Source organism: Jaculus jaculus, chromosome 17, assembly GCF_020740685.1.
Source record: "Jaculus jaculus isolate mJacJac1 chromosome 17, mJacJac1.mat.Y.cur, whole genome shotgun sequence".
In the NCBI taxonomy this organism is placed as follows: domain Eukaryota; kingdom Metazoa; phylum Chordata; class Mammalia; order Rodentia; family Dipodidae; genus Jaculus; species Jaculus jaculus.
Window position 1 is genome coordinate 52,223,148 of NC_059118.1, and position 112,569 is coordinate 52,335,716.

A 112,569-nucleotide genomic window follows, 5' to 3' on the forward strand; every position below is an offset into this window, starting at 1 on the left:
TCTGGCCTTTCAATAAATATTTTAAAATGAGTTAATTTCAGTTAGCAATTTACTGTCTTAGATGTGAGGAGGAGATTCATCTTGTTTAATTTGGCCATTATTTCATCCAGTGAAACTTAATTCCCAGGGTTGGGGTGATAGGACCCAAGTTCGACCCCCTGCAACCATGTAAATACGGGGCTTGATGGTGCACATCCATGATCCTAGCACTGAACCGGCAGATTCCTGGAGCTCGTTGGCTAGCTGGTCTATCCTTAGTGAGCTCTGGGCCCATGAGAGACCTGCCTCAAAAAGAGGTGATGGTGTACTTGAAGATAATTCCCAAGGCTCTCCTCTGGAATTCATGTTCACACACATGCATGAACACACATGTACATACATATTCACACATCTGTATCCACACACACGAGCATGCATATTCACACTCCACACACATGCATGAACACATATGTGTACACCTCACACACAATGCAGCCACACACATACATATAGTATGCACATGCCAATACAAAACAAAAACTGAATTCCATTCAAAAATAATTGAAAATCTTCCTTACATTCTATGTGTTTGTGCACATTCATTATATACCACAGCCCAGTACACTGATATATGGAGCCAGGAAGAGGAGAACTTTTATAACATCTTGGTATTACATGATAGATATAATTAAAACATGACTATTTTAGTTAATTCATTCAGTCTTAAGTATTACTTTATTCCCACAAGACAGAGAACATAGTAAGTTAACAGGAATATAATGATGTACAAGTTTTTATTTTTGATTATTTATTTCCAAGGAGATAGAGAGAGGGAGGAGAGGATGAGAAAGAGAATAGGCACACTAGGGCCTCCACCCACTGCTTCATATTATCTTTTTTTGTTGTTTTTTTCCAAGGTAGGGTCTTGCTCTAGCCCAGGCTGACCTGGAATTCACTATGTAGTCTCAGGGTGGCCTCAAACTCACAGTGATCCTCCTACCTCTGCCTCCTGAGTGCTGGGATTAAAGGCGTGCACCACCACGCACCCCCCAATCCCCAGCCATATTATCTTTTTATTTAATGACATTTGTGACAATCATTATCACATGAAAATGTGAAAAATCATGGTGATCTCTCTAAAACTACTATCATTGAAATAATTTTCATTAATGGACATCTTGGCAGACACCAATTTTTTGCCTAAAGGCTAAAAGCTATGCATAACATTTCATAATTTCCTGTTTCTTTGTTTGGAATTGTTTTACCTTTTGAAGAATAAGTGAGGGCCAATTTTAAATCCAGCTTGGTCTTAGAAAAAATTGTATTTCATTTGTAATGAATGCATATTTTTCATCACCAGTCCTGGGTTTACGTAGGTTCTGGCCTGAAAGGGTCAGCAGCCTTTCTGTTTGCTGATTTATGTTTGGCGGGTGGTTAAATAGTTAAATGAGAGTAAAGAATCCAGATTGAGCAGGTTTTCGTGGCACAGGGAGACCCTAGTAGTAACAGGCTTTTCATGAATTGAGATGTCTCCTAGTATGTTATTTGTTATGGCTGAAAAAGGCTAGTCCGGGCTTAATGCACATCTCCTCTGGTCTCAGTGTTTTTCCGGCACAGCTTTCAATGGACCGGTCACACAAATATAGGATTATTGTGTTACTGTTTCCTTCAATATCATTTTTCTCCAAAGCAATACTTGTGAAATAGGGTGCCCAAGAGGGATGTGCATATTTTTCTTGTTTCTTCACATTCTACTGACCTTCTATTTCTGAAGCTTTGTCCCAAGTTTAGGCAATTTCATTTACATGTTTGTCCTTCCTTTCATTTCTTCTTTCTGATTTTTTTTTTTTTTTTTTTGCGGGGGTGGTGGGTGCGTGGGTAGGGTCTTGCTATGTAGCCCAGGCTGGTCTAGAACTCCTGAGCTCCCTGCTTCAGCTTCCTGAATGTTGAGATTCACTTGATGTCTCTTCTGTTTGAAGCCTGGTTGTGAAGTTTGTCTGTTCCAGTGCTGGAAACCTTGATTCTGAAAGTGTGGAAAGGGAAGTGGGGTGCTGTGGTGATAACAATTTCACCTGAGGAGAGACTCAGATTCACTTATTCCCTGAGAAAAGAATATGCTTGGAGACTGTAGGGGTGCAGAGGAGAAAAGGAAGTAGATTGGTTTTATCTTCTTTGTCAACTTGTCTTGGTGGTTAAGTCAGAGACAACCTATGTTAGGTATAGCACAATTTCTTTAGTTGCTGAACGGTATTACCAGCTCAAAGGCATAGTTAGTTTGGGTTTACAATTTCATTAATACATATTTAAGCAATGGCTAATTGTGTGATTTGGAGCCATAAGGTAAAAAACTTGATTTCCAGCTGATTTTTGGTTGGTACTACTTGCTTTCTATCCAAACAGCTATTATGGGCTAGGTATCTTTCAGCAGAGCAATAGCCTTGGTGAGGTAAATATTCATACTATTTGCAGATCGGTAACTTCCCCAATGTCCCACTGCCGGAAGGTGATAGATTTAAACCAAGTCTACTGGACTTCCAGGTTGTTATAAACTTTAAAACAACTACCTTAAGTGGAATAGATTGATTCGTTGTCATAATCATTTAGCTACTTGCTTCAACACTTATAGCAAAGTTTGGTTATAGTCCTGGCTTTAGTTGCCAAGTTCAGGGCCCTTAATAGTGCCACTTAAGTTCTTTAATTCTCTTGTTCATTGAATGAGGCTACACCACCTGGGCACCCAGATGTTTTTGTCAATTCCTGATATCTTCTTTACATTTTGGGTTCAGTCTTTGAGTCTACCTTAGTTAATCACTTTCTAGTATACTATTTTAAGAAAATATGTGTCTTTTATTACTAGGAATAGTTAGTTAACCCTAATGTGAGCTGATTACAAGCTATTAATGCAACCATTTACTGCATTTCTTGCATAGCAGGAAATACACCTAGATGGTCACACTTGCTCCCCACAATAAAGTGGATTCCAAAGTACTTATTTAATAGTGGAGTCATCCAAGGTCAAATAGGTGAGTGGTGAAGCCAGAGTTTCTGCCTTGTGCGTTTGACAACAAAGCCTTTGTATGTTTAATGAGACACTGACAAAGCTGTGGATGTACTTTTTGTTGTTCAGAGTCACTCTGTAGCCCAGGCTGGCTTCTTTAACTTGCCATTCTCCTGCCTCCGCTTCCCAAGTGCTGGGATTACGGATGTGTGCCGCAATATCTGGCAGAAACTGTACATGTTTTCTAATTCTGCGTTAGGCCTACAGATTATGTGTATAATTTAATTATACATATATTTTTTTCTCCCATTTTAACAAATTATCTTTAGATCCTGTTTTTGATTTTGCCGTTTACTTTCTGCTGCTTAACCAACCGATGGTAGGAGGAGGTTACAGTTTTCACGATAAGTGCCTTTTCTAAATCTAAACATACACCAACTGCCGCCAAACGACCAGGGGCTTTGTGCCTCTGCGGAGCTCCACGGGTGTCCTTCCGCTTCTGTCGGCCTCTCCAAGAGTCCGCGTCTTGCATGAAAAACTACGTTTCCCAGAGGGCCACGCGGACGGGAGCGCGGGCTCGACCAACCCTTCCTCCTTTCACTCAATAACCTCGTCACTGAATGATGACGCAAACGCGTCGGGCGCACGCGGGTGACGACATTCTGGCTCGCGACCGCGGCGGCGGCCTTAACCGCGGCAATAGGCGTAAGAGCGGCTGCGACTGCAGGACTACGACGACGGCGGCGGCGGCGTTGGGGCGGGCGCTGTGCGCACAGGGGAGGGGTAGGCGGGCGGCGCCGGCGGCTTCAACTGCGGCAGCGACGGAAGAAGGTCCTGCAGCGGCGGGCGGTCGGAGTTAGGCCTTAGCGGCCCCCAGAGCGCCCGACCCCGTCCTGCACGGGCGATCTCCATAGAGACCGTGACAAACAGAGACGCGGGGTCCGCACGCGGCCGCGGGGCCGGGCCGGGCTAGGTCGTGGGCCTCCGCCGCCGCTGCCCGGCGTTCGGCCGGCCGGCCGCCCGCCCGCCCGCGTGCGCGCGCTCTCTCGGCTCCTGCCCGCAGCCTCGCGGTTCTTGGTGTGCCCGTGTCTCACTCGGGGCCGGGCCGGGCCGGGCCGGGCGGGGGAGGCCCCAAGGCCGTCGCCTCTCCCTCTCCCGCCCGGGAGCGGGAAGCCGCCCAGGCTCCGCCATGGCCTCGGGAGCCGGAGGAACGGGAGGGGGCGGCGGTGGCGGCAAGATCCGGACGCGTCGTTGCCACCAGGGGCCGGTGAAGCCTTACCAGCAGGGGCGACCGCAGCACCAGGTACGGCTCGGGCGGCGCGGTGACCTGGCGGGTGGAGAGGTGGGCAGGCGGTCCCCGGCGTCCCACGTGGAGCGGAGCGGACCGAGGGCCCGAGGGGAGGCCGGACGAGGGCGGCGGGAAGTGGGCAGAGCCGGGCCGGGCCGGGCCGGGCCTGGCGGGCGGCGCACACGTGCTGCGGGGCCGCCTCCGCCCGGCCCTCCGGCCCAGGGGCTTTCCCAAGCTGGGCGCTGGGCGGGAAAAGAGATTCTGGGCGTCAGATACTTGGGGGTCTTTTTATGGAGGGGCGGGTATTGGGGGCTTGGTGGTTATTAGTGAAGACCTCTCGATGGAAAAAGGTGAAGATGCCACTGAGGGCCCCTTCGTTAGCAGGCTCCCCCCACCCCGGATTTCCCGGTTTAGGGTGGGGAGAATGGCCGCCTAGGGTTATCTGCCACCAGGCATCCCTGTTATTTGGAGAGGGGGGCGCTGTTACGTGGGCCGAGGAATAACTCAATCTGAGTCTGTAGTCCTTTAATCAATCACCCCTGGACACCCGCCGCCCCCAATGCAACCCGTCCAAGCTTAGCCTTCCCCATCTGAAGACAGTGGCTTGGGGTCCCCCCACCCTTTAACTGGATTGTAGTCACAGTGCCACTGGGGCATTTTAAAAGTCCCTCTCCACTCATACGTCTCTCTCTGCTGCGCGATTTTCCCCTCCTCTCCTCCCCGCTCTTTATTTTGGAGGCTGGAATAGGCCATTCTCCATAGTTGACCTGATCTCCAGCTCTGACCTCATACACTAATTATTTTAATAATATGGGCGTAATCTAGATGTTTTAGGTACTTTGAACACTCCAGGAGTGTTGGTGGTCTTATAATTTAGCTACCATATGCCTTTGTGGATGTCTACAATGAAAAGTTTCCCTGGCTGAAAATGAAACATTTGATTCTGAGAAAATTCCAGTTTTAAAAAAAATTATTTATTTGCAACCTGCGTGGGGGAGGGACAGGATGGGGGCGCTAGGGCCTCTTGCCACTGCAAACAACTCCAGATGCTTGTGTGCCACTTTGTACACTTAATGGGCACTGTAGAATAGAACCTGGCTGTAGGGCTTTGCAAGCAAGTGCCTTTAACCGCTGGGCCGTCTCTCCAGTCCCCAAAATTCCAGTTTTTAAAACTCACTTGCCTAGGATTAAGAAAACGAGAAAAACCCATTTTAAAAAAGTCTCGTCTAAACCTTTTCAATAATATTAACATAGGAAAGTTGTGTGAAATTTGTTCAAAAACAAGAAAGGGGATGATAACTTGTTGCAAGCTATTAAAGGTATAGACTATGTTTTAAAAAAACATTTATTTACTTATCAGAGAAAGAGGCAGATGGAGAATGGGTGTGCCAGAGCCCCACACCAGTGCAAATGAATACCATATGCATCTGCCACCTAGTGCATCTGCCTTTATGTGGGTACTGGGCAATCAAACCTGGGTCCTTTGGCTTTGCAGGCAAGTCTAAGCCATCTCTCCAGCCCAAAGGTAGACTCATTATATTCTGGATAACAGTAAGAGTTGAATATTTAGCATTTTGTTTGGTGGTGGTTCCAAATTGTAGCATTATCAACAGATTCATAAAAATAAAGGTTGGAGGGAAAGTTCTGAATAGTTAGAGCTATGGCTTATGCACTAAATAGTTCTTACCATTGGTCAGAAGGCTTGTTCTGAATTCCTGTTTTTTTCTGGGAGCTGGGTTGTTTGCAGACAGATTTGAGATTAGAATTTAGGTCTCAATACTGGCCATTTTACCTTACCTAATTGTGTACAATAATTGTTAGGCATTTGTGAGTTTCTTAGAATAATTGTCTTTGAAAGGTTCTGTTGCATACAGAAATGTGACAGTTTTTGAACACGGACCAGCAGATTGTCTGGATAAAGTGTAAAAAGGAGCTAATATATCCTAGGTGACAAAGTTATAATCACACAGCTTATTTTAAAATGTGTTCAGATAAAATCTAATTGGGGCAGACGGGATACCTTAACAGCCTAAGATTGTTTTAGACTATAGATTTCAGGCTGTGTCATTTTGTCTTAAATTTTGTTAATTTAGATAAATTGTCTTAATATGGCTTCTTGCCCCATTGGAATTGGAATTAAAGATGTTTAAGTGTTTCTTGATCAGTGCTGTAGGTGTTAATTCTGACAGAAACTACTGAAGAAAAGTATTCAGGGATATGTCAAGAGTACTTGTATTTATTGATTTTTAAAATCTTAAAGTAAGGACTGTTTTTAGTTCTTACCAGCACTTTGGTGGGCTTGCTTGCTGTCTCAACCAGCCATCGACTGCATGTTTACAGCTGCTGAGTCATCATGATTCTCTAAGGTGCTTCATGACATAGCATGTTTCATGAGAGTGCCATTTGATAAGTGTCCAGGGTTTCTGGGCAAAAATGAAGCTTCTAGTTGTGTGGTAGAAGGTTAGAATAAAAATGAGCTGTCTGGCACTGTACATAAGTGGACGGCTGCCAGTGCTTGTCAGGCCAATTAACTCGTGCAGTCACCCAGTACCTGTGATTTCTGCTCGTGTTCTTTGGCTTGTAATTTCCTGTTTTGACTTCTGGTTTACCTCTTCTGGGAAATGTCTTAACATTTAGCACTTTTTCCTCACAATTTCTGATCTTTAAAATATGTTGTTTGAAGTTGTGGAGCTGTAAATCTGTCTTGCTCAACTAAGTGAAAAAAAGCAACTCTTAAATGTACAAGTATCTGGATGTGGTGGCACACACCTGTATTCCTGCACTTGGGAGGCTGAGGTAGAAAGATAGTGAGCTCCAGGCTAGACTAGGCTTTAGAGTGACTTCTAGGCCAGCCTGGACCACATACTAAGACCTTGTCCTCGAAAGAAGTGTTAAAGCAAAAATGGAGAGTAGGCCTGAGCAAAGCAGGTAGATCTTTTCCACTTGCCTTTGCACCTGTACTGTCAACTCAGGCACTTCTCTGTTTATTTTGAGACAGGCTCTTGTTACTTAGCTCAGGTTGGTCTGCTGCCCATCCTCCTGAGGGCTAACCTAGACACTTAAACCCTCCACAAACTCAAGATTGCCTTCCTTGCCTGAGCTAACCCAGTCACCTTTAAGGAATGGTAGGGAGTTGTAGGTCAGTAACGATCATGTGCTTAGTTCTTACCACCTGTCCAGTCTCCTTTCCCATATGATCTGGATGCATGTCTGTGGAGAGGTCCAGCTGCCTTTTAATAGCCACCACAAGAAACTTGAGCTCATGAGAAGAACCTGTTACCTCCTTTTGGTAAGAGTGGCCCATTTTTCTTGCTCAGTTTTTGGTGGTAAGAGGTTTGTTTTCTGGCTTGGCACTAAGGAAATGCACCTTCAGTTGTCCATGCATGATAGGAAGCCTAGGAATGTCTTAGAAGTCATTTAAGGGCTGGAGAGGGATTAGCAGTTAAGGTGCTTGCCCATAAAGCCAAAGGACCCAGGTTTGATTCCCCAGAACCCACATAAGCCAGATGCACAAGGTGGTGGTACATGTGGCTGGAAGCCCTGGTGCACACCTGTTCTCTCTCTCTCTTTTTCTTTCAAATGAATAAATAAAAATAAAACTAAAAAAAAAGAAGTCATTTAACATTCTAACCATTAAAAAGGTAGGAATCCCTCTTCCACCAACAGATTAGATCAAGGATACACATTTTTTTTCTGTAAAGAAACATAATTAATTTTTAGGTCTTGTGATTGCCAATTGATTTCTTTTTATGGTCCTTTGGCATATGTGAAGCCACATTTAGCTCTGAAATCAGGCCAGGGGCTGTGTCCATGGTCTGCCTTGTGTAACCTTGAAAATGTTAGTATGGAATACACATTTATTTATTTTGGTTTCTAATTGAGGTCTTGCTATAGCCCAGACTATCTGGAATTAGGTATGTAGTCTCAGGGTGACCTCAAACTCACTGTGATCCTCTTACCTCTGCCTCCCAAGTGCCAGGATTAAAGAATGGTGCCACTATACCCGGCTGGGTTTTGTATATTTTGATACCACCTCTATGATTTTTTAATTTTTTAAATTTTTATTTATTTATTTAAGAGAGAGAGAGAGAATGGGAATGTCAGGGCCTCCAGCCACTAAAATGAACTCCAGATGTAAGTGCCACCTTGTGTGTCTGGTTTACGTGGGTCCTGGGGATTGAATCTGGGTCCTTTGGCTTTGTAGGCAAGTGTCTTAACTGCTAAGCCATCTCCAGCTCCTTCTCTATGCTTTTTCTTTTCTTTTCTCTTTTTTTTTTTTTTTTTTTTTGCCCCATGTAAGTATGTACCTGTGTGTTCTTGGCTTTGAAAAGGAGTGGATAGTTGAGGCTCACTAGCTAATTCTAGCAGTCATTAAATCACCCTCACCCTCCATATTTAATTCCCTTGGTGGGTATAGAAGTAGACATGGCTGAAAGAACATAGTCTAATGGATTCCCTCTTATGCTCTGACTTGAACAATTTAAGTTCTGCTTAATTTTGCCATAAAAATTGTTGTGAAGGCTAAAGGATTATAAAAAAAGAAAGCTTTTAGAACAGTTTATACAGTTAGGACTCATTTGAAATTGGGAATAAGTAGAGCCATTGACTTTAACTTTTTTCTTTTTTTGTGGTGTGTGTGTGTATGGACCCAGAGGTTGATGTCTGTTCTAAAATCATTTTTCACCTTATTTTGAGACATGATCTCTCATTGAACCTGGTGATATGGCTCGGCCAGCAAGCTATAGTATCCTCCTCACTATTTTTCTCCTGCACAGGACCTTCTTTATTTTTGTTTTTTTGAGGTAGGATCTCATTCTAGCCCAGACTGGCCTGGAATTCACTATGTAGTTTCAGTGTGTCTTCTTAACTTACTGTTATCCTCCTACCCTGCCCCTGCCTCTTGAGTGGTGTGATTAAAGGCGTGTGGCACCAGGCCTAGCCCATCTCTCCCTCTCTGTCTCTCTTCTCTTCCTCTTCCTCTTCCTCTTCCTCTTCCTCTCCCTCTCCCTCTCCCTCTCCCTCTCCCTCTCCCTCTCCCTCTCCCGCTCCCGCTCCCGCTCCCGCTCCCGCTCCCGCTCCCGCTCCCTCTCCCTCTCCCTCTCTCTTTTTTTTTCTCGAGGTAAGGTTTTCCCTCTAGCCCAGGCTGACCTGGAATTCATTATGTAGTCCCAGGGTGGCCTTGAACTCACAGCTATCCTCCTACTTCTGCCTTCCAAATGCTGGGATTAAAGGCATGTGCCCCCATGCCTGGCTCTGTCTTCTATTTTAATGAGTATTTTCTTACTGCCTTCCATCATCCATGTTGAAATATTGATGAGCTTATTTTTGTGGAGGTAGTAATAACCACTGTGAGGTCATAATGCACCAGTCACTTGTCAAGGCTATGGTTTCCCAAGTTCCTCCTTCCCATCTTCTGGGTTTTATGTTCTTGTTGCCCACTCCTACACAGTGTTCCCTGAGCCTTGGAGGGAGTCTTATAGATGGCTCAGTTGGTGCTGAGCACTCAAACGTCACTTGCCATTGTATTAGCACCTTGGTGAGTTTTGAATCTTCCTAGTAGTGACCACCATTGCAGAGAGGTGTAATCGATAATAATTTATGGGAATGAACATGCGTCTTTAAAAGATTGTGTGTTGGGTACAGCATGTCCATTTAGTCCGCAGTAGTGGCTTCCTCATGTAGGATCTGTTACCTTTGCAACCATAGGCTTTTGGGTAGGGATTCAGTATCAGACATGGAACGGTCTCAGATCCATTCAGAGCAGTTGGTTATCCCTATACTAGTCATGCCACTGTTGCACCACTGGGCACTTTTTGGCTAGCTAGTTAGTTATGTATCATGCACAGTTGTTCAGCAGCTGGGTAATAAACCTCTTGATAAAATTTCTCACACAGCAGCCTGCATGGCATTTCTAGCACTATGCCAGTTAGTTGGGAGGGAAGGCGGCTTCCAGTTCAGTGACTTAAGTTTTTTGCATGTAGTGAGAGGCCTTCATATGTATGGTATAATGTTACTAATTACTTTTTTTCCCCCAAGATACAGTCTTGCTCTAGCCCAGGCTGACCTGGATTTCACCATGTAGTCTCAGGCTGGCCTCGAACTCACAGCAGTCCTCCTACCTTGGTCTCCTAAGTGCTAGGATTAAAGGGGTGCACCACCATTCCTGGCTAAAAATGTTTGGCTTTTCGTGGTAGTGTCTCACTGTAGCTCAGGCTGACCTGGAATTCACTTTGTAGTCTCAGGGTGGCTTCGAACTCTCAGTGATCCTCCTACCTCTGCCTCCCAAATGCTGGGATTGAAGACATGCGCCACCACGCTGGCCCAGGCTACAATTTTTTAGTTAGGTGATGTCTATGTACTGGAAAGTCAAGTGTCCATAAGTTTGAAGTAAAATGAAAATTTTGGTCAGATGTCCTTAAGACCATTTTCTTTCTTTCTTTTTTTTTTAAATTTTGTTTATTTTTATTTGAGAACGGCAGACAGAGAAAGGCACAGAGAGAGAGACAGACAGATAGACAGACAGAATGGGCGCACCAGGGCCTCCAGTCAGCCACTGCACACGAACTTCAGATGCATGCGCCCCCTTGTGCATCTGGCTAACGTGGGTCCTGGGGAATTGAGCCTCGAACTGGGGTCCTTAGGCTTCACAGGCAAGCGCTTAACCGCTAAGCCATCTCTCCAGCCCAAGACCATTTTCATTAGATACAGAATGTTGAGAAAAGTACTGATTCTGGTTTTTCCATTCTCATTTATTTGTGAGAGAGGGAGAATGGGCGCACCAGGGCTAAGCCACTGCAAATGAACTCTAGACACTTATGCCACCTTACACATATGGCATATGTGGGTACTGGGGAATTGAACCTGGATCCTTACACTTTGCAGGCATGTGCCTAACTGCCAAACCATCTCTTCAGCCCTCAGTTTTATTTTGTATTCTGAGATACAGGGTATGTAGCTCTGGCTGGGCTGGAACTTGCCTAATAGCTCAGACTGTCTATTTTTAACTTCTTAGTTCTCCTTTCTCCTGCCTCTGCTCCTGAATGTTTGAATTGTGTTTGCGCCCTGTCATACTCAGTTTTCAAAAGTTTTCTTTGTAGCAACTTAGTTTATGATCATAGTTGAAATATAATTTTATTTGTTTGGTGTGTGTTGTGTATGTGAACATGCATACGTGTGTGAGTCCTGGTGCTTGTGTAGAGATAGAGCACAACCTGGGTCAGTCTTCACCATCTACTCCAGGTTTTGAGGCAGGGTTTCCTTCTTGCTCAGTGCTCCATTTGAGAACTTCTGGGGACATTCTGTCTCCACCTGTGATTATAGAATCCCGCCATAGCTTCTGCCTTTTACATGGAGCCTGAGGATCCGAATTCAGGTACTCAGAGTTGCATGGCAAATGTTTTATCCATTGGCCCGTTTCCCAGCCTGTGAAGTACTTATTTTTAAATATTTATTTTATTCATTTATTTATTTGAGAGCAACAGACAAAGAGGCAGAGAGGGAGGGAGGGAGGGAGAATAGGCGCGCCAGGGCCTCCAATCATTGCAAACGAACTCCAGATGCATGCGCCACTTTGCACATCTGGCTAATGTGGATCCAGGGAAATCGAGCCTTGAACCGGGGTCCTTAGGCTTCACAGGGTTACTAAGCCATCTCTCCAGGCCAGTACTTACTTTTTAAATGATAGTCTGCACACTGTAAACCTAGTGCTCAAGAAGCTCAAGCTGGAAGACCAGGTCAAGGCCAGCATGAGCTACGTGATCAGAAATAGGACAGTAGCTTGCCTTTCCTTTCTATACATATTCCAGTTTGTTTAATTTTGCTTATCTTTTTCATAGCGCGATTTAAGAAATAAACTGAACTCCTAGTATTATAAAATGTGCTATGTGTGAAAAGCATGGCAGTATCAGATACATAATTTTTAGTGTTTAGCTGCTATGGGCTGTTAATGAGTGGTGCTTCTCCTTTTTGCATCTTCAGCTTGGAAGGAGGTAAAAGTTTGTAGCCAATCTCTAATTCTTTAACCAGAACAGTGAATAGAGTGAATAGAGAACTTGAACTGAATGACCAGGGCTATTAAGTGACTTAAAGCTTATAAGTAGAACAATCTTAAATTTGTAAGTTAACTTGGGATTATTGAAATTATATTTAGTATCATGGCATTAAAATTTGAATACTTGGGCTGGAGAGATGGTTCAGCAGTTAAAGGCACTTGCCTGTAAACCCTAAGAACTCAACATTCAGTTCCCCAGCACTCACTTAAAGCCAGACGCATAAGGTGGCGCATGTGTTTGGAGTGTATTTGCAGTGGTTAGAGCCCATTCTCTTTGCCTCTATCTGCCTCTCACTCTATTACTTTCAGTATTTTGCTGGGTGTGGTAGTGTACACCTTTAATCTCAGCATTTGGGAGATGAGAAGATTGCTGTGAGTTCCCGGCCAGCCTTAGACTGCATCGTGAATTCCAGGTCAGCCTGGGCTAGAGCAAGAACTTACCTCAAAAACAAAACAAAACAACAACAAAAAAAAAGGAATAACAGTTTTGATGTTATTATGAAATGCTTTATTGAAATAAGTAATGTTAGAATGGTTGTATTTAAAAAAAATTCAATACTGCTGGATGTGGTGCTGCATACCTTTAATCCTAGCACTCAGGAGGCAGAGGTAGGAGGATTGCTGTGAGTTCTAGGCTATCCTGGTCAGCCTGGGCTAGAGTGAGACCCTACCTTAGAACAGCAAAACAAATAAATAAATAAAAATAAAATGAAAACCAATGCTGAAGTGTTAGTATGGGAAAACAAACTTAGTGCTTGGCATAAAAATCTTTATAAGTAGGTAACTTTCAAGACTCAGAACCTCGTCACTTAGAAACTTAAAAGGAGGGAGCAAAAAAGAGAACTTGATAGGGAAACTGTATGAAATAAGACCTTGAAACAAGTTTGGAAAGAAGAGGACAGTTACATGGGTGTTAATTGGGTTGAGATGGTGAGGGTGAGCACAGAATTATGGAAGAGGATGCTCAAGAGTTGGGGACGGACCCCACTGCAATACAGGTATCCAGAAAGCAAGCAGAAGTCAAAGGAGTTGAGAATTCTGGAAGAAGGAGGCCTGAGAAACTTACAGCTGATACTGGACTGTAGTTGGTATTTGTCGTTGGTAATCCAGTGAAATTATTCAAGGTTTTTGGAATTTGAGTATTACTACTTAATAAATAATGTGAGGGGAAAGCCTGGTGTCTGACGCATGCTTTTAATTCCAGCACTTGGGAGGCAGAGTTAGGAGGATTGCCATGGGTTTGAGGCCACCTTGAGACTACATAGTGAATTCCAGGTCAGCCTGGGCTAGAGCTTCTATCTTGAAAAACAAACAAGTGAATGAACAAAACCAAAACAACAACAACAAAAGGTGAAGGGAGTTGAAAAGAAAGAATAAAGTAGAACAGAATTGAAAAGAAAGAAAAACTAATAGAATAGAGCTTTTTATGTGATAAAAGAAGGAAGGCAAGTAAGGAATTGTCAAGTTGGACAGCTGTATGGTGAAAGTTTTATAGGAAGGTTTGAGATAAAAATTCTGAGTTAGCGATGTAGAATAATTTTTTGCTTTCCTCATCCTCCAGCCATCTTTTAGTAATCTTAAAATTCAATATAATTTGAAGCAAATGTATTCACAAGTGCTTTACATGTGGAATGTGCAAGTGTTTTACACAACTAATGTTCTTGATATATATATGTATGATTATATTGAATTTACTTTTGTCCCCAACTTGGTCATTTAATTATTTAAAATAAAACCTAGTGAAGGACTGGAAAGATGGTTTAGCAGTAAAAGCATCTGCCTGCAAAGCCTGGGTTTGATTCCCCAGTATCCAAGTAAAGCCAGATCTGCAAAATAGCACTGTCTTATCTGCCTGTCTCTCACCCTGCTTGCAAATAGAAATATTTTTATTTAACTTTTTTTTTTTTTTTTGGTTTTTCGAGGTAGGGTCTTGCTCTAGCCCAGGCCAACTTGGAATTCACAGCTATTCTCCTACCTCTGCCTCCTGAGTGCTGGGATTAAGGGTGTATGTCACCACATCCAGTTTATTTATTTTTAAGTATTATGTTGCAAACAGAGAAGAGAGTGAAAATATGGGCACACTAGGGCCTTTTGCACTACAACCAGACTCCAGATGCATGGGCTACTTTGTGCATCTGGATGGATATATGTGGGTACTGGGGAATCAAACCTGGCCTGGTTTGCTCCCAAAGTAGAATTAGATGTTCTGCCTTGACTTGTTTGATTTTTCTATCTGCCAAGGCATTTGCCTTCTCTTATTCAACTGTCTGAAACTGAATGCTGCTGCTCTGTGAAGGAAATTGTGGCCTGACCCTAGTTAACGTGTGTGTGTGTGTGTGTGTGTGTGTGTGTGTGTGTGTGTGTGTGTTCTAAGGTAGGGTTTTGCTGTAGCCCAGGCTGACCTGGAACTCACTGTGTAGTCTCAGGGTGGCCTTGAAGTTACAGCGATCCCCCTATCTCTGCCTCCTGGGTGCTGGGATTAAAGGTGTGAGCTACCATGCATGGCTCATTCTTTTTTTTTTTTTAATTTATTTATAATCATTTATTTATTTGACAGAGAAAGGGAGAGGGGGTGAGAGAATGGGCATGCCAGGGCCTCCAACCATTGCATGCAAACTCCCCCTTGTGCATCTATCTGGCTTACGTGTGTCCTGGGGAATTGAACCTGGGTCGTTTGGCTTTGCAGGCAAATGCCTTAACCACTATGCCATCCCTCTCCCCCGTTTTAAAATTTTGCTTATTAGAGAAAGAGACTAAGTGGGTGAGCCAAGGCCTCTAGCCACTGCAAAAAACAAACAAACAAACAAACAAAAAACCCAAAAGCAAAACAATGTGCCAATGGGGAATTGAACCTGGGTCCCTAGGCTTTGTAAGTGCCTTAACTACTAAGTCATCTCTTCAGCCCAACTTTTTTCTTGTTAATATTACTAGTAAACCTTGTAAATTTAGAGGTACTTCACATTATTTTATTTACTATTTCATTATAATTCTTATATGCAGTAGTAGGAGGAAATGTTATTTAACCTAGAGTAAATCAAAGAAGAGCAAAGTAGATGTTCAAGGCTGTTCTAGAGAAACTAATAATGGTGTTTATGGGCAAGTACTCTACCACTGAGCTGTATCACTAAGCTCCTCATCCATCAAGTGGGAGTATTAGATTTAAAGTGCTAAAGTTATTGTGAGGATTAAATTGAATAATGCCTATAAGTTGCTAAGAGTGCCTGATTCATGCTAAAGATATAGTAACATTAGTGGTGGTAGTTAATGTACCACATTGTTTCTCCCTTTAAAAGTTGCCATAATAGGGCTGGAGAGATGGCTTAGCGGTTAAGCGCTTGCCTGTGAAGCCTAAGGACCCTGGTTCGAGGCTCGGTTCCCCAGGTCCCATGTTAGCCAGATGCACAAGGGGGCGCACGTGTCTGGAGTTCATTTGCAGAGGCTGGAAGCCCTGGCGCGCCCATTCTCTCTCTCTCCCTCTATCTGTCTTTCTGTCTGTCACTCTCAAATAAATAAATAAATAAATAAATAAATAAATAAAAAATTAAAAAAAAAAAGTTGCCATAATAGGGCCGGAGAGAAGGCTTAGTGGTTAAGGCGTTTGCCTGCAAAGCCAAAGGATCCTGGTTTGATTGTCAGACCCACGTAAGCCAGTTGCACAAGGGGGTTCATGTATCTGGAGTTTGTTTGCTGTGGATGGTGGCGCTGACGTGCCCATTCTCTTTCTCTCTTTGCTGCTGTCTCTCTCAAATAAATAAATAAAAAAAGTTGCTGTAATAAAATTAATTCCTCGGATTTTTAAATACTAAAAGTTTACCATTAAAAGGGGTAGGAGGGGACAACTCGAGTTGTGTCTCAGTAGTTAAGATACTTGCCTGCAGAGTGTAAGGATTCAGGCTTGATTCCCCAGCGTACCCATGTAAAGCCAGATGCCAAGGGTGGTGCATGTATCTAGAGTTCATAGAGGTCTAGAGTGGCTAAAGGCCCATACATGCCCATTCTCTCTCACACTCTAATTAATACATAATATAAAGAAAGGAGATTATAGGTTATATCTTGAATATGCTTTGTGTTAGACTGGTTGCTTGATTTATTTATTTTAAAAATTCCTCATATTTCTATTAATTTTGTTTTTTTTTTTTTCCTTTTGTGATGTTGGGATAACAAACCCAGGGCCTCTTGCATGAGAGACAAACACTAGTAGCTGAACTGTATCCCCAGCTCTTAAGTTCTGTCTTTGTTAAACACTATCCACAGATAGTTGTTGAAGGTATGGCTTATATGTATTTATTTACTTACTTATTTATTTTTTGTTTTTTCGAGGTAGGGTCTCACTCCAGCCCAGGCTGACCTGGATTTTACTCTGTAGTCTCAGGGTGGCCACCAAATCATGGCAACCCTCCTACCTCTGCCTCCCAAGTGCTGGGATTAAAGGCGTGCACCACCATGCCTGGCACTTATATGTACTCATATGTGTAATATGCTCTTAGGCTGGAGAGATGGCTCAGTGGTTAAGGTTCTTGCCTGTAAAGTCTAACAATTCAAATTCACTTCCCCAGTACCCACGTAAAACCATATGCACAAAGTGGCGCATGCATCTGGAATTCATTTGCAGGGGCTGGAGGCTCTGGTGTGCCCCTCTGCCTCTCTGTCTCTCGCTTGCAAGTAAATAAATAAAAGTAATTTTTTTTTTCCTTGAGGTAGGGTCTCATTCTAGCTCAGGCTGATCTGGAGTTCACTGTGTATTCTCAGGATGGCCTTGAATTTATGATGATCCTCCTACCTCTGCCTCTTGAGTGCTGAGATTAAAGGCATGTGCCACTGTGCCCGGCAAAAGTATTTTAAGAAAAGTGTCTCTTTGCTGGGTGTGGTGGTGCATGCCTTTAATCCCAGCACTTGCGAGGCAGAGATAAGGAGGATTGCTGTGAGTTCGAGGCCACCCTGAGACTACATAGAATTCTACGTTAGCCTGGGCTAGAGTAAGACCCTACTTCGAAAAACAAAACAAACAAACAAACAAAAAAAAACACCCAAAATGAAAAGTGTTTCTTTTTAGATTAAATTTATTGCCTATGGTTAAATGTAGATTTTTGGTTATTTGGTTATCTATAAAAATGCCATTACATTATTAATAGAATCTTAGTAATTTTTTAAAATAATTCTTTATTTACTTATTTGCAAGCAGAGAGTGAGAGAGAAGAGAGACACAGAGAGCATGCACGCGAGGGACTGTAGCCACTGCAAACGAACTCCACACGCATGTGCCCCTTGTGTATCTGGCTTACGTGTGTCCTGGGAAATCAAACGTGGGTCCTTTGGCTTCGCAGGCAAGGACCTTAACCACTAAGCCATCTCTGCAGCACAGAATTTTAGTAAATTTTGTTGGAAATAGTTGTGTTTTACTTGGTATGACTTCCGTAAATACGTACTTGAAAAAACATAGTTTCTAAAATAGTCTTAATGTGTGTGTGTTTTCTCCAACAGGGCATACTTAGCAGAGTTACTGAATCTGTTAAGAATATTGTACCAGGGTGGCTACAAAGATACTTCAACAAGAAGGAAAATGCATGTGGTTGTTCAACAGACGCAAGTGAGGTACCACACTGGCCAGAAAACAGAGAAGATGACCACGTGATGTATGCCGGTGAGGAGAACTCCAATATTGATGGGAGAATCACCCCTGAGCCAGCAGTCAGTAATACTGAAGGTAAATAGTATATAGATATTTTGTTAATGAATGATAGTGTTTCATGCTTGTTTTTGAACAAATCTGTATATTACTTGGCTATAATAAAACCCAATTTTGTGGCATATAAATATGTCAGAGTATGGTGATCAGGTTCAAATTAGATGTCTTATTTACCAGCCTTTTATTTATAAGGGAAGGCTGATAAGTTAGTTAAAAGTACCATCTGGTCAATGTGGTGGTGTGCACCTTTAATCTCAGTACTTGGGAGGCTGAGGTAGAATATTACTGTGAATTTAAGGCCACCCTGAGACTACAGGGTGAATTTCAGATCAGCCTAGGCTAGAGCATGACCCTACCTCAAAGTTCTAGGAAAAAACAAACAAACAAACAAACACAAAAAAAACAAGCTGGGTGTGGTGACACACACTTTTAATCCTAGCACTAAGGAGGAATCACCCTGAATTCGAGGTCACCCTGAAACTACATAGTGAATTCCAGGTCAGCTTGGGCTAGAGTGAAACCCAACCCCCCCCCCCCCAAAAAAAAAGTACAATCTGGTGTCAAGCCTTGGGGCTTGAATTTTCATACCATAGTACGATGTGGCTTTTAACAAAATAGTTAATACATTTTCCTTTCTCTGCCTTCATGAGTTTTAGGGGAGAAATCCTATGAGTCAGGTGTAGTTGTTCATGCCAGCTACTGGGTAGGTTGAGGTGGAGGGATCTTGGGGCCACAGGTTCAACATGTGATTTCCTCCAAAAGGTTCAGTGATGCTTTTAGAATAGTCCTGGAGCACTATGTAATGATAATGACAGTGAGGCTGATATTGTAATTTAATTGCAGTAGGTTCCTAATGTTCTTAGGCAGATGCATCTGGGTCATTTCATTACTCTGATAGGTAAGTGACTGCATTTTGAAGGCTTTTTGTTTTTACTTTACTTTCAAATAATTTGAAATGGTTTACAAGCATAACCTGTACTTTAGAAACCATATATGGTGATGTATGTCTATAATCCCAGAACTTGAGGCTAAGATAGGATTATGAATTAGGCTAGTTTAGGCTTCTCCAAAAGGGAGAGAACAGAACAAAACAAAATAGTCAATAGTTTAATGGGTTTTAATCACTACCACTGATTTTAGAACATCTTCATTACTCCACAAAGAAACCCCATACCTGTGGTCAGTTACTTCCCATTCCCCTTTTCCCCTGCTTGGCAACCACTAATGTGTTTTCTCTGTAGACTTGGCAACCACTAATGTGCTCTAGACATTTCATGTAAGTGGATTCATAAAATATGTAGTCTGTATTCTGCTTTGAATGTTTGTATACTCGTTTTTATGTGGAGTAAAATTTGATAGATCATACAATGATTGTCTTTATACTGAAGAACTGCCAAACTTTTCCAAAGTGGCTGTTCCATCTTATTTTTTCTACCTGCAGTGTTTGAAGGGCCCACTTTTTGTGTCAATGTATGAGTATTACTCTCCTGGTGGATGTGGTAGCATCTCTGGTTGTGATTGGTATTCCCTAGTGCCTCATGATGCTGAGCCTCTTGTAAAGTGCTTAGTGGTCATTGCAGGGACATGACTACTCAACTCTTTTTTTTCTTTTATTCCGTTGGAATTTTATTTATTTATTTATTTTTATTTCTTTGAGGTAGGGTTTCACTCTAGTCCAGGCTGACCTGGAATTCACTATGTAGTCTCAGGGTGGCCTCAAATTCCATAAGTACAATAAATACAAAACAAAATACATGTAATAAAGACTGGAGTTGTAGGATCAGTGGTAGGATGTACAGGTCCTGTGTTATTTTGTTTGTTGGTTTTGTTTTTCAAGGTAGGAGCATCTTGTTCTAGCCCAAGCTGACTTGCAATTTACTGTGCAGTCTCAGAGTAGCCTCGAACTCAGGGATCCTCCAACCCCAGTGTCACGAGTGCTGGGATTAAAGATGTGTACCACCATGTCCTGCATCTGGTGGATTTTTAAAAATATATTTTAATTTTATTTACTTATTTATTTGACAGAGAGAGAGAGAGAGAGAGAATGGGCATGCCAGGGCCTTCAGCCAGTGCAAAGGAACTTCAGACGTGTGTGCCCTCTTACGCATCTGGCTAATGTGGGTCCTGGGGAATCAAACCTGGGTCCTTTGGCTTTGCAGGCAAATGCCTTCTTAACAGCTAGGCCCTCCCTCCAGCCCGGATTAAAAAAAATTTTTTTTTTATTGTCCATTTTTATTTATTTAGTTGAGAGTGACAGAGAAAGAGGCAGAGAGGGTGGGGGGAGAAAGAATGGGCGCGCCAGGGCCTTCAGCCACTGCAAACAAACTCCAGATGTGTGTGCCCCCTTGTGCATCTGGCTTAAGTGGATCCTGGGAAATCGAGCCTCGAACCGGGGTCCTTAGGTTTCACAGGCAAGTGCTTAACTGCCAAGCCATCTCTCCAGCCCAGCTGGGATTTTTTTGTTAAGTTATAAGAGCTTTACATGTTCAGATGTCCCTTATGAGGGTACAATTGATAGATGTTTTCTTCATTCTGTGGGTGTTCTTTCACGCTATCCTTTGAAGCATAGGTGTTTAATTTTTTTTTTTTTTTTTGGTTTTTTGAGGTAGGGTCTCACTCTGGTCCAGGCTGACCTAGAATTAACTCTGTAGTCTCAGGGTAGCCTTGAACTCATGGCGATCCTCCTACCTCTGCCTCCCAAGTGCTGGGATTAAAGGCGTGCGCCACCACGCCTGGCTCAGGTGTTTAATTTTGATGAAATCATTTATCTGTGTGCGTGTGTATGTGTGTGTGAGAGAGGGAGAGAGTGAGTTTGTGTGTGTGTGTGTGTGTGTGTGTATGATTTTTTTTTTGTGTATGGGGGGGAATGGGTAGGAGTATGTAATGGGATCAAACCTAGGATCTAGCTGGGCATGATGGAGCACACCTTTAAATCCCAGCATTTGAGAGGCTGAGGTAGGAGGATTGCTGTGAATTCTCAATTGTGCTGCAATTGAGACTGCACAGTAAATTCCAGGTCAGCCTGGGCTAGAGCAAGACTCTCCCTACCTTGAAAAACAAAACCAACAAGCAAAAAAAACCCAAAAAAACACAGGACCTGTACATCCTACCACTCTCCTATGACTCCAGGCTTTATTATGTGTATTTTGTTTTGTATTTATTGCAGGTTAAAAATAATTTTTTTTTTCCAGGTAGAGTTTCACCTTAGCCCATGCTGACCAGGAATTCACTGTGTAATCTCAGGGTGCCTTGAATTCAGGTGATCCTCCTACCTTTGCCTCCCTGAGTGCCACCATGCCTGTCTTAAAGTTTAAAGTTTTTTTTTCAAGCACAAGCCAGAAAACCTGCTAGACAAATTACAAAAGAGCTGCAACACTTACTGCATGTTTTGATAAATGTAGCTAAATTTTTTTTTGTGAGTATTTACAAATGTATGGTTTGTTAATCTAATTATTTAATATTTTATATTATCTAATTTTAATTTAATTTTATAATATCTAATATTTAGTAATATAAATTACTGCCTAATTTTCTTGTAATGAAAAATAGTGAATGGGGCTTGAAAAAATGGTTACTTGGGAGAAAATGGCAAATTTAAGGTTTTTCTTTCTTTTGGGTAGTATTCAGTTTGCTGAAGTTTTGAATGTTAGCTAATTTTTTTTATTAGAATAACTTCAAGTTTTTTTTTTTTAATTTTTATTTATTTTTTTTAATTTTTTTTTTTTAATTTTTATTAACATTTTCCATGATTATAAAATATATCCCATGGTAATTCCCTCCCTCCCCACCCCCACACTTTCCCGTTTGAAATTCCATTCTCAATCATATTACCTCCCCATTACAATCATTGTAATTTCATATATACAATATCAACCTATTAAGTATCCTCCTCCCTTCCTTTCTCCACCCTTTATGTCTCCTTTTCAACTTACTGGCCTCTGCTACTAAGTATTTTCATTCTCACACAGAAGCCCAGTCATCTGTAGCTAGGATCCCCATATGAGGGAGAACATGTGGCGCTTGGCTTTCTGGGCCTGGGTTACCTGACTTAGTATAATACTTTCCAGGTCCATCCATTTTTCTGCAAATTTCATAATTTCATTTTTCTTTACCGCTGAGTAGAACTCCATTGTATAAATGTACCACATCTTCATTATCCACTCATCTGTTGAGGGACATCTAGGCTGGTTCCATTTCCCAGCTATTATAAATTGAGCAGCAATAAACATGGTTGAGCATGTACTTCTAAGGAAATGAGATGAGTCCTTTGGATATATGCCTAGGAGTGCTATAGCTGGGTCATATGGTAGATCAATCTCTAGCTGCTTTAGGAACCTCCACACTGTTTTCCACAATGGCTGGACCAGATTGCATTCCCACCAGCAGTGCAGAAGGGTTCCTTTTTTTCCACATCCTTGCCAACATTTATGATCATTTGTTTTCATGATGGTGGCCAATCTGACAGGAGTGAGATGGAATCTCAATGTAGTTTTAATCTGCATTTCCCTGATGACTAGTGACGTAGAACATTTTTTTAGGTGCTTATATGCCATTCGTATTTCTTCCTTTGAGAACTCTCTATTTAGCTCCTTAGCCCATTTTTTGATTGGCTTGTTTGATTCCTTATTAGTTAACTTTTTGAGTTCTTTGTATATCCTAGATATTAATCCTCTATCAGATATATAGCTGGCGAAGATTTTTTCCCATTCTGTAGGTTGCCTCTTTGCTTTTTTCACTGTGTCCTTTGCGGTGCAAAATCTTTGTAATTTCATTAGGTCCCAGTGGTTAATCTGTGGTTTTATTGCCTGAGCAATTGGGGTTGTATTCAGAAAGTCTTTGCCAAGACCAATATGTTGAAGGGTTTCCCCTACTTTTTCCTCTAGCAGTTTCAAAGTTTCCGGTCTGATGTTAAGGTCTTTAATCCATTTGGACTTAATTCTTGTGCATGGCGAGAGAGAAGAATCTATTTTCATCCTTCTGCAGATATTTATCCAGTTTTCAAAACACCATTTGCTGAAGAGGCTGTCTCTTCTCCAATGAGTATTTTTGGCATTTTTATCGAATATCAGGTGGCTATAGCTACTTGGGCTTACATCTGGGTCCTCTATTCTGTTCCACTGATCTACATGTCTGTTTTTGTGCCAGTACCATGCTGTTTTTGTTACTATGGCTCTGTAGTATAGGTTAAAATCAGGTATGGTGATACCACCAGCCTCTTTTTTGTTGCTCAGTATTATTTTAGATATTCGAGGTTTTTTATGATTCCAAATGAATTTTTGGATTGTTTTTTCTATTTCCATGAAGAAAGCCTTTGGAATTTTGATAGGGATTGCATTAAATGTGTAGATTGCTTTAGGTAAGATTGCCATTTTCACGATATTGATTCTTCCAAGCCAGGAACAAGGGATGTTTCTCCACTTTCTAGTGTCTTCTGCAATTTCTCGCTTGAGTGTTTTAAAGTTCTCATTGTATAGATTCTTTACTTCCTTAGTTAGGTTTATTCCAAGGTATTTTATTTTTTTTGATGCAATTGTGAATGGGAGTGATTCTCTGATTTCATCCTCTGTGTGTTTGTTGTTAGCATATACGAAGGCTACTGATTTCTGTGTATTTATTTTGTATCCTGCTACATTGCTGTAGGTTTTGATCAGCTCTAACAGCTTGCTAGTAGAGTCTTTAGGGTCCTTTATGTATAGAATCATGTCATCTGCAAATAATGATAACTTGATTTCTTCCTTTCCAATTTGTATCCCTTTTATGTGTGTCTCTTGCCTTATTGCTATGGCTAAGACTTCCAAAACTATATTAAATAGAAGTGGAGACAGTGGACACCCTTGTCTTGTTCCTGATTTTAGTGGAAAAGCTTCCAGTTTTTCCCCATTTAGTAATATGTTGGCTGTAGGCTTGTCATAAATAGCCTTTATTATATTGAGATATGTTCCTTCTATTCCCAGTCTCTGTAGGACTTTTATCATGAAGGGATGTTGGATTTTGTCAAATGCTTTCTCTGCATCTAATGAGATGATCATGTGATTTTTGTCCTTCAACCCATTTATGTAATGTATTACATTTATAGATTTGCGTATGTTGAACCATCCCTGCATCTCTGGGATAAAGCCTACTTGGTCAGGGTGAATGATCTTTTTGATATACTCTTGTATTCTGTTTGCCAATATTTTGTTGAGAATTTTTGCATCTATGTTCATGAGGGAGATTGGTCTGTAATTTTCTTTTTTTGTTCTATCTTTGCCTGGTTTTGGTATCAGGGTGATGCTGGCCTCATAGAAGGAGTTTGGTAGGATTCCTTCTTTTTCTATTTCCTGGAAAAGCTTAAGAAGCAATGGTGTTAGCTCTTCCTTAAAAGTCTGGTAAAATTCAGCAGTGAATCCATCCGGGCCTGGACTTTTTTTAGTTGGGAGATTATTGATAACTGCTCGGATCTCCATGTTTGTTATAGGTCTATTTAAGTGATTAATCTCATTTTGATTTAATTTAGGTAGGTCATATAGATCAAGGAAATCATCCATTTCTTTCAGATTTTCATACTTTGTGGAGTATATGCTTTTATAGTATGTCCCTATAATTTTTTGAATTTCTCTGGAATCTGTTGTGATGTTACCTTGTTCATCTCTGATTTTATTAATTTGTGTCTCTTCTCTCTTTCTTTTGGTCAGATTTGCTAAGGGTTTATCAATCTTGTTTATCCTTTCAAAGAACCAACTCTTTGTTTCATTAATTCTTTGGATTGTTCTTTTTGTTTCTATTTCATTAATTTCTGCCCTAATCTTTATTATTTCTTCCCGTCTACTACTTTTTGGTTTGCCTTGTTCTTCTTTTTCCAAGGCTTTAAGGCGAAGCATTAGGTCGTTTACTTGCGACCTTTCAAATTTCTTAATATAGGCACTTAAGGCTATAAATTTACCTCTTAGAACTGCCTTCATTGTGTCCCAGAGATTTTGGTATGTTGTGTTCTCATTATCATTTGACTCTATAAATTTTTTGATTTCCTTTTTGATTTCTTCATTGACCCACTCATCATTTAGTAGTGTATTGTTTAGTTTCCATGATTTTGTGTATGCTCTATAGCCTTTCTTGCTACTGATTTGTAGTTTAATTCCATTGTGGTCAGATAGAATGCAAGGAATTATTTCAATTTTCCTGAATTTGTTAAGATTTGCTTTGTGTCCTAATATATGGTCTATTTTAGAGAATGTTCCATGTGCTGCTGAAAAGAATGTATATTCTGCAGCCTTTGGATGAAATGTCCTGTATATATCTGTTAGGTCCATTCCTTCTATGACCTCATTTAGTCCAGATTCCTCTCTGTTTATTCTTTCCCTGGATGACCTGTCAATTGATGAGAGTGGGGTGTTAAAGTCACCCACCACCACCGTGTTTGGTGTTATCTGTGACCTTAGTTCTAATAGTGTTTGTTTGACTAATTTGGGAGCCCCCATGTTAGGTGCATATATGTTTAGGATTGTAATGTCCTCCTGTTGTAGTGTGCCCTTAATCAATATAAAGTGACCTTCCTTATCTTTTTTGACTAACTTCGGACTAAAGTCCACCCTGTCTGATATTAGGATAGCAACCCCTGCTTGTTTTCTAGGCCCATTTGCTTGAAACACCGTCTTCCAACCTTTCACCCTAAGATAATGTCTATCCTTTGTAGAAAGGTGAGTTTCTTGAAGACAACAAATTGTAGGATCCTGCTTTTTAACCCAGTCTGCAAATCTATGTCTTTTCGTTGGGGCATTGAGACCGTTGATATTAAGAGACATTATTGAAAGGTGTGTATTTATGTTTGCCATTTGTGTGTGTGTGTGTGTGTGTGTTACTTGTTCTACCTGTGCTCTCTTCTGTTAACTTGTATTTGAGTATGGCTGGTTTTTTCTAGGTTCCTTATATGTGTGCTTTTCCTTTTGTTCAGCATGGAGGATTCTATCAAGTATTTTCTGTAGAGCTGGTTTTGTCTTCAGATATTCCTTTAACCTGCTTTTGTCATGGAATGTCTTTATTTCTCCATCTATTTGGATGGATAACTTTGCAGGATAAAGTAACCTTGGTTGACAGTTGTTATCTTTCAGGACTTGGAATATATCACTCCAGGCCCTTCTGGCTTTAAAAGTTTGTGTTGAATAATCTGCTGTAATCCTGATGGGCTTGCTTTTGTAGGTAACTTGATTTTTCTCTCTAACTGCTTTCAATATTTTTTCTTTGGTTTGTGTGTTTGGAAGTTTGAGTATAATGTGGCGAGGAGAGTTTCTTTCTGGGTTTTGTCTGGCTGGGGTTCTAAAGGCTTCCTGTATCTGTATTGGCACCTCTTTCCCAATTTGGGGAAAATTTTCCTCTATGATTTTGTTGAAGATGCCTACTATGCCTCTGGAGTGGAGTTCTTCTCCTTCTACTATGCCCTGAATTCTTATATTGGATCTTTTCATAGTGTCCCTAATATCTTGAAATTCCCACTCATACTTTTCTATAAGTTTGTCTTTCTCTTTGTTGGACTGCATTAGGTCTGCCACCTGATCTTCTAGCTTAGTTATTCTGTCCTCTCCCTCATCCATCCTACTGGTGAGATTTTCTACAGAGTTTTTTATTTCATTAACTGTGTTCTTCATTGCTAGTAATTCTGACTGGTTTTTCTTTATTATTTCTATTTCCCTATTTATGTCTTGTATTGCCTTCTTTATTTCATTAAATTGGTGTCCTGCCTCTTCTTTGATTCCTTTGATTTCCTCTTTGATTTCTTCTTTGATTGTTTTCATGTGTTCTTTGACCTCTTTGAACATATTTATAATTATTCTTTTGAACTCTTTCTCAGGCATTTCCTCACTGGAGGACATTTCTGATGCATTAATACTTTAGGTGGATTTATATCGTCTTGCTTTTTAGTGTTTCTTGTGTTATAATGTATATATATTTGCATCTTGGATTAAGTTAATGCTTGGATTTTCTAGCTAGCTGTATATTCTTAGCTGTATCAATTGATTTGATGTAATATATTTTCAGGGTAGGACCTTAAGGTATTAGGTGTGGCTCTTAAGACTCTCAGAGTATCTACAAAGATGTTCTTAGGGGTTGAGTTTCCCTGCTATAGGAGTATTCAAGCAGGCTGAGTGGAATAATATACTGGTAGATTCTAAAATTTAACTAAACACTGTACCCATTCCATCAAAAACAGCCCCGAGTATGTATGCAAGAGTAGTTATTATAATGACCAGATCCTCTATCAACAAAGAGGTTTAGATTTCTGGTCTGTTGAGGTATCCAAGTCAGCTTGTGACCAAGTGAGACCCTTCCCTGGTGCAATCCCAGTTACCTTGGGTGATTGTGGTCTCAGTCAAGTTGCTGCCTGGGTCGTCGGGCTGCTGTTCTGATTTCTGGAGCTGGGCACTTGCTTTTCCTACGGGGCAAACTGAGCCGCTGCCGCCGCCTCTGCAGCTGTTGTAGCTGCCACCCCCGGAGCCACCACCGCTGCTGAAGCTGCCGTTGCCGTGTCCACCGCTGCTGCTCACCCCGAAGCCGCTGCTGCGGGATCTGCCACCGCTGTCGCTCCTGGGTCCGCTGCTGCTGGGGCCACTGGTACCGGTGCTGGAGCCGCTGAAGTTGCTGCCGAATTCTGCTCCTGCTTGGGTCCCGCCGTCAGCCCAAGTGGGCGTGGCCGGGTCCCGGGCCGCTGCTGTGTTCGCTGGAGCTGGGTTCAGGCGGCGGGGGAGGGGAGGGAGCCGCGGCTGCTCTGGTTGTATCGCTTCTCCACGTGTGCTTTTACCTCGCGGTCTGCTCCTCCCTCCGTTGCTCGCTGCCGCTCTCCCCTCACGTTTCCCGAGTTGCGGAGAGCGCGGTGTGAGGGGAAAATCCCGCACCTGGCTTGTCCTGCGGCTCGAGCCGAGAGTCCGGCGGTTTTCTGCCGCTGCGCAGTTGCGGCGGGTAGCCGAGCCGCCCCGGAGCCGCTGTTCCCGCCTGTGCAGGCTCTGGATGCTCTATAACTCTTCCACTTCTCCGCTGCCGCCTCAACTTCCTATACACCTCACTTTTTAGTAAAAGTGTGTATTTTGCTGAGTTTTTTTTGGTCTTTCCCCCCCCAGGCTGCTTTGGCGTGGTACCTACGCCGCCATCTTAACCGGAAGTAACTTCAAGTTTTTAAAAAATATATTTTATTTGGGCTGGAAGCCATTTGCCTGTGAAGCCTAAGGACCCCGGTTTGAGGCTCGGTTCCCCAGGTCCCACGTTAGCCAGATGCACAAGGGGGCGCATGTGTCTGGAGTTCGTTTGCAGAGGCTGGAAGCCCTGGCGCGCCCATTCTTTCTCTCTCCCTCTTATCTGTCTTTCTCTCTGTGTCTGTCGCTCTCAAATAAATAAATAAAAAATTTAAAAAACAAAACAAACAATATTTATTTATTTATTTATTTATTTTGAGAGAGAGAGAGAGAGGGAGAGGGAGAGGGAGAAGGAGAGGAGGAGAGATAGAAAGGAGAGAATTGGTGAGCCAGGGCCTCTAGCCACTGCAAACAAACTCCAGACACATGTGCCACCCAGTGCATCTGGCTTATGTGGGTACTGGGGAATTGAACCTTGAGTCCTTAGGCTTCACAGGCAGGTGCCTTAACTGACTGCTAAGCCATCTCTTGGGTTCCAACTTCAGTTTCATTATCTAATTTTTATGATTGAAGTATGCTGTTAGCAACAACTAACTCTGTTAAGGCAGGATTTGATGGGTCTCTAAGATGACTGCTTTAATTTCATGTTTTCTGACCATCAGATGGGGCCCCAGTTTTTTTTTTTTTTATTGTGTGGTTATATTTTTAGTATGCAGTAGCATATGCATAGCAACAGAAGCTATCCTTCTAATGAGCATGGATTAACTAAATTAACTAAAAATTAAATTAACTAAATTGAGGAATTAAGTTGTGAGACACATGGAGAGTTTCTAATTCAACATCTGTAAAATTCCTTTGTATATTTTTAGGAGCTTAGATTTTATTCATTAATAATTACCAAATTTATGTGGTGGAATTTTTTTGCTGCATTTATTTTAGATACACCTTTTTTTGGTGGGGGGCTGTTTGAGGTAGGATATCATTCTAGCCCAGGCTGACTAGAAAAATCATCCCAGGCTGGCCTCAAACTCTTAGTGATCTTACTACCTCTGCTTCCCAAGTGCTGAGATTAAAGGTACCACGCCCAAGTATATATACCTTTGTAACTTCTAAAATCGTTAGGGAAAATTACCGTAGAACTAAATAGAGGTTATAACACCAGATCCCTAGGTACCCATTATCCAGCTTCAACAATAGTCACCTATGGCTGGTTTTGTTCTCATTTTCCATATCTTTTTTTTAAAAATACTTTTCTTGATTTATTTGCAAGCAGAGGAGAGAGAGAATATGAATGAGAGTGGGTGGACCAGGACCTCTAGCCACAGCAAACAAACTCCAGAAGCATGCACCATCTTGCTTGTGCATCTGTCTTTATGCTGGGCTCAGGTTGTTAGGTTTTGCAGGCAAGTGTCTTAACCACTGAGCCATCTCTCCAGCCCTCTTTTGCCATGTCTTTATTCAACCTTTTCCCACTAACTTTTTTGATTATTTATTTGTTTTGCATTGCTGGGTATCTAACTTGGGGCATTTTAAAACTTAATTTTAATTTAATTTATTTTTTTTGGTTTTGAGAGGTGGGGTCTCTATCTCAGGCCTGGAATTCACTGTGTAGTCTCAGGGTGGCCTTGAACTCACAGTGATCCACCTACCTCTGCCTGTCGAGTGCTGGGATTAAAGGTGTGCACCACCATGCCGAGCTAAAACTTTATTATTTTTATTTGCAAGGGGAGGGTTTAGAAAGAGAATGCCCCTGCAGATTAGCTCCAGAAGCCTGTAACACTTTGTACATCTGGCGTTCCACGGGTACTGAGGAGTTGAACTTGGGCCAGCAGGGTTTGCATATGCTGGGCAAGCAAATTATAGGCAGCACTATTTTGCATGTGTGTGGGGGGCTTGGGTTGTTACGTGTGCATATGCACATGTGTGTATATATTTGCATGCTGAGGCCAGAGGAGAACTTTGGGTGCCTTTTTCTATATCTCGTTCTTGTAGATTCTTGGGTTGAGGGGTCTTTCAACCTGGAGTTGCTTATTTATTTATTCTTTGTCAGTTAGTCCTAGAGATTCTCAGGGGTGGTGGTGTCCCTGTCCTCACCTACCCAGAGCTGGAGTTACAAACATGTGACCAAACCTACCGTTTTACTTGTTTCAAAATCCATAGATCTCAGACCCTCTACCTAACCTCTGAACCATCTCTCTGGCCCGTGAGCAGACTTTCATATATATATATTTCATTTATTTATTTGCAAGCAGAGAGAGAGAAGGAATGAGAACGGGCTCACCAGGGCCTCCTGCTGCTCTAAACAAACTGCAGATGCATGCACATCTGGCTTTATTTGGCACTGGGGAATCAAACCTGGGTCCTTAGGCTTTGCAGGCAAGTACCTTAACCCCTGGACCATCTCTCCAGCCCCTTAAGTAGATTTTGATACCAATTTAAAAATCTTGATAGCATTGTTTACCCTCTTTCACCTTTTAGATTTCAATCTTGCTCCTGTCTTTAAGCTTGTGAGTTTCAGGCAGCTCTTAAAATGTGCTTTGACTTTTCTCAAGATACTTATTTGATGTTTGCACCTCTGTAATGTTTTTAAACCACCAAGGATAACTCTTTTTTTAAAATTATTTATTTATTTGAGAGAGAAATAGAGAATAGGCATGCCAGGGCCATCAGCTGCTGCACACAAACTCCAGATGCATGTGCCATCTTGCGCATCTGGCTTACATGGGTCCTGGGGAACCAAATCTGGGTCCTTTGGCTTTATAGGCAAATGCCTTAACCACTAAGCCATCTCTCCAGCACCCCACCGCTGATAACTCTTGATGAATATAGACCTTTCTAGATATGACACCAAAATCAGCTTTATTTACTCTGTGAATCACGACATTTAAGTGTAAAATGTGTTCTCAAAAACCTTAGATATATTTACTGTTGTAGTGTCAAATTGCAGGAAGCTAAAAATAACTAAGAAATAACAGTCATGAATGTTTGCTAAATATGTGTTTTTACAAATAGAACTTTCATATTAATAGCAACAGCAGGGCAGGAAAGTTGTATATTCGCCAGTATCGCAGTGCAGTAACAGCAGAATTGTGGCTCACTTGAATGTTGCCTGCAGTGCCATGCCCATGTACCTCTGTTGACTCTCAGTGGTGAGGAAACACTAGCCTAGTGGAATAGAACAGTGAGGAAAACATACAGTGTTCCTGGTTAAGGTTTCCTTGGATGCAAGCATTGAGGCTCCTGAGAGGTTGGCAGTGGCATGTCTGGTATTGGCAGTGAAGGCCAGTTGTGGGATACTTCATCTGACTGACACTGTGATAATGTCCATTGTATACTTACAGACGTGGCATTGATAACCAGTGTGAGTCTGTACGTGACATAGCCTTGTTCAGTTTTAATGTTCCATATTGTGTCCTATTCAGCCTAATGTGGAGGGCAAGGAAATTCTGTAAGCAAGCGAATCGGCATACGCCATACTTGTAGATATCTTCCATGCTAGTTGTCTTGTCACATTTATTTATTTATATATTTATTTGAGACAGAGAGGGAGAGAGAGAGAATGGGTGTGCCAGGGCCTCTAGCGACCACAAATAATGTCCAGTGCAGGTGCATCTGTCTTACGTGGGACCTGGAGACTCTACTTAGGCTTTGCAGGCATGCACCCTAACCGCCATCTCTCTATCCCTGTCCTGTCACTTTTATCCTGTGGGATAAATTGATTCTGAGATAAGACAGTGGAATAGGTAAAAGGCACCATCTGCTATAATGAGTTACAATAATTAGAATACTTCATGCCCTAAGAACCATTTCAACCTCTTTGTGAAGGGGTAGAAAATGAGTCCTGCCTGTAGGGTTCAAATATTTGTTTGCTTATTTGTGCTAGGGCTTTGCATGTACATGCTAGGCAAGCAGTCACTGAGGTACATCCCCATCCTCTGTTTAATTTTAAAATTTTCTGTGGTGCTGGAGAAGGAGCCCAGTGCTTCATGCGTGCTAGGCAAATACTTTGCCACTGAGCTACAGTCCCAGCCAGCCTTCTATTGGAATTTTAAAAAATAATATGTTTGGAATTGGGAAGATAGGTCAGCAGTTATAGGTGCTTGTTTGCAAAGCCTGCTGACCCAAGTTCAATTCTTCAGCAATACATGTAAAGCCAGAGAGGCATTCATTTGCATTGGGTGCCTCACCCAACATATACGTTGTGTAGACTAGGCTGACCTCAAATAGTTCTTCTGTGTGGGCCTTCCTAGTACTGATGTGCCAGTTGTTTGCTACCACGTCTGACTGCATAAGTAGGCAATGACTGAAGAAATACAAAAAGCCAGTTAATATTAAAAAGGTTGTTCAGAAGCACTCTGGTTTAAAGCAATACAAATCAAAAGTATGGCGCCATTTCGACATTACTTTGACCGAATTCAGAAAATGTTAATAATAATCAGTTTTGGTGGTTATAAGGAGATGTGTTTAATGCCATTTGCTGTTTGTAGGAATACAACTTAACATGAAATCCTTTTAATCACAGTTGATTACTCTGTCATGAGAAACAATGACCATGTGGTTGATTTAATAGGACAGGGCCATTCCATACATAAAGTGCTTATGCCATTGTTTCTCAGGATACCTATGGAGATTGTTGGACGGCCGTCTTACTGCATCTTCTTGTGTGTGGTCAGAAATGTTTGATAGATTCTCCTCAGGCTTATTATATGTACTTAATGAAGAGAACTTTGTGTATGTGTGTGCATGTGTGTTATTAGGAAATCAAGTAAATGGTTATAGCCACTATGATTGTTTTAGAAGGGACTATCCTGTAGAAACACAGTTGGTAATGTGACATGAAGGACATAGAACAGCATACACAGTAGTAAATGTTTAGGGAGAAATGTATATTTAAGTGCATATAAAGTATCTGGGATGACATTCAAATTGGGTTAGTGGCTATGTTTTGAGGAACAGGTTATGCATAATTGTCTTATTACCTTGGCATCTTTGTTTTTATTTGTAGGCCTTATAATAATACTTATTTAAGGAAAATCAAGAACCATGGGTTGTGTGTAATCTTAATATATTTTGATGCTAGGTTAGATAACTTAATTTTAGTTAATTGAAAACTTGTTAGGCTAAAGAATATTTTAAATAGGACTAATCATGAGAAGTGTCATCAATTTCATTGGAAGCTATTTATGTACTATGTAGCCTTGACCTTTTTCAGCCTCCCTAATGCTAATATTATAGGTGTGTGCCACCATGTTCAATAGTAAAAGATGATTTTGTTATGCTAGTTCCTGCTTTTTTTTAAAAAAAATTACAAACAGAAAGAGCTTTTTAAGTTGTACATTTATAATATCATTGCTGTTTTAAGAACCATCAACCACTAGTACAGCTTCGAATTATCCGGATGTATTAACGAGGCCCTCTCTTCATCGGAGCCATCTGAACCTGTCCATGTTAGAATCCCCTGCGTTGCACTGTCAGCCATCCACGTCCTCTGCATTCCCAGTCGGCAGTTCTGGATTTTCCCTTGTGAAGGAGATTAAAGATTCTACCTCTCAGCATGATGACGATAACATCTCAACTACCAGTGGCTTTTCTTCTAGAGCCTCTGATAAAGGTATTCTTGTCATTTGTTTCATGTTCTTTTTTTTCAGGCCTAGTTTTAATTTTTATTTTCCTTTCTAAATCTATGGTCTTATAATTGGTGCTGTTACTATTAATTATGAATTTTTTTCAGATATAGCTGTTTCAAAGAGTACATCCTTGCCTCCTCTTTGGTCCCCAGAGGCTGACCGTTCTCATTCACAGCACGCTGCCACCAGCTCAAAAAAGCCAGCATTCAACTTGTCAGCCTTTGGAACGCTTTCCTCTGTGAGTACTGACTGGTCTGGATTTGGTCACTAGTTTTTAAGTATTTGTGTTTATAACCTGTCATTTTTCTTTTGTACAGTCACTTGGGAATTCAATTCTCAAAACAAGTCAGCTTGGAGATTCTCCCTTTTACCCAGGAAAGACAACATATGGTGGGGCAGCGGCTGCTGTAAGACAGACGAAAGTACGAACTACACCTTACCAGGTTGGTTAAAGGAGAATTGTTGATAAGCTTACTTCCCTACACTTAGACACTGACTACTGACACCCAAGAAATAGATTAATTTTATTTATGGGCTATTTATGAGGATTGTATTTTAAAATTTAGAAGGCAGGCCTGGAAGGATGTTTTAGTAGTTAATATGCTTGCTTTAAAAATTAGAGTATATGATCATTATTTTAAAACAGTTACATGAACATTTCTGAATGCAAATGTTGCGCAAACATTTCCATCAGTAGAACTCCCTTCAATTCTACCTTATATTACCACTCTCTCACCTAGTTACTTGTGCTTTGGGCATTTTCAGAATGTTATATATCAATTTAGTCATTCAGTAGCCTTTTGAATCTGGCTGAATCAATGTAGCATAAAACATTTGAGAGATCAGTCTGGTTTTGCTTATATTGTTCCTTTTTTAAAAATGTATTTATTTATTTATTTGAGAGAGAGAGAGAGCATGAGCATGACAGGGCCTCCAGTCACTGCAAATGAACTCCAGATGCATGTGCCCCCTTGTGCATCTGGCTTACATGGTTTTCACTCAAAACATTTATTTGAGAGAATAAAAGAATCAGGAAGGAATAGAGAACAAGTGTGGGTATGGGTGCTCCATGGCTTCCTGCCATTGCATATGGTCTCTGAATGCATGCACTACTTTGTGCATCTGGCTTTTGGGGGGCTTCTGGCTGGGGAAGCAAACCCAGGTCATCAGGCTTTGCAAGCAAGCACTGTATAGATCAGCATTTATTTGAAGTACTATTTGTTAAAATGACTCCGATCTTCCTTGACCTAATTTTATACCTTTGTTGACAACCAGTTGACTTGGCTCTTTGTGACTTTCTGTGTTTTACATTGCTTTCTGGCTGTCCTTAGATCCTCACTGCACTGTCTTGATAGCTTTAGCTATAAGGTAATTGTGAGTCATTAATATTGTTATTTTACATTCTTGTTTTGGCTTTCCTGTGTTCTTTTGTTGCTTAGGGTTGAACCAAGGGCCTTGTACATGCTAGGCAAGTGTCCTACCATCAACCTACAACTTGGCCCTTTGTTTTCCTGCCTCCTTTGCTTTTCCATAGAAGGAGAAAAATTGTGGCTTTTGCAGCGGCTGCTAGAAATTGAGTCTAAAGTTCAGTTGATGAGAACAGACATCTTAATGAAATGGTTTTCAAATCCTTAATAAAAGAAATCTTTAAATAACATGTAGGCCTTTAACATAACTTTGTTAGATTTATACCCAAGCATTTCATGTGTATTGACCAAAACTAGATAGCTTCTATTCAGTATATTTACTTATTTATTTATTTATTTTTGAGGTAGGGTTTCACTGTAGGTCCGGCTGACCTGCAATTTGCTGTGTTGTCTCAAGGTGGCCTTGAACTCATGGCCATTCACCTACTTCTACCTCACCCCCAAAGTGCTGGGATTAAAGGCATGCACACCACCATGCCCGTCTTCCAGTACTTTTTAGTTTTTTGCTTAAATATCTTCCAGCAGTAAACCTTAAGGCTGAAACAAATTTGTTGAATTTTAGCAAAGTATCAAATGTGTCCATATTCTCAGGTTGTATCCTGGCTTGGGGCAGAACCCTGAGTTTCCCTCTGGTCTTAGGAAAAAATAGGGAAGTCTTTTACCATATTTCCTGTTTAATCTCATACTTCAGGTTCTAGTCAGTATAAGAAGCATTAAAAAAGATATGGAATGCATACAGATTGGAAAGGAAGACAGAAAGATTATGTATTTATTCACATTTCTCCATCCCCACCAGAAGCTACCATAACTGAGTTTAACGAGGACATATGATAGAAGGTGTATATACATATACATATGTGTGTGTGTGTGTGTGTGTATATATATATATATACACACACATGTATGTATGTATATGGCCTCTATATATGAAGTCATTTGTATTTATGTATATAATAACAAAGAATTGGAAATTGAGCAACTTAGTAAATACAATTTAAGATAAATTACACTATTCTGTGCTTTGCCCTGCTATTTCTTGCGGAAGCTATATAAGCCTATAGGTTTCTTAGCTGGAATTAACTTTATAACACAGGGCTGTCAAGTAACGTGAAGCACTGAGGTATGAATCTGGCAGTCTGCTCCATCCAAGAAATTCTTTTTTTTAAATAACATTTTTATTTTATTTATTTATTTGAGGGTAACACATACAGAGAGAGAAAGAGGGAGAGAGAAAGAGAGAATAGGTGCACCAGGGTCTCAAGCCACTGCTCATGAACTTGTGTGCACCACCTGTGCATCTGGCTTATGTGGGTACTGGGGAATTGGACCTTGAACCAGGGTCCTTTGGCTGCACAGGCAAGCGCTTAACCACTAAGCCATCTCTCCAGCCACCCCCCCCCCAAGAAATTCTTAAATAAGTTGTTACTTTCTTGTAGATTGCTGTGGTACTTTTATGGTATAGATTATGACATTTTCAAGATGGGAAAGATCACAAGTGTACATGTAGATGACAATCCGTGACCAACATAGAAATTGGAAATTAGTGTACTTGAATATTCAGTTTTGTTTTAGGGTAGTAACCTATACTCTTGACTATAGGAGTCTTCTAAATTTGATTAATAACTCTTATGAGACTGACTTAAGGGGGTGTTTCTGAGAGTCAGTATTTGTTATATGAGAAAAGGCAAACTTGTTGGATTACACAGGCGACTTTTTTTCTTTTATTTTTTGTGAGGTAGGGTCTTTCTCTAGCCCAGCCTCACCTGCAATTCACTGTGTAGTTGCAGGGTGTCCTTGAACTCACAGCTATCTACCCCTACCTCCCAACAGACAGCATTTTAAAAATCTTAAGTTGAAAATATTGTTCTTAGTAAAGTTTTTAATAGTTAAAATAGTTTTGGCATGTTAGAAATTTGTGATTTTTTTCCTGGCTCTGGGATTTAAAATTCTCAACTACCTTGTCCACCAAACTGTATTTTTAATGTTGAATACTAAAATATTCTTAAAATCTTAACACAGGCTTATTTATACACAGACACATTTATTTGAAATTCAGTGTTGATTTCTTTTTCTCTTTTGTTTTTCTTCATGGTGGTGGATCAAACCCAGGGTGCTAAGGGTATCAAACTTGCCAGACAAATACTCTACCACTGAGTTACACCTTTTTGTTTAATTTTTAATTTTTTTGAGAAGCCTTGACCACTAAGCCATCTCTCCAGCCAACTAGGCATCATATTTAAGATAGAAGATATTTATTAAAATTGGGTTACATTTTGATATCTTATTGGCATTTTTAATGTGGTATCCACATGATTATTGGAATCTTGTAATGCATTCTTTAAAAAAAGTATTTTTATTGGAATTTGTAAAACCAACCCTTTTGTATTAAAAGGTACTTACTTGCTTAGTTTTTTCTTTGTGGGTTCTTTTTTTTCTTTTCCCTGTTTTGGTTTATTGAGGTAGGGTCTCATTCTAGCTCAGGCTGACCTGGAATTCACTATGTAGTCTCAGGGTAGCCTTGAACTCAAGGCAATCCTACCTCTGCCTTCCAAGTGCTGGGATTTAGGCCATCACTCTCTGCTTGTAGGATTTTTCTTTAACCTCAATTTTAAGAAAGATTACATCCCCCCCCCCCCCCCGGTCTCTCTAGCTCATGCTGACCTGGAATTTACTGTGTAGTCTCAGGGTGTCCTTGAATTCACGGTGATTCTCCTACCTGTGACTGGAGACACATGCAGGTATCTAGCTTTATGTGGGTACTAGAAAATCAAACCTGGACCATCAGGCTTAGAGCCATCTTTCCAGCCTTCTAGTCAAATTTTTAACTCTCAGAGTAACATGTCTTAATTTGTCATTAATTTTTTGGTTTAAGTATCAAGGGCAAGTGAACCAAGACATTGGTAGCTACAAACTCCCATTTCTGTTACTTAATAGACTGACCAAGTTTTCTTTAGAGTGCTGCTATCACTTCTCATTTCCCAGGCTGAAGAATAGATTATCAGTAACCTGATACCTCCCTCAGATAAGTTGCTGTTAAAATAATAATGTTGTTTCACTTTGCAGTCTCTTCTATCTTGTATGTATTTACATTGTCTGACATCTGTACCTTAGATTATACAAAACAAGAAGTGATACAAAGTTTACTTTACAGGCACCAGTTAGAAGACAGATGAAAGCTAAACAACTGAATGCTCAGTCCTATGGTGTGACCAGTTCTACTGCTCGACGAATATTGCAGTCTTTAGAGAAGATGTCAAGCCCCCTCGCGGTAAAAAATTAGTCATACTGGCTTGGGGTGGGGATAAAGTTTGAGTTGACTGAAAAAAATCTTAATTTTATCATTTCACAATAATTAATTTTGTTATAATAACAGGATGCGAAAAGAATTCCATCTGCTGCTGCTTCTCCTCGGAATTCTGTGAGTTGACTTTTAAAACTGTTGCATGATATGAAAGTCATATTTTTCAGCTTTCCATCTATTCTAATATGATCTTATTTTTTCAGCCTCTTGATAGAAGTGGGATAGATATCTCAGCTTTTCAGGCCAAAAAAGAAAAGGTAAATTATTTAAGTATCAGCCGTTTTGTTGTACTTGCAATTAGCAAGTACATTGGATTTAATTATCATAAGGGGATAAAATTGAAAAGTGAGATATTTTTACTCTGGACACTTGTAGCTTTGTCTGAAACCCGTAGGACAAGCCTCATGTGAAGTTCATTCAGTGTTTTCTGGTTATTTCGCTTTCATTTTGGTGTTTGTGACCATCTTTGTGGCTTATTCCCTCTATCTTTTCATAATTAAAACCAAGAGTGAACAAAGCTAAAGTGGTTAGGAATTAGAAGTTCAGTGAACTAAGTCCCTATGGGAATAGTATTTTTCATTATTCAATATGTGAAATCTGTTGTGTATTGTAGAGTTTCAGTGCAATATGCCAAGAGACACTTTGTCATTTTGGTTTTGTTTTTTTTTTGAGGTATTGTCTTACTGTAAGGCCAGGTTACCTGGAATTCACTATGTAGTCTCAGGGTGGTTTTGAATTCAAATCCATCCTCCTACCTCTGCCTCCAGAGTGCTGGGATTAATGGCATGAGCCACCATATCTGGTTTAAAAGATACTTTATGTGGCTCAAATAAACTTCTCAGGTTGTCATGGGGAAAAAAATAAATAGTGATAATATAACTGTAGCTAGTTTGTCTTTATGACTGGTGGGTTCCCCTTCTGGGAAAGTACATTACTAGATCCTTACTTATGAAAGCATTTATTTATTTCAACACTCAACTCCCCAAAAGTCATTATTAAAATTACATAACTGAATTTAACTGTACACAAGATATTATAATGATACAGTATAAACTGAATTGGTAAAGAGAAGAAAGCTAAAATTGAATTGTTTTTCTTAGTGTTTTTCAATTTCTAGGATTATCTACAATGATGTTTTTAATCAACTGAGGAGAATCTACTGTGATCTGCCAAAGAATGTGTCATAGCTTATTGTCAATAAAATCTTTATAGTTTAATACAGTTTAAAAGCTTATGAGTGTTATGAAAAAAGCCAAAATACAATATTGTAGTTCATGTATCACAGATGTAATGAACAGTCTACAAAATAGACTTTTTCATTTTGAATTGTATAATTATACCCATGAAAAGGATTTAGGGAAGAGCTAGTACTGTACAGAGGTTTTGCCCTGAAAACAAGTGTTGTGCACAGCTGTTGCTGAGGAAAAGGACTGTATTCATAGTAGTAGAATCTCTGGACACTGGATGTTTTTTGGTTTATAGTGATCTTAACCCCAGTTGGATTTTTTTTTACTATATTACAGTGTAGCAAAAGATGATTAACCAAGCACTTTTGTATATAGACAATAAAACCAGTTCATTTCTGCAAGTCTTAATAACATTTTATTACTTAGACTAAAAGGACTGGTTTTGTTTGCTTTTTAAATGAAAAATGAAAACAAAAATTTACTTCAAGGATTTGCTCATTGACTTTAGGATCTAAATAATTTTATAGCATATTAAAAAGTTCTTGATTTTTTTTTTTTTTTTAATTTTTTTGAGGTAGAGGTCCAGGCTGACCTGGAATTCACTATGTACTCTGCCTCCCAAGTGCTGGGATTAAAGGTGTTCACCATCATGCCTGGCTTAAAAATTCTTAGTTTTAAATAAAGGAAAATAGATAGTAATTTGGGGATGATGAGATAAAAAAGAAATCACATGTTCAGACTTTTTAATGTAAAAGCTTAGATTAATTGAACTCTAATATTGTATAGATTGAGTCTGGGATAAGTCAATGTAAACTATTTGAGTTATATATATATTTGGATATATGCATATAAATAAGCATGTCCTTGTTTGTATCCATTTTTTTATTGGCAATTTTCATAATTATAGACAATAAATCATGATATTTGTTTTTACTTAGTTTCTAGGTCACATTTGTTTTTGAGAAATAATTTTCAGATCTGCCATTGATGTATGAAAATGATTGTCTTTGTTTTCTTATAAGGTGGACTCTCAGTATCCCCCTGTTCAGAGACTAATGACCCCAAAGCCAGTCTCCATTGCAACAAATAGAACTCTGTATGTTAAACCATCTCTGACCCCATCTGGTGAATTAAGGAAGACTAATCAAAGAACAGATAAACAGCCAAGTGTGAGTCTATTATTATTGTTGTTGTTGTTGTTATTATTTTGGTTTTTAGAGATAGGGTCTCACTGTAGCTCAGGCAGACCTGAAATTCACTATGTAGTCTCAGGTGGCCTTCAACTCAAGGTGATCCTCCTACATCTGCCTCCCAAGTGCTGAGATTAAAGGTGTGTGCCACCACACCCGGCTAACTTTATTTTTTTAAATACCACTCTTGAATATTGATTAGAGTAAGAAAAAACAATGTAGTGCTGGGGATATAGTTTAGTTGGTGGAGTGCTTGCTGGCCTAGTATGCATGAAGCTCTGGGTTTAAATCCAGCATAAAATTAAAAACACTGCAGGGGCTGGAGAGATGACTTAGCAGTATGGTGCTTGCCTGTGAAGCCAAACAACCCAGGTATGGTTACCAGTACCCATGTGTGCCAGATACATAAGGTGGCGCATGCGTTTGGAATGTGTTTGCAATGGTCGGAGGCCCTGGCAGGCAAGACTATTCTCCCTTTCTGTCTGCCTCTCTCTCACTCTCTCAAATAAATAAGTTTATATATATATATATATATATGTATGTGTGTGTGTGTGTGTGTGTGTGTGTGTGTGTGTGTGTATGTATGTATGTATTTTTTTTTTTTTTTTTTTTTTGGTTTTTCGAGGTAGGGTCTCACTCTAGCCCCAGCTGACCTGGAATTTCACTATGGAGTCTCAGGGTGGCCTCGAACTCACAGCGATCCTCCTACCTCTGCCTCCCAAGTGCTGGGATTAAAGGCGTGCGACACCACGCCCGGCCAAAATATTTTTTTAAAATGACAAAAACCAGCATAGAAGTAATGCTTGTAATCCTAGCACTTGGGAGGTAGAGGTGGGAGGATGAAGAGTTCAGGATCCCCCTGGACTGTAGCAAGTTCAAGGCCAGCCTGGAATACATGAGACTATCTTGAAATGTAAAAAGAAAAAATACAACACTGGGCTGGAGAAATGGTTTAGTGGTTAAGCGCTTGCCTGTGAATACTAAGGACCCCTGTTCGAGGCTCGATTCCCCAGGACCCATGTTAGTCAGATGCACAAGGGGCCACATGCATCTGGAGTTCGTTTTCAGTGGCTGGAGGCCCTGGCACGCCCATTCTCTCTCCCCCCACATTCTCTCTCAAATAAATAAATAAACAAAACCCAAAAGAAAAACCACAATACAAATTTACTGGATTTTATACAACATTTTCATACAGGTTTGTAGTCTACATTGTGCATATTCCTTCCTGTGCTCCATACACTCCCCTGGCCCTCCTGTTTGTCCTCTTTGTCCTTGGGTAGTTCTTGAATTTTCATGCCATGTAGACTGATGTGTTTTATATACTTAAAGAAAATCTACAAACAAGAGAAACCATACATTTATCTTTCTGACATTTGCCTAATGTGATTGTCTCTATTTGCATCCATTATCCTGCTGAACAAAATTACATTATATGTTTATACCACATTTTCTTTTAAAATATTTTTTATTTTTATTTATTTATTTGAGAGTGACAGAGAGAAAGAGGGAGAGAGAGGAGAAAATAGGCACGCCAGGGCCTCCAGCCACTGCAAATGAACTCCAGATGTGTGCACCCCCTTGTGCATCAGGCTAACGTGGGTCCTGGGGAATCGAGCCTTGAACTGGAGTTCCAAGGCTTCACAGGCAAGCACTTAACGGCTAAGCCATCTCTCCAGCCCGATACCACATTTTCTTTTTTCATTCCTCTGTTGTAAACTTAAAAATTTCTATAAACTATTGTGATTAATACTATTGTAAAATTTGGGGGTTCAGGATGGGTCTCCCAGAATTTATGAACCCCAAGTTTTGTGTTCTATCCTACCTTTACAAAGAGTTGATAAAGACAGACTTAAGAAGGATGAATTATGAATTATTCAATATATTTAGGGAGAAATCAATAATTGTTGGGTTTAGGAAATGTGCTCTCATGTGGAAACACAGCATAGATTATAAAGTTCGTTTAAGAGAAATTGAGAACTGACAACTGGAATAGAGCTGAAAACATGCTGACTTAAGAGAAACTGTAGCTTTTAAAGAGAAACTCTAGGGTAAAGCTGCTGGCACATCGAAAAAGAATCTAGGAACTTGTGTAGGGAAACTTAGAAAGAACCCATATGACATCTGCCATGTTTATTTAGAGCGCAAATGGTGAGGCTGAAGGAATAAATGAGAGGCCAGATATCAAAGCAGAGACAAGAGATTCAGGGGAGAAATGAGTAATGAAGAGAATTAACTCATGGTTAGCCCATGTTGAAAGAAATTATACAGTTAGGAGGCCTAGAAGTTGGTGAGAGTACCCATGTGGTAGATCTGGAGTGTAAGAAAAATACGAACACAGTGGATTCAGTAACCAGAGGAAAATCATGCATGTAATCTAAATGAGAAGTTACCCCAGCCAGGTGTGATGGTGCATGCCTTTAATCCCAGCACTTGGGAGGCAGAGGTAGGAGGAGTGCCATGAGTTCAAGGCTACCCTGAGACTACAGAGTTAATTCCAGGTCAGCCTGGACCAGAGTGAGACCCTACCTCGACCCCCCTCCCCCCCAAAAAAGGTAGTTACTTCAAACTATAAAGCAGAGGCAAGCAGAAAAGTATCATACCAAGAAATAGTTTTATGCTCTTTCCCCCCACCACCCAGCCTGGCTAGGTGAGAGGGAAGCTGGACTCATGCATCCTTGTGGCCAAAACGAAGATAGGTAGGCAGGCCTAGCAGAGAAACAGAGCTGAGCCTGCAGAGTTCCCCACACTAAGAAGATGATCAGCCTTTATAGGCAAGGGGGAAGACCTGATTGGTTTATAGAGAAGACATGTGGATCCTAGAGATCCAGTCCATTTGGTCCATCTAAGTAGTGCTTTAGACTGTGTATAGCAGGGGCTGATTAGTCTCTCTCTTTTTTTTATTTGGTTTTTCGAGGTAGGGTCTCACTCTAGCCCAGGCTGACCTGGAATTCACTATGTGGTCTCAGGGTGGCCTTGAACTCACGGTGATCCTCCTACCTCTGCCTCCCGAGTGCTGGGATTAAAGGCGTATGCCACCACACCCGGCTCCATGGTTAGTCTCTTTTTTTTTTGTGGTGGCATCTCATGTTCTCTTGAGTTTCAATCCCTAACTGAAACTGCCTAAAAAAGCTAGCTTTCTCCTATCCTACTTAAGTAAACAATGAACATTGATGTTCAAATGTATGTGATGTGTTGACTTGGACGTCCTGTACCCAGGTGTGGAGGAGTGATATAGTTGAGCTGTGTGTACGTTTATTTATTTATTTATTTAGTGGCAGATGTAAAGAGGCAGAGTGACAGGGCTTCCTGCCTCTACAGACAGATATTATTACAGATGTTACTCTACTTCATGTATCTGGCTTTTAGGTAGATATTCGGGAATGGAGCCCAGGCCATTTGGCTTTGCAACCAAGCACCATTAACTGCTGAGTCATCTTTCTATTCCCTCTGTTGTCATTAGTTTTTAATATTTTTTTTAATTTATTTGACAAATAGGCAGAGAGACAGTGAAAGAGAGAGGGAGTGGGCACACCAGGGCCTTTAGCCACTGCAAACAAGCTCCAGATGCATGTGCCACTTTGTGCATTTGGCTTATGTGGGTCCTGAGGAATAGAATATGGGTCCCTTTGACTTTGCAGGCAAGCGCCTTAACCACTAAGCCATCCCTCCAGCCCCTCTATTGTTTTTTTTTTTTTTTTTTTGTAGTCAGTGAATACAGTCAAGTTGGTACCAGGGTTAGCCTCTTCCCTGTCCTCTCCCCTACACAGCGGCCCTCCTTGTTGGGGTATATAGGTCTTGAATTGTTGGGTTAGCCTTTAGTTTTGGGTAGGAGGAAATGTCTCTGCATGTCATGACCCAACATATACCTCTGACATTCTTTCTGCCTCCCAAATTTCCCTAAGCCATGTGGGTTCATATTAGGTCGTCCTTTGTGTTGAGATCTAGGGTGCCTCTGTGTCTCTGGATATCTGGTTTGGAAGGGGTTGAATGTTTTCTGTGTCTATCTCCTTCACTGTTGTGCTGGTTCCCAGATTGCCAAGAAAACAACATTATTGCATGTTTCCCCAATTATTCTTAGTTTCAGCTGGGGCCCTTTTGCGGTATGATGGTGTGCTTCAGTCCTTAGGATTTTCTTCTATCTGAAAAAGAGAAGCAGATTCTCCAGTGGAGAGTAAAGTTAGCACCAAGTAAATGGGATAACCATTGTTTTTTAGAGAGAGTTTAGTGGAGAGTAGGTTCATTTTTGATATGGTTCTGACTTGTTTCCTAGCTCCAGCTATAGGTTCTGTTCCACTGTGCACCTTTTGGTACTAGACATGCTGTCTGGGGACTGACTCCCTTCCAGCTTACAGCCATGTTGCTCCATGGTATGTATCAAGAGTGTATGGTATCTTTAGCAGTAGGATCTTACTGCTAACCTATGGTGAGTCCTCAAGCGCTCTGACATAAATCTGTCTTCTTTTGGGAGACCTTGTAGTTCTGTGATCAAAAGCTTATTGTGGATGATAACCACCCGCTGGTACCAGGAGTTACAGGTCAGCACCCAAGAAGAGAAGGAAGAAAGGATAAGTGATATAAAAGATATAGGGAGAAGTGGGGGGGAGCACAAATAGGAGATAATGGACAGTTTTCGTAGTACCCTCTTCAGGGCCTTGTGAATCCGGTGTTCCCTCTAAGGGCCTGGTGGAGGTTCAACCATTTGGTCTTTCTTTTACAATGTAGAGTTATATGGCACCATTGCCTTTTGGGTCCAGTTTTGTGCACCCCACTGCACCCTATTGTCTGGTCCTCAAGATGCTTGGTAGGTATGTCAGCAACTTGGGTAGATTCAGGTTAGGAGCTGTAGATGAGTGAGACTATGCAGCTATTATCTTTCTGTTATTGGGAGAGTTCACTGAGAATAAGCTCTTCCAGGTTTGACCATTTTTCTTCAAATTTCATTGTGTCATTTTTCCTTACTGTTGTCTAGAATTCCATTGTGTAGATATACATCTTAGTTATCTATTCTTCTAGTGATGGACATCTGGGTTGATTCAAGCTTTTGGTTATTATGAATTGAGCAGCTATAAACATGGTTGAGCAGATCTCTCTGAGCAGAGGCGTGGAGCTTTTAGGGTACTTGTCCAGTAAGGGAATAACTGGGTCTGTTGGTAACTCTATATTCAGGTTTTTTTTTTTTTTTTTTTTTTTTTAAAGAACTTCCATAATTGTAAACAATATCCCATGGTAATGTCTTCTCTCCCACCACTTTCCCTTTGAAACTCCATTGTCCATCATATCCCCTCCCCCTTTCAATCAATCTTTTATTTTGATGCCATGATCTTTTCCTCCTGTTATGATGGCCTTGTGTAGGTAGTGTCAGACACTGCGATGTCATGGACATCCAGGCCATTTTGTGTCTGGAAGAGCATGTTATAAGGAGTCCTACACTTCCTTTGGCTCTTAGTTCTTTCTGCCACCTCTCCTGCAATAGACACTGAGCTTTGGGAGAGATATTGCAGTGCTGAGAACTCCTGTCACTTCTGTCCAGCACCATGATGCCTTCTGAATCATCCCACAGTTTCTGCCATCTGAAAAGAGAAGGTTTTTATCCAAAAGTGAGAGTAGCATTAATATATGGGTATGAACATTAGGAGAAGTGCTTACTGGGCAGTTAATCATATACATTTAGCCAGACGGCAGCAGATGTTACACCCCTAGGGCTCATGACTACCCCTGTTTTAAGTTTTCAGTATCAGGGATGTATGTATTCCTTTCATACCAATTAGAGGGCAGTTGGTTTCCTCCATGACAGGCATGCCACTATTGCACCTGTTGTCTCGTTTGTCCTAGCTGACAAAATTTAAGACTTCCAGTGTCCACTGTTGAGTATCTTCACTGGTGATTTCTTTCCCATTGAATTGCATGCAGAATGGCTTCTTCCAGCTTTCTGTCGGCTGCTCTACAAGGAGGTTATCAGCTCAGTTCCAGCAGGATTTCTCAGTGGCCTTGCAGCCCAAGTATGTGGAGGCTTCAGCAATAGGGTCTTACCATCTATTCCTGGTGGGAAACCAAGGGCCTCAGCAATGGCCTCTATTGTTTTGGGGGCATTAGGGACCTCCCTGACCAACAACTCACTGGCAGGTATCCCATCCCTGACACTGAAAATTTTGTAGCAACAATCTTTGGCTCCTGAGTGTTCCATTGTCCAAAAACGTAGGTTTCCATATGATTTATTTATATCCCCTTAGATTTTGATTAGCCTTCCCTCCACCTTTTCTTTACTCAATCTCTTCTGCTGACCTGACTTGGACCTTTTCATTCCCATTAATCTGTTCATCTACTTGTATATATACAATACCATCCGGAAGATTATACTAAGTGAGGTAACCCAGGCCCAGTTTTTTTTAGGATTCTCCATATTACTTTCCATAGTGGTTGTACCATCTTGCATTCCCACCAGCAGTGGATGAGGGTTCATATTTCTCCACTTCCTTGCCAGCATTTTGTTTGCATTTGAATTTTTGATGTTTGCTATCCTTGCTGGGGTAATTTGGAATCTCATAGTAGTATTAATTTGCATTTCCCCAATGACTAGGGGTGATGATCATTTCCTTAGGTGTGTGTGCCGTCTGTATTTCTTCCTCTATGAACTCCCTGTCCAGCTCCTTGACCCATTTTGTAAGTGGATTGTTGACTTTTTATTGTTTAGGGTTTTGAGTTGTTCTGTAGGCCTCTTGTCAGTTGGATATTCAGCAATTACCCCCCATTCTGTGGATAATCTTTTGGCTCTGCTTATTTTATGTTTTTCTGTGAACAAACTTTTCAGCTTCATAAGATCCCATTGGTTGAGTGATTATTTAAGATTCTGTGCTGCTGGGGTTTTGTTCAGGAAATCTTTTCCCATTCTTAAGTCTTGGAATGTTCCTACTAACTTGTCTTCTAGTAGTAAAGTTTCTGTTGTTATATTGAGGTCTTTGATCCATTTGGATTTGATTGTTCATGGTGAGATGTGAGGATCAAGTTCAGTTTCTTGCATATGTTTATCCAGTTTGTCCATCACCATTTGTTGAAGATGCTGTCTTTTTTCCAGCCTATATTGTTAGGGCCTTTGTCAAATATCAAGTAGCTGTAGTTGCTTGCTGAAGGAGTTTATCACCTTTAAGAGTTTTGGAATGGAGGTTCTCAGGTCTCTTACATATAGAATCATGTTGTTTGCAAATAGCACTAATTTTACTTCTTCCTTTCCAAATTTTATCCTCTTTATTACTTTCTCCTATCTTAAATTGCTTGAGCTAGGACATCCAGTACTATATTAAAGAGCAGGGGTGAGAGTGGACATCCCTGTCTTGTTCCTGATCTCAATGGGAATTCCTTCAGTCTCTCTCCATTAAGTATTATTTAGAGTTTAGTAGCTCTGTATATAGCCTTTATTGTGTTAAGTTATACACTGACCATGCAGAGTCTCTCCAATGTTTTGATCATGAAGTGATGTTGTATTTTGTCAAAGGCCTTTTCTGAATCTGTTGAAATGAGCCTGTGGTATTTGTGTTTAACATTGTTTACATGGTGTATTACATTGACAGATTTCCTTATGTTGAACCACCTCTGCGTTCCTGGAATGAATCCCACTTGATCAAGGTGGATAAAGCTTTTGATGTGTTGTTGGATTCGATTTACGTGGATTATGTACAGGATCAGTGCATCTAAGTTCATCAGGGAAACAGGCCAATAGTTTTTGTGGCATCTCTTCCTGGATTTGGAATTAGAGTTATACTAGCTTCATAGGAGGAGTTGGGGAACTTTCCCTGTTCTCTAATTGTGTGGCACGGTTTGAGAAAGGTTGGTTTGAGTACGTACATGAACGTTTGATGGAATTCTTTTGGGGGAGGGTTTTTATCACCTTTTCAATCTCGATGAGTGTGATAGGTTTGTTTGGGAGATTAATCTGCTCTGAGTTTAGCTTTGGTAGATGGTATGTGTCTAGGAATTTATCCATTTTCTCCATGTTATCCAGTTTTGTTGAGTAGAGGGTTTTTAAATAAGTCCTGATGATTCTCCCAATTTCACTTATGTCTGTTGTGATCTCTACTTTTTTGTTTCTAATTTTGTTCATTTGAAGCATCTCTTTTTTTTGTTTGATCAAATTGGCCATGGGTTTGTCAATTTTACTTATTTTTTCAAAGAACCAACTTTTTGTTTCATCAATTTTCTTAATAGTTTTCTTAGTTTCCAATTCATTAATTTTTGCTTGGATCTTAATTATTTCTTTCCATCTGGAGCTTTTGGGTTGGATTTTTTTTTTTTTTTTTGCTTTTCCATTGCCTTTAGGTGGATGGTTAGGTTATAGATTTGGGATTTCTGTCTTTTTTTTTTTTAATGTTTTTATTTATTTATTTATTTGAGAGCGACAGACACAGAAAGACAGATAGAGGGAGAGAGAGAATGGGTGCGCCAGGGCTTCCAGCCTCTGCAAACGAACTCCAGACGCGTGCGCCCCCTTGTGCATCTGGCTAACGTGGGACCTGGGGAACCGAGCCTTGAACCAGGGTCCTTAGGCTTCACAGGCAAGCGCTTAACCGCTAAGCCATCTCTCCAGCCTTCTGTCTTTCTTATGAAGGCATTTAGTTCTATGAATTTTCCCCTGAGGACTGCCTTCATTGTGTCCCTTAAATTTTGGTATGATGTATTCTCATTGTCATTTGTTTCTGGAAATTTTTCTATTTCATTTTTTATTTTATCCACTACCCATTTATTATTTAAAAGTGTGCTGTTCAGTTTCCAGGAGCCGATGGGATTTTTGGTGGGTGTTTGGTTGTTAATTTCTAGCATTATAGCATTATGATCTGACATCATGCAGGGGATTATGTCAGTCTTCCTAAATATATGGAGGCAGGCTTTGTGACCCATATATGACTTATTTTAGAGAAGGTTTCGTGTGCTGCTGAGAAGAATGTGTAGTCTGTGTATTTGGGGTGTTACGTTCTATAGATGTCTTAATGCTGTATGTTTAGCTCTTTCACTTCCCTGTTGAGTTTCTGTTTGGATGATCTATCTGTTGCTGATAATGGTGTATTGAAGTTCCCACCTATGATGGTGTTGGTGGATATTTCTGTTTTGTTATGAATTGTGGTTCACCTGTGTTTGGTGCATAAAGATTAATGATTGTAGCCGTGTGTGGTGGCACATGCCTTTAATCCCAGCACTCAGGAGGCAGACAGAGGAGGATTACTGAGAGGAGTTCAAGGCCACTCTTAGTCTCCATAGTGAATTTAAGAGCAGTCTGGGCTAGCGCGAGACCCTACCTGGGGGGAGGGAGATTGATGATTGTAATATCCTCTTGCTGGATTGTTCCCTTGATGAATAGGAAGTGGCCTTCTTTGTCTTTTTTTGATTATTTTTGTTTTGAAGTCTATTTTATACAATATTAGTGTGGCTACACCTGCTTGTTTCTTCTTCCTTTTTGCTTGGAATATTGTTTTCCACCCTTTCACTCTGAGGAGGTGTCTGTCTTCAGTGGTGAGGTGGGTTTTTTGAAGACAACAGATTGAGGGGTCTAATTTTTTGAACCATCCTGTTAGCTTGTGTCTCTTGATGGGTGAATTAAGGCCATTAATATTTAGGGTAATGACTGTGAGATTTGATTTGATCCCTGCCCATATTGTGATGGTATATGTGGTTTGGTGTTTCCATGGACTTTGAAGTTTTTTTGTGCCTTCTCTGAGTTAGGTTATTGTGAGCTGCTTCTTATAGGTACTTGAGGTTGATTATGTGATTCTTCTATGTAGAGAATTTCCTGAAGTTCTCGCTGTAGGTTTGGTTTTGTGTTCATATAGTTGTAAAGTTGAGAGTTTTTCTGGGAAGGTTTTTCTTTCACCATCTATTATGAGGGATACTTTTGCTGGGTAGGGTAGTTTGGGTTGGAAGCCATAGGTTCTTAGAGTTGGCAGTGTTCCATTCCAGGCCCTTCTGGCTTTCAGGGTTTCCATTGAGAAGTCCTTTAAATGTGATGTGCTGTTTTTCCTTGCTGCTTTTAAGACTTTCTCTTTGATGTCAATGTTTAGAGTCTTGACAGTATGTCAAGTATGTTTCTCCTTTGGTCCACTCTGTTTAGAGTTCTGTTAGCTTCTTGTATCTTGATGGGCCTTTATTTTGAGAGTGGGAAAGTTTTCTTCGATTATTTTGTTGAATAAGTTCTCCATGTCTTTGGTCTGAATTTCTTCCCCTTCTGGTATTGCCATGATCCTAATGTTAGCACATTTGAAGGTATCCCACATTTCCCTCATGTTCTGTTCACAGTAACTTTTGAATTTATTGAAACTTTTGCACTCTTGAACTGTTTCTTCTGTTTTGTCTTCCAGATTTGAGTTTCTATCCTCCACATGGCTGACTCTATTCTTGAGAGCCTCTAAGGAGTTTTGAGCTTGTTCAATTAGGTTTGCATTTTCTACTACTTTTCTATGTATGGTTTCCATCCCTCTGTCAAGTTCTGTTTTTACATCATTTTCTGATTTTCTTGATGCTTCTTGGAATTCCTTCTTGCATTTCTTTGTCTTCATTTAGTACATCCAGCTGGTTTTTTAGATCCTCCCCCCCCCCGTTTTCCTTTATATCTATTAACTGTGTTTGGACCCCTTCTATTTTCTTATCTATTAGGTCTAGTGAAGGCAGTGTCCACACGAGTATCAGTCCTTTGTTGCTTTTGCCCAAGTTCTATCAACAGCTTGGTCAGGGTTGCATTTCTCATAACTTCCTTTTGGGTTTCTGATCCTATTGTCTCTTCTGTTTTCATTAGAGCATTCAGTGGTAGGACTGGAAGATCTTACTGGATTTACTTGCATTTGATTTTTTTTGTTATTTCTTTTGCATTTTGGTAGGCCCGTCACAGTGTGGGAGCAGGGAGAATGGGACTGTGGTCACCAGTGAGGGGGTTGGAGAAGGGCAGGGGTAGAGGGGGTGTCATACATGGTCTGGACATCAGGAGGGCTGGGGTGGGGCGGATGGAGCAGCAGGTCTGAATTAGTAGGGGCCAGGAGCAGAGCTGAGCAGAGCTGAGCAGAGCAGGTCTGAAGTTCCTGCGGTGGCTGGGCCAAGGGGTTGGGATCTGAAGTGGGGTGGGGGCGGGGCCAAGCAGAGATGGCTGAAGGATGTTGAAAGGGGCCGGCGCCTCACAGGGCAGGTGGAAGTAGAGGGCCTGGGCAGAGTATGTCAGTTCTAAAGTTGAGGTTGACATGGGGGGCGGGGGTGTCCTGTCTCCTGGGTGGGGGTGGAAGGAGTCAGAATTCCCACGGGGGCGGGGCCAAGCATGTTGGATCTGAAGTTCTGGGTTAGGGGCGGGGCTAAGTCTAGAGGGTGGAAGGAAGTTGCGCACCAGGCTGGTTTAGGGGTGGGGTGGGGCAGAGTGGAGACTCCAATTCCCAGAATGAGGTGGGTGGGGCAGAGAGGGACCAAAGTGGGGGGGGGGGTTGAAGTGGGGGTCTCAAGACCGGGCGGGGCTCATCCCCCCCCCCCCCCAGGGCTGGTGTCTGGGAGAGCTAGTTTCTCCTTGCCTGCAGTTACTGCAAGAGTAGCCTGAGGCTGGCCTCTTGGGGTGATTGGGGGACCGGTGAGCTCAAGAGCACGGGAATCAGACGATTTCCCTTTTTTGCCTCTCCGCAGCCTCCCACTGGTGATCTGTTAGAGATTGCTCTCCCCTAAAAGTCCCAGTGACCCCTTGATTCTTTGCCTTTTCTTCCGGGGAGTTGCGGTGTGGTTAGGCGGACGCCATCTTGACGGGAAGCATTCTCTACTGTTACTTTTATGAGAGACATCCATATTGATTTCCCCAGTGGCTGTGCCTAATTCTTACCGCAGTGCATAAGTGCTCCCTTTTGTCCTTATCCTAGCCAGTATTTGTGTTTTTTTCTTTTTGAATATTTTATTTATTTACTTGAGAGAGTGGGAGGAAGAGGCTGATAGAGAGAAAGAGAGAATGGGCATGCCAGGGTCTCTAGCCATTGCAAACTGCAGATGCATGTGCCCCTTGTGCATCTGGCTTATGTGGGTCCTGGGGAATTCATCCATGGTCCTTAGGCTTTGCCTATAAAGCTAAAGGAACCAGTACTTACATAAAGCCAATGCACAATGTGGCACATGCATCTGGAGTAAGTTTGTAGTGGCTAGAGGCCCATGTCCTCTCGTCCTCCATCTCTCTCAAATAAATACAATCACCAAATCGTCATGATGCTATAACTTCTGGGGTTGGGATGTAGCTCAGTGGTAGAAATACTTGTCTTGGATTGCTAAGGCCGTGTCGGCAATCAATCCCAGTACAGAAATAACGTACAGCATGTTCATTCCCCGTCACACACGCATGCACGTACACACACACATACTAAGTCTGGTGGCACTTGCCTTGTAATCAAATCCTAGCACTTGGGAATTGGTTCAAGGGCAGCTTCAGCTTTGTGATGAGATTCAAGTGAGCCTGGACTTCGTGAGACCCTTCTCAACACCACTCTCCCTTTAGTAATTTAATAATAATCATACTTTTTTTTTCCCTTCTAGACTGTCAATGAAAAAAATATGACCTCAAGACAAAATAGAGAGCAAGACAGGTAATATCTTTTTACACACAGCTAGATTTCTTTATAATTTATAAGATCCATTTTTATGAACAGCTTTGAATATTAAGAAAATTAAGTATAATCAGAAAAACATTCTTTTCTTAACAGTTTTGGTGTTTTGAATATTTAGTTATGGGCCAAAATAATATATCAGTTGTTTTAACTTTCTTTTTATTTGCTAGTGGCTTTTCATATCCAAATTTCAGTATTCCTGCAGCCAATGGTATATCTTCTGGAGTAGGTGGTGGAGGTGGCAAGATGAGACGAGAAAGAACACGTTTTGTTGCTTCTAAACCCTCACAAGAGGAGGTAGGCTTATGTTTCATAACAGTTTTGATGAGGTGGTGATAAGTAGTGGACCACCAGGGCTGTACCTTGGGGGGAGCCATAGCATCTGCCCTTTAAACCTTCCCTTCAGAATCTAAAACCTGTTTACCTAAATCTTATGAATTTAATAAAAGTGTAAAATATGCAGTCATTCTTCTAACAAGGAAATTGCTACTTTGAACGCTGTCTTTAGTCCAGGCTGTCTTTGAACTTACGGTACTGCTCTTTCCTCAGACTCCTGAGTACAGGGGCTAAATGCATGCACCACTGAGTTTGGGTTGCTACTGAAATTTTTTGATTCTCTGAGTATCACTGCACAGTTAATGCTTGTTTCTAAAACTTAACTGAATGACCACTTCCTGTTGTCTTCTTGCTTGCTTCCCCCTACCCCAGGATTTTGTTATTTTGTGTGTTAAAGGTAGGGTTTTTTTTTTTTTTTTCCTCTTTTAAAATATTTATTTTGGGTGTAGGGGAGGAGAGGGAGAGAATGGGTCCACCAGGTCATCCAGCCACTGCAAACAAACTTGAACCTGGGTCCTTAGGCTTTGCAGTCAAACTGCCAAGCCATCTCTCCAACACCCCCCCCTTTTTTCTTTTTTTTTTCTTCGAGGTAGGGTCTTACTCTACCCAGGCTGACCTGGAATTCACTATGCAGTCTCAGGGTGGCCTTGGACTCATAGCTATCTTCCTATTTCTGCCTTCCGGGTGCTGGGATTAAAGGTGTGCACTACCACACCTAAGCCCTCTTTTTCTTTTGAGACAGATTTGCATATATTCTAGACTAACCCTGAACTTGGTATGTAATTTTGCATGGACTTGAACTTACACCCTTCCTTCCTTCCTCCTTCTCTTTAAATTATTTATTGAAGAGAGAAAGTCAGAGCCAGAACCTCTTGCTGGTGCCAGTGAACTCCCTATTTTTATGTAGGTACTGGGGAGCTGAACCTGGGCAGACACTGGCTTTATAAGCAAGTCGTAGGTCCTGTCCCCATTCCTCCCCTCCCCCTCCCTTCCCCCCTCATGGTGTCAAGTGCTTTTTAAATTGCTGAGCCCCAGCCCTGAATTTAGGATCTTTCTGACTCCATATCTTGGTGGTGGGATTACAGGTGTGCATTATCACCCCAGATTTATGAGGTACTGGTGGGAAATCAAACAGTGTTTATGCATGCTAAGCAGGCACTTTATCCACTGACCAATAGCTATACTGTAGGCCAACTGTAGGTTTTCAGTTTTGCTGTTTGTTTATTTAGTATTCAGATTTACTGCAATCCAACCTGTCATTACATTTGGGCTAATTCCCAATAAAACCTAAGGTGAATATTTATACACTTCTCCTTTTGCCATAAACAGTGTCTTCTCTTGGATATTTACCTAGAAATGGAGTTTTTGAACACATTTTTGAGTGTGTTAGATGTTGCTGTATACCTCTTCAAAGGTACTTTCCTAGTTTGACACATTCCATGAGAAGAGATAGATCTGCTTTTTCTTTATTTTCGTTATTCCTTGTTTTTTTGACTTTAAAGTTTCTTCCAGTATGATAGTTGCAAAATCTGTCATAGTTTTATTTGCATTTCTTGTTAGTGGGATTTTTGTGTGTGTGTTTTTCTTAATCCCCCCCCCCCCCATGGAGCTATTTATGTAATTAGAAGAATTCTTTAGCTATTCAGACCTTGTGTATAAAAGACTCACTGAAGATTAAAAGCCTTTCCATCTGTAGTTGGCATTATATATATTTTAACTATTCTGTTGGTGTTTTGATTCTTTTTTTCTTTTAGGCTTATTAGCAGTTGCAAAAGTTTTACGGTATATCTCTCCTTTTCCTAGTAAATGCTATTATTCTTTTCTAGCATACTAGTATCATGACTTTGGAGGTTTGGACATCATGCCTTATATTCTCCTTAGCAAGGAGTATTGGAATTATGCTAAGGGCCTTGACTCAGTTACCAGTCTCAGATTTTATATTTGTGTTTAATTAGAGCCGTCTTACAAACAGGTTTTGTATGTAATCATTTTTTTCTTGCTTGGTTTATTTGTTAATTACTTTTTGTTTTTATTTAGTTTTTCCAATGTAGGGTCTTACTCTAGCCTATGTACACCTGGAACTCTGTTGTCATGGGCTGCCCTTGAACTCACAGTGATCCTACCTCTGCCTTCTCAGTTCTGAGATCAAAGGCATGTGCCACAGCACACCATGTTAATTAACCTGTTTTTAAAAAATCACTGGAAGTATGCGAGTTTTACTGTTGTTGTTGCTGTTTATTATTTGCAAGCAGATAGAGAATGGGCTTGCTAGGGCCTCTAATCACTGCAAACAAACTCCAGATTCATATGCCCCTTTGTGCATCTGACTTACGTGGGTACTGGGGAATCGAACCTGGGTCCTCTAGCTTCACAGGTGCCTTAGCTGTCAAGCCATCTCTCCATCCCTGTTTTTGTTTTTTGAGGTAGGGCCTTTGGTAGCTCAGGATGACCTGGAATTTACTGTGTAGTGTCAGGGTAACCTTGGACTCAGGGTGATTCTCCTACCTCTGCCTGTGCTGGTATTAAAGGTGTGCACCACCAAAAGCATGACAAAAGCATATCAGCGGGGATGGGGTCGGGTGGGCAGTGGTAGGAGGACCCCTGTGAGTTTGAGGACATCCTGAGACTACATAGTGAATTCCAGGTCAGCCTGAGCTAGAGTGAGACCCTACCTTGAAAAAAAAAATCTACCCAGTGCCGGGCGGGGTGGTGCATGCCTCTAATCCCAGCACTCTGGAGGCAGAGGTAGGAGGATCGCTGTGAGTTCATTCAAGGCCACCCTGAGATGACAGAGTGAATGCCAGGTCAACCTGGGCTAGTGTGAGATCCTACCTTGAAAAGCCAAAAAAAAAAAAAAACAAAAAAAAACACCCCAAAACAAAAAAACCTACCTTGTAATGTGGGCATGGTTGTACTCACCTTTAATTGCTCAGGAGGCAGAGGTAGGAGGATCACTGAGTTTCAGGCTGGCATGGACTAGAGCGAGACCTACCTTGTAAAACCGAAATAAATAAGTGAATATCTACATTTTAGCCTTTTTTTTTTGAAGATTTATTTATTTTTTATTGGGGGAAGGGGTAAACAGAGAAAGAGGCAGACAGAGTTAGTATGGTCATACCAGTACCTCCCACATCGTGCTCTAGACACATGCTCTACTTTATGCATCTGGCTTTCCGTGGTCCCTAGGGAATGAAACCCAGCCTTTCAAGGCTTTGCAAGCAAACACCTTTAACCACTGAGTTATCTCTCCAGCCCCTACCTGTATAGTTTGAGTAAAGCGTCTCTTAAGTTTCACACTGTTGCTTTTCTCTCTCTCTCTCTCTCTCTCTCTCTCTCTCTTTCTTTCTTTCTTTCGTTCGTTCGTTCTTTCTTTGAGGTAGGTCTGTAATTCAGGCTGATCAGGAATTCACTATGTAGTCCCAGGATAGCCTTTAACTCATGGCAATTCTACATCTGCCTCCCAAATGCTGGGATTAAAGGTATTTGCCACCATGCTCGGCTCATACTGTTATTTTTCTCCCGCATTTGCTTTTAGCGACTCCTCATACTTAAAGTAAGTCCTAATGTCAATAGCATCTGGTTGGGTTTTGTCTTTCAGATGAAGTGCACTTGAAGTCCACTTATAGCAAATGTAATTATTAATTAAATTAGTTTAAATTTTATTTGTACTTTTTCTATCTTACATTGAACATAGCCTATTTGGGGGCCAAATAGTTGTTAAATTACAATTTTATTGCTTTTTGTTCAACCTCTTAGTGCTCAGGTGGTTCCTTTTCATTTTGACATCTTTCTGTAACATTTGAGAGGAGAGCTGGCTAAGCTCTTAAGGGGCTTGTCTACAAAGCTTAATGACCCAGGTTCAATTCCTCAATACCCACATAAAACTAGATGCACAAAGTGGTGCATTCTTCTGGAGTTCATTTTCAGCAGCTAGAGGTCCTGTCATCTATCCCTCCACTTTCTTCCCCCGGTCCTGTAACACTTCCTGTAAAAATGCTATTTTTGGTGGCATTCATGTTAGCTGCATTTATCATTTATATTCATCTAAACAGGCTACAAATTCGTAGTATGTATAATTTTGTTTTTATATAGTTAACATTTTGAGTAAGTTAAAATTACGTATGATCACAATCTCCATTTCTTTCTGGAATCTGAGTTTCTAATTGATTTTATCTTGCAGCCTGAAGAACTTGTAGAACAAGTGTTATGGCACAGAATTTTACTTTTCTTTTATCTGATAAAGTCTAAAAATTGATAGGCCTTTATTTTGTCTTTCCCATTCAGTTTCTCCTTACTTTTGTTTGTTCTCTACCGTTTTTTACTTCTTTAAAATTTTTATTTGTGAGCAGAGGGATAGTAAGGGAGGACAAGAGAGTGTGGGCACACCAGGTCCTCTTGGTTCTGCAAATAAACTTCAGATTCATGTGGTACTTATATTTTATATTAATACCATCACTTTGGTGTTGAGTAAGAATTTTTCCTTTTATGAATTAGAAAATTGATACTGAAGTAATAAAGTTACTAAAGTCACATAGAGGTTGGTGGCACAACTGGGAATATAAATCTTCAGCTTTGTTTTAAAATTTTTAAAAAATTTATTTGAGAGAGAGAAAGAGAGAGTGGGCATGCTAAGGCCTTCAGCCACGGCAAACAAACTCCCAATGTATGAGCCACCTTGTGCATCTGGCTCATGTAGGTCCTGGGGAATTGAACCTGGGTCTTTTAGCTTTGCAGGCAAGTTCCTTAACAGCTGAGCCATCTCTCCAGCCCACTTTATCTTTTTTTTTTTTTTTTTTAATTCATGAGCCCATATATTAATATTGTCCATAACTTTATAGGTTGTCTGTGAAAATGATTAAATATTAAACAATGACATGAAATACAATATAATTCATTATAAAACATACTGTGTTTTAGGAAATGGAAGCACCAGTGTTACCGAAAATCTCTCTACCAATCACCAGTTCTTCATTGCCTACTTTCAATTTTAGTTCCCCTGTCATTGCAGCTTCCTCACCATCATCAATCAGTTCTTCTCAATCAACAAACAAGGTACAGACCTTTGTATAAATGACATGATTACTGTTCCTTAAATTTTTTTTTGGAATTTTATTTTGCTTTATTTTAATTTATTTGAGAATGCCAGAGAGAGAGAGAGGGAGAGAATGGGCATGCCAGGGCCTTCAGCCACTGCAAATGAACTCCAGACGCCTGCGCCCTTTTGTGCATCTGGCTAATGTGGGTCCTGGGGAATGGATCCTTGAACTGGGGTCCTTAGGTTTCACAGGCAAGTGCTTAACTGCTAAGCCATCTCTCCAGACTTGTTCTTTTCATTTTTAAATATCTTATACTCTTTTTTTTTTTTTTTAAATTTTGGTGATATTTACTCACTCTAGCCCAGGCTGATCTGGAATTCACTAGGTAGTCTCAGGGTGGCTTTGAACTCAGGATGATCCTCCTACCTCTGCCTCCTCAGTGCTAAGATTAAGGCATGTACCACCACACCTGGCTTAAAAATCTAATACTTTTTTTTCTTTTTGGAGGTAGGGAATGACATGTTATTCCTATATCCATAATGTTTGTCTTGTTATTTATTTATTTATTTGGGGGGTCTGGTTTTGAGATGGGGTCTCTCTCTAGTCCAGGCTGACTGGGAATGCATTACATATTCTCATGGTCTCCTCGAACTCACTGTGATTCTCCTACTTCTACTTCCCAAGTGCTGGGCTTAAAGGCATGTGCCACCATGCCTGACTCTAAATCTAGTCTTAAAAGTGTAATTTTTTTCCTTTTAGCAAGGTCATGTCTCAGAAGAAACATTTCTCTTGAACAAGCCAGTTACTGCTCAGTGTTTTTGAGAAGTGACAACGATTTTTAAATCTAAATGGGAATAGAATGCTTTGAACTTTTTGGAAGTGTTTTATTGCCAATTTCTGTTAAATACAGCTTTCTTTGTCTTTGTAAAACCAGGTACAAATGGTCTCTCCAGGAATCACTGGCAGTCCTGTGTTTAGATTTTCATCTCCCATTGTAAAATCAACAGAGGCAGATGTACTACCTCCATCACCTGTAAGTCGCAAACAGTGGTTTCAAAGCCTTACTCTATTTTTGATGCTATTGGTATTAAAATAGTTTCTTACAAGTTTAAAACAAAAAACAAAACTTACTGAACGGAGAGCCAAAACAAACTATTGTGTACTGTATATGCATACACTGTCTCAGATTTTTAAAAAATTATTTTGTGTATTTGAGAGAGGGAGGGAGGGGGAGAGAGAGAGAGAGAGGGACAGCATTCTAGGGCCTTTAGCCACTGTAAACAAACTCTAGGCATATGTGCAGCTGGCTTTATGTGGGTTTGGGGAATTGAGCCTGGGTCTTAAGGCTATGTTGGCAAGTGTCTTAACCACTTAAGCCATTTCTCCAGCCCAGATACTTTTGTTTCCTTAATGCTTGTCCATATATTCTCTGAGGTGCAGCATGCTCCTAATGTCTAGTTCTCTGGATGCTTCACCTGGTGGTAATATAGTCCATTCTCAGAGTGTTCTGTGATTACTGTTTTACTCTTGTTGCTCCTTGCGATCAGTCCTGTTGCCTTCATGTCAAATGTGTGCTCTTGAGTCATGTGGGAATACAGGTGTGAAGCAAGGTACCTGGCTCAGGAATTAACTTGTAGGGGGTGTAACATGAAAAACATTCCATTTAGAATAGATAAGTTCAGTGTTATCTCTTGACTTAAAAGTGAGCTATAATATTTGCTTAAAACAAAATTGACAACTAAAAAGATGACCTTTTTTTTTATAGATTGGGTTTACATTCAGTGTGCCTGTTGCTAAAACAGAACTTTCTGGCTCAAATCGTACTTTAGAACCAATTATAAGTAGTTCAGGTAAGTAAAAATAGACAATGCTTTTTTTTTTTTTAACAAAAGAATGTTTATGTTAAAGTATCATTTAAAATTTTTTTTGGTAATTCTTGTAAATGTTGTCACTTGAATGAAATTAGCCCTGAAAAGTGAGCAAAGGCTATTATCTTTCCCAAAGTCTTTTTTCTTTAAAAAATCAACATCCTCTTCATTTTTAAAAATGTTTTTTGTTTTTATTTTTATTTATTTATTTGAGAGAGACAGACAGAGAGAAAGAGGCAGATAGAGAATGGGTGTGCCAGGGCCTCCAGCCACTGCAAACAAATTCCAGATGCATGTACCTCCCTGTACATCTGGCTAATGTGGGTCCTGGGGAAATGAGCTTCAAACTGGGGTCCTTAGGCTTCACAGGTAAAGCACTTACCCACTAAGCCATCTCTCCAGCCCCCAAAGTCCTTTTTAAAATTATATTCAGAAATATGTAGTTGATTTTGTTTTCACTGTTTCTAGTCAAAATAAGATGATAGGTCCATTATGATTGACGTCTCATTAAAAACTAAAGGTTTGCCTGCATTGTAGTTGTCATGGATCTCATCTTTATGCTTCCTAGTTGCTTTTATTTGTAAGAGTTAATGCTGGCCTAGGCAGATAGAGGGTACATCATTTCTGAACTGAAGTAACCTACATCACTGAGGAAAGACAGAAATGTATAATCACATAATTATGTCAGGCTTTGGTAGTAGTGTTGGTAATTCTTTCTAGAGTGAGTTATGCAAGTCGAAATTTTTTAGCAAGGGCATTTTTACCCAGGCAATAAAAGACTATGCAAAAACAAAGGGCTAACAAAAAGCAAAACATTTATACTTTACAATTTTAGGTTATCTCTTATAAAGTTGGAGCAGTAAATGTAAAATTCTAAAAATTCTGGAATGACATGCTAAAGAATTAAATTGTTAATTGAATGGTCTCTCTCTCTGTTCCTTTCTCTCATTCTTACTCCCATCCGCTCCCTTGCTTTGATGAAATCTTGGACCTATGCATGCTAGGCTTTTCACCTTGCTACATCCTTAGCCCTGAGTTTTATTCTAAGACACAACTTTTTAAAATTAAATTTTATTTACGTGAGAGAGAGAGGGGGAGAGAATAAGCATGTCAGGGCATTCAGCCGCTGCAAATGATCTACAGATGCATGTGCCAACTTGTGCATCTGGCTTACGTGGGCCCTGGGGAATCAAATCACGGTTCTTTGGCTTTGTAGGTGAGGACCTTATCTGCTAAGCCACCCTTCCAGCCCTAAGACACTAATTTTTTTTTTATATGAATTCCATGGCTTTGAAGTGTAGGGATACTAATACTGATTGAGGGTATAGGTGGGTTTATGAAATAACAGGCAGCCGAGGGCTTTTGTTGTATGCTATTGCCTTTTTCAAATCCTTTGACTTGTTTTTCAAGGACAGATAAATCAGGAAAAGGCTTTGGCTTTCAAGAGATCTGACAGAAAAAAGCTGTACATCGTGGAAAGGACATAGAGCAAGGCTGATAAGTTTGCAGCGTAGTTCTTTGTGACAAATAAAAATAGCCTTGTATTATAGAAAGGAGCAAGCAGGTCTAATTGCATTTCTTGGTGCATATATATGTATATGTATATGTATATGTATATGTATATGTATATGTATATATACATTTTTTGTTTGTTTTTGTTTTGTTTGTTTGTTTTGTTTTTTTCAAGGTAGGGTCTCTAGCTCAGGCTGACCTAGAATTCACTCTGTAGTCTCAGGGTAGCCTTGAACGCATGGCATCCTCCTACCTTTTCCTCCCGAGTGCTGGGATTAAAGGTGTATGCCACCATGCCCAGCTTCTAATTGAATTTCTTTTTCTTAAAAGTTTTGTTTGTTTATTTGAAAGCGACAGAGAGAATAGGCACACCAGTGCCTCCATCCATTGCAAATGAACTCCAGATGCATGTGCCACCTTGTGCATCTGGCTTATGTGGGTCCTGGGGAATTGAGCCTTGAACCGGGATTTGTAGGCTTTATAAGCCAGTGCTTAACTGCTAAGCCATCTATCTCTCCAGCCTAATTGCATTTCTTACCATGACTTTTCTCAATGTTGTTATGAGTCCAAAAGAATAACTTTTTTTGTTGATCAATTTCCTGACTAATTCTGAGGAAAGGCAGTAAGATTCTTTCCAGATCTCACTGTTGTTTCAATAATGGTAAGTGAATGAATAAAAGCTGTTAAGGCAGAGTTTTTAGGAGTTTGTTCTGAGTACACATATACATGGGACTCTAATGTTATCATTTAATAGTGGATTGAAAATGAGGAAAGGAGCTAGGTACGGTTATGTACACCTGTGAGACCAGCACACACATGCTAAAAAGAGGACGATAGCCATGAGTTCAAGGCTTAACTGGGGTGCCTAGTGAGACCCCTGTCTCAAAAAGAAAAATGGGGCTGGAGTGATGGCTTGGTGGTTAAGGTGCTTGCCTGCAAAGCCTAAGGACCCAGGTTTGATTCTCCACTGCCCACATAAGCCAGATGTGCATGTTGGTACATACATATGGAGTTTGTTTGCAGTGGCTTGAGGCCCTGGTACACCCTTACTCTCACTGTCTACTTTTGTCTCTCTTTAGATAGATAGATAGATAGATAGATAGATAGATAGATAGATAGATAGCAAGCAAGCATACAACAAAAAAGAAAATGTGAGGTGCTTTTAATCCCAGCACTGGGAAGACAGAGGTAGGAGGATCACCGTGAGTTTGAAGCTACCCTGAGAATACAGAGTGAATTCCAGGTCAGCCTGGGCTACAGTGAGACCATACCATGAAAAACAAAACAAGCATGCAGGGGACCCTGCTATGTAAAGTAACCAGCCTGACAATATGTACAAGCTTGTCTAATAGTGACACCCAGCCTGTGTACATAACCAATGACACTCTGATTGGCTAAGGGACATGTTCACTGGAAAGGAATTCCATAGCTGGTACTGGGAACCAAGTGAGAATCCAACAGGGACTGGCATCACAGACTCCAATGAGAAGCACCCACTTGCCTTTGGCCAGAAGAGAGGTTACACCCATCAAAATCTCTCTTAACTGTGCTTATCCCCTTTAACCTATGCTGCTCTCACTTTCTGTTGGAGAATCTTTCTTTTATAGAAGGCAGTGAAAACTGGGGAGAACCAAAACCTACCATCATGACAAAAAAAAGACCGCTAACTCCTTATCATGAGATGAGCCACCTCTCACACATCAAGGTAGAGTCTAGGTGAAACCACAAAGAAATGGGCAAATTGAACAAGAATGCTGCTCCCACAGCCAGACAACATGTGCCAGGGTGATGGCGATAGACACCAAGGACACTCAAAACATACCAAAGCAGAAATCTAGAAGTTGCTGAGAGGTGAAGAGACTAAAGTCAGTTAAAAGCACATCCATGGGCTGGAAAGATGGCGTAGGGGTAAGGCACTACCCTGTGAAGCCTAAGGACCCAGGTTCAATTACCCAAATAAGCAAGATGTACACGGTAGTTCATGCATCTGAAGTTCATTTGCAGTAGCTAGAAGCCCTGGCGTGCCCATATTCTCCCTACCTAACCCCCCATTCTCTCCAACCCCCAAATAATTAAAATTCACTATTGCACATGATGGCCTCAGCCTTGTAATCAATCCTCAGCCTCCCACATGTAAGATTACAAGGATTAGCAACCACACCCAGCAAAACCAAAAAGGGAACCTGAAACTCAAAGTGAAAGGGACAAATCAGAAAAATGAGATCCTGTCATTAAGTAATTAGTCACAGCTTGCACATTTTCTTTTTCTTTTTTTGGTTTTATGAAGTAGGGTAGGGTCACACTCTGGCTCAGGCTGACCTGGAATTAACTGTAGTCTCAGGGTGGCCTCGAACTCACAACGATCCTCTACCTCCCGAGTGCTGGGATTAAAGGCGTGCACCACCATGCCCGGCTCCCAACATAGTTTTTCTGAGTTTTTTGTAGATTATAGATATTAGGCCTGTGTCAGTGGTATAGATGATGAAGATACTCTGTCATTCTGTAGGTAGTCAGCTGACTGTTTATGGATGTCTGTACAAAAGTTTTTTACTTTCATGAGATCCCACTGGTTGAGTGTTTAATTTCCTGGGCTACTGGAGTATTATAATTCAGGAAGTTATTACGCATTCCTGTATTGTGGAAAGCCCTTCAAGTCATTTAAGAGTTTTAGGTCTTATATTGAAGTCTGTGATCCATTTAGAGTTGATTGTTGTGTACGGTGAGAAGAGTGGGTCTAGTTTTGTTCTTTTTTTTTTTTTTTTTTTATTTCTCATTTTAGTCCAGGCTGGCCTAGAATTCACTATATAGCTTCAGGCTGGCTTGAAACTCTTGGCAGTCCTCCTACTTCTCCTGAGGGCTGGGATTACAGGCATGTGCCACCACTCCTAGCTAGCTTCATTTTTCTTCTACATGTGGCTATCCAGTTTGCCCAGCACCATTTGTTGAAAATGCTATCTTTTTTTTTCCAATTTATGTTGCTTACTCCTTTGTCAAATATCAGATAGCTGTCATTGTTAAGGGCTGGGTCGTCTGTCCCATTGATCTATATGACTCTTTTTATGCCTGACCCATGCTGTTTTTATTACTATGGAGTTATAGGAATGCTTTGAATTGGATATGCTGGTACTTTTAGGGGCTTTCTTTTGCTGGGGATATTTTTGGATATCCAGGGTCTTCTGCAGTTCCATAGGAATTTTGAGGTAATTTTCTTCTTTGTAAAGAAGAATACTAGGTTTTTATTGGTATTGTGTTGAATCTGCTGTTTTCATAATATTTATTTTACCTATCTATGATGGGCATCTTTCCATCTTGTCCTCCTTCCTGAATTTCTTTCTTGAGTTTTTTCATGTCTTCATTAATCTTAATCAGCTGGTTGTTTAGGTCCTCTGTTGGCTCACCTTCAATTTGTTTATCTTTTTAAAGATTTCTTCAGTAATGTTAAGCTGAGTGTTGAAAGCTGTTAGCTGCAATAGATAATTCTGTTGCATTTCATTTATATGATTGTTGGTTTATTTGCTTCCAGTTCAACCATTCATTTGGCCAGGGTCCCACTGAGTTTAATAAGCTTATTGTGCTTTCATTTTGTGATTGTTTTTGGTGTCTTGTCTTTTTTTGGGGGGAGGGGTGTTTCGTGGTAGGATTTCACTCTGGCCCAGGCTGACCTGGAATTTACCATATAGTCTCGGTGGCCTTGAACTCACTGCGATCCTCCTACCTCTGCCTCCTGTCCCCAGTGCTGGGATTAAAGGCATATGCCACCATGCCCGGCTTTGTTTGTGTTTTGATTGGAGACTTTCACTGCAGGGCTAGGTTTTCTTGGTAGAGATCTCTTGTCTTGCTTTAAAAAAAAAAAAAAAAAAAAAAAAGAAGAAGAATTTTTACATTGTGGTTGTACCTATCTTGGGATAGATCGTCTTACTTTGTTAAGGAGGAAACAAATAGTGGTTCTTATAGGATCTTCCGTGAGTGTTCTGTTTTGGGTTGAACTGGATTGGAGTTGGAGATACACAGGTTGTGGAGGTCAAGAGTATGCCAGAAACTCTGGGCTGTTGCCTGGTATGAAAGCATGTGGTTGGAGCAGTGTCCCGCCTGTGATGCTTGCATGAGTGCTTGCCCCTGCTCTTCCACTGTACCCCAGTTGAGTAGGTAGTGGAGATTGCAGACATATTCCGCTTACTCCTGTGTTCTTTGTCTGCCCACCCATCCCTATTGGAAATCAGAAAGACATAGCGTGGGAGGTTCTGGGGATTGGCCTACTAACTATGGTAATGGGCTACTTGAGCTGGCACAAGAAGAGCAGGGCTCCAACACTGTCCAGTGTGGGTAGGGTGGGTTGCACAGGTTGCAGAGGTGGTCAGGGGCTGGGCTTTGTGGGCCCCAGCTCCTGTACTGTTAAGTATCTACCTTATGCTGCCCAGTGCAGCTGCCTACTGCTCTGTGGGGTGGTCCCACGGGGTGTAGAGGAAGGCTGATCACCTGTCAGGCCGCCTCTCCTGAACTCAGCTGGCCCACCCCAGCGTGAGAGACTAGTAGGATTCCTGCCTTTGGGCCAGAGCTGAGCCAGAACAAGTAGGAATAGGAAGATTCCCGAATGTGTACCTGCCCCACCCAGTGAGGTGTCTGGTAGGACCTGTTAGTTCTGCCCCCCCCCCCCATCAATTTTGCCTTTTTTGATTGCTGGAGTTGTAGCATGCTTATAACTGGAAGTCTCATTCAGAATTTTGTACTTTAACTAGATCCTTATTGAGCACGTTTTCAATATTATACCTGAAGGATTTTTTTTTTTTTTAAATGAGAGAGAAAGAGAGAATTGATGCTTGGGCCTCCAGCCATTGCAGTCACACTCCAGATGCTTGTGCCACCTTGTGCATCTGGCTTATGTGGGACCTGGAGATAGAACATGAGTCTTTAGGCTTTGCAGGCAAGTGCCTTAATGGCTAAGTCATCTCTCCAGTTCCTGAAGGATATTTTGGATAATAGTTTAACTTGTAGCCAGGCATGGTGGTGTACACACCTTTAATCCCAGCACTTGGGAGACAGAGGTGGGAGGATTGCCATGACTTAGAAGCCACCCTGGGACTACATAGTAAATTCCAGGTCAGCGTGAGCTAGAGTGAGACCCTACCTCAAAGAAAGAAAAGAAACACTATACTACGACTTTCTAGATATGAAATAACTGACTTAATTGAAAATCACTTGCGAGGTCAGTATTGTAAGCACATACCTCAGCATAAGCTTGCCCCAAGTTTCATGCTTGCTTGATTATTATCTTCTGGCAAGTTCACTGGCAGGTAGAGTTTATATTTACTCTTTTTCTGGTGAGTGGTTGGGGTGGTGAGGGAATATACAATGCAAGAAGTGATGTTTTTCCTTCCTTTGAATGATAGAATAACCCTGTACATTGTCATTTGTTCATAACTTTTGAGTAGCAATTACTATTTCAGATTTTCTTTTTGTAGATTTTTTTAAGCTGAAGAATCCAATGTTTTCTTTTTTCTGACTTAATATCTTTTATAATTTTAAAATTCCAGCTGAAGATAACACTACAGTGAGCAGTACAAGGTGTAAGAAGCAAGAAGCTGTGTTTGAGGGCCCTTTCACACCTGCTAAAGTCCTGAAAGAAGGAAGTGTTCTAGATATTCTGAAAAACCCTGGTAAGGCTGTCCTTGAGCTAGTCAAACATTCTAGTTGCAAACTCATTTTTAATGTATTCAGATTTAAGCTTTGACGAAAGCTTTAAAGGAAAAAAAAGCCCTATGATTTAAATTGAAAGCAAGTTGAATTTTTTTTCCCTCAAGGTAGCCCAGGCTGACCTGAAACTCACTCTAGTCCCAGGATGGGCAAAGCTTTTGAATATGGATAGAATGACACAGAAATTCTTTGATGTTAGAATATTAGAAACTCTTTTAAAAAGCTACTCCTGAAGTAACCTAATGGCTCAGAAAGGAGATTTACTTAGCACAAGTATTAGTGTAGAATGGGATGTTTTAATTAATAAGGTGTACCTATACAACAAGATTTGCGAGGATTAGATTGTTTTGTCCAGCCTTCTTCTTTTGGATGGCATGTGCTGCCTACTGAAGTCTTACTTTTAGACAGATTTATGCAGTGGAGCAGAAATCTAGAATGCTTGTGCTAGAATTACCAAATATAAGGCATGTTTTATCTTACATGTATGTTTAGAATTGGATTTTGCATTCTTAATTCTTCCTCTCTTAACTTTTGTTTTTTTTCGAGGTAGGGTCTCAGTCTGGCCCAGGCTGACCTGGAATTCACTGTGTAGTCTCAGGGTGGCCTTGAACTCATGGCGATCCTCCTACCCCTGCCTCCTGAGTGCTGTGATTAAAGAAAGGCATGCACCACCATGCCTGGCCCTGTTTTAATTTTTGAATATGAAAAATTTGAGTCTTCATTTGAGTGAAATTAGAAAAATGTGACAAAGTGGAGGGAAAAAAATAATTTAATGGATCTAAGGTGATTAATGTTAACATTTTGTTAATCTTAACATCTCAGATAAATCATTGACAAAATCATACTTTGTAAACCATTGAATATCTGAAGTGTCTGGTATTGTCTAGCCCTTAGGCTAGATATAAGTTGGTTAGATTATTTCTTGGTATACCTGAAACTGTTAGCAATCTTCTAGATTTTCTTGTTTTAATTTTCTGTTGGTACTAAAAATTGGAGAAGCAAGGGGTGTTTGTAAAATGACAGTTCTCAAGTAAAGCATTAAAAACCATCTCCCACGCATAAAGTATGTGAATGGGTCAGTTCAGTGACAACAATTTTAATTAGCCCAAAAGTATGCCTTCCCATTCTATGTGGATACCTTAATTGTATAAATATATCTTTGGTTTTTAAAAATGTGAAAAGGTCCATGGAATTATAGTGCAGACATGCTTGAGGCAGTTGCATTTGAGTTACTGTTAAGTTTGAACACATGCATTTATGTAGCCTGAGGTGTTCTTGTCCCAACAGGACAGACTTAGTCTTACTCATTTTTTTCTGTTTCCTAGCCTGTAAATAGGGTTTGGTACATCTTTGGGGTTTGTCATCAGACTATATACTGTTTTTTTTTTTTTAATAATTTATCATTTAGTTATGAGGGAGAGAATATGAATGGGCATGCCAGGGACCCTAGCCACTGCAAATGAGCTCCACATGCATGCCTACATGGGTACAGGGAATCAAACCTGGGTCCTTAGGCTTTACAAGCAAACACCTTAACCACTAAGCCATCTCTCCAGCCCCAAGCCATTCAGTTTTTTTTTTTCTTTTTTGTGTGTGTGTTTTTGAGGTAGGGTCTCAGTCTTGCTGAGCCTGACCTGGAATTCACTGTGTAGACTTAGGGTGTCCTTGAACTCACGGTGATCCTCCTACCTCTGCCTTCCAAGTGCTATGAATAAAGGCATATGCCACCATGTCTGGCTTTTCAGACTATTCAGTTTTAAAGCTTAGATGAATTTACTATAATTTGAAATAGTCCTTGAGCTACACTTGGTGTCACACACTGTATTACAACCCTTGAATGATGATAATGAGACCCTTTCTCAACCAAACATATCATCCTTGACATCTTGTATGTTGGAAGGATGTCTGTGAAATCACTGCCTGTTCTGCTCAGCTTAGCTGGTTTTACTGAAGAGGGATAATGCACAATAATGGGTCATAACTGTACAATATATGAGGGTTATAAATAGAGAAGTCGTCAGATACTGCCAAGGCTTGGAAGACAAGCAGTGGATTGTAGTTGATTATTGCAGGGAGGCAAAATGTGGATAATAGTGGGAACAGTAAGTTCAAATGAAAAACTCAAGCTTGGGGAATCTTGGAGAAGGTGATGTAAAGAAAACATTTTTAAAAAATATTTTTAAAATATTTATTTATTTGAGAGTGACAGAGAAAGAAAGAGGCAGATAGAGACAGACAGACAGTGGGTGCGCCAGGGCTTCCAGCCACTGCAGACGGACTCCAGATGAGTGCGCCCTGTTGTGCATCAGGCTAACATGGGTCCTGGGGAATTGATCCTCGAACCGGGGTCCTTAGGCATCACAGGCAAGTGCTTAACCGCTAAGCCATCTCTCCAGCCCAAGAAAACATTTTGTGTATTTTTGCTGAGTGTCACAAATACTGTTAATAAATATGGTTGTGTAGCTAATAACCTCTTAAATAGCCTTTAGATAGTTTTTCTTTATAATATTTTTGCAGTTAATGCTTTGATTAGGACCATTTCCTCTGCTTTAAACATGCTGTAGGTTTCACATCACCAAAGGTAGACCCTCCTGCTGCTCAGCCCACCACCACCAGTCCTGTAGTGTATACAAGACCAGCGATAAGTACCTTCTCTTCTAGTGGGATTGGGATTGGAGGAAGTTTCAAGGCTGGATCCTCATGGCAGTGTGACACATGTCTACTTCAGAACAAAGCTACCGACAGTAAATGTATAGCCTGTCAAGCTGCAAAATTACCACCGACAGAAAATACCAAGCAGACTGGAACTGGAACACCAAGCAAAAGTGCCAAAGCAGTTTCTACATCAGGGACAGGCTTTGGAGATAAATTTAAACCAGCATTTGGAACTTGGGATTGTGACACTTGTTTAGTGCAAAATAAACCTGAAGTAATAAAATGTGTAGCTTGTGAAACGCCAAAACCTGGGACTGGTGTGAAGCGAGTCCTCACGTTGACAGCGGCTTCGGAAAGCTCTGCGACAATGGCTGCTTCCTCTAGCTGCCTTGTGACAACTGGCACCCTAGGGTTGGGAGATAAATTCAGAAGGCCTGTGGGGTCTTGGGAGTGTCCAGTATGCTGTGTTTGTAACAAGGCAGAAGACAGCAAGTGTGTCTCCTGTATGTCTGAGAAACCAGGTATGTTTATATGAAATACTTTTGTTCATTGCTCTGGTAGGATATTTTAGATGTGTGAAGCAGCTAAGAACAATCACAGGGTTTTGTTATTTATTTAGTTTTTGAGATAGGCTCTCACTATAGTTCTACCTGACCTGGAACTCCCTCTGTGGTTCCACACTGGCTTCAAACACACAGTGATCCTTTACCTCTGCCTCCCAAGTGCTGACCTTAAAGGCGTGCACCACTATGCCCTGCCAGTCCTGGGACTTTAAATGGTTGCAGATGAACATTTCTTCAGACATCTTAATCCCCCCCCCCCCCAGGTGGGGTCTCACTCTGGTCCAGGCTGACCTGGAATTCACTATGTAGTCTCAGGGTGGCCTTGAACTCATGGCTATCCTACCTCTGCCTCCTGAGTGCTGGGATTAAAGGTGTGCACCACCATGCTTGGCTTCATCTTATTTTTTTTAAACTTTATTTATTATTTACTTGGAAACAGAGAAAAGAAAAACAGAATGAGCATGCCAGGGCTTCTAGCTGCTTCAAATGAACTCCAGACATGTGTGCCACTTTGTACATTTGGCTTACTTGGGTCCTAGGTAATCAAACCGGGGTCCTTTGGCTTTGCAGGAAAATGCCTTAACTGCTAAGCCATCTTCTCCAGCCCCAGACATCTTAATTTTTTCAAAAATAATTTTTTATTGGTAATTTAACATATGGACATACTACAAATTGGTTGCTTTTCAATCAGGTTATGCTCTTATGTCTTCTCTCCCCTACCCACATTCCACTGAGGGTGTTCATTGGGGTTGTCAATAATCACTGTGGCGTCCTGAGTATACCAGTTGATTCCTGTGGGGAAGACAATGCCTCACAGTGTGCGTTTCCACTTTATGGCTCTCAATATTTTAACCCTTTTTCTGCAACATTCCTGGAGCCTAGAAGGGCATTTTAAAAGTTGAATTTGTTTTGCTTTGATGTGTTTTGAATCTCTTCAGTGTCTACTGTCATCTCTGTAGAGAAGGTTCTCATGCTAGCAGTGAGAATAGCATTCATATTTAATCAACCAATTTCCCTGTAATGTTTCCTGGTCCCTGATGGGTGTGATAGAGATGATATACTAGGCACTTGGCTTTTTCTAACAATTTTGATGGGTCTTGGGTCTGCCCAGTGTTCTGAGACCTGAGTGGCCTAGTATGCCTTGCTCTGGGTGGGTCGGGAAGCAGGACCCAAACTGAGCTGGCCTAGTCTTCCCTACTCCTGTTGGCCTGGAGCCTATTTCAATTTTTTAAAACCATCTTGAATTCTGGGGGTGCCTCTTAGCAAAAAATAAAATCACCATAGCTATAAAACCATCTTGAGGTTTAAATGGCTTGGTTGGGACTAGATCAATTTATGATAGGTTGTATGTTAGTTTTATATATTCTGAACTCCTTTTTCTATGCAGTTTATTTGAAATTTTACTATTCATAGTGATTGTAAAAATCTAGATGGCTCTTATTTTCCTGGCTCCACGTTTCATTGTTGTGCAAGTTGGTATTATAGATGATGTAGCATCTTGTATTCTGCTTTTTGTGGGCTCTGGGGAGTCTCGGCATTACAGGGAAGTACCTTTAACCTCTGAGCCATCCTCCTAGCCCAGTTTTTATTTTTGATTAAGCACTGTGGTGGCTCTTTAAGGAAGGCAGCTGAAGAACTTTGAGGACAATTTAGAAAGTTGTATGACTAATATAGACAGTGATTATGGTTATGTGGAAATCAATGGATTGACTAAGGAGGGAGGAGTTAGAACAGTGTACAGTTGACATTAATTTCAGGCTGCTGAAGTTGACAGATACATGTGATACATTGTGGCTGGAGTTCCAGATTTGGGAGTCATAAGACATAGGTTGAAACATGGGAATAGCAGGAAGAAAACTTGCAGTTAACCTAACCAAACTGTGGCACTAAACAACCTCTGTGGCTAGTGAGTTTCAAAGGCATTTTGGTAGGGCTGCTATTTAAGCAAGGGATAGGAAAGACTCAAGAGCAAAGGGATAAGAAAAGGAGATTGAAATAAATTTGAGAACTACCTTAGGAGGATGTACTGTCTAAGTCAACCAAATTTGAAACAAAATGAGGTAACCATGACTGCCAGGTAAGGAAGTGTGGTTTGCAAGTATAGGAACTTGTAATGTTAATGTTTACACATCAGAGCAGATGTGAACTTGTCAAAAAGATAATGGGGGTCCTGGGCGGGCTTTGCATCACTTGGAGGACCCAATGAAGAATCCATCCATTGTTGGTGTCCTGAGCACAGATTCACAAGGACTTAATCTGGTCTGCTGTGGTACCCTGTCAGATGATTATGCTGGACTGATACCTGTTCTAGCCCAGCAAGCAGTTAAGCTAACATCTGATCCCACTCTCATTCCTGTAGTGTGTCTAGAGTCAGATAATGAGAATATGATCCAGAAACAATGGCCTCATAGTGGCAGTGCACAAAATGGCCTCTTGACATCTCATGTCAGCTCTCCGGCAGCCTGTCGTAGGGATTCAATACCTATGCTATCATCTTCTAAAATGATTAAAATTGCAGAATTTAGGCCATTCATTTACTGTGCATTGTGTACCTTTTAAATTTATGTGATAACCAGCCTATCAAGATATTAGAAAGGGAGGGTCATAATTTGGTCATTTGTTGGTTTGCTTTTTTGAGCCTGTCTCACTGCTTAGCCTAGCATTGCCTGAAACTCACTGGATAGTCCAGGCTGGCCTCAACTGCTGGTCCTTCTGCCTCAGCTTCCTGTGTTCAGGAATTGAGGGGTTGTCTGCATTCCTGGCTGAAGGATAATATTTTGAAGTAGCAGGTCTAGGTCACTTTGTATGTCAAGTTTTGTATGTTCAAAAAATCTGTTCAGAGGAGAGACGGGACAAAAAGAGGATAGTGGGCTGGTAGTGGGACTCCAGGGAACGATTTTGTTGGTAAGATAGAAGAGCATTTCTTCTCTTGCTTTTTCTTTGAGATAGGATCTCAGTGTAACCCAGGCTGCCTCAAATCTAGATATGGAACTCCTGATCATCCTACTTCCACCTCCCTGTGTTGTATTAAGGCCTGCAACACTGTCACACTATGCCCAGTAAAGAGAGTATATTTATAAAATGTAACTATGAGAAAAATGATAGCAGGTGGATGCTGCTTAGAGAACGGTGACCCAAGGCTGAATGGCTTCACTCTTTTTTCCTTTTTGGTTTCAAGGTAGGGTCTCGCTCTAGCCCAGGCTGACCTGGAATTTACTCTATTCTCAGGGTGGCCTTGAACTCACGATGGTCTTCCTACTACTGCCTCCCGTGTGCTGGGATTAAAGGTGTGCACTACTATGCCTGGCTGGTTCATTCTTAACACTGCATCCCACAATGTACCTTGCTGAGTGGTCCTTCCTGTGCCATTCCTCCTTACAAACATGTGGGTTCTGTTTGAAGATTTAATATTACCTCTGATTCTTTCTCATGCCTTTTGGGGTTTCTTCCTGCTCTGCACACTTGTTTAAGTAAGTTATTACATGGTAATGGTACATTTGCTTTATGCTCACTTTGTACCTTGTGCACCTATAGGTGTCACATCATTATATGTGTTAAGATATTGTTGGGAATATGCATTTTAAGTCTTAGAGTGTGATGCTTATTGGAAGAATTTTGGTAAGCATTCTTATTTATTCGTACTTAGTTCCTAATTTGTGAGACTAAATTTTTAAGAGGTTTGTACAATTAAAACTTGAATATAAGAGGCAGCTTATTATTGAACAAGCTCAGAACATTTATCTGCTTAAAAGAAATCTCAAGCTGTGTGTGGTGGCACTTGCCTTTAATCCTAGCCCTCGGGAGGCAGAGGTAGTAGCATTGCCATGAGTTCGAGGCCACCCTGAGACTACAGAGTGCATTCCAGGTCAGCCTGGGCTAGAGCAAGACCCTACTACAAAAAAAAAAAGATGGCGACTTAATGTAAATTAAAATTTTCATGAGTCCCCCTCCTGCTTGTTTTTTAGGAAGTTTAGTACCTGCTTCAAGTAGTAGCCCTGTCTCTGTCTCTGTGTCGTCTGGAAGCTGTCTAGGATTGGACAAATTCAAGAAACCTGAGGGAAGCTGGGATTGTGAAGTGTGCCTTGTGCAGAATAAAGCAGACTGTACCAAATGTGTAGCAGGTGAAAGTGCAAAGCCAGGAGCAAAATCAGAGTTTAAAGGTAAGGCCACAGTAAAGTTCTTTCTCATGCCATTTCAGTGAAATATGTGCACGTAGGTTTGATTTTAAGTCAATCATTCTGTGTTGAATATTTGTATAAAATGAGATGTTGCCCTTAGCTCTTTAAGTTCACATCTCTGAAGTATTATAAAGTGTGATTTGCTGCCTGTAAACAATGCGATGTTTTAATGAGTTCCAGTTGTGTGGTTGAAACGTTTTTACTATTTATTCATTTGAGAGAGACAGTGAAAGAGGCAGATGAGAGAAAGTGCACATGCAGAAGTATGCACACCAGGTCCTCCAGCCACTGCACACTTAACTCCAGATGCATGTGCCACATTGTGCATCTGGCTTACATGGATTCTGGGGAATTTAACCTGGGTCCTTTGGCTATGCAGGCAAGTGCCTTAACCACCAAGCCATCTTTCTAGCCCCACAATATATTTTCAATATGATTTTAATTAAAGTACTAGAAAAATAATACATCTGATATGTGTGAAGTGCCCTGGTGTTTTCTAGCTTTATAACCAAAATACGTTACTGGATTAACTGGATGACTAAGAGAGTATTGCTGGCAGTTTGAGAGCCACTATTCTGGACTCTTTTGGATGATAACTAGGCTCTGGTCCTTCAGAGCTCCTTCTGTACTAGTATATGCAATTCCTACCCACACTCTGCTGTGTTACAGTGACCAGCACAATTTAAGTCTGGCCACAGAGCCCTTTGAGAATTTATTAATACTTGTCCTTGGTACTTTGTTGTAGGCTTCTGTCTAGTGTCATTTTACATGTCTTAGAGACCATGTGGATAATCATTTGCTAAAGTGATCCCAATAGGATAATTTCAATTAAACATCTCAAAAAGTGGGTGAGTGGGTTATCATTATGGGCGGGGGACAGGTGAGGTGGAAATGTAAGAGCTTATGAAAAAGCTTCGCTGGCATTTGTCTTTATATAGGGTTAAGTAGGGTAATACATGATAGTCTTGATATCTTTAGTGGTTCTTGTTTTGAGCAAATCAGACATTCAGTTTTAGTTTTTCCATCTACATAAAAACAGTGAGATGTTGTTGGAGAGATGGCTTAGTAGTTAAGGTGCTTGCCAGCAAAGCCAAAGACTGGATTCCCCAGTACCCACATCAATCAGGAATTCATTTGCAGTTGTTAGAGGCCCTGGCATACTCATTCTCTACAAGTTTTATTTTATTTTTTTAAACTTGTTAGTGACAACTTACATAATTAAAGACAATAAACCATGATAATTCCCTTCCCTCCCCCACTTTCCCCTTCACAAATCCACACTCTCCATCATATCCTCTCCCCCCTCTCAATAAGTCTTTTATTTTGATGTGATCATCTTTTCCTTCTGTTAAAAAGGTTTGTATAGGTAGTTCTTGGCACTGTGAGGTCATGGATTAGGAATGCCCTTTTGTGTCTGAAGATTGCTTTGCAAGGAGTCCTACCCTTCCTTTGGCTCTTAAATTCTGTCACCTCTATCTATCCCAATGGACCCTGAGTCCCTCTGTCATTTATTTATTTATCTATATATTTATTTATTTTTCTGTCACTTCTTACCACTATGGTGCCTTTTGCGTCATCCCCAGTGGTCACTGCCATCTGAAAAGAGAAGCTTCTCTAACCAAAAGTGAGAGTAGCTTTTAAAACTTTGAGAGAGAGAAAAAGAAAATGGGCATTTCAGGACTTCCAGATGCTGCAAACAAACTCCAAAAGCATATTCCACCTTGTGCATCTGACTGGGTGCTAGGGAGTGGAACCTGGGTCCTTTTGCTTTACAGGCAAGCAACTTAACCACTAAGCCATCTATCCAGCCCATCATAATTTTGTTTAGAATTTCTAAAATCATTTTTATCATATATATTTAACAGCTTCCATGATTGTAAACAATATCCCATGGTAATGCCCTCCCTCCCCCCACTTTCCCCTTTGAAACTCCATTCTCTATCATATCCCCTCCCCCTCTCAATCAGTCTCTTTTATTTTGATGTCATGATCTTTTCCTCCTATTATGATGGTCTGTTGTAGGTAGCATCAGGCACTGTGAGGTCATAGATATCCAGGCCATTTTGTGTTTGGAGAAGCACATTGTAAGGAGTCCTGCCCTTTCTTTGGCTCTTACATTCTTTATGCCACCTCTTTCACAATGGGCCCTGAGCCTTGGAAGTTGTGAAAGAGATATTGCAGTGCTGAGCACTCCTGTCACTTCTTTCCAGCACCATGATGCCTTCTGAGTCATCCCAAGGTCACTGCCATCTGAAAAGAGAAGGTTTTTTTTTTTTTTAAAATTATTTATTTATTTATTTGAGAGCGACAGACACAGAGAGAAAGACAGATAGAGGGAGAGAGAGAGAATGGGCGCGCCAGGGCTTCCAGCCTCTGCAAACGAACTCCAGACGCGTGCGCCCCCTTGTGCATCTGGCTAACGTGGGACCTGGGGAACCGAGTCTCGAACCGGGGTCCTTAGGCTTCACAGGCAAGCGCTTAACCGCTAAGCCATCTCTCCAGCCCAAGAGAAGGTTTTTATCCAAAAGTGAGAGTAGCATTAATATATGGGTATGAACATTAAGAGAAGTGCTTACTGGGCAGTTTGATAATCATAATATATACATTTAGCCAGACGGCAGCAGATGTTACACCCCTAGGGCTCATGACTACCCCTGTTTTAAGTTTTCAGTATCAGGGATGTATTCCTTCCCATGGAGCAGGCCTCCAGTCCAATTAGAGGACAGTTGGTTTCCACCATGACCGACATGGCACTATTGTACCTGTTGGCTCATTTGGCCTGGCTGGCCAAATATAAGGCTTGCAGTGTCCAGTGTTGAGTATCTTCACTGGTGCTTTCTCTCTCTCCCATTGAACTGCATGCAGAATGGCTTCTTCCAACTTTCTGTCGGCTGCTCTACAAGGAGGAGGTTATCAGCTGTGTTCCAGCAGGATTTCTCAGTGGCCTTGCAGCCTAAGTGTGTGGAGTCTTCAGCAATAGAGTCTTACCATCAATTCCTGGTGGGAAACCAAGGGCCTCAGCAATGGCCTCTAATGTTTTGGGGGCATGAGGGACCTCCCTGGCCAACAACTCACTGGAAGGTATCCCATCCCTGACACTGAAAATTTTCTAGCAACAGTCTATGGCTCCTGAGTGTTCCATTGTCCAAAAAAGTAGGTTTCCATATGATTTATTTATATCCTCTTTGATTTTGATTAGCCCTCCCTCCACCTTTCCTTTACTCAATCTCTTCCGCTGACCTGACTTGGGCCTTTTCATACCCATTAAGCTATTCTTCTACTTACATGTATACAATACCATCTTGTTAAGTATCCCTGTCTCTTCCTTTTCTCTTCCCATTATATCTCTTTTCTAGCTTACTGGCCTTTGCTACTGTTTTCTTCCTACTCATACAGAAGTCCAATTATCTGTAGCTAGGATCCACATATGAGAGAGAACATGTGGCGCTTGGCTTTCTGGGCCTGGGTTACCTCACTTAGTATAATCCTTTCCAGATCTACCCATTTTCCTGCAAATTTCATAACTTCATTTTTCTTTACTGCTGAGTAGAACTCTGTTGTATAAATGTGCCTTATCTTTGGCTGGAGAGATGGCTTAGTGGTTAAGCGCTTGCCTGTAAAGCCTAAGGGCATCGGCTCAAGACTTCCCCAGGACCCATGTTAGCCAGATTCACAAGGGGGCACATGTGCCTGGAGTTCGTGTGCAGTGGCTGGAGGCCCTGGCACGCCCATTCTCTCTCTCTTTCTCTGTCTCTTTCTCTATCTGCTTGTCGCTTTCAAATGAATGAATGAATGAATGTGCCATATTTGCATTATCCACTCATCATTTGTGGGACATCTAGGCTGGTTCCATTTCCCAGCTATTGTGAATTGAGAGGCAATAAACATGATTGAGCAATTATCTCTAAGGTAATGAGATGAGTCCTTAGGATATATGCTTAGGAGTGCTATAGCTGGGTCATGTGGTAGATCTATTTTTAGCTGTCTTAGGAAGCTCCACACTGATTTCCACACTGGCTGGACCAGAGTGCATTCCCACCAGTAGTGCAGAAGGGTTCCTCTTTTCCTGCATCCTCACCAGCATTTATGGTCATTTGTTTTCATGATGGTAGACAATCTGACAGGAGTGATAGGAATCTCAGTGTCGTTTTAATCTGCATTTTCCTGATTACCAGGGATATAGAACCTTTTTTTAGATGCTTTTATCCCATCTGTATTTCTTCTTTTGAGAACACTCTATTTAGTTCCCATAGCCCATTTTTTAACTGGGCTGTTTGATTTCTTATTAAATTTTTGAGTTTTTTGTATATCCTAGATATTAATCTTCTATTGGATGTGTAGCTGGCAAAGATTTTTTCCCATTCTGTAGGTTGTCTGTTTGCTTTATTCACAGTGTTCTTTGGTGCACAAAATCATTGTAATTTTATTAGGTCCCAGTGGTTAATCTGTGGTTTTATTGCCTTAGCAATTGGGATTATATTCAGAAAGCCTTTGCCAAGACCAGTGTGTTGGAGGGTTTCCCCTACTTTTTTCCTCTAGCAGTTTCAGAGTTTCAGGTCTGATGTTAAGGTCTTTAATCCATTTGGACTTAATTCTTGTGCATGGAGAGAGAGAAGGATCTATTTTAATCCTCCTACAGCTGCATATCCAGTTTTCCCAGCACCATTTGCTGAAGTGGCTGTCCCCCCCCCCCCCCCCCCGCCATGAGTATTTTTGGCACTTTTGTACCCGGACTTAATCTGGGTCCTCTGTTATGTTCCACTAATCTACATGACTGCTTGTGTGCCAGTACCATGCTGTTTTTGTTACAATGGCTGTGTAGTATAGGTTAAAATCAGTTATGGTGATACCACCAGCTTGAGATTTTTTGTGCTTCCAAATGAAGTTTTGGATTGTATTTTCTCTTTCCATGAAGAATTGGAATTTTGATGGGGATTGCATTAAATGTGTAGATTGTTTTTGGCAAGATTGCCATTTCACAATATTGATTCTTCCAATGAAAGAACTAGGGATATCTTTCCAAAAGAAGCAATGGGTGTTGGTTCTTCCCTGAAGGTCTTGTAAAATTTCCCCATCTGGGCCTGGACTTTTTTTTAGTTGGGAGATTTTTGATAAATGCCTGGACCTCCATACTTGTTGTAAGTCTATTTAAGTGATTAATCTCATCTTGATTTAATTTAGGTAGGTCATATAAAGTCAAGGAAATCATCCATTTCTTTCAGATTTTCAAACTTAGTGGAGTATATGCTTTTATGGGATGTCCCTATGATTTTTTTTTAAATTTCTCTGCTATCTGTTGTGATGCTGTCCTTTTCATCTCTTAATTTTATTAATTTACGTCTCTTTCTTTTGGTCAGATTTGCTAAGGGTTTACAATCTTGTTTATCCTTTCAAAGAACCAACTCTTTTGTTTCATCGATTGATTGGAGTTTTTGGGGGGGGTTCTATTTCATTAATCTTTATTATTATTTATTATTATCTTTATTATTATCATTAATCTTTATTATTTCTTCTCTTCTACTGATTTTCATTTGCCTTGTTCTTCTTTTTTCAAGGCTATAAGGTGAAGCATTAGGTTGTTTGTTGAAGATTTTTTTTTTTTTCAAGGTAGGGTCTCACGCTGGTCCAGGCTGACCTGGAATTAACTATGTAGTCTCAGGGTGGCCTTGAACTCTCAGTTATCCTCCTACCTCTGCTTCCTGAGTGCTGAGATTAAAGGCATGTGCCACCACGCCCGGTTCTAATTTCTTAATAAGGTACTTTAAGCTATAAATTTTCATCTTAGGACTGCCTTCATTGTGTCCCAAAGGTTTTGGTATGTTATAGTCTCATTATCATTTGACTCTGAATTTTTGATTTCCTTCTTGATTTCTTCATTAACCTATTTATCATTTAGTAGTGTGTTGTTTAGTTCCCATGATTTTGTGGATGCTCTATAGCTTTTCCTGCTATTGATTTGTAGTTTGATTCCATTGTGATCAGATACAATGCAAGGAATTATTCCAATTTTCCTTTATTTTACAAGATTTGCTTTGTGTCCTAATATATGGTCTGTTTTAGAGAATGTTCCATTTGCTGCTGAAAAGAATGTATATTCTGCAGCATTTGGATGAAATGTTCTGTTTGTATCTGCTAGGTCCATTTCTTCTATGACATCATTTAATCCAGATGCCTCTCTTTGTTTATTTTTTGCCGGGATGACCTGTCAATTGATGAGAGTGGGTGTTGAAGTCATCCACTACATCTGTGACTTTAGTTCTAATAGCATTTGTTTGATGAATGTGGGAGCCCCCAAGTTAGGTGCATATATATTTAGGATTATAATGTTCTCCTCTTGGAGTATGCCTTTAATCAATATAAAGTGATCTTCCTTATCTTTCCTAATGTTGGCCTGAAGTCTACCTTGTCAGATATTAGGATAGCAACCCCTGCTTGTTTTTCTAGGCCCATTTGCTTGAAACACTGTTTTTCACGCTAAGATAGTGCCCATCCTTTGTAGAAAAGTGAGTTTCTTGGAGGCAACAAATTGAAGTATTATGTTGTATGTCTTTTGGTTGGGGCATTGAGGCTGTTGATATTAAGAGATATTATTGAATAGTGTGTATTTATTTTTGCCCTTTTTTTTTTGTAGTTCTTCCAGCTTTACCTTTGCTCTCTTATATTAACTAGCATTTGAGTACGGTTTGTTTTTTCCAGGATCCTTATATGTGTGCTTTTCTTTTCAGCATGGAGGATTCTTTCAAGTATTTTCTGTAGAGCTGGTTTTGTCTTCACATATTCCTTTAGCCTGCTTTTGTTGTGGAATGTCCTTATTTTTCCATCTATAAGAATGGATAGCTTTGCAGGATAAAGTAACCTGGGTTGACAGATGTTGTCTTTCAGGACTTGGAATACATCACTCCATGCCCTTCTGGCTTTTTTTTTTTACAGGTTTTGTTGAGTAATCTCCTGTGATCTTGATGGGCTTGCCTTTGTATATTGATTTTTCTCTCTAACTGCTTTCAATGTGTTTTCTTTGGTTTGTATGTTTGGTAGTTTAATTCAAATATGTTGAGGAGAGATCCTTTCCATGTTTTGTCTGATTGGTGTTCTAAAGGATTCCTGTATCTGCATTGGCATCTTTTTCTCAAATTGGGGTAAGTTTTCTTCTATGATTTTGTTGAAAATGCCTACTGTGCCTTTGGAGTGAAATCCTTCTTCTTCTAGTATACACTGAAATCTTATGTTTGATGTTTTCCTAGTGTCCCAAATATCTTGAAATTCCCATTCATACTTTCCTAGTAGTTTGTCTTTCTCTATGTTGCACTGTATTAGATCTGCCTGCCACCTGGTCTGCTAGTTTAGATATTCTGTTCTCTCCTTCCTCCATTCTATTTGTGAAATTTTCTACAGTTATTTATTTCCTTGACTGTGTTCTTCATTGCTAGTAATTCTGACTGGTTTTTCTTTATTATTTTTATTTCCTTATTTATGTCTTGTATTGACCTCTTTTTTAGATTGGTTTCCTGTGTCGTCTTTGATTCCTTAGATTTCCTCTTTCATTCCTTTGATTTCCTCTTTTACTTCTTTGAGCATATTTATAATCATTCTTTTGACATCTTAGGCATTTCCTCTAAATCATTCTTAAACTTGGTCATTTCTGATGCATTAATACTTTTTGGTGGATTTATATTGTCTTGATTTTTGGTGTTTCTTGTGTTATAATGTACATATTTTTGCATCTTGGATTAGTTTAATGCTTGGATTTTCAAGTTAGCTTCAGTATTATTAGATGTATCAATCAATTTGATGTTATGTTATCTTCAGGGTTGGAGCTTATGTTGCTTAGGTGTGGCTGTTAAGAGTCTCTTAGTCAAAGTCTTGACCCTAGATGTTTGGTTTGACTGCTGTGAGAGTATTCAAGTAGACTGAGTGGAATAAATACAGGCAGATTCTAAAATTTAACATATTCAAGGAAAAAACAGCACAGAGTGTTTATGGAAGAGTAGGTATTATGACAACCAGATCCTCTAACAAAGACACAGTCCCTTAGGGTGTGTGTTATCCCACACCCTTAATCCTGTCAATTAGGAGGCTAAGATTTCTCCTCTGTTGAGGGTTCCAAGTCAGTTTGTGACCAAGTCAGACCCTCCCCTAATGAACAACAGAAGGGGAAACAAAGCCACTATAAATCAGGAAGCAAGAAATAACAAGCCCAAAATATAGCTTACTTAAGAATGGCAAATCTGACCATCCATCAGATTTAACATATAATTTATCCTGATGTGGAAGGTGCAATTAGCACTTGGGATTCAAGCCTATATACCAGGCTTACTTGGTAGGTGCTACCTGGTATAATCCCAGTTATCTTTTGGGATGATTTTTGTCTCAGTTATTCTGCGCTCCTGCTTGGGTCCCTCTTTGGTGTGCTGTGGGTTCAAGTAGGCTGGCTGGATCGTTGGATTGCTGCTTTGGTCACTGGTGCTAGGTGCTGTGATCTCCCTTCCCTTGGTCTCTGGTGCTTACTGGCAGTGGGGGAGGGGAGGTTGTGGATGGTGACTCTAGTTCTCCTGCTAGTCCATGTGATCGATCCTCTACCTCATGATCTGCTCCTCAGTTGGTCACTGTGATTCTCATTTTCTTTACATTTTTTGAGTTTGCATGGGGCTCCAGTGTGAGTGGAGAAACACCTCATCTGGCTTTTCCTGTGGCTCAAGGCAAGCCTGGCAGCTGTGGCCCCACTGTGGACCTGGTGCTGATGCTGCTGAAGCTGCTTCTGCCTGCCTGTATGTGTTCTGGATGTTTGGATCTCTCCTACTTCTCTGCTACAGTTGGGAATTGCTTATACATCTCACTTTTTAGTAGAAGGGTGTATTTTGCTGTTTTTTTTTTTTGTTGTTGTTGTTTGTTTTGTTTTTACTCACCTAGGCTGCATTGGCGTGGTTCCTACACCGTCATCTTATCCGGAAGTCCATCATAATTTTTTAAATGCTTCAATAAACAATGTATTCATAAGATTTAAAAATGAAATTGTAATACAGATTTTATAGGGAAAAGTTATCCTTTGTCTCTTCTGGCTCTTTATGTTCACTCTTTGTCCTCCCTTCCAGAGATGTTAGCTTTGGTAGCTAGCTGATAATAAACCTAGTGTCATTCTTCACGTTGTAATTTCTTTAAGATGAAGTCCCTGTACAAGGGGTTATATGTGACTAGATTTTTTGTAGATATTAACAGATTGTTTCCCATAAGTTGTGTGCAGATTTAGACCTTTCTGCACTTACATGAAAGTGTCTGTTGCTCCCTGTGACCTCACTAATAAGGACTTTATCAGAAGTTCTTTCTTTCTTTTTTTTTTTTTTTTTGTTGTTGTTTTTGAGTTAGGGTCTCACTTTAGTTCCAGGATAACCTGGAACTCAACTGTGTAGTCTGAGGCTGACCTTGAACTCACATCAGTCCTACCTCTGCTTTTTGAGTGCTAGGATTAAAGGCGTGCACCCAGCTTTATTTGATTCATTGATGTTAAAATAGTGTACTGATTATTGCTGTTGGTACTGCTCCTTTAGAGTTCTCCCCATGACTTCCAAGGTTTATGTTTGCTTGAGAGGTTAAGCACATTAATTCAGTGTCTTATATTTTTGAAGGCTTTGGAACATCTTCATCTTTGAACCCAGCAGCCTCATCCTTCAAGTTTGGGATCTCATCATCATCCTCTTCTGGACCTTCTCAAACCTTTACAAACACTGGAAATTTTAAATTTGGACATCAGGGAGGATTCAAAATAGGTGTTTCATCTGACTCTGGGCCTATAAACTCTGTGAATACAAGTTTTAAATTTTCTAAGCCAACTGGAGGTTTTAAATTTGGAGTATCATCTGATTCCAAACCTGAACAAGTTAAAAATGACAGCAAGAATGAGAATTTTAAGTTTGGATTTCCTTCTGGGGTAGGCAGCCCAGCTTCTTCAGCCCTGTTTCAGTTTGGAGTATCTAATCTTGGGCAGCAGGAGAAGAAAGAGGAACCGCCGAAACCTTCCCCTGCAGGCTTCTGCTTTGGCACAGGGGTGAGCAGCGTCACCCCTGCTCCCACTGCTGCCGACGCCGTGGTGACCTCTGAGAACAAGAGCGGCTTCAGCTTTGGAAGCATAGACACCAAGAGTGCCGCAGTGACTCCTTTCACGAGTAAGGCGACAGAGGCCAAGAAAGAAGAAGCACCTGCCACCAAGGGAGGGTTCACTTTTGGCAATGTGGAATCTGCTCCTCTGCCATCCGCCTCAATGTTTGTTTTGGGAAGGACAGAGGAGAAACAGCAGGAACATGTCACTTCTACCTCTCTGGTATTTGGGAAGAAAGCTGACAGTGAGGAGCCAAAGTGTCAACCAGTATTTTCATTTGGGAACTCAGAGCAGACCAAAGATGAGAGTTCTTCCAAGTCAACCTTTAGTTTCAGTGTGGCCAAATCGTCTGAGAAGGAGTCTGAGCAGCCAGTCAAGGCCACATTCACATTTGGAGCTCAGACTAATGTTGCCACTGGTAAGTCTGTTTTTTTTTTTTAAATTATTTGTTTGTTTATTTATTTTATTTATTTGAGAGAAAGAAGCAGAGAGAGAGGGAGAGAATGGGCGTGCCAGAGCCTCCAGCCCCCGCAAACGAATTCTAGATGTGTGCACTCCCTTGTGCATCTGACTAATGTGGGTCCTGAGGAATCTAGCCTTGAACCAGCCTCCTTAGGCTTCACAGGCAAGCACTTAACCACTAAGCCATCTTTCCAGCCCTGGTAAGTCTTTTTTAGCAATGCATAAGGTTCTTTAGATACCTGGACAAATGTAGTAGTCAGTAAGTAGCTTATGCAGAACATAATGGGGAGTTCTAATTTGAGAATTCTCGGGGAAGGAGTTTAGGATTTTTCATTTTAATTGCTCCAATTCCCCCTGATTCTGAAAGTTCACAATATAGTACACACTTACATATATTTATATATCCTTCTCCCTTTCATTTGGATGTTTTATAATTAGAATTGGTATATGTTGTGTAATCAGGAGAAATCAGAGATTCAGCTCAGGAAACATTGTTTAATATTTTTATTAAAAATAAAACATTCACTTATCGATAGTTTCAGGTAGTCAGACATTTAAGGAAGATAGACAGAAAATACAATTAAATCACATGAAAACAGACAATTTTAAAAAGAAAATCCTAAAGTAAAATAGCAGTCTTAAAAAGTCAAAGACATGGTTTTTGAAAGCTGTTATGTAGTGGACCACGTATCTGAAAACAGCCCTGATGGTAACATTAGTGAAGTGACATAAATCTCAAAATGGAAATCACAGCTAGGGATATAGCTTGGTTGTAGAGCACTTGTCAAGGCTTGTACAGGGCTGGTTGATACACAGGTAGGGTGTGTGTGTGTGTGTGTGTGTGTGTGTGTGTGTGTGTTTAAACTAATATGTTACTAACATCAAATGCTAAAACCAGAGTAGTGCCCTCAAATGACAATGATTTTGAACTATGTTTGATCAGACACCAAAGCAAAATTTAGATGTTTTCTGACATGTAAAAAGCAAGAAATTGAGCACTCCATTAATATGAAAAATAATGTAGAAACACTCAAAATAAAAAGCCTAATATTTGGAATTCAAATAGCTGAGAGCAGTTTTTTTCCTAATATCTACTTGGAAATTTGAAAGTAACCTACAATGAAACAGCTAAAATTAATCATTATTTACAAAGGCAAAAGAATACTCATTTGATCATGAAAGCTCTGGTAGCAGATTTTCTTCCTGCTTCTTAGTAGTCAGTAGGCTCCATTTTCTATAAATCCTCTTGGTCCCCAGGACATGCTTTCTGTAGTGTACAACGATGAAGAGAAGGCACTCACTATTAGAGTAGTAAAAAGGCGTCTCAGGCTGGAGAAATGGCTTAGCAGTTAAGGCACTTGCCTGCAAAACCAGAGTACTCCAGTTCTGTTTCCCAGGGTTCATGTATGCCAGATGCACAAGGCTGTGTTTGCGTTTGGAGTTCTGTCTCGGTCTGTCTGTCCCTCTCTCTCTCTCTCTTTCTCAAATAAATAAATAAAAATATTTAAAAGAAAAAAGGGAAAAAAATCTTCAGGTAGATACATTCAGCATCACCACATAAAAACGGAAAGCTTTCCTCCAAATTAGCAATAATAGTTCCATTATAAATAATGAGTATTTTCTGGCATTTCTAGTAACTAGGCGTAAGTGTAAGAGCATATGCAAAGGAGCTCATTTCTGAAGAGAAAGGATTCCTCCTGCCCCTATAAAAATTCATAAAATTTTTAGAGTTTGACAAGCTAAGCTGGTTCTAGAATTTACAGGGGAAGAAGGAAAATGCACATAGAATTTTGAGTAAGAAAGGCAGGCACACAGGCAATGTTTTCCTCGTAGCAAATCATATTCTAATATCACATTCATTTAAGCAGAGGAATCAGATATGCACATTGGGAAGTTGAGTGTGTTACAGACGTGCATTGCACATTAGTTAACAGAGGTTGCTAAATTCTACAGTCAGTGCTTGGCACAAACTATCCCTGGAGATAAATTGTATGTATGATCCTACCACATACATATTCCAACGTAAATGGAAAATCAGTTATCATGTAAGTGCAGCTGTCTTCTGCTGTAGTGTTTGCTATCTGAACAGGGTCAAGTTACATTGTATTTGAGATTTTGTGTAAGTACAGCACTTTTAAAAATCCGAATGCTAAAGGTCTATATGTGAAAGAAAGTTCCAAGTGCTAGGAGTTGGCTCAGTCAGTAAAACACTTTTGTGCAAGGGAGAGGACTGAAGTTTGTTTTGTCTTGTTTTCTTCGAGGTAGGGTTTTGCTCTAGCCCAGACGTGGAATTCACTATGTAGTCTCAGGGTGGCATTGAACTCATGACAATCCTTCTTACCTCTGCCTCCCAAATGCTAGAATTAAAAGTGTTTGCCACTATGCCAGGCTTTGGAGTTTGGATCTCCAGCACTCTGGAGGTGACAACTGGGAATCCCTGGGCATACTGCCTAACTAGACAAGCTGAACCTGCTGTTCTGGGCTCAAGTGAGAGACCCACTTCCTTAAAATAAGAGAGACATCAAGGAAGACACATTGGTGTCAACCTCACATTGATGTCAGCCTCTGGTCTTCACATAACACATATGCACATGTGCTCACATATGCACAGCACACACCCAAAAACACCCCAGGTCTGTCTGCAGTGGCGCGCGAGAGCGGAGTCTGTGCTGCAGTCAGAGTCGCGGCAGGACAAGCATTTGTGAAGTCCCTCCCACTCTTCGCAGGTGTGGCTTGAAAGGAGTGCAGCTGAAACGTAAACAAAGGAGGCTCAAGTGTTGCAAGCAGCAGTGGTGGTTGTGGGACCACGCTCGAAGGGGAAGGGTGGAGAGATTCAACCAGCTCATGTGAAAGTTGGAGATAAAGTTCTCCTAGAATATGGAGGCAGCAAAGTAGTTATAGACGATGAGGGTCGTTTCTTAATTAGAAATGGTGACATTCTTGGAAAATATGTAGACTGAAATCACATTGAAATGGTACCAATGAAGCTGCCCATTCCACTGAAGTTCTGAAATGTTGCACCATGTAAATAACTTCCATGCCTTCATTTTAGAATGAACTGGTGATAATTTAAACTACTGATACCCACTGTCTCAAATTTAGTTTTGCTGTACTTTTATAACCCTGATTTCCAAATAAAGTAATGTGAATTTAAAAAAATAAAGGAAGCCCAAGAAATCCATAAGCCACAAAAAATTTTGGCTTTGTCAAAGTTAAATATTAATAGATGTTCAGTTTTATCAGGCTACATAAGAATATTTTACTTTTAGTTGGTAGCATAAAAGTGTTTCTTGTAAGAATTTCTTAATTTCTGTCTTACAGATCAAGGTGCAGCAAAGCCAGTCTTTAGTTTCCTGAACAACAGTTTCTCTAGTTCAACTGCGCCAGCCACTTCGGCTGGGGGTGGTGTATTTGGTAGTTCCACTGTTTCCTCCAACCCGCCTGTGGCTCCCTTTGTGTTTGGACAGGCCAGCAGTGTGGGCAGCTCTGCTGAACCCAGTCCCTGTCAGCCTTTGCTGTGTCCCCCAGGCAGCAAATCAGCTGCCACATCCAGCACAGGTTCAGCTGTCACTCCATTTGTCTTTGGCCCAGGAGCCAGCAGCAACACCGCAACCTCTGGGTTCAGCTTTGGATCGACAACCACGTCAAGCTCTGCAGGTAACAAGGAAAAATACATTCTGTAGTTGAATTGGTGCTAGCGTGTGTGCCCGTGCTTAGCACAGTGTTCGGTGGCTTGAGTGCCTCTTCATCAGCTGTGTGTGGATGCTGAAAGCTTATTATCATGTAGAGTAGTAGGCAGCTTGTGTGCAAGTTGACTACATTAAACTCTTGGGAACAATTTTTCTAGCCTTGGTTAGAAGGTAATTGATTTTTCTAGTTTTCTTTTTGAAATGTCAACTTCCAAGTTACAGACATTGCTGATTGTTTCATTAAACAGTTCTCACAAGGTGGTCATTTCTATATATATATATATATATATATATATATATACATTTCTGATAGGAGGTCATCATTCAGAACTTGTCTTGACCAAGGTGCGAGTCTGAGAAGTGCCTTGAAATCCATTCGTGGGTATACTGAAATTTCCTGAGGGTTGTCTTATATGATGTTGACTTTGGTATTTCTTTGGACCTTCAGGATCCTCCTTTGTATTTGGCACTGTACCAGCAGCACCATCTGCCAGTCCAGCATTTGGTACTAATCAGACCCCAGCATTTGGACAAAGTCAAGGTGCCAGTCAGCCAAATCCCCCAAGCTTTGGGTCTATATCATCTTCAACAGCATTATTTTCTGCTGCTTCTCAGCCTGTCCCACCTTCGTTCGGAACAGTGTCAAGCAGTAGCCAGCCTCCTGTGTTTGGACAGCAGCCTACTCAGTCTGCATTTGGCTCTGCAGCAGCTAATTCCAGTAAGTTTATACAGTGATTTTCTTTATATCTGTGCTTAGATTCTGTCCGTGTGTCTTAAAAGTAGTATTTTTTCTTTAAACTTTGAAAGCATGCATGGGTCTTATTATTTAATGTCTTATTCTTAACATAGCAGAGAGGTCTGTACTATAACTATTCCCAGGTTTCAGCTGGGTGTGGAGGCACATGCCTTTTAGTCACAGCACTGAGGTAAGAGGATCTCCATGAATTTTCAGTCAGCCTAAGTTAAAGTGAGACCATGGGTGGGGGCGGGTGAGGGGAGCAAAAGGAGAAAGAAAAATGTTCCCAGTTACCATAATTATGACATTTTGTAGATTTAAAAATGCTGTTTCATGCTTCCTGACTGAGGGATGGGATTCATTAAGTTGTGATTCCACTTTGTGTTTTCTGATTCTCAGGAAGTTACAGCCTAGTTTCTGGTATTCTTTCCTACAATAATAGAATTGCTGAGTCACATATCTCCTGACACTTTAATGATGCTACTAGCCTTTCTACTGGACTTACACATGTAACCAAAAGTTTCCATGACTATTGTTTTTGTTTTAAAATTTTTAATATTTCTGTATTTATTAGATAAAGGCATATAGAGAGGCAGAGAGATAGGGCCTCTAGCCACTGCAAACAAACTTTAGACGCACGTGCCACCTTGTGTGTCTGGCTTATGTGGTCCTTTGGCTTTGCAAGCTGGTGCCTTTGCTAAGCTATCTCTCTAGCCCCTCCCCCCTTTTTAAAGTTTTTATTTTGCCGCTGACCTGGAAGTCAGTGTGTAATCTCAGGCTGACCTTGAACTCACAGCACTCCTTCTACCTCTGCCTCTGAGTGCTGACATTAAAGGTGTGTACCACCGTGTCTGGCCTTCTATGACATTTTTTAATCCTCTTCTATGATTATTTTGTTGTTTTTCAAGGTGGGGTCTCACTCTAGCCCAGGCTGTCCTGGAATTTGCTCTAGTCTCAGGCTGGCATCGAACTCATTGTTATCTTCCCATCTCTGCTGTGATTAAAGGTGTGTGCCACTGTGCCTGGTGTATGTGTGTGTGTGAGAGAGAGAGAGAGACCGAGAGAGAGACCGAGAGAGAGACTTTTAACTATAACCAATCAACCATATTTTAATGATGTATTCTTTCAAAAATTCAACATCCTTTAAACCAGGCATAAGGGATGGAGGGATGCCTTAGGGGTTAAGGCGTTTGCCTGAAAAGCCAAAGGACCCAGGATGGATTCCCCAGGATCCATGTTAGCCAGATCCACAAGGGGGCAGCCCTGGCACACCCATTCATTCATTCATTCTCTCTCCTTCTCCTTTCCTCCCTCTCTGTCAAATGATATAAAAAATAATAGGCATAAAACATGAACCTTTTATTAATGTTGAAGCAAACAATTGTGTGACCATAAGGGAGATTGAAATTTCATTTTTTCCCAAATATATTTTTTTTTAATTTGAGAGAATATGAATGGTTGGCACCAGGGTCTCTAGCCACTACAAACGAACTCCTGACACATGTGACACTTTGTGCATCTGGTTTTATGTGGATACTGGGCTGATAGACTTTGCAAATAAGTATCTTTAACCACTGAACAATGTGCCCAGCCGAAGTGTGTATTTTGTGTCATGAAGAAAATGGTTTCTTTAGATTAAGTATAAAAGATTTTTCCATGTTTTTATATGTGGAGGGCAGATGCATTCATTCCTAAAGACACAAGTTATGTTTTCATTAATAGAGTGTTTCTGTTGACTTTTGCAGGTTCTGTTTTCCAGTTTGGCAGCAGCACTACAAATTTCAACTTTACAAACAACAATCCATCAGGAGTGTTCACATTTGGTGCAAATCCCAGCACACCTGCAGCCTCGGCTCAGCCCTCGGGCTCAGGAGGCTTTCCCTTTAACCAGTCTTCAGCAGCATTCACAGTGGGGTGAGAGTATTTTGTTGAGTGGAAAATTTGCATTGGCAAGGGGTGTGTGTGTGTGCATGTGTGCCTTTGGTTGCTAAATGTCGTCAAGACGCAGTAGTATGGTTTGAAAATTATATCCACCAACATGAATTTTGGATGAATTCTAATAAAATGTGAGAAAAGAACAGCAGTATATGGGAGGTAGAGCAGAAAATGTGTTTGCTTGAACAGTGACTTTCCACCCTTTTTGAGCATCATGTTCACGTTAGAACATTTATTTTTTGCAGGTCAAATGGGAAGAGCATGTTCTCCTCGGGAACTTCTGTTTCTGGTCGCAAGATAAAGACTGCTGTCAGACGCAAGAAGTAAAGATTTACAAAGGTGTCATACCCAACAGTTTTATCAACAGCTGGTGCCCTTCTTTCAGATACTGGATTGTACTACATGCTGGGCTTACTGAAATCAGATCTGCCTAAGGACATCTTTAATTCTGGAATTGTCCTCCTTTTTCTTTATGGAAGCCCTGCCCTATTTCCCCATTCTCTTTTTTGAAAATAATAGCTAGACTGGTGACTGATTCTTCAGCAGAAATATTTTATGACCCGGCACCCGATTCACTGATTTGGCATAGTCTGGCTGTACCCAGGAATAGAGCCTGCACGGTGAATGGCTTTGTATAGAACCTGTGTCTGCACCACTTTGTGTGTTGCTAAGCGTTTATGGAACGCAATGAAGTTGTAATTATATCTAAGGAATTCTGTATAGATTAGAATTCTGTATAGATTAGAGGACATTGAAATGAATGGTTTCTAAGCTGAGTTTGTGCTGGTGTATGTGTGAAGTGAGTGAGTTGGATGTAATGTGCACAAAATTTCTGATAGAGAAAGCCTGATTAAAGAATGGTCCATACTAAGGACTTGTTAGATCTAGTTCATTCTCCATTTAATAATTATATGCTATTTCTCTATTTTAATTCTTCTATCACCTGTCTTGCCTTTTTCATTATTTTATTATGAAACTTCTGTAAATACATTTTCATTTCTGTACTTTTTTGGCATAACAAATCTGTGAACTTGAAATTTCAACTTTGTGTTAGGCATATTTTTGTTGTTTGTTTGGTCTTGTCTCAGATTTTATTATGTAAATCCCATTATTCAAAGTTGCCTAAATCCATTTGGAAATCTTTAAAAAAAATTGGGGATTCTTAAAGTTGAATTTATTGGCTTTTCTGATCCAGTTTTGTTTGGACCAAAAACCAGTATTGTACAAAGTATTAAGCATATATTTTTATATTAACTGAAATGGACTGTGGTGACTTTGGATAATAAGGAAAAGTTTAATATTAAAGCCATGTTTATTACAGTATAATTAACATGTTAAACCATGGGATAAATGCCATCAATAAAACTTTATGAAACACTTTTTGTTATGATTTAACTCAGTGAAGGTGCACAGTATTAGTAATTAGAAATCCCAAAGAGCTTATTAGGTAGTGCAGATAAGTCTTAAGAGATGGGTATCTGGACTTGTCACATGTGGAAGGTATTCTTCTTCCTGCCTGCTGCTCTTGTCTAGTTTGTACAGCTACAATGGTCCTTTTGTATTCCTTTAGATTGTTACTTATACTGCTAGGTCCCCTCCATCTGGTCCAGAAGAGTGCTCCTGGACTTCCATTTGATACTTTTTAGTCTGCAGCCTGTAGGAATTTTGTGCTCTTAATTTGCCCCACTTCACGTTGGTTGAGTTTAAATTGAAAAAAGTTTAAAATGCTTTAAAATGTCCTAGTGGAAAGATACTTTTTTACATAAGGTATCTTGGACATCATCAAATGTTGAATTTTTTTTTGTTTTTTGTTTAAAGTGGTATTTATCTGATTCATCTTTGGGACCGAGAGTTGAATGCTGGAATTGGTAGCTAGAAATCTTACTGGGAAGGAAGGTTTGCCCCTAGCTGTTCTGTTGTCCCATATTATTGAAGATATTAGGCTTTCTCTAAAATGTGCTAGATATTATTTTTATTTACTATTCCTTTTTTTTTTTTTAAACAGGTTTGTTTTATTTGAGAGGAAGAGAGAAAGAGAGAATGGGCACGCCACATAAACGAACTCCAGAAGCAAGCTCCCCCTTGTGCATCTGGCTTACATAGTTCCTAGGGAATCGAACTGGTGTCCTTAGTGTTTGTAGACAAAGAAAGGCCTTATCCCCTGAGCCATTTTCCCCAATCTACTATTCCTTTCTTAAACAAGTGACTAAAAGTCTTACTTATGTTTGTTTATATTAAAAACAGGTTCTTTTGGGACCCAAACCATTTCTGTAAGACTATTCAGATCTTGGAACTGCTTTTAATCTTGGTAGCTTCTTATTCTTGGGCTGAATGTGGCAGCTCCACAATTGGGCCTATCCCTCCCTCAGGCTCAGCAGAAGTTTCTCTTCCTCAGACTGGGGCTGTTGACTCATTTCTAATCCGTTCCCTGTGAGTGTATGGGTCCCCTGGGTGTCTTTTACACAAGTGAAGTTTGAGTTGTGATTGTGGAAGAAAGGGAAAGATGTCTGAAAAAAAATGCTGGATCAATAAGGTATTGTCTTTAATGGCAAAGATGCGAGGCAGTAGAGTTGGGTGGTACTTGTTCAACTCAAGTTTATATAGTTTAAAGGTGCCTATTAGTGGAGTGTCACATGCATGTCAGAGATTGTTGACATGCAGTGTGATGGAATCTACAACTGCATCATTGAAAGGCACCTGGTAGACTTGATGTACAAAGAGCTAGATTTGGAAAAATTACAACCCCAGGCACCAAAAAATAATACAGTTCAGACAAGAAAAGCATCTTTTAAGCTATTACAAATTATGAAACTGTTAATTAGCATTTTATTGAGGTAAAAGAATATGGGGCTGATTTTTAACAACTGGGGAACAGGCCATAAACCTCTCTGGAAAAAACTTCATTTTGTTAACATGTCCTCTGGGCTTGTATGACATTTGAAATTTCAGTAGAAATTTTATAAAAGGTAATTTGTGTATCGGAATTGCTGTTTGCTATAGTAATAGTGAGAAAATAGGGTATTTGAGGTTTAGACCGATAGCTGCAAGGTCAGGGGCCTTCACTTCTTTATGACATGGGGCAGTTTTTAGAACTTAGCTCCAAAGTCCATTGTTACTCCAAAATGTGTTGCTTGTGGCTTATGGTTAGGATGAGCACCTTGCCCATATCACTCAAACCCAAGCAGTATTTATTTCACTCTAAGTTGCCTTATTAAAGAATGACCAGGTCTTTCAACAACCACAGCCCGGGTAGGCCTCATTCCCAGCAGTCATCCTCCAAGTGCTTGCGACTTAGTTGTGTACTGCCGCATCGAGATGTTGGGCCTGAAGTGTGCGTACTGAGACTGAGTTTAAATTGCCCGTAAGTGGTTGTTACAACTGCCTACTGGATTAGTTTAACATGAAGCAAGCTGATGTACAGGCACCTTGTACTTGCTTTGAGCAGCTCTAAAAGTGGGTAATGCTTACATATACCTGTTACTTTTTGTGGAATGGGGGAGAGAAGCAGCTTAGTAAGTGTTCTGCCACTTATCCCAGCCCAAAGTCCTTTGTAGTGGTTGGGATTTCACCCAAGGATTTTGCGTATTAGCCAAGCAAGGGTACCATACATTATAGCACTGGCCCTACTTTTGTCATGCATGTGGTCAGAGGGCCACTTTGATGTCTTTGCCTTCTACCTTTGCCTGCCACCTTTGTGGCAGGATCTCATTCGCTGTTTTTCACTGTGTATACCACACTAGATGTGCCATGAGTTTCTGGTGGTCCCATTTCCAACTCCTGTCATGCAGTATTTGCTAGGATTACAGAAGTCCTGATTGTACTAATTTAGGTGGCTTCTACGGACCCAAACTCAGGTCTTCACACTAAAACAGCATCAAGCACTTTAACCGCTAAGCCATTTCCTCAGACCTCTCCCTAATACTTTGAAAGGTCTTTAGTAAGCTGCTATAGATATCAAAAACAGGTAGCAAGGTCTTCCTAGCAGAACGTCTCAAAAGAAAGACAAAAGACAAATGCACAGTTTACTATTTATTGAGATAAAAATACAAATTGGTGACATACAAATTAAAAACAGAATGCTGATCTTTATGGATAGACCATTAGATACTATTGGTAGGTCTAGCCCTGATACATGAATTTCAAGGAAATATGCACATACTGGTTGAAATGAGGAATTGCACCCCCAAGCATGCATGACTGGCCTTTGGTGATGGGATGGAGAATGGCAAAGACTTGAAATAATACTTGTCACAAGTTTAGAACAGGGTGTATGCAGGAATCTTAATGAAACCAGGGATACGTGTAGAATGAAAATGTTTCATTCACAAGTAGCAAGTGTAAATTTTCAGCTCTTCCTCTTTGCCACAAATACTTATGTGAAAGTAAGACAGCATTGAAAGAACAAGTCCTTTAAAGTATGAGATAATCTGGCCAGTTAGCTCAGTTCGTTAGAGCGTGGTGCTAATAATAATAATTAAGACAAACTCATTTAAGACACTGTGAAGACTTATTTGTAACATCAGCAAAGTAACCCTCAGAGAAGTAATTGGGCAATACATGACACTGATGTAGCGGGCTTGCTTTCTGTGGTCAAAGAGTACTCTAAAAGAAAGGCTTGTGACCAGCAACTTTGTAGGACATTAGGATGTCGGACTCCTGGAGGTATACTAGCCTGTTCACGAGGAGGGTACTGAGCTTTTCTGGTGGCTTAAATTATCCACCAGCTTTCTAACCGAATAATACAGCAACAAGATTTAGTATTCTCCCAAAGCAGCCCTAATGCTAAATTAAAGGGGCATGCATACTGAAGTTCTGTCCTTACTGACTTGAGTCTTAGTTTTTGTTCATCACCTGATAAAATGGGGAATAATGTTTGTTCTCACTTGTGGGGGTGAGAATTATATTTCGACAGAAAATATATTAAGCAGAGATGTATTCTATAAAGATTTGTTCCACAGTTAAGAAGCCAGGTTCCCCTTCCTCCTTTTTTCCTCCTCCCAACTATTAGGAATCAAATTGTCTTTCCCTAAAGTGCTGAGCTCAGAAACAAACTTGGGACTTCACCTGTCTTACAGGCTTGGCCCATGTAGCTTGAACCCAAAGTTAGAACTAGATATTATTTTAAAGGACTTGCATATATTTTAACCATGACAAATTTGGGCCACTTGTTTTCCTGTACAAAGGAAAATATCAGTGAAAACTAACTTGGGTAAATCATGTCAAAAGGTATCCCAGAGTTACATAAGTGAAGAGCATTTCAACTTGGATTCTTTAGTCTGTGGAAAAAGTGTATATATCAAATGCTAAGTTTATACAACATCCCAATTTCTAACTGTAATTGCTGTGTGGAGCCAGTAAACCTCCGCAGGCAGCTATAACTGAGTGATCTATTTGGTGCTCTTGGCAACTTAATAGGCTTTCAGTGCAGTTGGATTTAATGTAAGCAAAATTAGTTTGAAAAACATGGCTTGTAAAATTTTACAAGTACTAAGGACATTTAAAGTGTTGACATTAAATATATTTTCAGTAACCACCCTTACAAGTTGTCACAGTGATAACATATGTCTTGTGTCTTCTGTTAAAACCAGGAACAGCCCTGGTTGATTCTGTAAGCACTCTGTAAAGTGTAGTGTTTTTTTTTTGGGGGGGGAGAGGGGTGAGAGGAAACATACCAAAGTTGAAGAAAATGACTTTAGAATTTGAGCTATTACAGTGCACATGAAGCTCCACACAGTTCTGGGACACACAAAAGTACATAAATATACAAGCCCCGTAATTCTGTGTCAATAAAATCAAGTCAAGTAGGAACACAAGTGTTACTCTTCTTAACATTTCCCTCCAGGTTTCATCCTAGCAGGCCCAAAAAATGTCTGGAAATGATATTCCTCCTTTCTTCAGAGAGAACAATTCAGAATAAGGAAAACTGCTAATATTTCACAGGCTGTGAGTATTCAGTTATTTGTGAAATATTAAGATTTTATAATGAAGTTTCAACAGTCCTGGAGCTATAATATATAAAAATTAATTACTATGGGTTTTCTGTACATAAATAGGATTTGTATTCATTCAGAACACTGAGAAGCACTAACACTTTCTTCATGCTGCCACAAAGGAATCTTGTTTTATGTAAGTACACAACAGTTCAATGAAGGCTTTCCCACACATACCTGGTTTTAGAGCACTGAAAGCACTTGCACAGGACTGTCAGTCAGACTTACAGTGAAAATTCACACCGAGCACGGCACTGAACGCAAGCACCAACCTACCTTTTCTTCTAGACAGCAAAGACAGGCCTTGACACTCATCGTGAGAAGCTGGCCTCCGGGCACACACATGAGCATTAGGAAGTTGTAATGCTACATCAATGAGCAGGGAGCTACCCTTATATCCAGGAGAGCCTTCGGGTAAGGGGCCTGTGAGGCCACCCTCATTGGCCTCTTTCTGTTGGCACTAAATCAACACCTAGGATGGAAATACACTGTCCAACTGAAGCTCTCACTATTCACAAAAAGCAAATAATTATGATGAGTCACCTAGGTGTTTATAAAACACAACTGGACATTTTCTGCCATTTTGGAATAGCCAAAATATAAATTTCATTTGGGGGTTTGAGGCTGAGAATCAGCTTAAAATTTCAGCAAATTTTAATAATCTGAGATTTCAAGAAAGTGTATGAATTCACTTGCTTTCTTTTTGATCTAATAAGTTTTTAACACTTTAATAGATTTTTCTTCAGGAGAAGTTCTTTGGCATTCAAGTAATATCAATACTTGGAGAACAGTCATTTGCATCACATGGAGTTACTGCTTTAATTTCAAGATCATCAATGAATGTAGCCTAGGGATACTGTATGTATGCCTTGATACATAATTTAGTCTTGTCATTATTCCAGAGAGTAGAATTCAGGGATTTTGAGGGGCATCATCTGACCCCATTTCTTTTTACCACAATCGTTCCTGCTACAATGTCATAGGCTGTTCGGTTATGTTGGAAAAACAACAGTGTGATGAAAGCAGGAAAGAAAGAAGCAATTGAAAAATTCTTGATCAAAGCTCGTATGGTGGACCTAGAAACATAAAGCAGAAAGATCAAGAAAGCGGAGAGGTCAACCCTGTCAAGTTCAAAATGTATTTAAAACATTCAAAGCATAGTTGACAATTTTCACCTCTTGTATGAGTTATTTTCAAGTAGTTTCAATCTATTTCCAAAGATCAGCATAAAAAACTAGAACTTGCATATGAGAAACAACATCAAGTAAGGGGTTAACAGTATTTTTTAGTATTTCTCCACAAGATTAACTTCCCTTTGCTTATCTTTTCCAATCACTGATTCCCATGTGTTTGTAGAGTCTTCTAGACTGAGCTTGCTTACTGCAGTTCTGTTTTCTACTTTACTTTTAAATAATTCTTTTATCAGCTTTCTCTTCTGTGGCATCCAGTAAATAAGGAAGCTTAAAAAGCTTTCAACAATGTGGAGAGATGGTTAGTAGTTAAGGTGCTTGCCTGCAAAGCCTAACGACCAGAGTTCTTCAGTACCCATGTAAAGCCAGATGCACAAAGTGGTGCATGCATTTGGAGTTTTTCTGCAGTGGCCAGAGGCTCTTTAGTTTTTGGCCCAGGCTGACCTGGAATTCACTATGTAGTCTCAGGCTGGCCTTGAACTCACAATCCTCCTTCCTCTGCCTCCTGAATGCTGGGATTAAAGGAACGTGCCACCATGTTTGACTAAAGAAAAAAATTTTTTAAAGCTTTCAGCAATTGCTCAGAATAAAGAACTATTTTACTACTACTTTATACCTTAGCTTTATACCTTACAGTGCAGTGAAAGGCTAGAGAGACATGTGCTAGCCCGGTGTGTGGCTCTGATCCAGACAGTTGGGTTTCAGAGCCTTTTTTTTTTTTTGAGATAGGGTCTCACTCTAGCTCAGACTGACCTGAAATTCACTCTGTAGTCTCAGTGTGGCCTTGAACTCACAGTAATCCTACCTCTGCCTCCCGAGTGCTGGGATTAAAGGTGTGCGCCACCACGCCCAGCTTCAGGTCCATTTTAAACTACTGGTTGTGTTCCACATTTGCAAAAATGGGATGTAAGTGCTTATCTTATAGGCTATTCAGATTGAATTTGCTAATATGCGGTATTACTAAAACTGCCTGGTATATAGAAGTTGCTCAGTAAACTACGATTGACTCTTATTACAAGTCAGGACTGGACCTCTGGTTAAGATAGTGGCATAGGGTCTACAGCGCACAGAAACAGGCAGAAGCGGCTCCAGCTGCACCAGGTTCGCGTGGTCACAGCCACCAGGCTCAGCCTCAACTGCAGGGCAAGCTAGGTGAGTTAATTTTTCACTCACGACGACCTCCTTGCAAACTCAAAAAAGTGGGGGAATGGCAGGGGCCAATGGAGCAGCTTCTGACGAAAAGGATGGCAAGGACCAGAGGGTGAACGAACTTCAGCCACCATCCACAGGCTCCCTTTCCCCACCACCAGAGACCTGGGGTGGAGCTCACCTATACAGCACCTGGCACAGGCAATCACAGTAGCCACGCAGCAACCCAGGCAGTCTACCTGAGCCCACAGTGCAGCAAAGAAGGGACCCAAGCAGGAGTGCAGCATAATTGAGACCAAAGCTGACTCAAAAGGTAACTGGGATTACACTGGGTCAGTACCCAACAAATAAGCCTGACATACAGGCTAGCATCAGAAGTGCTAACTGCACTTTCCTGTCAGGGTAAATTATATGTTAAATCTGATGGATGGTCAGATTTGCCATTCTTAAATAAGCTATGTTTTGTGCTTGTAATTCGTTGCTTCCTGATTTACAGTGCCTTTGGTACCTCTTTTGTCGTTCCTTGGGCCCAGAAAGCCAAACACCACATGTTCTCTCTCATGTGGATCCTAGCTACAAATGATTGGCTAGAAAGGAGACATAAAGGGAATAGAAAGGGAGCGAAGGGGGACTTAATAGGATGGTATTACATATATGTAAGTAGAAGAATAGATTAATAGGGGTGAAAAGGCCTAAGTGAGGTCCGGGGAAGAGTTTGAGTAAAGGAAAGGTGGGTAGAGGGCTAATCAAAATCCAAGAGGATATAAATAAGTCATATGGAAACCTACATTTTTGGACAATGGAACACTTAGAAGCCATAGATTGATACTAGAAAATTTTCAGTGCCAAGGATGGGATACCTTCCAGTGAGTTTTTGGCCAGGGAGATCCCTGACGCCCCCAAAACATTATAGGCCATAGCCGAGACCCTTGATTTCCTACCAGGAATAGGCCCTATCGCTGAAGACTCCAAATACTTGGGCTGCAAGGTCACTGAGAAATCCTGCAGGAGATGAGCTGAAAACCTCCTCCATGTAGACCAGCCGACAGAAAGTTGGATAAAGCTAAGCTGCATGTAGTTCAATGGGAGAAAAATCACCATGAAGACACTCAACAGTGGACACTACAAGCCATAAATTTGGCCAGCCAGGCCAAATGAGCCAACAGGTGCAATAGTGGCATGTCTGTTATGGGGAAAATCAACTGCTCTGTAATTGGACTGGAGGCCTGCTTCATGGGAGGGAATACATCTCTGATACTGAAAACCTACAATAGGAACAGTCATGAGCCCTAGGGGTGCAATGTCTGCCAGTGACTGGCTAAATGTATATATTGTGCTCACCAAACTGCCCAGTAAGCCCTTCTCTTACTGTTCATACCCTTATATTAACGCTACTCTCACTTTTGGTTAGAGAAGCTTCTCTTTTCAGATGGCAGTGACCTTGGGATGGCTCAGAAGACACCATGGTGCTGAGAAGTGACAGAGGAGTGCTCAGCACTGGAATATCTCTTTCACACCTTCCAAGGTTCAGGGTCCATTGTGGAAGAGGTGGCAGAAAGAATGTAAGACCCAAAGGAAGCGTAGAACTCCTTACATGCTCTTTCAGACACAAAATGGACTGGACATGCATAACCTCATAGTGCCTGACACTACTTATTCAAGACCATCATAATAGGAAGAAAAGATCATGATGTCAAAATAAAACAGAGACTGGGGCTGAGGGTTGGCTTAGCGGTTAAGGTGTTTGCCTACAAATACAAAGGACCCTGGTTTGAATCCCCAGGACCCATGTTAGCCAGATGCATAAGGAGACACACGCATCCGGAGTTTGTTTGCAGTGGCCTGAGGCCCTGGTGTGCCCATTCTCTCATTCTCTCTCCCTCTTTCCTCATGGAGTGGGGGAGGGGATATGACAGAGAATTGAGTTTCAAAGGGAAAGGGGGAGGAGGGAATTACCATGGGATATTGTTTGCAATTATGGAAATTTTCAATTAAAAAAGAATGAAAAGTCAGGATTAAGGCTGGTAAGAAGGTTCAGCAACTAAGGTGCTTGCCTGTAAAACCTAATGACTTGGGTTTGATTCCCCAGTACCTACATAAGCCAGATACACTTGTGATGCATGCACCTGTAGTTCATTTGCAGTGGCTAGAGGCCCTGGCTCACCCATGCTCTTGCTCTTGCTCTTTTTCTCTCTGCTTGCAAACATATAAGATATTGGGGGAAAGTAGGATTAAAACCACAACAATTAAGTATATTTTGCATATTCCAGCAAAATCCTGGTTGTTTCTGGAATCTCCTGTTCATGTTTCTGTATGCAACATTCCTCCTGAGACATTCTGGCAGCCATAACAGCCACATCTTGCTTGATGGAAATACTGGGATCTCTATCAAGAAATAAGAACAGGAGCAGGCTAGATATATGTAGCATGGCTATAAGGATGGCATTGTGGTATGTTACTAATTACTACATGGTGGCTCAAGACAGGGCAGTCCATACAGCTAGGGAATAGAGCTGGGTGTGGGGTACTGACGCAATACCAACACCCTACTGTGACTTACACTCATCTAATAATAATCCAGAATATTGTGGTGCGAATGTGAAAATGTCCCCTATGGCTTCATGTATTAGTGAATAAATATGCCTCTTCCTCAATCTGCAGCTGGTGGCAATTTGGCACTTGGAGCCTTGCTTGGAGGAGTTGTCACTAGGGATGACCTTGAGGTTATTAGCCCAGTATACTAATGCTATCTCAACTCACTCTTGCTGCTTCAGGTCAGCTGCTATGGGAAGATGTGATGTCCAGTCTCAGCTCTGCCATGCTTTCCTGTGTGATGAACCTGCCCCACAAAAATTTTATCTTGAAATCAACCCTTCCCTTTTACAAGCTGCTCTGGTTGGGTATTTGTCCCACCAGTGAGAAGGTAATTGCTATAGATGTGTGTGTACTTAAGACAACACAAATGTGAACTTTCAAAGAAAATTTAATTTTAAAAAATATTTTATTTATTTGAGAGAAAGAAAGAAAGGCAGATGGAGATAACAGATGCACGTCAGGGCCTCCAGCCACTGCAAACAAACTCCAGGTGCAAGTGCCACCTTGTGTATCTGGCTTACATGAGTACTGGGGAATCAAACCTGGAACCTTATGCTTTCCAGGCAAGCACCTTAATTACTAAGCCATCTCTCCAGCCCAACAAATGCAAACTTTAATAAACTCTCATCTAATACAGTATATTCCACAAAGATAAAAATACTAACATGCTAAAGCGCCTGTCTGACTATAACACAATCCCATGTTACTTAACAATGGGTCAAAAATCTGACAAATGTGGATGATTTTTTTTGTTGCTTTGTTTTCCTAGGTAGGTTTTACTGCAGTTCAGGCTGACTGGAAATTCACTATGTAGTCTCAGGGTGGCCTCGAACTCATGGCAATCCTACTACCTCTACCTCCCAAGTGCTGGGATTAAAGGCATGCACCACCATGACCAGCTTCACCAATTTTTATAATGCAAAAATCACAGTGTACTTACACAAAATTAAGATACCTATGGTATCACTAGGCAGTATGATCTTACGGGAGCACTAGTGAATATGCAATGTGCTCACCATCATTATGCAGGACAAGACTCCTTAAAATATATTCTTTCACAAGCCTATAGTTGATTTGGTCAAGAAAAGTACTTACGTTGTAATGGTAACATTTGAAGAAGGAATCACTAAAACCCGACTTGGTGCAATAAGTACTGATGTGTCACATGTTACAACTCGAAGTCCTAGCAGGAACTTTCCTGGGGTAGCTCCACCTGCTCCCCAAATGCAAATGATCTAAGGAAAGAAAGATAATTTGAAAATAATTTACTAGTTCAATTATACAATTTTAAAGATAAGCTTTTCTGCTACATTTATTATTTTTGTTTGTTTTGTTTTTTGGAGCTACAGTCTTGAAATGTCAAATTGGCAGAGCCAGTTACATAAAAGACTCACAAATTAATCATATAAACTAGCTGTGATGGTACATGACTGCAATCCCAATACTCAGGAAGTTGAGATGAGGCAAGAGGACTCTAAGATCAAGTTCAGCTTGTCTCAACAACAAAAGCCCTACATAATGAAGTGCTGGACCTGGTACAAGCCTGTAATCCCAGCTCCTCAAGAGGTGGAGACAAGAGGACAAGAGGAGCATCCATTCAAGGCCTGCCCAAGCAACTTATATGGTCTCAAAAGAAAAACATACAAAGGTCTGGGATACAGCTCAACAGCAGACTGCCTGCTTGCCTTTGCTCACATATGTGAGCCCTGGGTTTGATTCCCAGGGCAAAAAAATTTTTGTGTATGTGGTGTGTGTGCACATATGGATGTCCTTATATGTATGGGCACACATGTGAGTAGTCGACATTAGGTGGCTTTCTCAATTGCTTTCTACCTTATTTTTTTTTTTCAAGACAATCTGTCACTAAACCCGGAGCTTCCTTATTTGGTTAAATTATTCACTAGCTAGCCGGGCGTGGTGGCGCACGCCTTTAATCCCAGCACTCGGGAGGCAGAGGTAGGAGGATTGCCATGAGTTCGAGGCCACCCTGAGACTACACAGTGAATTCCAGATCAGCCTGAGCCAGAGTGAGACCCTACCTCGAAAAACAAAAACAAAAAATTATTCATTAGCATGAACGAGGGTTCCACCTGTCTCCGTTTCCCTGTCACTGGGATTCCAGGCATGCACCACTGTGCCAGGCTTTTCTATGAACACTGAAGATCCACATTCCGGTCATCATGCTTACTTAAAAAGCACTTTATTACCTGAGCCATCTTGCCAGCCCTTTTTCAGTGCACTTCTATAGACTCTTAATGTGTTTGATACCAGAAGATGTTTACTGGAACTTCTTTATGGCTTATAGTTTCTAGCAGTTGCTTCTAAGGAAACTACATTTCAAGTTGTACAAACAACCTATAATAAGTATTCTTAAATCACTATTTGCTTATTAAGACAGGAAAGCACTTATGTTTCCTTTCTAAAAGTTGAATTTTTTTACTTAAAAGTATTAATCTAAAATTTTGCAAAAGCAAAAATGTAAAAGTACCTGAAAATAGGTGAATAATTACATTTTTTCATTACCTTTTTCTTGATGCATAATCTAAAATTACATCATTAAAATTTACTAATTTCTCCATCAGTAGCTTACCTCATACAAACAAACTAACAATCTGTATATAAGTGCCACAACCATCATCTTCTGCAAGTCCTCCATTGAAGTATCTTCATCTATTTCTTCTATTATGTAATGCATAGCAAACTTAGAGATGTCCCTACGCAGAACAATAATCTGGGGTTACAAAGCATTAATTTCAAGGACAGTTGTACTCATTTTGCTTAGTAGTGCAAATCACACATTTTGCACCAAATATCCATTAACTTGTTTAACAAACAGAAAACATGTAAAATGAATAAATGCAAAAATCATGTTCATACTTATGGGCTAGGGTGTAGTTCAGTGGCAGGGGACACACCTAGCATGTGTGAGGCCGTGAAAATAAAAACAAGAGAGGCAGTATTCTGAAGACTAGGTATAGGCGTGCCTTGGGGACATGAGGAGTGAACCCTAAATGTCTCACCTTTCATGGGATTCAGACCTAAGGAGACAGAACAATAACTAACAGCAAAGTGGGGTAAGAACAGGGATTGGTTCAGGGAAACAGAACAGCTAACTTCACCTTCCAGAAATGACTTCACACTAAGATCTGAATGAGAAGTCAGCCTAACTGGAAATGGGGAAGATTTCCAGAGACAGCAAAGAGGAGGAGAAAAAGCCTTGAATAAGTGATATGGCTCAACCATTAAGTGTGAAAGGAACTGTGATTAAGAAATGTGGGCATGGTTGGGTGTGGTGGCACATGCCTTTAATCCCAGCACCTGAGTGAGTACAAGGTAGGAGGACTGCTTGGAGTTCAAGGCCACCCTGAGACTACAAAGTGAATTCCAGGCCATCCCAGGTTAGAGTGAGACTCTACCTTGAAAAAAAAAAAAAATATGAGCACCTATTAAGTCACATGAAGAAATTCAGATTTCACCTTGGCAGAGAGAAACCATAGAAGGGTTTTAAGGTGGGAAAAGAGCAAAGATCAGAATATATGATCAGACACTTGGTTGAGAAGAGAGATGTAAATTAGGGAGAAACAATGGTGAAGGGGAAATGGTCTAATGAGAAGGTAAGGACACACAAGGAACTCCTTTCAAGGGCCTGAGTTTAACTACCAAGGTGCATCTTGACTGCTACTACCTTAGTAACTTTTCGAGTTCTAGCTTAACTTCTCATGAACTCAAATTTCAATTTCTATATGACAAGGAAGTAATCAGAGTCTACCTCACATTGGTTCTAAGGCTAAACAGAAATTCATATAGACAGACAATGCCTCACACATAGAAAATGCTTACTGAGTGGTACCAGTTGTTATGACTGCTATGAATCTTATAGTTCCTCATCTGCCTGATAAAGTAAGCAACCCATAGGAAATACCACTGCTGGATTCACCCACAAGCCAGTAACAGCAAATTAGTTCCTGGCCTAAGAGAATAGTTAAAAACAAACCAGGTTTGTCTTTGTCTTTTTTTTTGTTTGCTTGTTTTGTTTTAGGCTCATTTGGAATTCACCACATAGTCTCAGGTGGCCTCGAACTCATAACAATCGTCCTACCTCTGCCTCCCGAGTGCTGGGATTAAAGGCATGTGCCACCGTGCCTGATGGCTTTATCTAGTTTTGATAGGTGAATATTCCAGATCTTAAAGAATTTATTAGGCTTTTTTTTTCTTAAAATCTACGGTGGAAATGATAAGCCTGATAAAACTCTTACAAAGAAATTTCAACAGAGGAACAGTTACTATCCATATAGACACTTGCAGGCATGAACATTATAAAGACAAGTTCTCTAGACAGTAAGTAGAAATGAAAACCTTTCAGCAAACATCCTTCACTTACTTTATTCCACTGAGGTGCATGATGCTCAGGACGATGGTCGCTTTTATAAAGAAGAGAATGAAGAAGTCCACCATCTCTGCCATGAACCTGTGGGCCAAGGATGGAATAACATACTCTCTGCCTGCAAATTGAAAATTAAGAAAGGGAAGGAAGGAAGGGAGGGAGGGAGGAAGGAGAGAGTGAGTGTGTGAGTTAGGAAAATGAACCACTTACACAGGCCTGAGAACAAAGTACACACAATTGTGGGAAGTAAATCCTGTACCCAAGGTTACTCTCGCATTCACTTCGTTTTGCTTTAAATAATCCCAATTTGTCATTCTAACTTCTTCAAACATCAAAGTCCTTGTACTTTATAGTTCGGTTGAATAGAAATGCTACCTAAAAGTCTAAATTCTGAGATGTGTTTGGGATTGTGTACTAGCTAACCCAACACTTGAGAGGCAGAGGCAAGAGGCTAGTTGAGGGTTTGAGGCCAGCACAGGCTACAGAGCAAGATCTCACGTCAAGAAAACTAAATAATTATCTGAAAGATGTCATTCAAAATAGTCTAGTTCCCACACAGAAGCAAATAATAAGTTGACTACAAGATTGGTAAGTCAGGGGACCAGTCAAAACTTCATTACTTCATTCTCCATTTATACTTCTTCAGTACCTTTCAGCCCAAAGTCAGGATTACTTCCAGCATTACCAGTCAGGTCCATAACGTGAGTTTGCTACCCAAGTTTCGCTCCGGATCTCTCTTAGAGGATGTTTGAAGAGGAAAGGTTTGTTTACACATGCAAAGGGCTAGTGCCACGAGGAAGGGAACCCACTGGTGCACACTAACTTCTTCTTGCCTCTGCCTCCCAAGTGTTGGGTTAACTAGTACACAACCCCACACATATCTCAGAATTTAGACTTTTGGGCAGCACTTCTATTCAGCCGAACTATAAAGTCCAAGGACTTTGATGTTTGAAGAAGTCAGTATGACAACGTGCAGGTCTACAAGTGCCACACACCTCGCGGCACACCTCAGGAATTTACGGCCTGGGCAAACACAGCTGATGCACGTGGAAAGCTGAGATTGAGAAGTGCCAGCAATGAACACATCTCAGGAGCGAGATGTGAGACCCTGTGCTTATGAACGCTAGCACTCGGGAGACCGAGGCTGGGGGACGGGGTGGGGGGGGAGGGGAAGAACGGTGCTGCGAGTTCGAGGCTAGCCTGGCTGTATTGCGAGTTTCGACCCAGCCTGTACTATATTGTGAGACCCTGTTTAAAATAACCAAATAATCGATGGTAATAGTAATAAAGCCTCCGAGCCAGGCACGGTGGCGCACGCCTGTAAGCGCAGCCCTTGGGAAGGGGTGGCAGGTCAGAGTTCAAGGGCAGTCCGGGCTACACAAGGAGAGGGACGACAACCTGGGGCGACGCGAGAGCCAGCGTGTCCACCCCGGGTGCCCGCGCTCCTCACCCGCCTGTCGCCCGGAGTCGCCGGCCGTCCGCGCAGGGGCCGCAGATCCTCCGCGGGTCACCGGAGCCGCCCGAGCGGCCTGCGGCGCGCGGGGTCCCAGGCCCGCGAGGGCGGCCGAGGAGGCTGGGCCCGCGGCCCCCGGGTCGGGCGCGGCGCCGCTCAGGAAGTAGAAGGGGTTGTAGTAGCCGAGCGGCGGCGGCGGCGGCGCGGCGGGGGCCGGCGCGGGCGGCGGCGGGCCGCAGTAGGCGGGCAGCGCGGCCAGGCCGCTGTGCCAGGTCAGGTAGCCGCAGTACGACTGCCACAGCCACTCGTGCACCTGCCGCGAGTACTCGCGGGCGCTCAGGCGCGCCGGCCGGTCCTCGCCGCCCGCCGCCTCCGTCGGCCCCGAGCCCGGCTCCCGGGGCTTCCTGGGCTCCTCGGGCGCCGGGGCGGCGGGCGCGGGGCCTCGCCCGGCGGGGACGGGCTCGCGGTCCCCGCCGCCCCCGTCCTGCCCCGCGGGGTGGCTGCGGGCGTCCTCAGGCCCCTCTGCCATGCTCGCGTCCCCACGGCCTCCGCGGTACCTGTCACCGCGCCGCGGCCCCTCCCCAACCGCCCCGCCGCCTGCGCAGCAGCCGCGGGCGTCAACAATCCCGCGCCGGAAGCGGAAACCCCGCCCCGCGGAGCGTCGGTGGGCGGGGCCTGCTGGCGGGGCGGGGCCTGCGGGACGGGGCGGGGCTCCGAGGCCGCTTCGGGCCTGGCGAGTCGGGTCTGGGCAGCTCGGCTGGTCTGTGCTCGTGGGTTGCGGGCGCCTCCTGCGGGCTGGGACCCGGGTTACCCCAGGAAGCTGCGGGCCGATGAGCAGGACGCCGAGAGATCCTAGGTGTCGGCACACAGCGTTTGATTCTTGTGTTAGCCTCAAATTAATTCTAATGACCCCTTTGTAGCCGAAGGTGGTAAAAGGACCTATCTGCCCTTTAAAAGGAAAGAAATTAAAAAGTCAAACTAAACTGAGACATATATTAACACTTCTCACGATGTTGAGGTGTTATTTTTTAATGGGCGGTGGAGCCTTGCTGGAGGAGGTGTGTCACTGGGGCGCACCTTGAGGCTTACTAGCTCAGCCTGCTGGATGCTCAGAACTCAGGTCACTCAGGCTCCTTCCTTCTGCTGCTGTAACAAGATGTCACACTTTGTTGCCGGTTTTGCCATGCTTTCTCTGCCACGATGAAACTTCCCCTAGAAAATGTAAGCCAAAATAAATCCTACCCTTCTACCAATAAAGAAATGATTAAAACATGAGACTCAGTAATCAAAATGACTAGCAGTGTTAGAAGGATGATTGATGAACATTAAGTGTCTGTTTACCTGTAGAACCCACACTAAATGAGTATCTGTATCAATGAGTGCCATCAAAAGACTGAAATTCCATGGAAATTTGAACAGGGAACACTAAGGACTTTTTTCTTTTAAGGTAGGATTTCACTCTAACCCAGGCTGACCTGGAATTCACTATGTAGTCTCAGGGTGGCCGTGAACACAGTGCGACCCTCCTATCTGTGTCTCCCGAGTGCTGGGATTAAAGGCGTGTGCCTCCATGCCCAGTTTACCTTAAGGATTTCTTTTTTAAAATATATTTTGTTTTATTTATTTATTTGACAGAGAAAGAGAGAGAGAGCATGGGCATGCCAGGGCCTCCAGCCACTGCAGACGAACTCCAGATTGTGTGTGCCCCCTTATGCATCTGGCTAACGTGGGTCCTGGGGACTTGAACCTGGGTCCTTTGGCTTTGCAGGCAAACGCCATAGCTAAGCCATCCCTCCAGCCCCTACATTAAATAATTCTTTTTTTTTAAATTTTTATTTATTTATTTATTTGAGAGCGACAGACACAGAGAGAAAGACAGATAGAGGGAGAGAGAGAGAATGGGCGCGCCAGGGCTTCCAGCCTCTGCAAACGAACTCCAGACGCGTGCGCCCCCTTGTGCATCTGGCTAACGTGGGACCTGGGGAACCGAGCCTCGAACCGGGGTCCTTAGGCTTCACAGGCAAGCACTTAACCACTAAGCCATCTCTCCAGCCCAAGAATTCTTAATGGGATAGGAGTAGATGGTGATTGGCTAGTAAAAGGCAACGAGAACTAAAAGCCACACACAGCAGATATAGCCTAATTGGTTAGCTCTAGGCCAATGGCGTTCCTGAGGTCCTTGGGCTTCGCAGGGATGCTAGAGTTCACCAGGTTCTGCTGGTTCTGACCCAAACGTGTTGATGGTTCTGTTCTTTTGCGTTCCTCAAGCATTAGGTAAACCTCCATCTCCTCCAGCACACATACTTGTACATCTGCACACACACACACACACACACACACCACAGTGATTCAGTGATTCAGAGCTTATAGAAGGCTTTGCTTGAAAGGCTTCTTGGGACTAGGGGTGAAGGGCTGACTAAGGAGGGAATGCAAGGAAGGAAGTGCAGATAATAACTATATTCTTTTAATTTTTTAAGGTGTGCACCACCACGCCTGGCTTTTTAAAACTTTTTTATTATTAGTCTCTTTTATTCTGATGTCAATATCTTTTCCTCCTATCATACTGGTCTTTATATTTTATTTTATTTTATTTATTTTACAGAGAGAGAGAGAGAGAGAGAGAGAGAGAATTGATGTTCCAGATGCTCAAACTTGCACCACCTAGTGTGCATGTGCAACCCTGTGCTTGCCTCACCTTTGTGTGTCTGGCTTACATGGGATCTGGAGAGTTGAACATGGTCCTTATGCTTTTCAGGCAGGCTGCTAAGCCATCTCTTCAGCCCAACAATAACTACATTCTAATGTTTAAGGAGTAGCCTTTTCAAGAGAAGCTGTTAGCAAAATAGTTTATTATTATTATTATTATTGCTTCAAAACATGTTTTGGAACAGGGTGTCTCTGTGTAGCCCTGGCTGGCCTGGAATTCACAGGTAGACCAAGTTGGTCTTGAACAGGTGGCAAATCCTCCTGCCACTGTCTCCCATGTGCCGTGATTACAGGTGTGCTCCACCATGGCTAGACATAGCTTCCATGTTTGGATCCAGGCTTTGCTAGGACTGCAAAGAGCTCTTGGGCAGCAACAGATCTGTTATTTTATTATGGAGCTCTCATTTTTAGTGACATAAACTAACCTTTCAATCATCACATCTATGGATGTTTGCATGTGCCTGCAAATGTGGCATGCAAGTGTGTTACATGTGTGTGGACACACAAGTGTGCATGGGATGCGTATGTGTGTGGGCATGTGTCAAAGCCCGAGGTTGATACTAGTTACCTCTCTGTCTTCACCTTATTCTTTGAGACTCTGTCTCTCTGAACCTGGAGTTCATCCTTATGGCTAGACTAGCTAGCCAGTGCGCCTCAGGAATACCTGGTCTCCACTTTCCCAGGGGTTACAGGTGCTACCACCACACTTGGCATTTTACATGGCTTCTGGGGCTTCTAAACTCAGGTCCTCATTTTTTTTTTTTTTGTTTTTTTGAGGTAGAGTCTCACTCTAGCCCAGGCTGACCTACTATGTAGTCTCAGGTTGGCCTTGAACTCATGGCGATCCTCCTACCTCTGCCTCCTGAGTGCTGGGATTAAAGGTGTGTGCCACCACGACCAGCCTTGGATCCTCATTCTTGTG

The 112,569-nt window shown here is 41.2% G+C and overlaps 2 protein-coding genes, 1 non-coding gene and 1 pseudogene across 7 annotated transcripts; 2 read left to right on the forward strand and 2 right to left on the reverse strand.

Moving 5' to 3' along the window:
* Positions 1–4,128: 4,128 nt before the first annotated feature.
* Nup153 (nucleoporin 153) lies at positions 4,129–93,557 on the forward strand. Of its 4 annotated transcripts, none has more exons than XM_004667932.3 (22): positions 4,129–4,280; positions 17,797–18,019; positions 33,464–33,712; positions 33,833–33,966; positions 34,046–34,171; positions 38,307–38,423; positions 38,529–38,573; positions 38,660–38,713; positions 40,666–40,812; positions 53,359–53,408; positions 53,600–53,726; positions 58,683–58,817; positions 59,736–59,834; positions 60,567–60,651; positions 67,713–67,835; positions 70,437–71,048; positions 75,056–75,250; positions 84,889–85,776; positions 89,142–89,477; positions 89,958–90,227; positions 91,991–92,159; positions 92,426–93,557. In XM_004667932.3, exons 1-22 carry the CDS (start codon positions 4,167–4,169, stop codon positions 92,505–92,507), a joined length of 4,380 nt encoding a protein of 1,459 aa, XP_004667989.1. In that variant the 5' UTR covers positions 4,129–4,166; the 3' UTR covers positions 92,508–93,557. The 4 variants fall into 4 exon arrangements, with proteins under 4 accessions (XP_004667989.1, XP_044992463.1, XP_044992465.1 ...); XM_045136528.1 differs by having other exon boundaries at positions 53,624–53,726; XM_045136530.1 differs by lacking the exon at positions 38,660–38,713.
* On the reverse strand, positions 21,320–21,379 carry LOC123455667. Its single transcript, XR_006634051.1, has one exon. It is a non-coding gene; the product is annotated as a U7 small nuclear RNA (small nuclear RNA).
* Positions 72,521–73,527, forward strand: LOC123455589 (annotated as a pseudogene).
* A 2,639-nt stretch (positions 93,558–96,196) lies between the features above and the next one.
* Positions 96,197–109,495, reverse strand: Fam8a1 (family with sequence similarity 8 member A1). Of its 2 annotated transcripts, XM_045136624.1 has the most exons (5): positions 108,939–109,495; positions 107,486–107,606; positions 105,695–105,818; positions 104,200–104,339; positions 96,197–99,246 (listed from the first exon to the last, which is right to left on the reverse strand). In XM_045136624.1, the coding sequence occupies exons 1-5, from the start codon at positions 109,468–109,470 to the stop codon at positions 99,102–99,104; spliced, it is 1,062 nt and encodes a 353-aa protein (XP_044992559.1). In that variant the 5' UTR covers positions 109,471–109,495; the 3' UTR covers positions 96,197–99,101. The 2 variants fall into 2 exon arrangements, with proteins under 2 accessions (XP_044992559.1, XP_044992560.1); XM_045136625.1 differs by lacking the exon at positions 104,200–104,339.
* Between the last annotated feature and the right edge of the window lie 3,074 nt (positions 109,496–112,569).

Bases quoted from the DNA above. Each gene is read 5' to 3' on its own strand.
- Nup153 (XM_004667932.3), top strand. From the start codon at position 4,167: ATGGCCTCGGGAGCCGGAGGAACGGGAGGGGGCGGCGGTGGCGGCAAG. The intron at 34,172-38,306 runs GTTGGTTAAAGG...TTTACTTTACAG, and splicing joins TACGAACTACACCTTACCAG to GCACCAGTTAGAAGACAGAT. The intron at 53,409-53,599 runs GTAATATCTTTT...TTTATTTGCTAG, and splicing joins CAAAATAGAGAGCAAGACAG to TGGCTTTTCATATCCAAATT.
- Fam8a1 (XM_045136624.1), bottom strand. From the start codon at position 109,470: ATGGCAGAGGGGCCTGAGGACGCCCGCAGCCACCCCGCGGGGCAGGAC. The intron at 107,607-108,938 runs GTGAGGAGCGCG...TTCAATTTGCAG, and splicing joins CGACTCCGGGCGACAGGCGG to GCAGAGAGTATGTTATTCCA. The intron at 104,340-105,694 runs GTAAGCTACTGA...TTCTTTCCTTAG, and splicing joins TGTTAGTTTGTTTGTATGAG to ATCATTTGCATTTGGGGAGC.